This window comes from Pseudochaenichthys georgianus, chromosome 15 (genome assembly GCF_902827115.2).
Source record: "Pseudochaenichthys georgianus chromosome 15, fPseGeo1.2, whole genome shotgun sequence".
Lineage (NCBI taxonomy): Eukaryota > Metazoa > Chordata > Actinopteri > Perciformes > Channichthyidae > Pseudochaenichthys > Pseudochaenichthys georgianus.
The window spans coordinates 19,673,570-19,817,220 of record NC_047517.1 but is presented as its reverse complement, the minus strand read 5'-3'; the positions used below and the strand labels follow the sequence as shown (position 1 = coordinate 19,817,220).

The 143,651-nt window shown below is 41.9% G+C and overlaps 6 protein-coding genes across 10 annotated transcripts; 5 read left to right on the top strand and 1 right to left on the bottom strand.

The window, feature by feature from the left end:
* The first annotated feature begins 27,889 nt into the window (after positions 1-27,889).
* On the top strand, positions 27,890-52,749 carry golga4 (golgin A4). 4 transcript variants are annotated; one of them, XM_034101319.2, is made up of 25 exons: positions 27,890-28,111; positions 29,315-29,392; positions 30,972-31,073; positions 33,479-33,547; positions 33,653-33,979; positions 34,574-34,621; positions 34,750-34,806; positions 34,908-35,006; positions 35,544-35,667; positions 35,792-35,970; positions 37,301-37,384; positions 37,730-37,877; positions 37,961-38,139; positions 39,273-39,371; positions 39,449-39,604; positions 40,092-43,888; positions 43,989-44,110; positions 44,801-44,931; positions 45,566-45,652; positions 47,619-47,639; positions 47,798-47,866; positions 48,225-48,300; positions 50,684-50,769; positions 51,860-51,946; positions 52,057-52,749. In XM_034101319.2, exons 1-25 carry the CDS (start codon positions 28,034-28,036, stop codon positions 52,078-52,080), a joined length of 6,327 nt encoding a protein of 2,108 aa, XP_033957210.1. In that variant the 5' UTR covers positions 27,890-28,033; the 3' UTR covers positions 52,081-52,749. The 4 variants fall into 4 exon arrangements, with proteins under 4 accessions (XP_033957210.1, XP_033957209.1, XP_033957211.1 ...); XM_034101318.2 differs by having other exon boundaries at positions 35,529-35,667; XM_034101320.2 differs by lacking the exon at positions 30,972-31,073 and having other exon boundaries at positions 35,529-35,667.
* Positions 52,750-53,915: 1,166 nt separating this feature from the next.
* itga9 (integrin, alpha 9) lies at positions 53,916-102,318 on the top strand. Its single transcript, XM_034100771.2, has 28 exons — positions 53,916-54,365; positions 54,638-54,765; positions 56,239-56,345; positions 58,359-58,485; positions 59,567-59,634; positions 61,918-62,047; positions 62,589-62,674; positions 62,765-62,827; positions 63,292-63,429; positions 63,836-63,941; positions 65,924-66,018; positions 66,662-66,752; positions 67,025-67,070; positions 67,164-67,327; positions 69,061-69,221; positions 85,003-85,152; positions 86,235-86,311; positions 86,733-86,880; positions 92,040-92,126; positions 92,258-92,337; positions 92,473-92,556; positions 92,981-93,089; positions 93,199-93,306; positions 94,985-95,110; positions 95,290-95,409; positions 95,509-95,604; positions 98,218-98,337; positions 100,222-102,318. The coding sequence occupies exons 1-28, from the start codon at positions 54,175-54,177 to the stop codon at positions 100,318-100,320; spliced, it is 3,105 nt and encodes a 1,034-aa protein (XP_033956662.1). The 5' UTR covers positions 53,916-54,174; the 3' UTR covers positions 100,321-102,318.
* Positions 102,319-103,223: 905 nt separating this feature from the next.
* Positions 103,224-106,085, top strand: LOC117459407 (vinculin). The gene is made up of 4 exons (XM_034100187.1): positions 103,224-103,479; positions 103,562-103,745; positions 105,263-105,907; positions 106,074-106,085. Exons 1-4 carry the CDS (start codon positions 103,286-103,288, stop codon positions 106,083-106,085), a joined length of 1,035 nt encoding a protein of 344 aa, XP_033956078.1. The 5' UTR covers positions 103,224-103,285.
* A 643-nt stretch (positions 106,086-106,728) lies between these two features.
* On the top strand, positions 106,729-111,264 carry LOC117459846 (uncharacterized). The gene is made up of 5 exons (XM_034100996.1): positions 106,729-108,556; positions 108,641-108,820; positions 108,904-109,076; positions 109,153-109,270; positions 109,388-111,264. The coding sequence occupies exons 1-5, from the start codon at positions 106,829-106,831 to the stop codon at positions 109,574-109,576; spliced, it is 2,388 nt and encodes a 795-aa protein (XP_033956887.1). The 5' UTR covers positions 106,729-106,828; the 3' UTR covers positions 109,577-111,264.
* LOC117459845 (zinc finger CCCH domain-containing protein 6) lies at positions 111,116-119,799 on the bottom strand. Of its 2 annotated transcripts, none has more exons than XM_034100994.2 (12): positions 119,328-119,799; positions 117,116-117,323; positions 116,911-117,021; positions 116,572-116,821; positions 116,331-116,473; positions 115,733-115,861; positions 115,493-115,607; positions 115,290-115,399; positions 114,966-115,198; positions 114,244-114,650; positions 113,963-114,151; positions 111,116-113,761 (listed from the first exon to the last, which is right to left on the bottom strand). In XM_034100994.2, exons 1-12 carry the CDS (start codon positions 119,411-119,413, stop codon positions 112,290-112,292), a joined length of 3,453 nt encoding a protein of 1,150 aa, XP_033956885.1. In that variant the 5' UTR covers positions 119,414-119,799; the 3' UTR covers positions 111,116-112,289. The 2 variants fall into 2 exon arrangements, with proteins under 2 accessions (XP_033956885.1, XP_033956886.1); XM_034100995.2 differs by having other exon boundaries at positions 119,534-119,799.
* A 941-nt stretch (positions 119,800-120,740) lies between these two features.
* LOC117459799 (fibulin-7) lies at positions 120,741-135,530 on the top strand. Its single transcript, XM_034100925.2, has 8 exons — positions 120,741-121,016; positions 122,216-122,378; positions 124,732-124,908; positions 128,570-128,695; positions 128,772-128,909; positions 130,907-131,044; positions 131,464-131,602; positions 132,912-135,530. Exons 1-8 carry the CDS (start codon positions 120,939-120,941, stop codon positions 133,282-133,284), a joined length of 1,332 nt encoding a protein of 443 aa, XP_033956816.1. The 5' UTR covers positions 120,741-120,938; the 3' UTR covers positions 133,285-135,530.
* The last annotated feature ends 8,121 nt before the right edge of the window (positions 135,531-143,651 follow it).

Genomic DNA, 143,651 nt, shown 5'->3' with positions numbered 1-143,651 from the left:
TGGCTTGGCTACATGTTGTTTTTCAAAAAGTATTTAGAGGACACCATGGCTGCAACCAAACGGACGCAAAGGTCAGGGAAACCACCAGTGAATGCAATGATCACCCACCTATAGTCGACACCACAGTTCCAACAAAATAAAATGCTCCTGTAAAATCCCATCGTGGCCTCAGAGCGTCAGCCCGGATCCCGGTGGCGATGGCAGCCTCGTACTCCCGCAGGAAGGAGTTTAGCTCCTGCAGGCTGATGTTGAAGGTCTCACTGAAGTTGAGGAGCGTCCCGTGCCAGCGGCCGTGAGCCCGCAGCTCCGAGGGCCTCTCGATGGCCGAGAAGACCGCAGCGCCGCACAGCAGGTACAGTACGATGAGGACGGCGAGCAGCACGAAGCGGCCGTTGTCCTCGTTGAGGTGCAGGGAGCGGCAGCCTTGCAAATCGCTGGCCAGACATCATCCGAATTTCAGCACCAAGCGCGCGTCGGACAGCGGCAAGCTCCACATCGGAGACGGCATTCACTCGTCTGCAGGTGTCCTCTGGAAGTCACTGCCCTGCGCTCTCGCTGCACTTCCACAGGCAACATTTCCTCTACTTAGCCCACCACGTTGTCCCATTGTAGTTGTAAAATGTTTGTATCTGTAACTAGAAGGCAGAAAAACGCTCCACTTGTGGATGAAAGTCTGTTGTTCCACGAAAGAGTTCATCAGAAAAGACGCCGGTGCATTGTTTCATAATAGGTACATTTGTATCTTACTCTTCAGGCAATGCAGTTGGTTGTGAAGTGGACTGCAGCTTGAATCCAAAAGGACGCGCCGATCGCTTGTTTGTACAAATGCAAGCAGCAGTTATCCTCTCTGTCCCTTGCACCAAAATGTTCCACCGCAAAAGAGACCACGGCGAAGCCCGGATTTCTGCAAGTTACAGATGAATGTGCCGCAGGAAAAGCCCGTCCCCGCGCTCAGATAAAGTCATCTATCCTCAGGCTGGAGAAGTGTGGAGCTGCAGCTTTCATGTGGCCGTTATAGTGACACATTGCATCCTATCAGCGCACGGTGAGAACACTCTTGGCTTCAAATCGGAGACTACAGCATGCCACCGCTACTGGAGAAGGAGAGTAGATTCAATGAGACGATTGAGGGTGTGCAGATGGCTCCAAGGAAGGGGTGTCTCCGTATTCCTCAAATAACAGAGGGCTTACATTTCCACTTGAGTGCAGCCTTGTGCCATGCGCACTGAGGATACTCCACACACTGAAAACTGTTACTCACTATCTGCACCGTGGGCACAATTGTAGAAACAATACACTCCTGAACAATGCTTCTTAACAAAGTGTCTAACAGCTTTAACACAGAGCCAAGGGGAAATCCTGTATTCAGAAAATTATAAAAAAGTATACTCCTCATGCAGAATATTTTTATTCTGATGGAATTATTTCTTAATGGATCATATGCTATTATGAATGTATACACTTGTAATAAGTACTGTTTCTGGTGCAGCTATCAGCATTTTATATAAGTGGATTAAACTTAATAAAAAATGTATCATATGTAGGGGTTTGTTCATCGATTTCATGATTCATTTCTCATTTAATCAATTACCTGTTGGTCTGGTCAGACAATAACAGGTGCCTGCAATCCAAAAATGGCTTTGTATATAATTTATAGCTTCTGCAAATGATAGCAAAGGTACAATTGTATTGATCTCCTAAAAAGCAAATCAAATGATCATCAAAATAGCTGCCCATTTGTTTTCGTTCAACTGCATAACTGAATAATCCAACACATCCTCACTCCCAGGTCGGCCTATGTTGACGTTATGTCAAGTCCCCTGCCGGCTTTTTCCAACGCAAGGGGGGGGGCCTTAGCGTCCATTTTCAACGCAAGGGGGGGGGGCCTTAGCGTCCATTTTCAACGCAAGGGGGGGGGGCCTTAGCGTCCATTTTCAGCTTTCCGGGATGTCCATGTGCTTCTATGGACGCTCATGGAAGCACGGCATTCATTTGTGTCGACTGCCCTTAAAGGCAATGTGAGCGTCCATTCTCATTGGATAGCGGAGAATTGTACACCCGGAAGTAAATATTCCCCTTACTGACGATTGATTTCACAGTGATATCTGCACTACTCATCGACTAAAAAACACCAGATTATCCTTGTTAATTACACAACATTGATTGGTTTAAATTGTGTGCAATGCTTTTGTATTTTTCCCCTTCGATTCGGAGAAACAAATCTTTTTTCGGAGTAAATGATGGCAGAAGACACTACACTACCCAGAATCCCCAGCTATCATTTCTCCCTGCAGAAAAAGAAAACATGGCCGAACTTCGTTTTATTCTGGGTGTAAAATGCCTATTTTAAAGTTAGTTTGGCTATTAAAATGCGTTTTGATGTCATTTGATGCGAGAAATATGAGTTGTTATTTCAGATTATGTGTGCAGTGGATGTACATGATCTTTAGTTTGCTAGTTATTACGAAGATTACTTCAGGAAATTGCGTCCAACGTTTTCATTGTTACCAAGGTGGTTGCTAGGACGCTGCTATCGATATTATTTCTGTTATGTTGTGTAACTGTTTAATGGTGTTATCTTTATTGCTACCCCCTTCCCCGTCAATGTATAGTGTTGGCCCACAGCGCAAACATATTAGTTAACAAAATCCGCATCTAAAGATACGTTATTTCCCCCTGTGCAATTCCAGTCTCACATCTCACTGCACATCGTCATTAACAAATACCGGAAACAGACCGAAAACGTTTAAAGAAAATAAAATAATACCTTATTCCGAGTGTGCTTGCTTTTCTCTTTGAAAGTCATCACATAACGGCATGTAATACCACGGTTCGGCTGCATTCAATATTACATATCTGCCGTAGTTCTGTATTTTATAGAGCCCTGATGAGAAGACAAACATGAGGAACTGAAAACGTGACGTGGATCATAAATATATCAGCCATTAAACACCATCTTACATTTCTTTTTCACACAATACGTCTCTTTGCCGTATCAACACTAATTCGGCTCACTTTTATATTTGATCCAATTGGTAGATAGGCTGTATTTACACCATAAAGGTGCACAGATGAATAAAGAGACACCTGGTGGTTAAAGCATGTTATTGAATTTCATTATTTTATTATAGATATTAATAGGATCCCTATAAAGTATATTCATACTCGTATTCTCTACTAATAGTTAATTAAAGACTGTATATAATGACTATTTGCACATCCCGTTCAAGATTTCAAGATTTTCTAAGGTTATTGACAGACTCATATAGGCCTACAACAACTATGGTGTAGTTCTGCACTGAATGAAAAACTTGGGTCGCAGGTTCCTCAATAGTTGCATTACAAGACATCTATCATATTTGTGCATACCTCCAGCAATGTTAACTATGTTGAAGCACTTATTTTAACTGATATTATACATAATGTATTATGCCTTCTTATAAGATGTATGCAGATATTTCATCTCCGGCCTTGTCAGGTATTGAACAATAAATAAATAAAGAACACAGAATTGTTAAATATAAAACACAGAATTTGTGTGATTATACTAAATGATTTTCAAATAAACACCACTGCAGATTAACTGTTACACATGCTGATTGTAACGCAAATGTTCCAACTTGGGATCAATAAAGTATATCTTATCTTAAGCTGATCGATGGCTACTGCCATATTTGCAAAATGTGCCTATGAACCTTGACAAGTGCATGTTTCAGGCTTATCAATTAATGTAATGTAATGTAATGTTATCAATTACAAACAGGAGGGGTCACAAACATAAGTCCAGCTGTTAAATAAAGCTCTTCTGACCTTAGCTGGCGTTGTGGGTATATATATTAATACTGCCCATATGGGCACCAGCAATTTTTCACCCATTTATTAATTATATGTTTTAAATGTGAGTGTTTCCTGTCCCCTAAACCTCCAGGGATGTACACAGTTTAATACTGGCAACTTCTTATTATGGGAAATACGAAAACGTCTTTTAAAACTACAACTCCCAGTAGAGACGTGCCATAGAGAACATGTTGCGAAACAGAATAGCCAGCATGTGTAGTTCTGGGGACGGGGGTGGGGGAGGGGGGGGGACGCGGTGGACCCGTTCAAATCCAGTTTTGAACAGTCTGCCGTGGTTCCATCCCATTTCAAGTGCTGTTCGAGGCTCGGTAACCCTCGGAGCACACTCTCCAATCACAGAGCTTGAGGACTATCACGGGGTTTGTCAAACAGAGCACATGGTGTAGTCCAAACGATAGCTGGGGATTCTGGGTAGTGTAGTGTCTTCATTGCCTTTAAGGGCAGTTGACACAAACGAATGCCGTGCTTCCACGAGCGTCCATAGAAGCACATGGACATCCCGGAAAGCTGAAAATGGACGCTAAGGGCCCCCCCCCTTGCGTTGAAAATGGACGCTAAGGCCCCCCCCCCTCGCGTTGAAAATGGACGCTAAGGCCCCCCCCCCTTGCGTTGGAAAAAGCCGGCAGGGGACTTGACATAACGTCAACATAGGCCGACCTGGGAGTGAGGATGTGTTGAATAATCAACTAACACAATTTGACATTTATTATATTTTAATCTACATTGTAAATATATACCTGTCAAAGAAGTGGATGAATATGTATCTCTAAATTGTAAGCAAAGGCATAGAGTAGAACATCGATGGAAATCTAAATAGTAATACAGTAAAGACAATAATATATCAATATACCAGAACATAATTGCATATCATAAGCACTTTCATGTGTGTGTCAGTGCCTTTTATTAAGGAAATGGTTGGAGACAGACATGATCTCACCTTGTTGTCATTGTTTCACTTGATTAAACCAATAATGACCATCTTTCCATGCCATTAAGACCACACAAAGGACTTACCGTGGCAGAGAGTTTTGCCTTACAGTCATAGTAGTCAGGATGTGTGCCTGCTCCTCTGCACACAATAACAAAAAGTGACTTGTTACATTTCTGCTCACATTTACTGCAGGTCAAGAAATTGTATTGACAGTTTCCAGTACTATGAGGGCATGGTTGAGTGAGTCGAGTGTCTTGTGTGCAATTACCGTTCAGGGGAAAAAACAACAATACACCTTTGATTGTTGGGCACGCAGCAGAGATTCCAACAAATCAATGACAACCTGGAGCAGCTGATCCATGAAAATACAATTAAACATCGACTGGTGCTTTAAAAAGACACGTTATCCAACCCAAATGGAAGCAGTGGTTCTCTGGCACATATAAACGGTCACTATGGAGCCCAAAATGGGATGTTTCGCTGATATAAAATACACTTTTAACACATTTACAGAAATGCCTGAACAAATTTGCCTCATACAAAGGAGAGGACACAACAAGAGCCCATAGGGTGGTTTTTAACAACATTGCTCAGACAGACAGCAGTTATTTTTTTCTAACAAGAAGACAGTAGCAGGGCTGTACAAAGTGGCAGTATTGATTATGCTTTCTAATTTGGCTAATTGGCTTACAAATATGCAAAACAAGGGCATGCTCAGCAGCACAAAGGCTGTCCTTGTCAATACTAATCAATACCGAAAAATGGAAGAAAGCACATAAAGGAGACTGGGATCTAATACAAGACATCAATGGAGACTTGTCTGCCATTGACAGGAGGCTTATGCATTTACCAAACTGTAGCTTGCGCTGTTTGTGTTTGAAAATAAGCATTTACACGAGACTTACAGAAAAACACAAAGACAATCATGAGGAAAACACTGATAATAGCATACTGGAAATAAAATAATCCCTTTTACACTCATTTATATTCTCCACCCACTAATTTTTTCTCAGGGCCGTTGGGGGGCGGCAGACTATCCCAGCATGCACTGTGTTAAAGGCAGGGAAGTCATTAGGCTTTCAGATGCTCATTCATACCTCCGGGCAATTGAGAGTCTCCAGTTCACCTGAATGTGGGAGGAAAGCAAAGACTAAAGCCTGGTCCATATGTTGTCAGGAAACAATCATATGAATCACTGATGCACTATATACAGCATTTTTAAACATATCACAAATTATTTTATTCATTAACCTCCACTATTTCATAAGCAATACCAAATACTCACTTTATAATAGCACTTTAACAGTGTGTTCAATTCCTTTAACAGCTGTTTATATATTTTTATGATGAATGACTTAAATGTATTGACCATAGACTATTGACAAACACTAACATTGTCAATGCATGTGTACAATATGGTGTCATAACCTTTTTGTTGGTTGTTTTGCTGTTGATTGACTTCTTACACATGCTAAAGTCGTGCTAAATAGTTGAAACGGAAAAGTGCCACCAGAGTAAAACCATGTCTACAATTAGTTACTCAATGAGCCAAGATGTCAATATTAAAAGTTTGTAATGGATGTATTCACTTTCAAATCGTATAATTCCTAGATGCATCATTATTCGTCCGAGGGCAAGATTCAAAATATCCATAAACCGTAGAGAACTGTTCTCTATACTGCAATTTGATGATTATGAGGCTTAAGTGAAGATAAGTATTTGACGTTTACTGTACAACAGCCCCTGTAGCCACGTGAAAGTGTGATGTAACTGAGCACAAGCAGAGAGGAGTCATACAGGTCAGAAAACTGACTCAATAATGCCTGTTGTACAGCAATATCTACCTAAAGTTTGACAACATTTGCCAGCAGAAATGACTCTAAAAGGAAAACTGAATTCTGATTAATAAAAATGTTTCCCTCTAAAAGTTGCATGGTTTATCTTTAAAGCAGTTTCAGCTTTGCATGTCTACTTGTCAGAAAACCTATGAGGCTTGTTGGTGCGTTTAAATATTATTTATATTAAATGAGATGTTAAAAGGGGATAAAGGACCAACACCACATGAGCTTGCACACATTAATGGACACAAAAAGGCAAGGCTTTACCCTTTCCAAAAACTTAATTTCACATGCACAATGACAAAGGTTTGTTAGGTGAAGGACTGATACATTTCAAAAATATAAATACAATTGTATTACATTTAATCAAAAAGAGGAACATTCAGGAAATGTTGCTGCAAGATAAAAATGGTTGGTTAGAATGACAGAATGGGTTTAAAATATCTACTTAAAATATCATTCTAAAAGATTGTACTAAAAAAGAAACCAAAACGAAAGTGGGCCGAGGCCGGGTCAATGGGGTGGCAGGCTACTGTTAGTGAAACTAGGCTGCTACCATACTCAGCATTCACAGCAAACCGGTAACTTGTGCATGTGCCCCACTGCTCTTCTGATGAAATGGAGGAAGCTGGTGATGCTGGGGGTCCGGTTAAGGACTGGGTCAATCATTTCTTACATTCCAAAAACCTTGTAGTATTCAGCCCTGAAGTTTCAGACCCCTGATTGTATCAGATCAAATATGTCTGGGCCCACCTTAGTATCTGATGTATCAGTCAATATGAGCCCATCTTCAGTTAGAAGTTGAGCCTGTAGACTACATTTGTCTGTTACAGAAATAAAATATAAATGACAATAAGCTACCATATTGACCATGTAATTTAGACTTTTAGATTGTCCTTTTTGAGTAAATTGCATTTACAATTTGATGTAGATACAGTACCTTCTTGAAGAAACTGCAGAAAATCTAAGTTTCATCACTTTTGGGAACTTTTAAGTTTAATGAGGTAACTTTCTGCAAAATGTATGTAATTTAATAATCAATGACACAATATCACGTAACTTAGATAACGTAAGTATCTTACCACAAGAAATGCCAGGAGAAGATATTAATTAATCTGCTGTTTTCAAAGGGAACCGTAAACACAGAAAATGATTTAAAAAACACTATTCACTTTAGAAAACATTATAGCTTTAACATATAGTAAACAAGTATCTTTGAAGGCATATGACTATCAAGAGACCACTGTAATGCTGTGGAGATACATCCTTCACCACCTTTTTTGTTTATTAACGTTTGTAGAGCCGATGCATGGAGTCGGAGGCGGTGTGTTCAGTATGGAACTCCACACTTTATTATCAAAGAACATTCAGACAGGTTAAGACATTAGCTTATTACCTGTTGTGAAGCTAGCATGAATGATCCTAGCTTCCGGTGCCCTCTCTAACGGGTCCGTGTTGCAACACAATAACCAGAGGTGAATTATGTCCCATCACGTGGCACCACACAAGCCCCCCCAGAATTCACATGTAAAGAAAGTCTGTGCGGCGGGGAGGAACGACGCGCCGACCCCCACGACTCCTGAGCACGGGAGCCGGAGAAGCGACATCCGCCTGCACGGCCCCCGGAAGAGGAGGGACCGGAATAAAAGGGCCTAAATCCGTGACAGGAGTCACAGCCGGGGGGCGTCCCCGTCGCGGAGGTCGAGCCAGCACCACCGGCTGGTCTAAGTCCAGGTGAGCAGCCTTCACCCGGTCCACCGAGACGTGCTCGGCCTTACCACCCAGGTCGACCACCAGGTGCTTGTCCCCGTGCTCCAAGACCCGGAAAGGCCCATCGTAAGGGGGCTGCAGGGGGCCTCTGTGCGCATCGTGCCGGATGAACACGTGCCCCGCCGAGCAGAGCTCTGCGGGAACCCGGGACACCTGAGTACGGTGCTGAGTAGTAGGGATCGGAGCAAAGGCCTCAGCGGGGTCCTGCAGGAAAACCCGCCAACCAGGGAGCCGATGCGTTAGGGAGGAAATCCCCAGGAACCCTCAGTGGCTGACCGTATACCATCTCAGCCGTAAAGCACTGCAGGTCTTCTTTAGGCGCAGTCTTCAGGCCCAGCATCACCCAGGGAAGCTTCTCGACCCAATTCCCGTCCGTAGGGCCGCCTTCATGGAGCGATGGAACCGCTCACAGAGGCCGTTAGCCTGAGGGTGATAAGCGGTAGTCCTGTGCAGCTTAACCCCCAGACCACTCGCCACGGCGTTCCAGAGCTCGGACGTGAACTGTGTGCCTCTGTCCGAGGAAATGTCTGACGGGGTGCCAAAATGACACACCCACGTCACAATGAAAGCTCGGGCAATGTCTGCGGCTGACGTTGACACAAGAGGAACCGCCTCCAGCCAACGGGTCGTCCTGTCCACCATGGTGAGGAGGTAGGAAAAACCTTGAGAGGAGGGCAATGGACCAACCAGGTCGATGTTGACGTGGTGAAACCTCCTCTCAGGCACCAGGAAACGCTCTAAAGGGGCCTTCGTGTGGCGGTGCACCTTAGCGCGCTGACAAGCCACGTACTCACTAGCCCAAGTCCTCACGTCCTTTTTCAGCCCATGCCAGACGAACTTCGCGGCCACCAAGCGCACCGAAGGCTTAACGCCGGGGTGTGATAGGCCGTGCACCGCCTCGAACACAGAGCGCCTCCAGCTGGCAGGGACGACAGGCCGCGCCAGGCCCGTGGAAACGTCACACAGGAGGGTAATGCCCGCGTCGCCGAACACCATGTCCTCCAAGTGCAGCCCCGCACCCTCCACCTTCAGACGCCGGGATCTGTGACCTGGTCCGCCGCCATGCGAGTATAGTCCAGGCCCAACTGGACGGCACCGATGACGACTCTGGAGAGGCAATCAGCAATCAGGTTCGACTTGCCAGCTACGTGCTTAATGTCCGTAGTGAACTCTGATATGTAGGAAAGCTGCCGCTGCTGACGTGCTGAGAAAGGGTCCACCACTTTTGACATGGCGAAGGTGAGCGGCTTGTGGTCGACAAACGCCGTAAATTCACGGCCTTCCAGCATGGAACGGAAGTTCCGCACGGCCAAATAAAGTCCAAGGAGCTCTCGGTCAAAGGCGCTGTACCTGCGTTCTCTGGGCGTCAGCTGGCGGCTGAAAAAGGCGAGCGGCTGCCAAGCGCACTCCACCCACTGCTCGTGCACTGCGCCGACTGCGTAGTCCAACGCGTCCGTGGTGATGGAAATGGGAGCCGTAGATGATGGGTGTGCCAGCAAAGCCGCCTGAGCCTGAGTCTTGGGCTCAGCAAAAGCGACGTCCGCCTCTGCTGTCCAGTCGATCGCCTGGACCCCCCGTCCAGGCGATCTTGCCTTTCAACGCTTCATACAGCGGCCGCATGATGTGTGCGGCCCGGGCGATGAAACGGTGGTAGAAGGTCACCATCCCCAGAAACTCACGGAGCGACCGGGCTGTGAGCGGGCGAGGAAAAGCCGCAACAGCCTCCACCTTCGCTGGCAGAGGTGTCGCACCGTCCTTGGTGACGCGGTGCCCCAGGAAATCAATGTCAGACACCCAGAACTGGCACTTTGCAGGATTGATGATTAATCCGTGTTCGTTGAGTCGTGTGAAAAGGACTCGAGGTGGGACAGGTGCTCCTGCACTGAAGCGCTGGCGACGTGTATGTCGTCGAGGTAGACAAACACAAACGGCAGGTCCCGCAGCACCGAATCCATCAGGCGCTGGAACGTCTGAGCGGCATTCTTGAGTCCAAAAGGCATCCGCAGGAACTCAAAAAGTCCAAAAGGTGTTATCACTGCCGTATTGGGAATGTCCACCTTGGAAAACACCCCTATACCGGCCAGATGCGCCGAAAAGTCATGAATGTGCGGCACTGGATAGCGGTCAGGCGTAGTGGCGTCGTTGAGTCGGCGGTAATCCCCGCACGGGCGGAACCCGCAGTTCGGTTTGGGGACGACGTGCAGGGGGGAAGCCCAAGGACTGTCGGAGCGGCGGACAATGCCCAGCGCTCCATGGTTGCAAACTCCGCCCTCACCACAGCCAGCTTAGAAGGGTTCAACCGCCGGGCCCTGGCGTAGACAGGAGGCCCCCCGGTAGTGACGTGGTGCTCCATGCCATGCTTAGTGGTAAGCAGTGATGTACCTGAACGCGTTCAATGAACGATCGTTCATGAACGCGTTCATATTTTGGGCGAACGTGAACTGAACGTACTGTATTTCCGCTAGATGAACGTAATTGAGAACGCGTTCATTATCAGCACTGTATAACGGCGTTCAAAAGTGCGTTCATTCTCAGCACTGTATTATAACGGCGTTCAAAAGTGTGCCAGATTTCAAATGCCTTTCAGCCGAAAACCCAGTTAAAACACACCGTAAACAGGCTTCAAAATAATGCGGAAAACCACCCAATCTGGCAACAGCAAGCTGCCTGTGACGCGTACGCGCCTATCACCCCTGGCTGTCGCACTAAAATATAAATATACTAAATATATCAGACTCCTCACAAGAAACAATGTGGAACCGCGGAACCGGCGAGCATTGAATGAAGTATGGACGAAGCCGAGAGCAGCTGCAGCAGCACTCGCTCAGAGTGAGACTCTACGGCAGGGGTGGGGAACCTCCGGCCTCCGGGCCGTAAACGGCCCGCGAGACAATTTGGTACGGCTCTCGAGGTAATTTATAAACACACGCAAAAAATAAAAAATGAAAGAAATCTAGACCGCAAACAAATTAAACAAGCGAGTGCCTGTTTTTCCTGGCCAAGGTTAGGGTCCTTGAACACAACACGAGCCGAACGTGTTATCACGTGGTATATGTCTCGACTGACAGGGGTGCAGTTCTGACGGAGAGCACCAGAACGCCACTCCAGCACTTCAGAAATTGCAGTACCGATAAATCCATACACATGCCGCAGTTTCTGCGTGTCTGTGTCTTTAGTTGAAAGCCCAGTGGCGATCTGCTCATCTGTCATACTGATCAGACAGTCAATAACTGTGTTGTTATCATTAGCATCTGGTTAGCTAGCTATGCTAACGAATATAAGAAGCTTTTTCTACAACCAGTGAGGCAAAGGCACATCTTTATATGATCATTATAGTTATAAAAAAAATAAGAGAATAAAGTAAACAGGTATAAAATACTATATGACAGTTATTAATAAAGAAGAATACAGTTTGAAAGGGGAGTGATTTGTCAAATATCCATAAATTAAAAGAAAATCTGTTTACAGTTGTGTTTGGGTGTTGAGCGATGTGTCCATAGATCTCCTAATGTTGCTCTCAAAGTGCACCAGATTGATGCTTTTAACTTCAACATTTAAAAAAAAATCTTCCCAGGGGAGCATGCCCTCCGGACCCCCCTAGAGGAGGTTAGGTCCCCCCCCCACTTAAATCATGTTCACATGGATAGGAAACTAAATACATTTGCACACATCTTGTGTCCATATCTTTCTGTTTTGGTGGTCACGCCACACCGTGCACGTGCATCCATACGTGAGTCATGGTGAGATATCTGGATTCAGAGGTTGCTTTTTCTTTGCACAGAATGAAATGAATGAGTTCTGATTTTAGTTTTTTTTATCCCCCTCTGAGGATATTGTAAACATTGAAATGGCCCATTAACATCGTACAGGAGACAAATAATAGCTCGCAGCAACTTATTGAAAAAAGAACTATGAACTATAAATTAGTTCATTTTTGAAACCATGAACTTTAGTTCAACATTTTGAATTATGAACTATGAACTGAACTAGTTCATTTTAAAATGTGTGAACTGTGAACTGAACTAGTTCATGTAGAAAGTGAACTTTCCCAACACTGCACATAGGCCTCACGCCGTACGTGCGAATGGGACCGCCGTTAGCCGTCGTCAATCGCGGTCCGTGCCCACCCCGGGTGACGTCTTCACTCGACGCGGGAACTACGCTCCATTGAGCGCCCGTGTCACACAGAAACAGGCTCCCCGAAACGCTGTCGCTGACGAAGAGGAGCCTGCACGTGCCGACGCTCAGGGCCCCTCCGTTTCCCGGGGGTTTGTAGCTACACGGAGCGATGCATTTCTTCGCCATTGTCCCGAAACGTGCGTGGTAAAAGCACTCTCCGGTGTCTCCACGCCGGCTCGAAACTGCCGTGTCCGGCCTCCGCCATGCTGTCTTGACTGCAGATGGGCCGCTGAGCGTCGCGGCTAACGTCTCTGCACCGGGCTGTTGTGTAGCCAGGAAAAAACGATCCGCTTCCTCAGCAAAGGCACGCGGCTCTGTGACAGGCGTGTTGGCCAGCGCCGTCTGGACCCGGGGAGGCAAGTGGCGCAGGAAAATCTCCGTGAATAAAATCCGGGGATCTTCCCCCCCTAGCAGATTTAGCATTTTCTCCATTAGCTGAGATGGCTTGCTGTCTCCTAGGCCTTGAATGTCAAGTAACTGGCGGGCCCTCTCCTTAGCAGATAAGCTAAATGTCTTAAGGAGGAGGGCCTTAATCGCCTCATATTTGCCATGGTGTGGGGGGTCTGTGATAAAACCAACCAACCTGGACGACATGGAGCCTCCTAGCGCTGCTACAACGTGGTAGTACTTCAGGTCCCCGTCACGGACCTGCCGGCAGGCAAAGTGCGCCTCCACGTGTGCAAACCACGCCGCCGCGGCATTCTCCCAAAACTCCGGCAGCTTTACGAAAACATCGCGCTCAGCCATGTTCGTTAATTTTCCGGAAACCTTCTCGAAAAAGTCGGGGTCACCAGTGTAGAGCCGATGCATGGGAATCGGAGGCGGTGTGTTCAGTATAGAACTCCACACTTTATTATCATAGAACATTCAGACAGGTTAAGACATTAGCTTATTACTTGTTGTGAAGCTAGCATGAATGACCCTAGCTTCTGGTGCCCTCTCTAAAGGGTCCGTGTTGCAACACAATAACCAGAGGTGAATTATGTCCCATCACGTGGCACCACACGTTACTCTATGTTTGTTGTATGAATTCCCACTGACAAGTTAAGTTACAAGGTAGCTTGTATAAATAATGATATTTCTGTCCGACCAGCCAAAAAAAAAACGTGCTATTTTCATTGTGGTTTACAGAGAGAAGCAGCCTGCCTTACCTTTCTGCGGTACAAGTCGACATTGACAACAAGAAAGGCAGGTGCAGCAGTAACATTAACACACTGTCTTGCAAGTTTCTGGTGACTGCTTCGATGATTGATTGATTAATAAATAAACGCAAACCTTTGAATATGGAATCAAATAAAGACTACCGTTGGAGCCCTCGCTCAGTGTTTGTGTTCACATCAAGATTACCTTTCGCACTTTAGCCTATCCTGCACGGTTTGTGGCTAAGGTTAGCTAGCGCTAACGCTAAAACCGAAACCGTGCATGATAAAAGTGCTAGCGCTAACAACAGTACTAGCTTAATACTTACAACCCCCAACAGAAACACTGCCTTAAAGTTCCCATGTCATGGCCATTTCGACTGATCATAATTCCATTGTTGAGGTTTAATAGAATAGATTTATATTGTGCAATTTTCCAAACTCACATTGGTTTCTCATACTGCATCTATGTATAGAATGTGTGTATTCACTCTCTGTCCTGAACGGCTTGTTGGAGCTCCTGCACCCCTCCCTGTGAGCCCACTGTGCTCTGATTGATCAGCTCGCCCACTCTGTTCTGATGAGTCAACCACCGTTACAGCGGAACATCAGTGATTATGTGTTACAATGGCGTTAGCAACCAGAAAAGGACACCAGCAATGACAAACAGATGAGAATGCTGCGTGGGGTCTGGGTGCCGTGGAGCGGACAGTGTGAGCTGGATTACTGGTGTTGTTTCCTGGTTGCTGCGTGGGGTCTGCTGCGGGACGGCGGGACACGGCGAGGCCCGGCCCGAGCTCGGCCAGAGCACGCACACACACACACACACACACACACACACACACACACACACACACACACACACACACACACACTCAGCCAGCCTTATTTTTCTCAGCTGCAGCTCTGCGGATTTCTCAGCCTGGCCCCCAGGCCCGGTCCGAGCACACACACAGACCCACAGCCAGGCTGCGGGTGTGTGTGTGTGTGTGTGTGTGTGTGTGTGTGTGTGTGTGTGTGTGTGTGTGTGTGTGTGTGTGTGTGTGTGTGTGTGCGTGCTCTGGCCGAGCTCGGGCCGGGCCTCGCCGTGTCCCGCCGTCCCGCAGCAGACCCCACGCAGCAACCAGGAAACAACACCAGTAATCCAGCTCACACTGTCCGCTCCACGGCACCCAGACCCCACGCAGCATTCTCATCTGGACCAATTGGTCCATTTGGATCGTCGTTACGTCTCTTGGTTCCCGGAAGAAAAAAATGGAAAAATAAAATCTCGAGGCGTTCTGGGGCAGCACAGACACGTATTTTCTGTGTTAGAGTTTTACTCCCTACAGCAGGGATGGGCAACTTTGATGGTGGTGGGGGCCACATCATTAATGTACTGGCCACCAGGGAGCCGCAGATTCACTTGGAACACACACACACAAAAATTCCATGTGTTGTATGTAATTATTAACAAATATACTAAGTCTGACATCTTCATTGACATTTTACAATCAAAGGGAACATCCCCAAAAAATGGGAACATCCTCTAATAAACTCACCATGTTTGTATTGAACAGGTTATTAAACAGTGGAATAAAACTATTTTAAACTATTGGAAAGCACGGAAAATGTGTGTGTATTGAGATTAACCATTAGATGACATACACATGAAGTCATGAACACTAACCCAGACATTAGTTGTCTAACTTGAACCTAAAACACTTGTAGCCAGTCTCTGCATTCCCCTTATTCCACAATAAGGGGAATGTCAACACAGACACCTGTCAGCCCGCACTCTGCTGTTCCTCAGCACCATTCCCCCTCCCTCCCGCTGAAATTATGAATGAAAAGCGTAGTAATCATAGATAACACGGCAGTTTGTTTTCATCTGATTTCAAATAAACAAAGTCTTGGTTTTAAGAATATTAAACTTGTTTCCCCAGGAAACAAACACAATACACACAAATGCGTCACAGATTATTTTGCGGTATTTGAAATCATCTACGCAGCTCGCGACGTAACTAGGAGTCTAGTGGACGGTATCAGTACTACAAGTAAAACATTTTTTTATTGTTTTTGAATTTTTTTTTAAATTAATTACGTTGTTTATAAATTCATCTGAGGGCCGCAAAAAGAGGAGGTGGGGGCCGCATGCGGCCCGCGGGCCGTTATTTGCCCATCCCAGGGTGTACTTTGAGGGTTTGTGACTTTGCAGACCGTTTACATGCAGAAAAAGCCGAAAAAGGTAATAACCGGAAAAGCATGACATGGGACCTTTAATACCTTAATAATTAATACGTTACTTAATACGTGTCAACTTATCTTGTTTTTTTTCTTTAGTTATGGAATGTAACGTTTTAGCTAACTATAGTGCATTAATAAACTAATGGTACCAAAGTACCAAAGGCACAGATGGATAGTAACATAAAAGGGCGGCATAAAGTAACAGTACAACATTTACTTGAGTCTCACCATTTCAAAAAAGACCAACTGCCAGAGAAATACCATTATTAAAACCCAACATTTAAAGAAAGTATTTCATTTACTTACCGAACAAGTTCAAAATCAGTCTGCAGTCTTCTTTTTACAGTTTTATGGCAGGTGGCAACCACCGTTAAAGGTCCAGAATTATCTACCCCAAAAACAAAAATAAAACAAAAGAAAATGTTAAATTATCTTTATTCAGTTTGTCTTAGATAATATAATAGTCTCCCTGACACAAAGTAATATCTCTTTGAGTGTTGGTTGTTGTTCAACTCCAAGCTTCCTGATTTCTGTCTTTAAAGTGTATCTTCCTTGTCTGTCTCAATTTGCTCTGTGAAGGGCACATTTATCCATATTAAAATAGACAGCCTACCTGTACCACCTACCATTAAAAGAGTGGATCACATCAGTCCAGTTCTGAAGTCTTCACACTGGCTTCCAGTCTATCAACAAATTGATAGTACTATTGCTGGTCTTTAAAGCACTAAATGGTTTAGGACCAAATTATATTAACGATCTCCTGCAAAAGTATGTAGAGTCAGAACTAAACATGGAGAAGCTGCATTTAGTTTTTATGCCCGACCATCTGGAACAAACTCCCTGAATCCTGCAGGTCAGCTGCAACTGTTAATACTTTTAAATCGAAATTAAAAACGTATATCTTTTTGACGCTGCATTTTGAACATGAGTTGTTCAAATTCAAACTGCAGTTTGACCTTTATCCATGTATGTTTTTAAATGCCTTTTGATAATGTGCTTCCACTGTATTTATTCTTAAATGTCTTTTATTTGATTTTGTAAAGCACTTTGGGTTGCTGTGTGCTGAAATGTGCTGTCTTGCCTTGCCTTGCCTTGCCTTGCCTTGCCTTGCCTTGCCTTGCCATCTTATGCCTTATGTTGTCAAGGGCTAAGTGTTAAACGCTTAAATCACTCCAGCCGTGGCTCAGTGCACACCTTAGCCAGCCAGTGCAGGATACACAGAGGACGTGTTGGCACAACAGAGGAGAGACAATCCTTCAGAATGCAGCCACGAGGCTTCCCGTTGTGAATAAAGATGAGGTGACAAGGGAGGACACACATCTGCCTACAGTGAGAAATGAAGCGGCCATAAAAGCGAATGAGAGATTTCCTCTCACCCTGCTGAGCAAGAACTTATCCCAATGATTGAGAACATATGGTGAAATCAATCATTTTGTAATTTAAAAAAACAGTCCACAAATGGCCCTTTAATAGGTGACTGGGATCTGATCCATCCCACAACCTCTGGTGTGTAAGGTTGACGTGAGAGGTGAAAAGGCATGAACGCTAGTGCAAGGAGTGTGGGTTTATTGATTTAGATCTGGCTTGACCAGGCCAATTTACCCAGTCCTCTGAGATTTTAGAGGAACCCTTCAGAAACCTATATTTGTCATGGGGGCTTTAGAGGGATTGATATAGGAACACCTACATTTATGTCCATTACAGTTTGTTTCACAGGAATAATTCAAGTTAAGTAATCCCATAAAACCATTTTTTACCCAATAGCTCTGTCCAAAGTTCTGATCTCGCTATACATGATAAGGTTCTTCTGTATCTCTGCACTATGTCTGTTAATAAGAAGTTTAAATGTATTTATGATAACGCAATAATTGTTATAAATCAAAGCTACTTGAAACTTTAAATTTGCGTGCAGCTTTTGCCACTCTCCCATTATGTATTAGAAGTGTTCCTCTTTAGTAAACTCCAGCTTTAATCTCTAACAAGAGCACTGACAAAAGTGCTAGACAATCGTTTCGGCTGTCCTATAACTTTAATCCACTTATTTTGTGGGTGTGTGTGCATGCATTTGCTTTAAATTAAACCATTTCCACTCTCTCTGCAGCAGAGGAGGATTTGCCAACAAGGATCCAAAATCCAGGAAGGTACATTCTTTTTGGAGGAGGTAGGCTTTAGGTGCTTTATGCAGCTGTAGAACCTGCATTTCATTTTGCCAAAGAAATAATACACTTGGCTTCTCTGTTTTTCAGCAATGGATTGAGTGAACCCTGTCTGACTAAATGTGATTTTACACTCTGCAGGTTTAATCCAACATGAATTTTGGAAAAAGGAAAGCTGTTTCGGTTGTGATACATTAGCGGAAGGATAATCCAAGTTTGGTCATTTTATGAGGAATAATATCACAATAAAAATGCAAATATGTAAACGCTTGTTGTCTGTTACTTTTGGGAGGGGATGTCGAAGATTTTGCCTTTTTGTTCCTTCCCTTTTTACATCAACAGCTGAGTGAGTGAGACTTTAATTCTAATCTCTAGATAGCAGCGTTTTTGAAAGCATCCTCTCATGTCAAGTTCTCTTAAAGGTCCAGTGAAAACCTGGAGGTGGTACACAGTAAGAGCAGTGGATGGTTGTGGTTTGCTGCACTTATTATACTTTTCAAATCTACTCACCTTTTCTACAGTTTACAGCTCTCAAGGGCAGCCGGAGGAGTTGGAATTACAAAATAAGTTAACACATAACTTTTCGACAAAGCCTAATGGCACTCTAGAATGTCCCCTGGGTATTTCAGCCAACATATTTCCACTACTTTTAATGTCATAATCTTTTTATCAAACACGGCTTCAGAATGGAAAGCTAATATCCACAAGGAGCGCTTGACATCTGTACAGCCTGCTTTGGAAGCTTTCCCTCCCTGAAACTCATGTTAGGAACGATTGTCAGCTGCCGTCCAGTGCTGCAATGCATTTTACTTTTTATAGCCTACACATGTATAGTCATGTTCCTCTTGTGTGTTTATCAATTCAACACAACTAATTCGAATCAGTGAATGTCTGACAGAGCACCACGAGGCATTGCAGTGTTGCTTTTCTTCTTCTCAGATTGTCTTATTCCTTAAAGACCAAGAAACAAAGATGCCAGAGATGCAAAAACCGACAGTAGGCTGAGATGTAACGACTTAATTCCCAACAGGCTGCATCTCTGGTTATCGAGTATTCCTTGAACCAGAAAATGTCCCAGTCCAGTAGTTTTGTTCTGGGATCCATCTTAAAAAAGGCCAAATTCTAACCACATCCAATAAGAAACTAAAATAAGATGATAATTCAACATCTACATCAGGAAAAAAATAATCAATTGATCCCAGGATAGTATAGATTCCAGTTCCTGTCAGGTATAGTATACAGCTACTCTAATCCTGAATCAGTTTTGGCCCATTGAGACTTTGATCAGCACATTTAAGGAAAGCTGACTATGCCTGTGATTCATTCATCACGGTGACAGTCGCCTATAGATTCCCTCAACCCCCTCTCTCATAGGCTCCTATCTCTCTGTTCAACCGCTTGGCTTCAACTTTTTTTAATTTAGATGTGCCGAGCCCGAGATGATAGCATTGCTGCATTGAACATGAGAGAGATATGGTCACATGAATGCATATGAAAACACACATGCTGTAATACACAGTCCTTTTTTAAATATTTCACTGGAGACATTTGGTAGACATGAGTGATGATTGCGCTCAACCCTGTGACAACCTGATAGACAAAACAGACACCTAAATCTGGCTTTATCCAGAAAAGATGAATGATAAAAAGATAATGGCTAAACCCTGCCTACATGCCAAATAAATGCAGCCATGAATAGTGCTTTTTCTTTAATCGTTGAACTAACCATGAATCTTTTAGCATTTTCAAAATGATTCATAGAGAGCTAGCAGGTTCAGTAAGTGTTAGGAAGCGTTTGGGGAATTGTACAGCGTGTTGCATTGTTGTAGAACAGACCCCAACAGGAGGAAAAGTCCTGTCGATGTATATTAAGAATGATTAGATAAGGTTTGCTGCGTTCGTAGCCACCAGCTTAGTCAGCAGATTGAAAAAGCTTGGAGCAGGAGCACAATGTTGTTTGTAGAAAAAAAGGGTTTTGAAGCCTCTCTTTCAGACAGTGGGATGCATTTATTACACTAGGTGTTGACGTTATGGATCCAGCCTCCTATAAGTCATGGCCTAGTGATGTGTGAATATCTCACGCCCACCCACACATATCAAATGTTTCTCCGCAGTTTTGTGCCGGTGAGTCAGGGAATAAACAGCACCGATATGTTGCTATAATAGAATTTAATGGAATAAAGCAAGTCACTGAGCATGCAGAAAATACTCACCCGGCTCTCACGCGCTGAGATAATGTTCACGATGATATGCTGCTGAAGGAATGCTTGAATGCTTAAAATGGGCATGGGAAATGCAACATAAAGCACATTGTTCTTGACAGTTTTGTCCTTCCTCATGCTTCTTCGTGGATGATGTGGCTACTGGAGGAAATTAATGTTGACAGTAATGTGACATATAGTAACATGATTATTTACAGTCCATATCATAGGAGAAAAACGCTGAAAAAAGGAAGTAAAAACTAAGCAGTGACAATGTGAAAATGTGAAATAATTCTGGGCGAGGATTCATTATAACCCTGCTTTAGAAGAACCTGCCCTATTTTTTTTCCCATGATATGTGACACTGCTTTTATAAAAATAATGGATTCAATATCACAAAGCTTTCACATTCATTTGTCTTGACCATTATTTGTACGAGGAAATAGTTTTAACAAAGCTATAACCTATGATGACCTTGATTAAAATGGAGAAGAAATCATGGAAAAGTTTTGTAAAAAGGCACTGACTTAATTTCACATAGTCTTGGGTAATTGATATGTAAGTGCTTAGTAGTGGAAATGGTTTATACCCTTCTAAAACATATACTAATAAAAGTGGATAGGGATCAGTATTGGCATCAATGTAGATCAGCTGAGTGTTAATGTACTACAGTCTAGTATGGGTTTTCTGTTGGCACTCATCCAGCATGAAATTCACTCCTATAGCCAAACCATATGTTTCCCTGCAGTCAGGTGAGTAAAGACATAATCATAATGATACAGATACGAGAATACGACTAAGAAATTGGCAGATATCACCTGTTGTAAACACAGAACAAATGGTAGATGTATGTTTGCTCCAACGCAGACGATCGACATTAAGGCACAGTTGACTGATGCCGCATCTGCCCTATAGGACATGATCAGATTACTGCCTCTGTCTTCTCTAATGGTTCCTCTGTCTCGGCCCCACCTCCAGGAGCTCAGCGGGGGAGGAATCTCAGTTATCACCAGGGTTGCTTTTATCCTCTGCCACAAAGCAGCATTTTATTACCACCGGCATGGTGATGAGAGGACGGAAAGATAACCCAAAAGAAACCTCCCTTGCCTGGGCATTGTCAGACTAGACCTGCAGCTGCTCTCCCTCTCTAGTGGATTTATTAAGCGCTATTCAAGATTGCTCCACGACAATGGTGGCCACAGTAAGGATACACCGAAGACATTTTAATGGGCTACAGTGATGTTTGTCTGATCACTGTCAGCAACAGATGAGCGTGTATCTGTGCTGCCACATGCCGTAAAAGTAAAACATAAAACATAAAAGTGGTTCTAATTGGACACATAGTCATATCAGCTTAGAGGCTAATTGGAACTTTGTAAATGTGATTCATAGGGATAAGTGACAAGATTCAGCTCACCGGTTATTATGCAACATGCTTCCTCCAGTCTGATATCCTTGCACAGCCGTCTCCTATCATGTCTGCATCATAAAGTTGTAAAACAATCTGTGCTTTATCTATGATTTGAGTTATGAGTGCATGCTCCCACGATGATAAGCCAAGAAAAAAAGAGGTGTCTCATACCCTTCCTGCAATTCCAGAAAGAATTCAACATTTAAAATGTTGAATTTGTATAAAATCTAAATACAAAGTAGAAATAAAGCCTAATAGTCAATATCAAGTAGCTAAATGATAATTTGTCAGTAAGAAGATACTCTAATAAGCCTATATATGTGCACAATGAGTATTATTTAAGAATGTGATCCATTCCAGTTGCTTAAACCTCCAAATCACTAGAATGAATGATTGATGAAGCATGCAAATAATGTTTAACCACTATTTTAGATTTGATTAGATTTATTTCGAATGTGTAAAACAATAATACAAAAATGTAATATGAGAATTATTATACAATACCAAATTAATCAGTGTTAAATTGATATACAAAAATATTACTGATTCTAAATTATATAACAAATGATCTAATTACACATCCGAAAAGGATCATTATCATTTAACTTTTTCGTATTTCTGCCCTTTCCTGACAAATAACTAGAATTACGCACGAGTGAGCTTTGTAGAAGAGATAAGACCGGAATTAATATGCAGTTTTATGCAGCAGGGTGTTCATGCCATCTGGAAATGCCAGTGTCTCTGACCACAGAGACGGATGGAAATCCAACTGCTCGACAGATAATAATAATACTGGGACCAGTGCAGCCTTCTAGAAAGATATCCTTGTTACATAAAACATATTCATCCAGGTGTACCCTCCTCCCGTCAAGACGCTGAATCATTTTAACAGCAGGGGGCTCTGTAATGAATGCCATTATTCTCATCAGCTAACACAACTACAACCAGTCCCAGGTGGAGTCACACTGGAGCCTAAACAATCACCAGTGTACATTTTATCATACCTTCTTTCACTCCAATGTTCTTTTTAATTTTTCCTTATTTCTATACGTGTCAAATGGAAGCAACACAAATTGAGTCAACACCTCTAAAGAGCAAGATTCATCTTTCTCCTTCTTTCCACAGCAATTATGAAGAAAGTTGTGTTACTGTAGACTGAGTGATGAAACAAAAAGAAGAAACTGAAAAAGCAATCATGTCCTCAGGGGGGTTGTATGTAGTTCTGTGTGAATCCCCAGCTGTGGGAAATGCCTTGTAATGGCTTATTTCTGAGGGAGAGTGCAATCTAACTGCTTAACATTCAATGTTTGGGAATAGTATTCATGAGCACAAGAGGCTCTGGCTTGTTATAAAGCTGCCATGTCTTTCCTAGACATGATATAGGGCAGCAAAAACCCCATGACTTACCTGTCAAGTGAGACATTAAAGTCTTTGGTTGGCACGTTTATCAAATATTTCAGAGCTCCCACAAATCTTTTCATTTAAGATTTATCAGTAACCCGTCAGAAAATGTGATTCTCGTGTTGTTGTTCCAGTCCCTTTTCCTGTGAAAATAAATTAAACTGTGTGAATAAATACAGCTGCGGTGTAGTGGTGATCCAGCAAAGTCAGTAAAACGCTTGTACCCATCGCACTAAAAGCAATTGACTTAATGTAATGCGTAAACAACATCATCTGTCATTTGTCAGTGAATTCCTCATTCATATGCTCGATGGCACATGTAAGGTATGGTTGAAGCCTGAAGAAAAAGACCGTCATGACAACATCCAATCATAGGCTCTGTTTTAACAGTCATTAAAGAGAGACAGTAGAACATTAGCTATATATATTATATATATATTTATATTAGATTTCTTGTTTTTTATATTTTATGCATGCACCATGACATCATGTCAAATTCCTAGTATGTGCGAACCTACCTGGCAATAAACCTGTTTCTGATTCTGATTCTGATTCTGATTCTGATATGGTGCCCAATGAACCAGAAAGTGACAATTACAGACAAGTTATAAAATCGACTGAGTGACATCAATTACAAAGAAAACGTTTGGTAGCATTAGCCACCATAAGCTACAGGCAATAACAGCAAATAGGGCGGTGGCAGAAGTCCTTCTGAATATATTTGATTAGGAAAGTGTGTATTTTATTGCTTAGAACATTTAACTTCTGATCTATGAAAGGAATAATGTGTTATTTGTTCTTTCAAAAGACTCACAGTCTTGCTAAAACCTCTCATGCCATTCCAAGAATTCCTCACCAGCAGTAACTCTTAGTATGTCCTGCTCCCAACTTCCTAATTGCCTCCCAGTGGGCAATCTACTGTAAACCTGCCCTTCCCCAAAAGGAAAAGAAACCAGGGAATGCAGTTGCAACATGAACATCGTTGCATTGTGCATGTTGGCTCACCGTTAAGCTGTTTCATTGGATTAGGTCAACCTGAGGTTATGTTGTGAGTAACACCTGTGATTTTCCAACCAAGATGTCAAATGTCAGCTGCGAACATTTCTGCCTCACAGTTGTGGCTTATTGGCCTCAAATCCCTATCATTAGCTGAGTAAGGTGCACGTGTTTTAATGCAGGGGTAGCTCCATCTAGTGGATCCACCCTACATCAAATCAGAGCACTGACATGCAGCAACATGAATACATGCTACCCCTTCAACATAGAATTGGGCTGAATTTAGCCTCATTGCACTTTCCTCACTGCGTTACCAATTCAATCAATTGTTAACCAAATGATCATTAAAACACTACATGATAAAGTTTACAGATCATCATGTACCACTGTTTATGGACAGGACATAATTGAGAGACGGTGACTGTGCATTGCTTATCATCACCATGCGAGTGACAAAGGCGCACCATGATGCTGCTTTTGAAACCTGCTCTACAAGCTGGCACGGCCTCACGGTGACAGGAGGCGTGGGCACAAAACAACCAGATGATGACTCCATGGGGGGTGGGATGGGGGGCAAGAGATGGTCAGAGCGCCAGCCCATAATCATCAATCAGTGTCCAAAACAGTTGTATCATCAACCTCAACACAAGACTGATTCATTTGTAACCTTTAAATCAATGAATAACACCAACTTAAGTAAGAACCTTTTTGAATGTTTGACTGCAGGCTGCTATGTTAACTTGTTGTTGTTTTGACCTCTTTAACAGCATGCTAAATCTGGGCAGGGAGTTGCAAAGTTAGTCGTTTTGGAGGATTTAATACATAACTTACTAAACTGCTGTCTCATGTGGAGGGATGGAAATCTATATGTCTAACTTGTACCACTCTCCCGCTGCCATGACAGAAGTGAAGGATTAAACTGCCCAACTTTTGAAAAGTCAGCTAATCTGCGGTGGTAAAATCTGCTTGAATATACCACATGGACATCATCAAACATATCAAAGAACATGGGCACAAGTCCAAGGACACTGTGAACAAGTCAATTGATCTTTGCTAGTAGGGATACTTATGAGAATTATTCAAATTGTGGCAGGGATTTTATCTCTATGCATTTTATTGCCTTGATGAAGATGCAACACTAAACATTGCAGCAGAGAATCAGAGGCTACCTCAAATTACCTTCGGGCAGGGGGAAGAGGTGCTGCCAGGATCTTGTCCCCATTGTCGAGAGTTGTGGGAGAAGGAGGAGGTGAGAAAGAGCCCTGAAGAGCAGTGTCAAGTCACAAAGTGTATCAATATTTAATCAGTTTGGCCCTTTCTCCTAGGTGTGACAATTATGTGTGAAAGTGAATTCCAGGAGATACTGCATGCAGCCTTTATAACTCTACACTTCAGCACACATCAGCGTTTCACAGCTATAACTGGTGGTGCTGGTGGAAATAATAAACTCTTCTTTATTTGGTTTTAAGGTCCTCCTGCACATATGTTTTTAATTGGGCATCAATACATTTCAGAGTGGATATGTACCTTTCCTCGTATTGATCTGGTCTCTGAAGCCTCATTTTTGTTGGCAGCAGTGAACATCAGATACACATTAGAGTTCAAATATGTTGGAGCTTTACTCCCAAGGGAATGTGTAAGGTGGTCTCCCCCTTAAACCTACCGTCCAATGCACCCTCCTCGGAGAAAAGACAGGTAAGTTCCTTAGTGAAAATAGAAATATGGCCTAGTTATCATATTGATTGGACGGATCGATATTTTTTTTCTTTTTAAGACAAAAGCATTTGCAAAACAAGTTGCCAAATGAAAACTAGTTATTATACTTATATTAAGAAATATTTTACATATATATTCTACTTGTTATAGAATTAACTTAAGTACTGCACACGTAGTTGTATAATTGTATTGTTACTTCTACTTCACAACACACAGAGGGAAATATTGTACCTTTTTCTCCACCACATAACAGCATTTATTCATACCTTACTACTAACTTCACACTAAAGTCACAAGGAGCAGGTATTGCTTATGCACTTCCCTGATTATACTATTAGTTCTCTATATGTGTAGTGTGACTCCTTTAGATACAAAGCAGTGTGAATCTTTTTTTACATTTCAGGGTTTTAAGCAGTTCAACAAAAGAGACATTTCCGCATTAAATCACTAGTTAGTTTGATTTAGATAATTGTTTAAAGCCCCAATATGTTAAATAATTCGATTTTAGATATTCATATACTCATACCGGTAATGTATTATGAAATGTATGATGAAAGTTGCCTTTCAAAACAAAACCGCTAAAGCAAACTTGCAGCAGCAGATTCCCCATTCTCCGCCTGATGCCTCAGGGTAACTGCTCAATGGCATAGGAGAGCTCCATGAGTCTGCCGTTAGCCACCCATCGTTCACTGTTCCAGGAACCCATCATAGATCATAAGCCCTGCTGAGTCGCAAGGATTAGAGCCAGAGTGGTGAAAAAAATGCTCATCAAATTTTCCTTTTACACTTCCTTTTAATGGAAAATGATATTCCTTGAATTCTGTCTCCATGCTGACATCAAGTCTTACTCAGAATTTAGTAATCCATCTAAACCATCACCCACTGTGATGATTTCAACTTCTGTCTGTTACACTTTTCTTGACATTACTCAAGAACATTATGACCCAGATAAAGAGTTTCTGACACATTTTATATTTTTGGAAATGCACCAAAATAAATCATCAGTGTGCAGACACTTCACCAGGCTATCACATAAACATTGCACATTAATCTGTTTGTGATGGGCTAACCCTTTAACCCTAAATAGAAGACAATTAACCATCTTCCTATTGGTTCAAATGTATAGCATAAACAGTTAAACAATTGCTAAATTGGAAACACATTCTGAACTGAACACGTTCTGCTGGAACTGCTACCCCCGCGACCCGACCACGGATCAGCGGGAGAAGATGGATGGATGGAAACACATTCACTTATGGATTGTATGGAGGAATAAGTAGAAAGTAATGAATCTTCATTTAGCAGGAAAACTCCTAGCGGCCATGAAAACTTGAAAGCACATACAGTATGAAACATTCTGCTCACTTGGTGGTTGTGCTTTGATCTAGCCAGAAGTCAAATCTCAGTAAACATATTTAAATGGTGCCATCTTCTGTCAAAGCAATGCCTCTGCAGCACTTGATCCTTACATTTTGTATTAGAGTTGTTTAGATGTAATGTTCATAATGAGTGCATGATGGTGGTATATACATTTTACTTAAGGAAGAGTTAACTTTTCATCAAAAGTATTTTCAGTGATATAACAAATAGCATTAGTAAATATGAATGTGTTGACAATACTACATCCTGTTACATTTTTCATAAACAACTGTTTCACCATTCTTTAACTTTCTAATGAGAATATTTCTGTGGTCACTGCATTAAAAAAACTAGCCAAATATAGGATACATGTGTAGATCCCAGTCATAAAAGCAAACTTTATTCTAATAAAATGTTGACCATTACACATTATAAAGGCATCATTCTATGATATTGATGTGTAATAATGCCAGCCCCTTTATAAGATGCTTTGCATTTTGTAAAAGGGGCATCTCTTAATTACCAATGTGCTGCCTGGCTGCAATTATATATACATTCAACTATGCCGGTATGCAAGCAGCTGTTATGGTAGCTATTGGTGTCAGTGCTAATCTTCTCCAAAGGTGGCGCTGTATCTAATTTATGCCTGACTGGCCCTTTAACTCTGACGTTTCAGTTTTCCTTGGTTTTCCTCCACGTTGGCCGCACATGCGCAGAGTGCGGTTACCTGCTATCAGAGGCGAACTAGGAAGTCTGGCACTGTCTGGATGTCAGGCTAAACTGAAACAAAATACATCGCCGCCGGATAGTGGTCAACTGCTAGTCCGTTGTTAGCTACTTTGGCGTGACAAGATGTTTAAAAAGCTCAAGCAGAGGATAAACGAGGAGCATTCACCGCAGAGGAATGCGCTGTCACCACAGCAGGCCCAGGTTGGTTGTTGTGTTAGTGGGAGCTAACATGCTAGGCTAACATGTTTACATTGCTGAGGTGCTAGCTCAGGATTCAGGAATATATTATATATTACGTATTTGGTCTATGCCTCGAAACCAAATGTTGAGTAATATATAATTGACATAACTCAATAAGCTGTTAACTTGTGTTCATTCATATTCTCAGTTGAACCTTTTGCTTTATTCTAAATGTTAGCCCCACGCTAAATTCTTTAGCTGCCTGATTTAGCTGTCATCAATAGCTGCTAGTAAGGTGCGTTCAAGAACACTCGTAATGGTTAATCTCGTTATCATGTACACACAAACGACATCAGCCTGCTAACTGAGAGCTTTGTTGTACTCTAAACATTATTCATGAAGAGACACTGAGACGTATGGGCGTGTCGGTGTTAGGTTGCTTGTATTGGCTGCAAACGGATGTCAGCTGTATTTGACACATGCAAACCCGGGCAGCACCAACCACTAGACTAGAGAAACTAGAATTAAACGCAGTAGTTAAAGGACGCCATGGTTAGAAACACTGCTACTAAGCTGTTTTCTTCTCGGTATTAATTGTTATTTCCTGTATACTTCCTTGGTTAATCATAACCCTACTAATCAGGTTGAACGTGTCCTCATTTGGCACTGTACTTTGTCAATGATTGGCATATATTGATTTAATCGTTTAGATATTCCTGTTTATTATACATATATGTTTTAGCATCTTTGAAGGTCCATTGTAGGCTTAAACCCAGGTATCAGTGTTGTTTGCTAAACCTGATTTGTAGCTGTATGATTATTGTAACTGGAATTTATGACCACTATTTTATAATTGTGTTCAAATTGCCTCATTAGCCTTATTACACAGTGCCTTTTATTGTTAACTTTGATTTAATGGTTTAGGCTGCCATCAAGGCGATTTGGCCGTTATCCAGAGCCTACAGCAATTTGGTACTTGTTGCTGTGTTTGTAGTTCATGACAATTAATGCCAGAAGCAAAATGGGGTCAAAGGTGAAAATTGACAAACAGTGCGGTATTATCATAGGAAAAGAAAGAGTAGGCAAACAACAGTATTTTAATCTACCATTACATTGTATGTCAGTTGTCAAAAGACTTGGTTTCTCAAAACAATATCAGTTGTGTCATTTGGGCAGAGAGATATTGCCTTTGTAATACAAATACTGTTTGTTATATTTTGACAGACGGGCAGCGGAGAGCGGCGCAGCAGTCAAACCCCGCCGCTCCATCACGATGGCTCCCCCTCTCCCAGTGACAGAGAGGTGAGCATGGGGTCAACCTTTGATCTTTATATATGTTTAATATTTTGAAGCTCAAACTGCAGCCTGCTAAAATGTTGTGTTCTCTCCCCAGCTTTTAGTCTTATTTTCAATACAGAGTAATGTTCCTGTCAGTCATGTGTTTGTTATGCTTTTCCTCCCCCCAATAACTAACCAGTCCCCTTTTTGATCGCTGTGCCAAGTGAGAGCAAATCGGTGACTTTCAGTCTTCAAATAGTGTAGGCTTATAATTTTCACAATCCATCATCTACTCCGAAATTCAATAATCTCAAAGCTCTCTCGCAGGCTGATCATAATGTGTTCATATTATTGCGTAGATTTATTCCCTAAGCACATTTCCTAAATCATAGCTATTCAATTTTCTTCAGGCAACAGATTGTCACCGCAAGGTCCTTATGATTTCATGAACACGCACAAGCTGTATTAACATCGTGATAACTGATGTTGTAGAGCATTCAGCACGATGATGTCATCACACACAGGTATGGTCTGTTCCCTCCATTTATCGGTGTGTATAGTCACATGGGACAATGGAGTTGAAATGTAAATACAATTCTGGGCATTTTGAGTTTTCTTCTTTTAAAGGCATGTGGCAATTTCTTATAATGTTGTATTTCAAATTAAATATCAAACAATATAAAATAGATCATTGTATTGTATAACATAATTATTTCTTTCTTTAGTATACTGCCAAAAGAATTGCTCATTTAGAGACATTGGGAAGCGCATTGTAATGGTGAAGGGTAGACCATATTTCAGCATGAGTATGAATAATTGATGTTTTCTCCCTCAGTGTTTTTCTTTCCCCGGTGATTTGTTGCAGTATTTTTCTCCTGGAGATATGGGCAAGTGTATGCTTCTTTGATTCCTGAGACAGATCGGCAATTAGGTACCGACCTTGACTGTAAGACTTATGACGCAACATGGGGTTAATCCATTTAAAGTGTAGACATGGCTGTTTACAGTCTTGGCTGTTTAATCTTCAGATATAAAAAAGGGCTTCATTTCTCAGTCATTACACATGTTCTACATTTCAACACCGCAGACTCCGAACTAGACTAGTGACAGTGCCCCTTTCGGTCAGGTTTCCGTACTCTTTATTCCGTATCCTTTGGAGAAACAGTGCTGGTGTAACTCAGGCCCAACAAAGCCTACATTTAGCAGCTTCAAATCATTGCAGCATCTTTTTTCACCTCGCACATCTTTAACACTTTGACATCTCTGGAAATGTATGTTACTCAACTATAAGAGGCAGATTTAGCCTATCATTTCCCAACATAAAAACTCATACAGAGCTGTCAAACTGTTATTCATTACATTAATGTTGATTGAGTGTTTCACTTTCCCACTTTTCTTATTTTTCTCTCTTCCCATGTAGTCTCTCACTCTCTCTGTCTTTCTCTCTATCCATCCCAGTCTCTCTCAGCCAGCCCTGCCTAGGCAGTCTGGCTACACACTCCCTTCAACGCTATTTCACTCATGGTGTTGTTTTTTCTCATTGCTCTCTGTGTTCCTCTCCTTTCCCCCACCTTTCGTCCCGTAACTGCACTGACGGGGTCAGCTGCTGGCCGGGATGATAGCAGAGCCCGCTTTTCTATCTGAGTATACTATCTTTGCTCTGGACTATTCAAAACGACCCAATACGGCCCAGGTAGCCAGTGTGGTGAGTGTGTCCTCACTTCATGCCTCTTCCTCCTCCTCCTCCTCCTCATCTTCCTCCTCCTCCTCCTCCTCCCTCCCGTCTCCGTGCCTTTTTGGGGAATCGGTAGAGGACTGTGGCCCAAATAGGGACAGCTTGTTCCCTACTCTCTGTCTCCTGTTTCAACAAGAAGGCATCTCATATCTAGTCTAACCCTGCATCTAATGGGCGTTTTGGTTTCTATTGTGGTATAGAAGCTTGTGTGCTTTCCGCCATATGTTGGTTTATTGCCCTTCCTTTCAGTTCCTATTATCTGTTATAGAATTGAATATTGCCCGATTGTCCTCAGGTATCCTTAGTTGCTTGCCTTATAGACCCTCAGCACCCTGTTATGTTGCCTGATGGTCTTTTTCCCATCTCCCCTACAAGTCTGTTTATTTGGAGGATTGCCGTTTTCATTTCACAAGCTGCGGCAGGCTTTCAAGGCAGCTGAAATGTTAAATTGCCGGTAGCTTATCCAAATAAACAAACAGATCGGAAGACCTTTCTAGATGTGCTGGTGGAGCTCAACAACTAGATGGTGCGAGTGTTTATTTGTGGAGGCAGTAAGAAGACTAGAAGAAAACAACATTCATCATTTGTGTTATAAAAAATATATTAAATGCATACAGCAAAATCATTTTGCTAACCCATTGTATGTCTATTTAAATCTATGTTTAAGTCTATGATATAATATATGTAATGTGAACATATTGAGTTTGATGTAAGTAGATATTTGTGTCCTACTAATTTAACCAATTTGTGTAAAGAGTTTCATTTGTTTTCATCAGTTCCTGTAATGAACGTCTAGTTTACAGCTCATTAAAATGAGGTTAGTTGAAGTGTTTAATAAAGTGGAGCAGATAAGCGAGTATATGAAAAGCATTACACTTCCTCCAGTGTTTATTTAAAACATAACATTTATTTTCAGACCAGGAGGAACTTGTGATAGTGGAGCAGATACTTAGAGAAGGTTGTTTGTATTGTTATTATCCAGTTCATTTAGTATTTAATTTGAGCCTTAGATATTTATTATAAAATCAATGGACAGCTTGTAAGGGCATACTGTTAAAGTGGGTAAATTGAACTCTTGTAAAGTTTTCCTTTTTGTGACAACCTATTCTCCAGATAACAGTAGGTTATAATAATGCGTAGCAGCTACAGTTGTAATTATCATCTCTTGTACTAATACCACAAATATCTCAAATCCATCTGAACATTCTTGTCATGTTCCATCTCCACGTCTCATTCAAAGGTGTCTGAAGAAAGCAACAGCAAAAGTCATCCCATCAAACTATCTCATGTAGTCACTTTCTGTTTTCACCAAAGAACATTTACATTTCATTCTCGAGGTAAAAACTAGTTTTGCCGGCTGTGTTTGTCCTTTGAGAAGAGCCACTATTCAAGAAATCATGTCTTGGAATGATGTTTGTTTGGCTCTCGCAGTCGCAATTACTATTGTGAATGACAGGATTTTGGATTCAGAACCACATTTGTTGTCTGTTTGGACGTGCAGTACTGAAACACAGTAGAGGCCCTAAACTCTGTTAGTGCAGAGTAGACACGCATGGTGAAACAGTCAGTAAGTATTGTTTGCTATCCTTTACTCCTGTTCATTCACGCGAACCTGTGAGAATATAATAAACAATCTCATTTATATGAATATTTTAAAGCGCAGTTTTCTACTGACACCCTCATTCAGCAACTGAGATGTACTCATTATAGCAGTCTTCTGTGATGTGTGCAAAGCAACAACGATGAACTAAACCTTATATTGTCCAGCCCTAACGCAGAAACTAAATTATGCAGAACAATACAAATAAATGTAATCCTTTTTAAACCTCAAAACCCCCCTCAACAATTGCGGCATATTAATCTAAAACAGATTCTGGAAGTGACTAACATCTCCTTACAAACTTTTCCACAAGAAACAGGACGGAAATGTGTTTCACAGTAATCCAGAGGAAGGAGTAGGAGAACACTTTCTTACTCGCTGCTTCTAACAAGACAACTAAACCTACCGAGCTGCTACATGTTGACTCTCCTGTAATACAGCTGCACACGGCTGCAAAGCATCTTAATTCAAATACCAGCTCTCCTTCTTGACTTTTAACTGTTTGTTTGTTCTGACCTCATGGCTGCTCTGTAGTCCAGTTTTAACCCTTTTTGTTTAATGTTCCGTAGAGATGCCTTCTTTTATGTATTTAACCCCTCTGTTTTTTCCAAGTTGCATGAGGGTACCCATTGCCCCTGCATTGCTCACAGCAATACTAATATTGCTCCCTCCAGAGTAATCAGGGAGAGCCAAGCTGGGTTTGGATGACTAACTGGCCCAGGTCAAGTCTACTGGCACACTTTATCTTTTGCTCATTTGATCTTTATCACTGCAGAGCATCCCTAAAGGACCAGCGAGATCTCCCAGAGGTAGCATCAACGGGGATGGAAGCGCTTCTCCTCAAGTACGTTTATTACCCAATATATTATTCTACCTCCTATGTGATCTCGATAATGTTACTCGTTGTTTAAAATGAGCTTTGTATGTAACTTCTTGATCTTTCCAACAGAGAGAGGAGATGCCGTCATTTGCCCAGAAGCTGCAGTTAAGAGTCCCCTCGATGGAGTCGTTGATTCGTGGTGGTGCCAGCCGAGCAGAAAACCTGTTCCGCTCTCCTTCCAAAGAGAGTCTGGTCCGAAGCTCGTCGCGCGAGTCCCTGACACCTTTGGGAGAAAACGACTCCCCGGGCGCCCCTTCGTATGACCCACCCTCGGACATTGAGAGTGAGGCTGAGGAGCCACCAGGAAGTGCAGAGCCCCTTTCCAAAGAGCAGTTGTTCCACCGACTGCACCAAGTGGAGATGAGCCTCGGGAAGTACAGAGGGAAGTACTCCGAGGTGAGAGGCACACAGAGACCAGCTCCTTTAAAGCTCACCTATTATGCTATATTTCAATTATATATATCATAGGGCCATATCTATACAAAACATGTCTCTGAAGTGTTTTGCTCAAAATACCAAACAGATCAGCCATTGTAGCCATGCCTCATACTCCTCTATTTCAGCCCTGTTAGAGAAGTGCTGATTCTGGATCCGCAGCTTTAAATGTAACCGAGCTGCTGCTGGCCACGCCCCCTTTGGGCTCTGTGGGCGGAACGTTACCAGGAGTTCAACGTAAAGCCAGCCCACATTTTAGTAATGTTGTCGTGATGCATCAGATCTGGATCAAGTCCGTTGCACCCCCGTTTTTAGAAATGTGGGTAAGGTGGAAAAGAGAGAGGGTTGTATTTTTGGATACTTTGTGAGTCTCCTTAAACACCGGGGACACACATTTATGTATGAAAGACATCAAAAAGTACATTTTGCATAATAGGTGACCTTTAAGATTCAAATGAGAAGTTTGTAAGCCTGTTGCATATTTGATGTATCCTCATCACGATTTTCCTCTCTTTCTCTCCTTTTTTTACTTTCTACCAATTCTTAACCACACAGCTGGTTATTGCATACCGAACAGTGCAACGAGAAAAAGAGAAAACTCAGGTAATTTCTTTCAACTACCATGTTGGCTTATTTTTTATATTTTTCGAAAAAGGTTTTCTCAGAGGACGTTGACCATATGTAGCATCCTGAACTCATCATATGTTCTTTTCTGTTCTCCTCCCCCTCAGGTCATCCTCAGTCAGTGTCAAGATAAATCTCTCCGCAGGATAGGGGAGCTGCGGGAGGTACGGCCATATGTCATGAATATTGTTGTCTCTCGAGGTCAGTATGTGTCTCTTTGTGATCAAATATTTACGCACGAGTGAACATATTGAATGATCTCTAGGAGCTTCAAATGGACCAGCAGGCCAAGAAACACCTACAGGAGGAGTTTGACGCTGCGCTGGAGGAGAAAGACCAGATGATCACTGTTCTCCAAACACAGGTGTGTGAACATGCACAGATATGTTTTTCTCAAGACTGCAGCTTTCAGTATTAATCATTGTGGCTAAAATGATTCCCTCTAACTATATTCCACGATATACAGACATTTCTGTGTTAATTTTGTTTGCATTGTATTATTATTTCGTTTTCAAAATATCAGGGTTAAGTCAATACATGTGTATCACTCAAAGTTGGGCAGATATTTATTCTTAACCTATACAATACATATGTATTTCCAAATGTTACTTTAATAAAACCTATTTTGACTGATCCATTAGACCAACTGAAATATACAACATTAAATTGCCACTGTCAACGTTACTGCAGTGATCAATTAAACATTTTTGAATTATTCATCTTAGCAGTACTTCTTGTTATTATATATTACATTAAACCTTTGAGACTGGTTCAATGTTTCTTGTGCACAAACAAATAAATGAAGAATGCCTGAAATAATAAAAAATGTTGGGCTTCAACCCAAGTATTATTTCTGTAACTGTAGTTTTTGCTCTGTTTGTAACAGGTTTCTCTGTTGAAGAAACGATCAAAGGTGGTCTCTGAGCCACCTGGGGGTGACGTCCCTCAATCTGAAGATGCAGACTCAACCTCTTCCACACAAAGTCCTCTGAAGGAGCAACGAGAAGGGCCTGAGGTCACTGAGGGTAAGCACATGTTTTAATGTATATTTGTAAATTGGTTGAGAGCAAAGCAAAACGTGAACTTACTGGTTCTGTCATTTCTATTTAGCTGTTATTCTTTAACCGGTGCATTTTATTGTCTGAACAGGAGAGGGCAACAGTGATCCAACCAAACGCATGGAGGCTCTGCAGAAGAGAGTAACCCGGCAGGAGAACCTGCTGCAGAAGTGCAAAGAAGTGATGCGAACACACAAGGAGCGCAGCGTCGCGCTGGGCACGGAGAACGAGACGCTGCAGGAGAGGCTGCAGGAGCTGGAGAAGATCAAGGTGCATAACCTGTGCTCAATAGCAGCAATACTAGTGTCACTGTCGTCGTACTTTAATATCAGGACATTGAACTATACATTTTAGATAATATTCTCATTATAACTTTTATTTTCAAAGTAAAAAGCAATTTTCTTAGGACAGCCACTCACAAAAAATAGTTTTGGTAGTATAATTAATAATAATTCCTTGCATTTATTATAGCGCTTTTCCAGTGCTCAAAGCGCTTTACAGATACACACATTACACATAGTTTTTTTTTATACATACAATGGTCACTGTGGAAAATACCCACAGGAGCAAGTAAACAGGAGTAGTCAACTGTAATTATGAAGCCATTTGATTAAAACGAGGCTGGGCTGCACATGACTGTACTGTGTGCTTCGAGAAATTAATGAATAGAGTCTTTACAGTCCACTGATATTGCGACTCAATTATCTCAGTGACGCAGTTGATATCTGCGGTTCTCAGAGTCTGAACATCTGAATTTTCCAGCACAGCTCCAGGGCGAGGGTTCATGTCAGCATGACACGACTGAACCGTTGTTTTCATTGATTTCAAAACATTTAGCTTTCAGTCGGTATGCTTGGCTTGTTTTGCTTGTCCATGGCTGCACTGATGTGTTGTAGCGGCTGATAACAAATGTTTGTCGCTACAAAGACAAAATGATAATAGACAGCTCGTCCGCGATATGTGGATTGACTTGCTTTCATTTTTGCCATAACTTTTGTGTTGAATTTTCCGTCTGTTTGGGAATACGTGGGCCTTTTCCTGTGTCAGGAAAGGCAGAGGTTAACAGGCGTTTAGCCCTCTTAAGCAGCATGAAGGCATCCGGGAACTGCTGGGCTCATCCCCTGCCTTACAAATATAAAACAAACCATCTGTCTACGATTCCAGATTTTCAGCTCAGAGGATTTTTTTATTTAATATATACAGTCTTGTTGACAGAGTATTGCATGCTGTATTAGCATGTTTTTGTATTTTTATAGTAAAATGATACATTTTGAAGATTGTTAAATTGTTCCTGTGGCACACATGGATCAAATAAAGACATCCCAGCATTTCCTGTTTAGTAACTCATGGTTACACAGCGGTGCCACAGACAGCTACTACAGGCCTGGGCTGTCATTTAGGTCGACTTGTTGGTTTAGCTGGGCTTGTGTACACGCTGGTTGTTTGTTTTTTGCTTGTTGGTGAGGCATCATGGGTGGTGCAGCATGTCATTTTGAAGTTATCCGACCAAAGCACAAACAGGATATGACTCAAAGAAATCTGAAAAGGCCCTTTTTAAAAGATTAGATTTGTAATTTTGTGAACTGTTTTATGTTTTTAGGAACTGCACAAAACAGAGAAGACTAAGTCGATCACTCAGCTAAGGGATGCCAAGAACCATATTGAGCAGCTGGAGCAGGACAAGGTGAGTGAGAGGTTTTTGAAGCTTTAGTCACCTCTTGATTGACGGGCCTGAAGATTCGGACATGACATGTTTTTTTACTCTGCCACGGAGCAAGAAGTCGGACACCTTGAAGTCCCATCTTGTTTCTCTTAACCTTTGACCTCAGCTCTGCAGGATGTGCAGCAGCTCATGAGATCTGTGTGAGGAATGCTGAAACCACTTAAAGTCAAAAACCATTGCTGATACTTGAGAATGAGTTGGGGTGTAAAATACAGAGATAGTACTAATCAAATACATGTCAGTGTCAACTCATTTGCTCAAACCATACATTTAAAAGGCTTTTCTTTCATGGGTCGCTGACTTTAGGGGATGGTTATCGCTGAGACAAAGCGGCAGATGCACGAGACCCTGGAAATGAAAGAAGAAGAGGTCGCACAGCTCCGCTCCAGGGTCCATCAGGCTACTGCCCAGAAAGAAGAACTACAGGAGCAGAAAGAGAAGGCAGAGAAATCAGGTAAGGAATCCACTCCTGTAAGTGTACATGTAAAAGTTTTCTGTGGATATGTTTATGATGTTTTTATTTGTATTTTCTCAAAGCTTTTGAAGAACTGGAGCGGGCGCTGGGTGTAGCTCAGAAGGCGGAGGAGGCCCGTAAACAGCTGCAGGTTCAGCTGGAGGAGCAGGTGAAGGAGGTGGAGAGGGCCGGAGAGGAGGAGAGGAAGAGTCTGCAGCAGGAACTAACCCGAGTCAAACAGGAAGTCGTCACCATCATGAAGGTCAGGAAGTGACCTCTGCTCTATACTCATGCATTTTATTTTTGAATTGGAAAGGTCATTAGTATATTAATATTACTGGCATTACTCTGAGTTGGTTATTTTGGTTGTGTATGCCTGAATGTGACACATTGCCTCACCATTTCAAGTGTTTACATGAGAATGGAAAATAGGATGGCGGAAACAGTTTTCTGTTCATATTTGTGACCCGCTCTATCGAAATCAGTCGCATTGACCCGAAGACACATTTTGAGTTGTATACACTGTTGGAAAGAGGATATTCCTAGCTTTCTAATATCAGGATTGTTTTTGTACTCCAAATATTAAGCGAAATATGTCACATTATATAATGACTGTCACCGAGTCCTCATTTTGAGAAAAAGGCCTTTAAAGTTTCCTCTTCTCTGGACTACATCGATCTGATTGATTAGTGGAGCAAATGATCAAAATACTACGGAGGGAAGATATTTTCGTTTGGAGGGGAAGCTCGCGAGTATGTGTGTATACGTGTGTGTGTGTGTTTGTGTATTTTTGCGTTTGTGTGTATTCTGTTTGTTTCCTGGAAAACCCTCACGAGAAACACCGGCTGTTGTTATGCCTGCTGTGACGTCAAGTTACTCCGTTCTCTGCTTGTAATTATGCCGTTAAAAGCTTCAAAGTTGTATTTATCATCTGAATTTGCCGAAACAAGTTTAATATTCTGAAAGCCAAGACTTTGTTTAATTTAAATCAGATGAAAACAAACTGTAACGGACCCTGCCGTGTTATCTATGATTACTTTACTCTTACGTTCATAATTTCACCCGGAGGGAGGGGGGGCGGCGCTGCTGGAAGAGCAGAGTGCGAGTGAGAGGTGCCTGTCTTCGTCCCTTCACAAGCTTCAAAAATGTATTTATCGTGTGATTTTGGAAATAAAAGTTTCATATTCTGAAAGCCAAGACTTTGTTTGTTTAAAATCAAACAAAACACCCGAACCCCGGAAAAATAATTTTTTACGTAAATCCACGTTTATTTTTTAAATGAGCCGTTGCGACTTCCGACTGATTTCGATAGAGCGGGTCACATTTACAATGTTTGTTTTGTTGTGAAATGTCTTTAAAAACACAGAAATGCTTTATGATCATCAATATCTTTAGAAATCATCGGAGGAAACGGTGGCCAATTTGGAACAACTCCACGGGGAAGCCTTGGCTGCTAAAGAAGAAGAGATGAGTGCCAGAATCAACAAAGCCGTGGTATGTCCCAAAGGTTTTAAGTCATTTAATTTCACAACATAATCAAGTAAATGCAATTTAAAAACATGTGTTTTTAGGAGCAGTGCAAAGAGGAGTTTGATCAGCTGGGCAGCGAGCGGGAGCAGCAGACCTCTCTGGCTCTGGAGGATGTGGAGCTGCAGAAGACGGCTCTGAGGAATGAAGCTGACAACAAGGTTAGAGAGATTCAGTCGGAGCTGGAAGCTGCACGAACCGTGAGTAGTTTTTTATCAGTCAATTAGAAAAACAAGTTGTTCATTGGATAATATTGGACCTTTTAGTTAGGGATTCGCTGAGGCTCAAATCTTTGTTCATGGCCATGTTAATGAATTCAGTGAAATGGCATTAATATTATCTGTGTCATGTTTTTAGTTATTTGGCACAACACACACACACACACACACACACACACACACACACACACACACACACACACACACACACACTCAAACATTCAATATTATATATTATATATAATAATGAATGTTTTTACTTATAACTCGCATATATAAACCCCACATATAAACCCCACAACTCATGATATTCATTTTATAATTTTTTTTTATAAGTTATTTCACATAAGAAGTGCTATTATAGTGTTCAAATGTATTCAGTTCATTCCCACTGTGATTCTTATAATATCTTAATAAGACTGTAACTGCCGTGAGAATGATCCAACAGCCTACCTGTATGTGATTTCAGAGAGTGTTGGAGCTGGAGAGCTCTCTGGAGAAGATCTCAGAAGACGGCTCTAGTCTGTCTCAAGAACTTTCCAGTCAGATGGAGAAGCTGAAGGACAAACACAAAGGGCAAATCTCTGCATTAAAGGAGAAGCACCAGAAGCAGCTGGAGAAACACAAGGACACCCAGCAGAGTAACGCTGCTCTTGAGGAACTCAAAGAAAAGCACAGAGTTGCATTGGAGTCCCTTCTGAAAGAGAAAGAGCTGCAGTTCCAAGCACACGTTGAAGACATGAACCAGAAGACTTTGGAGAAGCTGGATTCAAAGCAGGCCGAGCTGGAGGCAGTGACCGCTGAACTCTCTGAGGCTCTGAAGAGTAGACAGCTTCTGGAGGAGACGTTGGTGGCAGCCGAAGATGCTAACGGTTCCGCTCAACGGGAACATGAGAAGATGTTTGAAAATCATGTGAAAAAGCACAATTCAGAGCTGGCAAAAATCAAGAAGGAGCACGAGAAGTCTCTTGGAGGAATTGAGAAAACTCTGAAGCAGGAACTCAACGCGTCGAGGATCGTTCTGACAGAGAAGGAAAAGGAAATGAAAGACCTCATCCTGAGAGAAAAAACACTACGGGAAGAATCTCAATCCACTGTACAAAACCTAAATGCCAAAGTTAAGGAACTGGAGGAGCTGAAGCAATGTTTATCACAAGCCCAGGGGGAGAGTGTGAGCCTAAAGGACTCTGACGCACAGCTCCGTAAGATGTCAGAGGACCTTGATCAGTGTAAGAAGGATTTGACAGACTTGGAGCATCAGTTGGAAGTAGCAAAGAATGAGAGTCAACAGAAAGAGAACTCTCTTCAAGAACTAGAGCAGCAGTTCCAACAGACCAAAAAAGAGCTCTCGGAGCAGGAGAAATCATTTAGTGCGGAACTGAGCGCTAAGCAGGAGGAGCAAGCTCGCCTCCGGAAGCAGCTGGATGATGAGAAAGCTGCCCTCCAGAAGAAGATGCAAAACACTATCACTGAGATGGAAGCTAAGCTGAAATCCCAGGAAACGAAAATGGAAAAGTTCAAAAACAAGGCCAAAGAGATGCATGAAAGCTACAAGAAAAAGATTCAGCAGCATGAAGAGACCATGAAGACGGAGCTTGCAAAGAAGGACAAGGAGCTTAAGCAGACAGAGCAACAAGTGCAGGAGAAGATTGTTGCGATGTCCCAGAAAAGTTCCCAAGGCCTCAGCAGTGCCATGTCGGAGCTGCAGGCCAACCACAAGGAAGAAGTGGAGAAGCTCCATGAGACCCACAAGCACGGCGTTGGAGAGCTGGAGCGTCGCCTGCAGGACAAGTTGGGACAGCAGGAGGAAGAGTTAACTGAGAAGCACTCTCAAATACTGCAGGAGAAGGCTCAGGAGCTGGAGGAAATATCTCAGCGACTCAGCCGAGGCAAAGAAGAGAGCGAGCAAGCGTCACGTCAAATACAAGATCTGAAGGAGGAGCTGGCAATTCGACAAACCACCGTGCAGAAGCTTCAAGAAGAGCTCAACGAAGCAGCGGTTAAGCTTGAGGGCTTGTCTCAGGGTGAGGCGTTACTCAGAGAGCAAACGGAGACAGTGGAGAGGAACCTCAGCCAGGCTCTGAACGAGAGAAACTCCCTTCAGGACAAGCTCAGCGCCATGAAGGAGGAGAGCAAAGAGAAGTTGAAGGCCTTGTCGGGGAAGCTGAAGGAAGCAGAGAAGCAGCGTAAAGCACTGGAAGGCTCCAGGAGTAAGGAAAGCCAAGACATGCAGAGTCAATTTGAGGAGACTGCCACTCTACTACAAGCCAAGGAAGCAGAGTTCCAGCAGCAGTTAAGTGTGATCAGAAACCAAATGGAGCATCACTGTAAGGACATTCAGTCTAAAGTGGAGAGTGGATCCAATGAACTGGGTCACAGAGTGGAGTGCCGGTTGAACGAGCTGAAGGACAGACTGCTGTGTAGTCAGAAAAACATAGCCAATCTGAAAAACGTCATCCTCACTAAAGTAGATAGAATTTGCACTTTAGAGGAGACTCTCAGGCAGCATGCGGAGGACAATAAGAACCTATGCATTTCCTTAGAACAGATGACCGCTCAGGTAAACGCTCACACGGAGCACGTCAACGTCTTAACGCACGAGAAAGAGGATCACTCGCAGTCCATCAGCGAGAAAGCTCTGAGAATCCAGGAGCTGAGTGAAGCGAACCGACTCATATCAGAAAGCATGAAAGCCAACGAGTCGCATATCAGTAACCTGGAAAGCATCAGCAGTGACTTGAAAAAGCAGCTGGCGAGTAGCATAAAAGAGAAGGAGGAAGCCATAACTCAGCTGAACCAGCAGTATGAAGAGGAGCGGCAACAGGCCGCCGCACAAAGGCAGGAGACCATTGAGAGGTTAGAGCAGGAGAGAAAGTCTGCCTCAGAGCAGGCGGATGCACTCAGGAACAGCTTGTCTGAGCATGAGACGAAGTTCACCCAGAATGACATCACTATCACATCTCTGCAGACCAGGCTCGATGAGCTGGAGCGGGAAATCGCCGAAAAGAACCAAGCCCTGCAAAGGCTGACGGCAAGCATCGACAGTCAGTCCATCAGCAAGTCTGAGATGGACCAGGTGCTGAGTGAGAAGGAGCAGAGGCTCAGCGGGCTCTCCTCGGAGCTGGAGAGCGGCATCAGTCAGCTGGGCGAGCTTCAGCAGCAGTTAGCCTTAAAGACGAGAGAGTGCGAACAACTCACAGCCGACCTCCGACAGCAACACAGCCTCGGGGAGAAAGAGAAGAGAGAGCTGGTGGAGCAGCTGCAGCACAGCCAGGTGCAGTGCACTCAGAATGGGAATCTGGAGCAGGAGACGGCGGAGAAACTCCGCTCCCTCCAGGAGGACAACCAAAAGTGCAAACTCACGCTCGATGCTCAAAGGGAGGAATTTGAAAAGGTGAAGGAGGAGATTATCAAGAGCAAAGAGGTGAGTGTGAAGGCTGCTGAGGAGAAGCTGACCGCGGAGAGCGCTCGGAAGGTCTCTGAGCTGAAGAAGAAAGCCGAGCAGAAAATCAGTCAGATTAAGAAACAGCTAACCTCGCAGCTGGAGGAGAAGGAGCAGGTGATAAAGGTTCTTCAGAGTAGCCTGGAGGAAATCAAGAGCAGCGAAGCGACCGGCAAACAACACACGGAGACGTTGGAAGAGAAGACGACCACTCTGGAGGAAGCTCTCGTCAAGCTTAAGGAAGAGCAGGAGAAAGAACTCAAAGTGATTCTGAGTAATGAGAGGCTGGAGAAAGAAAAGTCTTTAGAGGAATTGAACATTTTGTATGAAGAGAAGCTGTCCTCACTCCAGAGGGATGCGGCGCAGCAAGGGGAGCTCAAAGACACTGAAACGGCGCTACAGGAAGTCGAGGCCAAGCTGAAGGAAGCAGAGGAGCAGCGCGGAAACCTTTTAGCGGAAGTCGATCGCCTGAAAGAAGAAATATGTCAAAAAGATTCCCAGCTTGATGAACATCAGGCAACGATTAAGCAGATCCAAAACCCATCAGGACCGGAGGTGAAGGTGGAGTGCAGCAGCTTGCAGCAAAGCAGCAGCAGCAGCAGCAGCGCGATGCACGCAGAGACGGAAGACCGCTCTGCAGCGCAGGACACTGAGGCTCTGGACTCGCTCAAGAACAATCTGAAAAAGGTGAAGAATGAGAAAGAGCAAATCCACAAGGACTTCGTCAGCCTGCAGAAAGACATCCGCATTCTGAGGAAGGAGCACGAGAAGGACCTGGAGTGCATGAAGAAAGAGCTGTTGGAAGAGAATGAGAACAAGTTGAAGTGAGTACACGATGTTAAATTGATAATGACAACTTAAACATCAAATAAAAATAACCTCAATAATAATTTCATACATTTCCTTTGCTCTCTATTCTGATAGGCTGGAGTTGGAAGATGTGGAGATGAAGCAAAATTCTGCCATCAAGCAGATGATGCGGGAGTTCAATGCGCAGATGTCTTTGAAAGAGAGGGAGCTTACTACAGGAGTGAAGGAGGCCATCGGTGAGGCGGAGAAGATACATCATGACGCTGTGATGTTAAACACGCAGAATCACCATTCTTCTCTAGTGTAGTGGAAGCATTTCAATATGCGGTCTATTTATTGTTGAAGGCAGCCATGGTTGACTTTCATGTCCAACAGTAGAAGTTCTGACTAAATGGAAACAGGATGCACTTTCTTAAAGGGGCCCTACTATGCCAGTTTTGAGGTTTCAGTATTGCTTTAATGTTCAAAGAAAGCTCTTTCTCAGAGCCCAGTCTGCTGTGATTGGTTAGCTAGCCAATAGAAGCGCCAGTGTTACTTAGTGATGTCATTACGTTGCAGAAGTAAACAAAGGAGTCCAATGGAGGCGTTAAAGCCAGCGGGTTGGGGGGGGGGGGGGAACTCCCTCTGGCTTTAACTTTGGTATTTATGCTTTGCAGACCATGTACATGCACACAAACCTATATAACACACTGCAGTAAAGGGAAAAGCCCCAAAAAGCACAATAGGGCCTCTTTCATCTCGACACCGGCTGAGCTAAATGAATGGATCGTTACTTTTGGAAACAGTGCGGAAGTGCCATGTTCCCTCGTTTCCTCTTCGGTTAAAGTGAGTCACATTCCATGTGGGATGTGACCGAGCGGTTTGGAATGAACTAGATTTTTTTTTTGAGGTGCTAACTCTGGCTTCTCTCCCTTCCCTTGACACAGAGAAGGCCCAGACTGTGGAGGCGGAGCTCCTCAGCAGCCACAGTGAGGAGGCCAGCCAGCTGAGGAAGGTGATCGCCCAGAAGGAGGATGATTTGCACAGAACTGTTAAGAAATATGAAGAGGTTTTACAGGTACTTTGAAAGGATGAAGCCCAAAAGCGTTTTTATACTCAAACAAGACCACATTTAATAAAGTAAGTTTACCATGGAAAGGAAATGAACCCCACCCACCCTTTGGAAGCTATCAGTCGGACAGTTGGCAGGCTCCTCCGCTCTTAGTCTAAAGCAGAGGTTCCTGTCCTTTTTTGTAAGATCTGCCCCAAAGCACTGGATGAACTCAAATACCTCTTTATGGACACACCAGCCATCAGGTTACAAATGTCTCTTAGTAGATTTTAAAATCTAATTTAATCATTAATAATATGCAAAAAATGTGTATTGTAATATACAACTTAGTCACAGAAGGTGTTTTTTCAGATTTTATTCTTTGCTTTAAACCAACTTCTTCATCTAGTATACTGTACTTTTACATAATGTAACAATCATAATTCATTAATATGTGTTTAGTCTTTAAGCTCCTTATAGATGTAACTGTCTTTCTGAACTTTAATTTGGTAGTTACTTAAAACCACTTATCTCCAAACATAATTAAGGTGGGAGGTCTGAAAGCAGTCAGCGAGTGATTTCCCCGACATACTTGAGTTGTGATGCAGAGATGAAAGACAGGAAATGACTCAGCGGTTGTTCTTTCTTTCTCCTCGTTCAGAGTCGAGAGGATGAGATGGGCGAGCGAGTGTGGCAGGTTCAGAAAGAACTGGAGGAGCTGCAAGCAAAGGGCCCTGACACTGCTGAGGTACAAACACACTGAACACATCCTCAAGGTCGAACATCTGCCATCGCTGTCACAACTCCTTGATGTATTGGGAGCATTTTCATTTACACAGATGTAGAAAATCATACCTGCAGCCATTAAACATGAGGCTGGAGGTTTACATTAATTCTATATAGCGATGCTGTTGAAATCATCAGCCATTGTGAAGTCTCTTCATGATGGCTGCATGAAATAACAATTGCTGTATGAAATCACTTTATTTCAGCCTCTGGGAAAAGGCTGTCTGGACGCATTACTACTTTTTGAATGACAACCTAATCCAGACACATTTGTATGTCTGTACCACGAGGCCCTTTCTGATATCTTATTATTTGAAAGTTCACATCCAGGTTAACCTTCTCGCCAGTTCTCGGCTGTCTTTTCCTCCGTCTAGCTTTAGAATTGAAGGATTCCGCCTCGTAGCTCAGGGATGATTTCTCAATCACTTTTCTGATCAGTCCCTCGCTCCGGTTGTGTGGCTGCTCTCCAAAGTGCGCCGGATGCTGTGAAGCTCGTTTGAATCACTCAGGAATGTTCCCCTCGGAAAACCGAGAGAGATTGTGAGGCAGCAGCCAGCCTCGATCCCTGTTCTCAATTATCATCACACGGGGTGATTCTTGGCCGTAGGTTGATACTACTGCAATACTCACGTGTGTGTGCTGGGAAGAGGCCAGAAAGTAGTCCATTGAGGCGCTGATTCCTCTACCTTTACACCGTGTCCACACACACACAAAGGAAGAGTTATGCTGCTGCTCTCTCTGCGGCATGGTTCCCTCGTGAGGTAATAACTTTATGGGAGGATTGTATGAGTTCATGCTCAGGGAGGCCTTTCCTCACTACGGGCCTCACAGACCATTCTTCATTCAGACAGAGGGTCAGTGGGTCTCTACCTAGAGACAGCAGAAGTCAGGGTGTCTGCGGGGTCTTAAAAAGTATTAAAAGTTGATAAATCAATTTAGCGAAAATTAAGGCTATTAAACGGCATTTTCCAAGGTATTACATTTTATAGCTTGTTTTCAATAAGTATATAAATTGTCCAAAGATGTAGTATTCTACAGTCTGCCTGAATGTAATCATGGCGTAGGTGTGTAGTGTGATTCTGTGTAGTTTATTTATGGCATCCCGTTGGATTGGACGTCATCTGAGCAGGACATCGCACGCTCACTGCTTGAAAGTGCGCGAAGGTCCGTTTTGCGCCGGTTGTTAAACAACATCGTTATGGGGAAATGCAAGTCTGCGTCCAAACGGTTGGAAGATAAGGAGGAAGGACAATCCATACTGTATATAGTAAATGTGAGGTGAAGTGTGTCTCCAATGTAACCGGTTAAAACTCGAAGTGGCGATGAGGTCTTAAAATGTATGGAAAGGGTCTTAAAAGGTCTTACATTTGACTTCAGGATTCCTGCGTATACCCTGGAAGTACAAGTCCAGTGCAGACTGTCGGTGCAGATCTAATTGGGCTCCAGCAGTTCTTTATTATACTTTATTATACTGAATTGTGAATCCCAGAAGACCAAATGTGTTTTTGTCCATCTCTGTATGTGACTCTTTAGAAAACGTTACTCAAACAGGGCAACATTTACTATTTATTTTAAAACTATTTTCAGGTGTATTATTACAGATGCCGTGCACCCACACGTATTGTGTGTTGAGATTGAGTCAAAAATAGAGTACAGTACCCGTGTTTATTGTAATGTAGGAACATGTGTGGCTCATAGGTTTGTTCTTAAAGTAAAGAGACAATAACGGACCACAGAGGAATAATATTTATATTGGATCAACGTATTTGGTCTCTTAACAGTAGAACAAATATAGAAAAGCCGAATTCTTGTTCTTTCAAGGTGAACTTGAACATATAGATAGATATTAATGTTGTTAAAGGTACTACACTTACTGTATATCTTTTTCATTATTTTGTAACACATTTTTCTTCTTTGATTGGGCACAGATGAGCGCTGAAGAACTACAGGTATGTTTTCTGTCTCCAGTATCAATAGTTTTACTATTTTAAGAACACATTTAAATGTAAACATTTAGGATTGATGGACACATAGTTATTGAATGACTAGTTTCACCCTAAACCTTCCCGTTCTCACCAACATGAATGTTTCTCCTTCTCTACCCCAGGCTCAGCTAGCCGACAAGACGACTCTGCTGAGCGAGGCTCGGCTGAAGGAGCAGGGCTTCGTTGAGAGGGTAAGTGTCCGACTTGGTGCTCTTCGCAGGGACAAGGGAACACCACATCCCATGCAGAGTATTCCCAGGATTCTGTGGCCTCCAGCGATGGAGCTACTGCTCTCCTGCCGCATAAACTTAATAACAAAGCACATCTGTTTACATTTGGTTTAACCCTATAAACAATCACAGCAACGCCTCCCGCAGTCTTTCTCACACACATCATCATTCTGACAAACATCGCCATGGGGATGATCAACAAAATGTTAAGCTTATGCCCCACGCAACAATTAGGCTAATGCATAGAATTAAGCCACTGGGGTCACAGCTATTTTCTTTCATTATTCATCTGTGCATGCGTGTGTTTTCTCCACGGTAGATCCACTCGCTCGAGGACAAGATCAAATGTTTCCCCCGAACCACTGTTGTAACTCATCTGGGGAGCACATACAAAGGTAATGTTAACACCATGAAGCACTTTGTTCTGCTGCTGGAGCAAACGTTCCTTCAGAAGCCATGCAAAAGGCTTAAACACAATGCAGTATCATGGGGGAAATGCATACACTGCAAGCACCTGCAGTGTAAGAATAACTCATGTTTTTATTGTAACAGTTTTTTAACATATACAGTGAAGGAAATAATTATTTGATCCCTTGCAGATTTGCAAAGTTTGCCCACTTACAAAGAAATAACTTATTCTTATTTGCCACATTTAAATGCAAATACATTTTTATCTTTTACATAATGTCAATTTCAGTTTTTTCTTTTTGATATTCGTACTCTCACTGTTAAAATAAACATACCATTACAGTTATTGACTGTTCATGTCTTTGTAAGCGGGTAAACTTACAAAATCGGCAAGGGATGAAATAATGGTTTCCTTCACTGTAACATATGAGTATTTTGTGTTGACATAGGAAAGTTATATTTATTGTCCCCATTGGCTAACTGTTCTGTACTTAGTTGTTGGTTTGACACACTACCAGTAGTTTTCCAGCCTCCTCTTCATGAATTACAAGACAAGAGAGGCAGATCTTAAAAAGTCTATCCTTCTGAGGACATGTAGCCAGCTAAGCGTGATTTCAGGTTTACTGGTTAACACGAGAGCTGCGGTTATAATTAGGGTTTGGTTAAGGTTAGAGTAAGGGTTAGGGCTAGACACATAAGTGCTGTGGTCGAGGTTGGGGTAATCCTCTGGGTGCTGACTGTAAGTCAATGCTATATTCTCAAGTAAATCATAAACCGGAGGGAGGGAGAGAGAGAGGGAGAGGGAGAGAGAGAGAGAATCCGACCCTCGTCTCAGAGCTTCCCTGCTGTGTCATAAAGAGAATCTGCTGTCAGACGGGGGGCCGGGGAAGAAGCCTTCTTTGGATTTAATGGGTTTTCCACGTTTTGGTGTTAGGGTTTCCCACACAGGTCCCTGCCCCACACAGACTTCTAAAAGCCTCTACTCTCCTGTGTGTCAAAGAATAGATTTCAAAATACTGCTGCTGGTTTATAAAGCACTGAATGGTTTAGGCCCAAAATACATTCCTGACCTCCTGCTAAACTATGAACCATCCAGATCTCTCAGGTCTTCAGGGACTGGTCAGCTTTCTGTCCCCAGAGTCAGAACTAAACATGGAGAAGCAGCGTTCAGTTATTATGCTCCAAACATCTGGAACAAACTCCCAGAAACCTGCAGGTCCGCTGCAACTCTGACTACTTTTAAATCCAGGCTGAAGACTTTTCTTTTTGCCGCTGCTTTTAATTGAACTATTCACATCTTAAACTGCACTGTAACTTTTATTCATGTATCTTTTTTTCTTTTAATGTTTATTTTATTATCTTTTCTTTTTAATGACTGATTTTAAATGCCATTTTCTTAATGTCTTTCGTGTTTTGTAAAGCACTTTGAATTGCCTTGTGTTGAAAGGTGCTGTATAAATAAACTTGCCTTGCTTCTAACACACGTTTATATCCGACCTAATACCTATTCTGTCCTGAATTACCTTTGTATTACAGGCATTATGAATCTGTTAAGCCTTAAATTACAGAGAGGTTTCAGGTAAGAGGGCTGATCAGAGGGCTGTTTATGTTTGTTTTGATGTGGGATAAGACAGTAGGATCCGCTGGGTCAACATGGGGTCAGGAGGACGGAGGCTAAGGGATTTATTGGTGACCCATTAGCTCACCCAAGAGATCAAAGAGTTATGTGCTCTCTTCTCTATCACCTTTTTCCTGTCCTCTAATCAAACTGTCTCTCTTGGCGCACACAGAGAAATGTATATTGTCTGAATGATCTTCCAGATTACAAAAAGAGTGGGTGGGTGTTCTTTGGTAGAGGCTAACTAAGTGTTACCAGCCCTAACCATACTGTAACAGTTTCCCATTCAGTGTTTTAAAGGGATATTAACCTTATAGCTTTGGGCGTGGGAGTTCATGCTTTTACACAGCTGGTAATATCATGCTGAGTCTCGCCATTTTTTCCAGTGCTTTTAAAAGAACCTTACCTTTGCATAATAATATTTGTATCTTGTTGCTTACACAAACATAATGCTTTGAGTTGTCGGAGGTTTTCTTTGTGTCAAAACTCAGCTGTGACTGTTTGACATTGAGTATATGATTGTATGCTAGTCTTAAAAAAACAAGAAATCCACTTTACTCGAGCAGAAATTCTCTTAAGATATATTATTTCTTTTTACAGAGTGACAAAATGTTGCCTTAACACATGTCACCTGAGAGGCTTTAAGATAGGGAAGTGAAATATCATTTGAATATGATGGTTAATTATCTAAGTGCATTCTAGTGCCTGGTCAGGTTTCAGATCATTTAATGGCTTTTTTCTTTTCTTCACAGAACCTGTATACAACAGCGGCGAGCCTACTGAGATGGAGTACCTGAGGAAGGTGTTGTTTGAATACATGATGGGACGGGAAACAAAGGTATGCTTTTTACTTCCTTACAGTATTATATTAAAAAAAATATCAAGTAAGATAAGACTTTATTTATCCCGAAGGAAATTGTTGTGCCAGAGTAACAAAATACAATAAACACAATAAACACAGCAGCACAACACAACTGTACACTAAAAGTGCAGCAAAAAGAGCAATTAAACATGTACAGACAACATGAAACATAGATGGTCACACAATCAATGCAATTATTAGCAGTATTTAGTAGTTAGTAGTGCAAACAATAAAACATAGTGGCAGTTACGTAATTGCACGTTATCATAGCATTATTAATAATACTAATTACTGCCAAGTAATTGTTCTATTTTTCTTATTTGCATCAATCCCAAACTATTTAAATCATAATTGAAGTGCTCTCACGTTGCAAGTTTTTCCCTCATACCTTAAAATGTGATTTTCTTTGAGGTTTAAATTGCAAAGATGACCCTAATCATTAAAATAATAACGTATAACATTAAAAACAAGATTGTAAGCGTTAAACCCAATGACCTCTATCCAAAGAAAAACGAACACCTGAGACCATTTAGGAAGCCGTATAAAAGTCATGTTGTGTCCAGTCTTTTTGTGTCAAATTAACAATATAATCCTAATTAACAGTGCAGTTGACATGGCCCTAAAGTCAGCGGGGTTTTCCCTGCTCCTCAGCAAACATGCAGTCTTTATGGCAACATGGCTGGCCTCCGCAGTGTGGAGGATGTCCCCAGGCTGCCTGCTAGCACACACATCGTGCATGACGCCCATTTGCCATTTAGAGACATGCTGGCCTTGTTTAGCGTTGGTTGAGCGGTTAGGTTTCCTCCAACAGCCCTGTTTCTGATTAGCCCTTGTGTTTATGGGGTAATGCATGCACCCTGGCAGATGGGCCTGGAGTTGATTTTTGTTGGGATTTAATTGTCAAAGAACAAGCTTGATTTGTTTGGATCTTGTTGTCAAACGCGGGGGGGTAAGTGTGTCTGGTGTTTGTAAAAAGGGATATTGAAAATTGCACGAACAACACATCATGGGACACTTTAAAAAAAAAAGGCAGTTAAGTTATTTTATATTTGCTTCTTATCCACAGACGATGGCCAAAGTGATTACCTCCATGCTCAAGTTTCCTCCAGAGCAAGCGCAAAAGGTTTTGGAAAAAGAAGACACGAAAGCGATGGTGAGCACGTTCGCCTGCTTTCATAAGACTAAAGTCCCCTAAAAACATATGACATACAATTCCTTTTGATGATTGCACAGTTAATTGATAACTTATCTGTCTCTCCACAGCCTTGGTTAGGATTAAACGTCTGAATAAATAAGGGTATTAATGGATTCAAATCTGCTGCTGCTGCTGCTGCTGCTGCTGCTGAGTGGAAGGACTGACATGGACTTGATGGAGCACTTCTCTCTGCATTTCTTGTCATTGTATGTATGTATTTTGTGTGTTTGAGCACACTGGGGCATAAGTGTGGTGTGTGTGTTGCAGTACGAATATATCTAAAAGTTACGAGGGAATACGAGAATATGCCCGAAACACAAATCTTTCACTATTCTAATTTTACTATGATATTAAGTCTGTTAATTTATATGTTTTTAGATGAAGTAAAATTGATTCCTTTTTATTTTAGAATGTGTTTATACAGATTGGCTGGTGCAATAAATGATATCATTGTCTTGTATTTGATGCTGACAGGTCAGTTGATGTATAGGTTTCTGTGTTGTGCTGTTGTCTGATCCACTTCCTCTGTAAAAGTGTAATCGACCCTTTAACTGTGCACTCGCTCCACATTAAGATATATCTGGACCTTGTTTGTTTAACACAGCTTTTCTATGCTTTATATTTTGTCACTACACTGACATAAAGACACACCATCACAAACTGTAAATTGTTCTATGATAATTAAGACTGTAATATATAGGGCACTATATGATGAATTGCTATACATTTTCAGACTAACAAATTAAATCCTATTTACAGAACATCTTTTGTCACTCCTTTTATCTTAATTCTCGTACAGTATCTTCTGTGTTAAATCCAATAGTTTATCTCAATACCCGGTTTGATGGAGTGAGACAACATCCTTTTGAAATAGACACATGTGGACACACACCTGCGTTTTAGAGATCCTGTATATAATGGGTCACACACTTCAGTAAAGGCAGCCTTTGTGTGACCTTTAGTTCTCTCCTCCACAGCAGAAATGCAGGGTTCCATATAGAGGACACGCATACATGTATCAGACCATGGAAACCTTTATTTAATATGAATGACCATGCACTTTATTTATCAAGTATGTTGACAGATGAGGACTTGAAACTTAGACATGGGCAACTGACTATCCTTACATATACCAATGAAAGGTTAAGTATATGCTTTTGCACAATGTGGTTTCATCCCTAAGGATCAGGACCCCAACAAGAAGTTCCAAATTCCAGATGATTGATAAACAAAAAAAGGGGGAAATGTATATTTCTGCTACATAATATTTTGATTTCTTATAAATGATTTTGTCAGGACTTCTACTACAATAAAACAAAGGAATTAAAATCATTCTTTGGTTGACGTGTCACAATTGGTTGACAATGCTTTGTTTTAAAGGGAGCCAGTACTGCAATACATCATAACATGTGACCCAAGAAACAAAGTCAAAAAGTGCTTCTTATTGGGGTTTTATTTGAACATGTTTGTCAAAACTCTCTTATTAAACCTTCCTCACTTTGGAACAGGTTTTCATTATTTAATTGTATTGACTTTTAAAGAAATTGCAATATCCCTGATGATTTTCGTGACAGAAGTAGAATATCTCTAGTTTTTAATAACGAGGTAGTTACGCTGTTCGTTGTGAATGGAAAACGTTAGATGGCAGCAGAGGGCCCCCCTCTCTCAGATTAAGAGAGTGGGGACCCCAAAACCCACTGGTGAAATGTGATGCTTTGCGCCTCAAAACCATCCGCGTCTCTCCGTGACCGCGTTACCAGTGTCAGTGGAGCACAGCGAATACACGTATTCCGGTTTAAACCTTCAAGTTAAAAGTCCATGACTTGATACGACTGGCGGTGATGATTTCTTTTGAGTACAACTTTTCGTGTTTCCGGTCGTACCCCTGCGATTTGTTGTTAACTTCCCACATCTGACTGCATTTATCTCCACGACAGGGGAGCCTGCGAGCAACAACTTTCTCAGATTGACACAGAATGGAGAGGAGCTGACGCACCGTTATTTACCGGACCGTTAACTTTCCTCTACAAGCGTTTCCAACACAGCCTACATGCTTCGCCAGACCGGGGAAAAACTACTGAAAGATAGTTTTGTAACAGTTTGACTACTGTAGAGCTGACAGTTCCTCCTCGTTCTTTCCCCCCCTTTCTTTTCTCTTTTTGGACACTTTAACCGCGTTATTACGCATGATGCGCAAAGGGATGGCTCCTCTTTGGAAACATAACACGGGATTAAAAAATGTTTTTTACGTCTATATTTCTATTTCAGTGGCTTATTCTTATAATATAGACTTGGAACATCATTTGGTGTTCCGTGGACCAAATTCTAGTTTTTTTGGATATTCTGTGCTGGAGCATTATCATGACAACACACGCTGGTGAGTCCCATGTTTTACTGTTAATGGAAAAGCTGTTATTTCCTTTCGCAATGAATGATGCAATGCATTTGTACTTTTAAAGCAAATGTTGGTGTGTTTCTAGAGCTCAGTGTGCATTAGAAAAAGTGTAATATGAATCATTATAAGCAATGTCAGCTCTTACTGTAACTTTTTCTGCTGGCACAAATTGTGTTTCTATCATTTAAAAGATTCACTGGCACAGTTAAATATATTGTAAGCGTTTGTCCAAATCCTGTCCCCCGTGTCTGCAGGTTAATAGTAGGGGCTCCAAAGGCCAACTCCACCTACAGTAGCTCTGTGCACTCTCCTGGAGCTGTGTACAAGTGCCGAGTTCACAGCAACCCAGATCGACGCTGCACGGAGATGGATCTGGGAAGAGGTAAAGATAAGAGCATATAATGACAAACACACTAGCTGCAGCCTCAGGGTATCACGCGCAAACGCACACACACACACACACACACACACACACACACACACACACACACACACACACACACACACACACACACACACACACACACACACACACACACACACACACACACAACTTGACCAGTTCAGAAATTAACAGTCATCTCACAGAAAAGTTCCCTATCTGGTACTAAAGTCCATACAGTACACACACTGACACACATGCATGCTAAGCTTTCCTGCAGCTTTCCCTTCTCTCTTTGCCTTAACTCCCCCAAGCATCTGTTTTGTTTTATCAGAATAATGAAGCCTTATTCTGGTTTACTCTTAACAGTGCGACAGTTGTTCTCTTAGTTATGAACCTGCTTTATGGAGACATGTAAAACACAAGGGTTCTGTGTGCATAGGTCCATACATATTTTTGATATATATGATTGATGCTTTTGCTAATATTTTCCAAGTATGTAAGCCAAAAAAAGTTGAGCTTCACCCCCCCTTCCCAGCGTCGGCTCTGTTCTTGTGGTAAAGGAAGCCGGGGTGCAGGCATGGATTTAATATTAACCATGCGCTCTGTCAATGTGTCACCAAGAAAAACATACATTCTCAACAGTGAGCGTGTGCTGCTCGTGCTCAGTGAGCCACATGGAGCTCAACACCAAAGACTATGCTCTCAACCCTCTGACAGAGAAACACTACATGCCATTGTGCTGAATCAATTGTCTGCAGGGAGAAAGTTAATACCACTTGGGGAAGTGAAGATTTGGACATTTAAAGAGAGAAGTTGTTAGTTGCCATGGTTTCTTGTCTTTTTCTGACTTCATTCTTTAATTATGCACAATTTTGTTAGATTTCTAGATTTATATTCTGGTCACTGATGTTAATAAAAAGCAGTGTTCATGGTACAGTAAGCTATAAGGAATTTGATAATGTATGTCTGACTTTTTATGCCATTTCCTTTGGCTTCCGGAAATTATGATCATCATTCTTTTTGTATTGTTTTCTGATGTTTAATTAATCTACGTTTTTATCAATTTCAATTACTCAACTGTAACCGAAATGATTAGTTGCAGACCTAAACTGATTCTATTAGTTTAAAAAAAATGAATATCAGACAATATATTGTTATTAGACTTCCATAACAATCAAATATCAATATTAATCGTAACATCAAATGTCCAGTGTTGTTGGACTACTAGGTCTTAATAGATATTTTTCTCGTTGAGTAAAAGTGACATACAGCATTGACTTTATCAGCTGCACAGCCTTTTGTAATGTTGGATCTTTAGCATTTCAAGCTGTCAACTACATCCCCCACACATCCAGCAAAAGTAATCCAAGAACACAAAAAGTGAACAATAGCTGACAAGTAACAAGCCACTGAATGCAAGACATCCTCCGTCCTGATGGCTTCTTTAAAGATGCTGTCATTGTCTTTCAGGAAACAGGCCCAGGGAGTCGTGTGGGAAGACGTGCCAAGGAGACCGGGATGATGAGTGGATGGGGGTCAGCCTGGCCCGCCAGGACAAGGCCGACGGCAAAATACTGGTGAGTCCCGGGACGCGACGCCCAACTCACATCACCAAACTGTCTAATGCAAACCATGCACACTCGTAAAAAGCTGACCTAATTTGACCAACATCATTGTTTCTAATGTCTAACCATAAACTGTGCTAATAAACCACAGCTGCTCTCCACATTAGAACCCTTTCTTCTATTATGTGATGTTCATGAAGTAAAAACTGAGATTTTAGAATGGTTTTGCACAAAGCAACAACGTCAGACAGATTTGGAAACTGTGGTGTGGTTACATAACACTGTGACACATCTTCCTCCTGTTTGGAGCTGGAAGAGTCAGTGGAACAGGTTTGGTCAAAAGTAGATTGTTGTTTATAACTAACTTGTGGTGATAATCCCAGAGGTGCTTGGCGGGGTATTTGCACAGAGACCATAGGGCAGCTGGCAGAGTGTGTTTAGGCTTCACCCCCTCAGTGGTGGTCCCGTCCAAGGGCAGCCTTTCATTAAACATTAACCCCCGGCCCTGGCGGTGGGTAGCGAGGAAACCAGCGGCCTCACAGGACAGTTTGAAGGCGACTGGTGGAGCGGGCAGCTCTTGAAACACTTGAACAGGTGTGTGTTTGATAGACCTGCCGCTGATTGACCGCCTCCTATGGGAGTCTAAGAGATCACAAGAATACCTCCTCGTGCAGACGTCCACTGTTTGGCCTCCTAAACCTCAATATGTTGTTAGTTTTTCATACCTCATTAGAATGTATTGGCATGATTTTTAAACTCATGGACCAAAACTTGTTCTTGGAGTTGTCAGTCTTTGACACTAGAGTATGTCTTTTTATAGAAACACACTTCTAGCTACACGAAGAAAGGTGGTGACTTTCCAGAGCCATAGATTTTTTTTTTTTATCTCATCTGAATAGTGCAATGGGAGGGAGACGGCTGCTCAGCAGATGTGTACAGTGGTGATTTCATCAGAGGGCCTTGTTTGTGACCAGCGAGCCTTTAACTGAACAGGAACATGAAAACAGCACAGACTCCGACCACAAAAGCCTTCTTTGCTGCCTCAACAGAACTTCTCAGCCGCTGCCAGAGTCCCTTCTTTCGCTGTCAGCTGATACTTTTTTTTGTTTAAAGAATCTGCTTCTACTCAAGAGGGAGACTTGATGTTAGTATTGCTACTGCTGTTGTCCTAGCCTTCCTTTCAAACACAAGCATTTCTCAACACACCATCTTACTTCCAGACGCCCACAATCTACCCAGCTCTTATATTCATTAAGTGTGTGTGTGTGTGTGTGTGCGTGCGTGTGTGTGTGTGTGTGTGTGTGTGTGTGTGTGTGTGTGTGTGTGTGTGTGCGTGTGTGCGTGCGTGCGTGCGTGCGTGCGTGCGTGCGTGTGTGTGTGTGTGTGTGTGTGTGTGTGTGTGTGTGTGTGTGTGTGTGTGTGTGTCCATATCTGTCCCCAGAGCCACAGGAGCCCCACCACCATCCCCCCAGGGTGCTAAAGTATTACCACATTTAAACATTTATGCGGCCTGATCTGGGCCGAGTTTGAAATATTATATTATCCTGTTTCCCTATCGATCTGTGGAATGTTTTATTTTTTAAAAACACAGCAGCAAAATATTGTTTTGAGAATGACTCACTGTCAGTTTCAGCAATGTCCCCCCTGTTAGAGCAGGATCATAATAACGTGGGAGTTTGTTCTCTGTCTTTGATCCCCTGTCTGAACCTTTCGGCTTATTCAGCTGGCCGTACGGCCCGGAGGAGACGTTTTGAAATTAAAACGGTGAAGATTTTCTGCTGCACATTAAATGCTGCACACAGATCTCACGCTGCAGCGGAGATATTCACACCACAGACCATGGCTCTATGGTCAGGGGTTATGGAGGGGCTTTAGCTCCCCCTCTCATTGACGATCATTTGACAGCCGCAGAGACACGCTGACTCCAGCTCTGCGAGGAAGGGGCCTGCCCACCCGCCTTGAATTTGTGTGTTTACTGCATGGACATGAGTCTTATTTTGTTTTCCGTTCCTGTTTTTCTCTCAGGCGTGTGCTCACCGCTGGAAAAACGTCTACTACGAGCAAACAGAGCATATCCTTCCGCACGGATATTGCTCCATCATTCCTCCCACTCTTCAGGGCAGGACCAAACCGCTCATCCCTTGTTATGAAGGTACAGTGGATGCACAAATGTAATCAAGATGTACCTTTTTATTTTGTATCCTCAAACTTCTCATATAAGGCTGACAGAGAAAAGGTCAAATGCATTGCTGGGGGTCAGAAATCGTAGTATGTCGGCCATTGGACTCGTAACCCCTCACAATCCAGCACAGACACTGACTTTGTCCTAATATTGATTTCCAAGAGGACAAGAGAAAGAAACTTGGAAACAATTGGGTTTAGCCTTTTTATCATCTTCTGTGGTTAAGTTTTATCTCAGCAGCCTGCACCATGGCCTCTGATTGGTGTTCTGGCTCTGGAGACTAGTAGCAGGAGAGCCTTGAAGTGTGATCTCTCCTCCTCCGTCCAACAAAAGTACTTTGGCAGGAGGAGACAGCTCTTACGGGTTTGTTAATCCAAATATATGAGCATTCTGTCCAATGCGGTGCAGAGTTTGAATTCCCTGTGCACCTTTTTGCAAAAGTAAAACATGTTCTGAAAGGTTTAATTATGCCGACTTTTCGTCAGTTCAGAAATCAGGTGCTTTCAAATAAAACATTTCTTGCAGGGGAGACAAATCAGATTTTGTTATGATTGAAATAAATCAAATCCATTTGTGCTGTTTTCTTTCTTTGCGCTCTGTCTATACTACAAATCAAGTTCCTTCTAAAAGATAATGTACTGCATAACATTTGAAGCTGACTCATGCAAATGTGTTCTTCATGTGTTTTAATATGTGACTCGGAGCTATTTATCAAAGCCGGTCTTATACCTTAATTGTGCTCCCAGGTCAGGATTTCACTTCCTTCCGCAACTCTCATTGCCAACAGTTGAGAAGAAGCCAGACCGACTTTGCATGGAAGCGTATTTACAGTGCATCATGCGCCGCAGATCCAAACTCAATATTTTTGTAACCTGAGAGCACTGTGTCCCCCCTCCAAGTCTTCTCTTTGCACCCCTGCTTTCTGGCCCCAGACTCTTTGTGGATGGGACTGGGACTTTGACTAGCTTCATATGGAATGCAGGAAAAACTCCAGTAAATGCTGGCTCGAGCACACAGTGAAATCATTTGTGGTTTGTATTTTTTCTTACAGACTATAAGCGGAAGTATGGGGAAGAGCACGGCTCGTGCCAAGCTGGGATAGCGGGAGTTTTTACGGAGGTCAGTAACAATGCTTGTTCATCTTCTTAATACATGGTATACTTTATTTCTGTATGTCTCACAAAGATAGTTGTTTGTTGTCGTACAAACTCTGTATTCTTGGCTTCATCAGTCAATTGAGTGTTTGGCAAACACAGCACATCTTCAACAACAGTTTGCATTCTTTTCCTGTTACATACTAATAGAAAGTATTAGTTAGCTTCCTTGCTGTCTCTTTATTTTCATCAGGGCTCTCAGACACTCTTTTGTCAACTGCATGATTTCCGTTGACATTACCACATCATTCACGTTTCAACATTTTCTTCCTCTTTCTTTGCTGACTTGGAATTTATTTTCCACAAAATGTTTAAGATGTAAAATGATGTGGAAAAGTCTCCAGTCCTCTATCCATGAGTGTTTGTATCAAAGCAGCTAGCTCTCTGCTGATAACGCCTATCTGGTGTTTCCATATGGTACAGTAGGAAAGGCTGCAGCGGCCTCACTTGACCCGGTGTGGTTCCATACGATAAAACCTTTAAGAAAATATATAAGTTTCCTTTTTATCTCTATGGCATGATAGATGCACTACTGTATTAACACATGACTTCATCACATCTCATATCCTTGTTGCACAACACCTTTGTGTATCTTAAATATATTGTTGCTCTCCCACACATTTATCTTAAAGCAGTGAGCAAAGGTGAAGCGTAGGGAGTGAGCCGAAATGGAGACAGAAAAGACTAATATATTTAACGTATGAATGCTAACATATAGTTTGACAAGTAAATGTGCAAACGAGTAATACACTGACATTTGGAAATGTATATTTAACCAGTTTAGACATTATGTGTTCCAAGCATTATCATTATAATTCTTTCCTGATGTAGCGCATGAGCGGCATTCTCAGGTCCTTTTCAAGTCTCGGATTACAGTTACGCTCAATTTAGGAGGTTCAGCAAAGTACAATGTGACTTAAAAATGTGTCCTCGGAGCACAGCTGTGTCCTCAGGGTAAAAACATTCCCAGAAAGTGTCTGATGAAGTTCATGTTTGTGCAGTTTTCCTCGATTTTTTGCTTTGCTTAGCAGAATTGTAGCCTTCTTATCCTGGTGCTAATCTCTAAATACTGGAGCTGTAAATACTAATCGTTTAGGAAAGCTGTTCAAAGCATTTATTCATCATACAAGTATTTTTTGTTGTAGAAATAGAAGCTCAATCATTAGTAGTTATCCAATGTTCGGATGTTCTGCTTTTCTCTGTTTATTGTCATTGTAAACTTAATATCTTGTTTTGGAATTTTGGACGGACAAAACAAGATATTTGAAGACGTCCACTCAGGCTGTGGGAAAACGTGATGGATATTTTCCACTATTTTCAAAGAAAATAAACTGGAGTTTGATTGATAAAGAACATAATCATTAATCAGAGCTTTAAAAAGTTGACTCACTTAAGTTTACATAGACATGCAAGACGTGAATATGAGATGTGCATAATAGAGTCAAGAGCACAGTCACACAGGCTTTGCTTTTATAAAGGTCCTCCTTTCACAGATACTAAAAATGGCATCATTTCACATGATCCGCCTGCCTGTTTGATTCCACAATGAACCTACTGTTTAAAAGACCAAAAGGGAAATCATCATTTGTTTGTTACACTAAGGACGTCAGAGTTGATCTGTTAATGCATTTGAAAGAATCTGAAGAATTTAAAGAAAAGATGTCCAACTGTTGAACGTTATCTAGCACTTTGAGTTTTGTTTATGCAAGTGAAAAGTGCGCTTATAAATAAAATATATTATTATTATTATCCTTGTCTGAACCATGGTGTCCAGATGTTGGACATTAAGGCTCAGGGGGATATTTACCTTCTTTGTGAGGTCTCTATTGTCTGTGCGGTTCAGTTTGTTTGAGTGGTGACTACACATCCTCTGAGTCAGATTACGTCAGGACATAATAAAGTGAAAACTAGGACTCAGAAATGGCCGTATCAGAGCATCTTAATTGTCTTGCTCTGGTCCCTTTAATAGCCGCGGAGCATCACAACAAAAAGCTGCGAACAGCTCATTTTACAGCTGCCAATTTAGCCTGTGCCCTGAATTCCTCGTCACTTCAAAGGAGGCAGCTTCAGCTCGCGTGTCGTCTGACATGTGGTCGAGATCAGATATCGCAAACCAGTCTGTGGCCGTTGGTTAACCAGACGTTCACCCAGCAGCCTTTCTCTTTTTTTCATTCCCCTTTTCTCCAGCAGGCTTTAGCTCTGCAGACAGAAGGTGAATCATCTGAATGAATGTAGCTTTTATTTTCAGGAGCTGGTGGTGATGGGCGCACCGGGGTCGTACTACTGGACTGGGACCATCAAGGTGTACAACCTGACCTCTGACACCTTCTACAGCCCCAACAAAGAAGATGTGGACTCACACAGATACAGCTACCTAGGTGAGAGCCGTAGAATCAGCATTATAGAAAAATATTGATACGTTTTGAATATCTCACTATTGTATATTGTGCACTATATAAATTCACAAAAACACCATTAATTTTGTATAAATATATTCAAAAAAAGACAGTCTGTATATCGGTAGAACTGTTTGGCTTCATTATTTTTGTGTTTATTTAATTTGTGTCCCTAAAGAATCTTGCGACCCATTTGTTGTTTTAAATTGTTCTTTATATCAGATAAAGGATATAGGCATATATGAATGTATTTGCTTAAAGGTATATGGCACAACAATTCCTACAGTTCTGATTGCATAACAAAGTCAGATTTACTTATTTAGTTGTTCTATATCCTCAAATTAGGTATTACAAATCCCAATCTATCACCTTGCTTAGAGAGTTGCAGTAAATTAAATTGTAACCCCTTTATCATGATGTACAGTAATCAATTATTCCCTTTATACAGCTCTTTTATTGGGTTTAATGTCACATAATATCGATGCAAAATAATGAAAACAGATTGTTGTCTACGTGTCTCCAGGCTATGCCGTGACTGCGGGCCACTTCTCCTCTCCTAATGCGATAGACATAGCTGCAGGGGCGCCTCAGCACAGCGGCAGTGGAAAAGTAAGGACTTTTACTATTGTTTTATTTCCAGCAGTTGAGTTCAAATCCTCTGGTATTTCTCACTTCATTGATTTTTTTTCTCCCGCGCAGGTTTACATTTTCAAAATGGATGGCGGGTCTTTGGTGAAGAGTTTTCAAGCCTCAGGGAAAATGGTATGAGCTCAGATGTGGTCTTATATTCTTCCAGAGGTCGCTGACAGTTCTGTTTTCAATTATTATACAGCATATGTTTAGGCTATTGTCATACTATACAACCATATTTGATGTAAACTAATTTGCCTCAGGGACCATGTAGTTGATTCTTGCGATGCGTTGCACGCACGCTACTCTGATTACTTTGTTGTCAGAACTGCACTGTTTATATCTGCCTCAAGTGTATAGACAGCATCAGTGATTTAAAGAAGGAACGCACTTTGCCAGGGAGGTAGCTAACACTTTCCATTCAGAGTAAATACAATAAAGTCATGGTGGCTTTAGGATGTAAGTTGTGTAAATATTCCTTTAAAGCTGCTTTAGATATAAAAAGAAAAGTCAGAACGTGATTCGTATGTGATTGGTATGAAGTGAAGAAGTGTCTGTGATCTGACCCATTGCTCTGTGGCTCGGCTATGTTCCAGATGGGCTCTTACTTTGGCTCCTCATTGTGTGCAGTTGATCTGAACCAGGACGGCCTGTCGGACCTGCTGGTGGGGGCCCCCATGCACAGCCAGCTCAGGGACGAGGGCCAGGTGTCTGTGTACCTCAGCAAGGGCAATGTGAGTGGGGTCAATGGGAACACGAGAGCCTCACTTTCAGATGTATTTTACTACAGTATGTCCGTGTTTCTATAACTTTATTATTGTCTACAGTGTCTATTCTAGCTCATGTTCCTGTTTGATTTCTTTCTGACCATGTTTGTTATCATGACAGTAGAATAAAACAGTGGGGCATTTTGAGTCCTACCGGGGGAGTTATCTAACAGACCAAGACTAAAGCTTCTGTTGGTACATGCTGTATTTCTAAGTTATTGCGGGAAAGTCGACTGTCTGTTTTGTTGTTAAATTGTTTGGATATTTGCCAGATAACCACAGTTGGGGCCAAATAATGTTACTGCAGATGCATGCTTTAGTGCATCTCTTCTTTCTTTTGCCAGTTCAGTTATAAACTGCCTTCTGTTTTCAGGGGGTGATGGAGGAAAACGCTGTATTGAGTGGTGACAACGCTTTCAATGCACACTTTGGAGAATGCATTGCTGCAATCGGAGACATAGATGACGATGGATATCAAGGTCAGTACTGTAATAACCATTAAAACTGTCTGCTTGACATTCTATACTTTTATATATCTGTGCAACTGAGATTTTGATTGTTGTACATGTTCTGCAAATATTTTCATATATATCATTCCGAGCAAATGTAGGAGTTTTTGGGTGATTTATTTCATTATACAGCTTTCTTGTGTTAAATATTATTATTTTATATTATTATAAATACATTTATAATTGTCAAAAACGTCAGGAAGGAAGGAAGAAAACACACATTTATTTCTTTGTTGTTGTTTTTTTTATTCATATGTACAGCACTTTGGCTCGACCAAAAATCGTTTATAAATGTGCTATATAAATAAAACTTGATTTGATTTGATTTGTTCTGTGAATGTTGTATTTCCTCTTCTAGCTGTAAACAGTAATTCAATACCACAACCTGAGAAGTTGTACTGCTCTTGACTGATATCCGACATCTAAACATATGACAAGGGGTCACAAGGGGCACTGCTCTACTTTAAGGGGAGACCTGATCACTGACTTACGACCACACTGTGGGCGGAACATGTGTTAGTGCTGGACAGTAGTGTGGTTCACCCTGTTTACAGCCGTGCCACAAGTTTCACATGACTTCCTACTTGCAGGCAGCCACTGTTTTCAATTAGGTTCACTATGGAAACTCAAAACCCTGCTTGAGACACGCATACAGCAAACATAAGTCATTATGTTATTTTAAGTTTATTTGTTGTTGTTTATTTTTACATTGCAAGCAGAGAGTCATTTAAAAGTCATACAATGAATCATGCAAAACAAAACAACAACCAAAACAACAAACCAAAGTATTGATTTCCTCTTGTATCTCAGAGTCCTTGAATGCACCACAAAAAGCAGTCGTTACATTTTAAACTACTGCTAATTCCTTTAACCCTACACTGTCTGACGGCATGTTCACTGTTTGTAACCATTGAGCCACTGGTGAAAGGTCAGATATAAGATGGTGGTCATGTTCTTATAGGTATAATTCTTGTAATGGTCCTCCAGTGGTCCATGAATCTAAATCCAGGCACTTTTCTATAGTATTCACTGCTTTATTGTTGTAACAAAGCTATTTCCTCTGTCATTTATTGACTAATAAAGTCACACAATTTAAATTTCCCACTGCAGCCCACAAGCAAATGTTGGCTTGTTGAGATTTCAGTTGATGCAACAGAACCTCTAATTTTTACAGATCTTTTGTTTTGATTAGCCTGCAGCGAGCGGGCTCTTTAGAAAATAATACCCTCTCTTACCCCCAGTCATTTGTGCGAGGTCATCCAGATGCAAACACTCATTTCATGCCTGTTGGCTTGCCTTTGAGGCCTGACTTGGCGTCCCTTTCGCACTCAAGGCTGGAAGCTGCTGCCCGGTTTCATCTTGGTGTGAGATACGCCTCGAGGCTCGCAGCCTGGCACAAAGTGTGCATGTGTGTTTTTGCGGAGAAAGATGGCAGCTGGGGAACATAACTCATCTTGCAACTCGTCGCTCTCAGATTGTCAAAAGAGCCTGACTTGCTCGCTGAGTGAAAATGATTTACGAGAAAACTGCTACCATTTCATTCAAAAGAACTACTGTAGAAATTAAAATACTCACTAAGAACAAACTACTGGTTAAGTATTCACCATGATGAGTACATTATTGTATCATGTACTGAAAAAGTGTCAACTCTTTTACCATTTCTGTCTTGGTATGCTGAACCACATGGCAAGGAAGTGTTTTGGTCTATAAAAAGAAAGTTTACATAAGGAGTCATTGTTTCCGGGCTGTTGCCAGCACTTTATAGTCTTGTTTCCACTCTCTCAGTGTTTATGGCCATTAACAACACATGATTGTCTATTAAGACTCTAACTGTAACAGCTTGTTTCCCAGGGTTGATGAAAGCTTTTGTACACATTCACAAACACAGTTATTTGTGTACTCATTCATTTCGTTGCAGACTTTTCACACAAACACTATTTGTCCTGTTTCAGATGTAGCCATAGGCGCACCTAAAGAGGATGACTATGGAGGAGCCGTGTACATCTACCATGGGGACGACACAGGAATCATCAGCAAATACTCCATGGTAAGAACTCTTCCAAACTCTTCTTACAAAAAGATTCCCCCCCCTGACTTACTCACTCTCCAGCTTCACCAACGCATGCTATATGTTTATGAAACCCATGTGTGCACCTTGTGTGTCGAGCTGTTGAAGTAGCTGAGTAATGTGTGGTTGCAGGTTGGTGATGTAGCCTCGGGAATACATGGGAAACGTATCGCTCTGAATGAGGAGAAAGCACTTCTTCATGAGCTTCTTTTCAGTTAGTGAATAAACAGTATTTCAATGTAAAGGAACTCACTCTAATATTAATTTAGCCTGTGTAAAAGATAAAGCAATCCACCATTATATCCAAGTTGGCAAAGTTAATGTTCTCTATTTCATCTGTACAAAAGCTTAAATGCAAACTACTAGTTGAAGTTTTTAGCTATGTGCTGTATTTTATTTTGCATTGGGAGTAGTTGATAGGTGTATTTTTTTACTCTGGAGAGTACCAGGCTAGCTGTTTCCCTGTGTTGCTGGCTTTAATGCTAAGCTAACAAGTGCGTTATTTACTTTAATCTGTAAAAACAAAGATTATTCATCTATGAAAAACAAATCATACAGTGAGTTTATTTTTCCATATTGGCTCACATGAGTTTTTTGAAGACTGGTATCATCTGTTTTTTAGAAACTGTCTGGGCGCAGTTTGAGCCCTAGTCTGCAGATGTTTGGCCAGTCCATCTCCGGGAATGTGGACATGGATGGCAATGGATACGCAGGTATGTTCATAACAGACTGGATGAAGGATTGTCCACATCAGAGTAAAACACAAAAAGATGTTTGCCCTTTTTGACTACCTTTCTCTTGCAACAGCAGTGCAAAGACTCCTGACAGAGGCATCTTGTTTACTGCATTCCACAGCTGATATTCAGACTTAGCCAGCGAGACAGTTTAAGGCCTCTGTGCATTGTTTTGTGTCAGCAGATGTCACATTAATATGATGTCTTGTTTTTGGCTTTCCCAAAGAATCATGTTGATGTTTCTGTTGCAGATATCACTGTTGGAGCTTTTATGTCAGACAGCGTGGTGTTGCTGAGGTGAGTGACTCATTCTCTTTGATTTATTTCTAAGTTGTTTTAATGTCCAGGCTTTCCCACACTGCGTTCTTGTGTTGGTCAATGTGGTTGTAGGACCCGGCCTGTCATTACGGTGGATGTCTCCATCTTCCTGCCTGTCTCCATCAACATATCGGTGCCCCAGTGCCACGAAGGCCACCAGAATAACCAGCACCTAAACTGCTTCAATGTCACCGTCTGCATGCTCTTCAGGGGGAGACAGCTGCCCGGACAGATAGGTGAGGACAAATCCTGACAAGAGATGTACATCAAAGTTGTCATTCTACATTAAAATGGAATAAAATACCTCTGACTGAAACATTATTACATTGCATTTAGCTGACGCTTTTATCCAAAGCGACTTACAATAAGTACATTCGACCAGGAAGACACAACCTTGAGGAAAACAGAATCATATAAGAACATCAGGTTTCATAGAGCCAATCGTTTCAAGTGCTACTCAACTGGCTTTAGATAAGCCAGTCCTTTATTAGTATATAAACAAAAACATAAACCAAAGAGTAGCCTAGCTAAAAAGAGAACAGTTTAAAAAAAAAAGAAGATCTACCATGGAGGAGAAGAATGAACAATACCTAGACTTGTTTTCTTTAAAGTAAGAAAAAACAACACCAGCCAACACCTCTAAACATAGTAATTCATATATTGTACTAATTTTTTGTATCCATAAAAGCAGCAATATAAGCGCTATACAAGCTGTGATTCTTTACTGTAAGTCCTTGTGTTGCTTGGCATCCAGGCAAAAGGTTAAAGTAGCTTTCTTGAGTTTCTTAACTTTGTTTTGAATGTTGAGAAGAGTCCAAAAGCAATAGTCTGATGTGTGATTGGTGTTGATCACATGGAGTATATTTTGGTAGTTTAGTGAAATCCAAGCTCTTTGAACTTTTGGTGGTCATTCAAATGGGGAACATTTGTAAACACGACAATGTTGAGCAATTCTCCCCATTTCTAGGACTTGGTCGGTTTGGTAAGCCTTTAGCCTGTCTGTGTGTTTGTCTGAAAGTTTAACTTGTACTTGGGTGCGGTGCCTGTTAAGCGCTGAGGTGTAGTCCTCTCCTAGTGTTTGGGTGTGGTCATTTACGGCCCCCCCAGGGGAGCAGGAGCCTTGTCGTTACATAATGACTACGTCCTGGCTCCCAGCAATAAGGCCTCTCTGTTAGCCGTCTGGCGAACATCATGGAAAGTGCAGCACCATGTGTTTGGTGACTCCCTTAATGAAACCTTCCTTTGCCTCCTCTGGAGTGAGCTCATGGCGTAGTCTCTGTTGGAGGGAGGACACTGTAGGCTTTGGTCCGACTGGAGTGTGTTGCCACCCTTCCCGCTGTTTTACCACCCTCTTGATGCGATTACTACAGACTGATTCATTCAGAGAAACAGGTTTGACCAGAGGCCCATATATGGTTTCCTCAGGAAGTGTTGGTCATGTTTGCTTCATGCTTATGATTTCTTAATTTAAAATAGATTTGAAGTGGTTCTGTGTCTCAGTCACTAAGGCCAGGGGGGGAACTAGCATGAATGTTGTAACTGAAATGTTTTCCTTCACACTAATAGTTCCCCACCAGCTGGAAAATTAATCCTTGTTAATTGTTAAATATTGGCTGTTTTTATGTATGAATCAGAATCCGATGAAGACATATTTGAGTTGGTCCCATACATAATAGAACTCAAAGCCAGTGCTAAATTAGTGTTAATGAAGCAAACCTAAATCTTTCATTACATCTACTGACATTCAAAACTGTTTACATTTCTCAACTTGGAACAAAGGTCTCTAAAGTTATATCAGATGATTTGACCAAGAAATGTCAAACATTTATACATACATATCCATACGCGATAATTTATTTTTCCCCATGTTTGATGGAAGTCACCACAAAACCAAACCGTACACGAAGATTTTCTCAAGATTATCTGTCCTCAAAGAACTATCGCCAACAGTATTTCTATCTCCTCTCAGAGTTGCTGTATAACTTGACAGCTGATGTGGATAAGCGACAGAAGAGCCAGCCTTCCCGGGTCTACTTCACTCAGAGCGGATCTCAGATCAGCCAGATGAGCCAGCAGCTCAGCTTGGACATCAACAGGGAGGAGTGCCAGCGCTACACTGCCTACGTTAAGGTAAGAGTGGATTTTCTGGTCTTAGCACTGGCTGTGTTTTTTTAAGGTTTCCATGTGCTGCTCATGTCCTCAGCTGATCTCTCTGCTGATTTCACACAACCTCAGGCACTCTGACCCTGCGATGTTGATGTGTGGTAGAAGTTATTTACTTATGTGGTTTGTTATTATTACTTATCTTTGTATGTGGCTATTGGTTGGAGAAAAAAATATCTTGCGGTTCCAGCTGAAGTGTTTGATGACTTGTGGAAAATTAACGTCAAGTTAAATTAAAGGGCGTCACATATCTGATGTGTGAACAGTGACTGCTACAGGCTACGGATCAGCAGCTTCCGCTGGGTGAGGTCAAAGGTAACAGGCAGGCGCTTGAAGATTCGTGGAACCACGCTGCTCAAGTGTTAGTCTGCAGAAACTGACAGAAACAGGAAACAAAGTCTCCTTTGTCATCGCATAGTCCCTCTATTGTGTTCCTCTGCCATGTATCCACGGAGAGGGTCCTCGTCCTCAGGGCACCATCCATGTTTCACCTCCTCTAATGTAGAGGCCCTCCGCGGGCCTGTAAATTTCACTGGCATTCTTAACTTTGCTCTCCAGGCGCTTTCACCGTGGGAGTCTGAGCTGCTGACCGAGGGGGGGCTGTCATTACCACGCCTGCCTCTCTTCCTTCAACCCTTCAGACTGTAATGAGGGCATAGCACACAGAGCATTTGCAGCAATAATCACTTTTCATGTGTCACAACATGCACATTACAGTTATCAAGGTTAACTCAATGCAAATGGTATGTGTTTATCCAGGCTTTTCAGTTAACCTGGATATAAGTTGACATTTTTGTAATTTCAACTTCTCTGTCTGAAGTTTTAACGTGCAAAACATTAACAGAAGGGTAAGTCACATAAAGTACTATTTCTGCCCAAAGTAAATCAGACATTTCAACACTTGAAAGAAACATCTTAAAGGTCACATGTCATGGCCATTTCCACTGATCATAATTCCATTGTTGAGGTCTACTAGAATAGATTTATACTGTGCAATTTTCCAAACTCACATTGGTTCCGCATACAGCATCTCTGTAAACTATGTATATTCACTCTCTGTCCTTAACGGCTCGTTGCAGCTCTTGCCCCCCCCTCCCTGTGAGCCCAGTGTGCTCCGATTGGTCGGGACCAGTCGGGACGTTGTGAATCGCGCTAAGCTCCGTGGAGGTGTGATTTCCTTGTTTAGCGATACACAGCGAAACACAGCCAAACTCACCCTGAGCACACACAAAGTCACAGCCGAAGTCAAAACAATAAGTGTGGCTTGATATTGAGTAAGAAAAAGGTTGATAAACGCTGTGAGAATGGGTCTGCAGAGAGAATTTTGCCGCGATCCCAACTGTCTGTTATCAGCCTGCAGCCAGGGAGGAGAAATCAGCAGAGCTGCATGCACTGAGTGTGTGAGTGTGAGGAAGTCCGTGGATTGGTCAATTTGGACCAATCAGCGGGGGCTTAACGTAACGGCTCCGCGGACGTAACGTAACGGCTGCACGAATTGGTCCATTTCGTTCCGGGGACGACATAACGTCATGATGTACCCGGAAGAATCAAATGGACAGTGACGTATCTCCAACGAGGCGTTTTGGGGAGGTATTTTCTGTTTTAGAGTTTTACTCCCTACATGGTGTACTTTGAGGGTTTTGACTCTGCAGACCGTTTACATGCATAAAAACCTTCATAACACACAAGGGGACGGGTAATAACCGGAAAAGCATGACATGTCACCTTTAAGGTCTGTGGGCGGGTGAGTGAATTATCACCCAGGAGTTCGTAGCTGCCACATATCTATGGCATCTCTCTAGCTGTGAGATAAACACACTTTAAGTGCAGTTCATCAGGCTAGATTTTATTTCGTATTTTGAAGCTGAAGGTACTTATGTTGCCAGATGAAATAACACTCTGATGTTGTTACAGGAAAAGTTCATTTTTAGGGACATTTTGGGAACCATTGTTGTGGATTTACTACAGGTTATTTTCGGAACCTTTTCTTGGCCAGGTGGTGTAATTGAAAGGCTTCAACTCGTCTTTTTTCCGTTAAACTTTGCTACTGTTTGAGCGCACAGCAGATAATGTGTTGATTAGTGGCCTTCAAAGGTGCTGCTCATAAAAGGATATTTGTTCACCTTTGAACAAAACCTATATCCTGGCTCCAGTTTATTAAAGGTTATGAGAATTGTATTGACCCACTCCTGTAACTCTCAGCAAAAACTGTTTTGTGAAGTGTGTTTCCGAAGATTTCAATACAACAGTTGACAGACACATTAAGTCTTTCGTCTGTAGGAGTATTTGGATTGGCTTTGTTAAGGTGTGAAATGCAGCCCGGCTGCCGCTCTACCAGCATGGATTATTATTGTTCCTCTATATGTGGCCACAAACTCCACCTGCGCAGCAGCTCAACGAAGAAGTGAGTTACCCAAAGCTGGAAAGCCACACAGGATGGTGAAGGTGTGGTGCGCAAATTACAACTTCAGCAAACTGTTTAGAGTCTAAAGGACCTAAGATAAGAGTCAGACGTAAAGGGGACAGACATTACACCTAGCATGATAACTGTCTGTCATGAGCCTCCATCATCATGTTTCTCAAGAATCACCATAATCAGAGGTGATCTGGCTCCGCTCTGATGGCTCTAGTCTGCCTGACCAATCGCATCATTTATCTTCCTCATGTGTCTGCCCACATGAGCCAGTCCTCCCATTCCCCAGAAGAGGTATGCTAATAGAAACCAGCTGGTTATACGGCTGCATCCTCACCCCCGCCCCACCCTTCTCCCAGCTAAAACACACAGGAAGGCACAGGGCTGAGGCTGGCGTCACAGCAGGGTGCTGCCCGGGCTGCTGTTGTGTCAACTGGAGCTGCATGCTGGCGCTGCTGATGGAAAACCCGCGTTAGGGTTGATTGCTCAAGTCCTGATACATGTGGGGCCGCTGGAAGCAGGCCATGAGCTATTCTGAGCCACTCTCACGTTTTTAACTGCCCTGACCATCTGTCGACCCCATGTGTTGACTTTATAAATAATACAAACAATTCTAAAAGCACCTCAGTTAACGGCTAAACTTAATAATGCGCTGGTAAAGTTGTGTTTGTTCTCCTGTACCATTTTCACCATCTGAAGTCAAGTAAATCATGCAGTGTTGAAAACAATAGGGCACAACTGGAGTTATTTGGAGGCTACAGAGTACAGAAGGTAATAGTTCAACAGCATACCAGCAGCCCTCCAGATGGTCTTTGTTTGGTTCTTTTTAGCTAAATAAACTTCATGCAGGCTTTTTCTTGAGTTGTACCTCACATTTAGGAAGGGAAAACAGTTCCTCGCAGTGATGAATGATTAGTGTGTGGATGACCAGAGGTGCTGTGTGCGTGAGACGGCAATGAGTCATTTTACGAGAAAACCACCTCAGGAATTCCTCAGGTTGCTGCATTGCATTAAGTCATTTTAAACAATTGGTATGTTATCCTTCTGCGGTATCGTAGTGTCTCGAGTTGTAGTAAAATAACTTGAAGGCATTTGAGTAATATTTAAGTATAACATGATGAGGAATTTTTCTTTAGTAAAGTGGCATCGAGGACAGAAAACTGGAGCAGTGCAAATATTTATGAAGCAGTTTTACACATGTCCAAAAAGATAAAATGAACAAGTGATGATTCTTTGGACAGACTTGAATGTAAACTTCAACCGGTTGGCACAGGCTTACAACGAGTAACTGACTGTAACCCTAGTTGATCCTCCTGATTGTCTATATTTTCCTTGTTGGGTATGATGCCAATACACTGTAGTTGTTGTAGGGATGGCAAGATGAAAAGTCAACAGGGCAGCCATGAAGACACTTTACTTTGTACTGCAACACTGGTGAATCTGTGAGGCTGTACTGAGAAATACCAGAGGATAACCAAAGTCATGAGAATACAGGATCTGGGAACCCTGCATCGCTGGGTTAATTTGAAGCCAATCCATCCAAAATGTGTTGATGTATTTCAATCTGGACATGTGTTGTGGATTGATTGGTATTACCATTTACTGCATAGAGCCACACATCAAGCATGGAAGAAAGCAGGAGAGTATACATTTAATAACAAAAGTATTATGTTCTGTTCATTGTTTATGAATGTATTCTTGCTTTATCTTAAGTGAAGGACATCACTGACCCTAAGTAGACCCTAATACTGTAATACTGTAATATCAACATTACATTTTGACATGTCTTGCTATAAACTATAAAGCATTCATTCTTCATTGTGTCAAGTTCTATTTACTCAGAGGCTGGGTTTTTACTGATCGCTTGGTCGTGATTTATTGCTTATTGCTGTCTTAGTAAACACATTTGAACTTTGTAAGCACTGTTTCGACGATCCATACAACGGCATGTTTACATCTTTGGCAGTTTATCCATCGTCATATAGGCTACATGTTTTCAATCCAGCATTCCCATCACTGTGCAATGCACGTGAGTCTTGAAATCATGCCAAGAGCCAAGTCCATTTGTGGTCATGAGTGGTATTGTGTAGCTCGTTAGATGCAGTCTCCAAGGAGGAGCTAACATAGGCATTTAAAGCCGTGCCTGTAACAGTTGTCTGTTTATTTTAGCTTGTAAAGTATCCTTCTCACTTTCCCTCCCTGCTTTCCCTGGCCTATATTCAATGTTCCCTATATCTCATGTCCTCCCTAACACATGTTCTGCACCACCAGAGTATTTAAAGGTCTAACAAACTGTATTGTGGGGTTGCTGCTGTTAGTAGGGCAAATGCAGGCGAAACATCTATCCGTCAAAGCTCAACGCACTTAGGCCATCACAAGGGAAACTAGAGACGTGTTGGATTTGAGCAAAACAATGAATGAGATTATCGGACTGGGTAGATGGACTGATGATGGACTATGAAGTTACGGAAGTTCTTTGTATCATTACCTCGCCTGATTTAATTAAAGGGAGATAATGTTTTAACGTGTGTCCGCTTGTTATCATCATACTCCATCTCATTAAGAACTCCTTTGGTAGAAAGGTCCATCGTTGACATGCTCAATTTTGTTAGAAAATAAAGCCAAGAAGACATCATCAAACATAATTCAGCTTTACGGGTTTTCGTTCTAGTGTTTCTTATCAGGTTCAATTGAACCTCTGCCTGTGTCAATTGACTCGCTAAAGAGTCTGCGTTAGAATTGAAATGATTTTCCAATCAAGTTTTGTAGTTCATTCGCAACAACTTTGATAATCGTTCAAACAATTTTTTGAGCAATAGTTTTTGAAAATGTGAAGGTCTTTCTGTTTTCAATTTTCTAGATCTAGACATTTTCTAGATCGATTGAACTTAATGAACTTTCTTCTTGCTTCACCTTGCTGGTTATAGTGCCGGACAGTAAATGTGGTTTTCAAGACCTACAGTAGGAGGCTTGGAAGTGTTTGGGTCACACAAACGTTACTGAGAGACTGTGTCTGCTACACTTTTCTGTGATTGACAATCTGTTCCTCCAAAGAAGACAAAGCAAATGTGAACCATTATTCATGCCAACTGTTTGACCTAAGTCTGCTCTCCAAAGACAAACAGGAAACCCTGCAGAGTAAAGTTAAGCAGTCACTGCGTCCCAAAGTATCTCCAGTAAGACAAAGTCCCAGAGCCTCAACACTGTCTGGCACGTGGGAACCCAGAGTGGGGACGCTGCCACACTGCCGGCTTTGTTAGCCTCTTTACAGGTCGACAGAAATGTGCAATTCCCTTGATGCTGTTCCCCTGGTTTCATTTACCTCAAGCCAAGAGAGCTGATACAATGAAAGTATATAGCAGGAAGTTAATCATATCCAGCTGTCTTCTATTACACATGGCAGCAAGTCTATTTATAAAGGATATGATGAAAAAAAAGTTAAATATACGATCAGTGTATTGCGTTAATACATTGGGTGGAAAATGTCATAGACACAGTCACATGAACGGGTTTAGCTGACTGCTTTGTCTGCAAGTATTAGCGCTAATACCATGTACTGGACACTAAAGAGGAGCTTTCAGGTTAATTTTAGCTCGGGTAATATTGTGGTCAGGATTTCCCTACATGGTCGTGCCAGAGTGAACATTAAACAGTGCTTCTACGGGCTTGCTTAGGGATGGCACAGCCAACAGGCTTTTGTTTCAGTAAAACACATTTCTCATGAAACTCCTCTCATGAGACGTGCTCTGTGTCGTTGCCATAGCAAATCCATCCTTGTTACTCATGACAAGAATGACCAGAGGTTGTACACATTTGATGATCTGTTGATATTGGCAGCTTAGGATGCTAGGCAAAAATGTTTCTGCAGTCTTTTTTGGCAGCGTTACTGCCACATGATGCCCCCACAAGGAAGCGTAATGGGTGGCCAAGTCTGACCACAATGAAGCAGTTTCTCCTGCCATGTTTCCCGCTTCCACTGCAGAGGAAACAAGTTTGGGAGTTCAGTGTGTGCCGGTTAGATCAGAAAGCCCTCTCAAAGAGACCTCAAAACCAGGATGAGACAGAAGGCTGTGATCTTGGCATTGTCAAGGCGCTTCCTTAACAACCTGGAGGCGTCCCTGTTTTAATTTCCCCCTACTTGACCCATTTGTTAATATTAGTGTATATTCCTGATGTGATGGCGTCAACATCAAAATCTTCTTCCTGTGTAAAGGGTCAAGGCCCGCCACAAAGGAAGAGGAACAAACATGTTCACAAGACATTTGTTTACGTCCGGCGGGGACTGTAAACGGCCTTCCTCAGGTGGATTTGATACATGAGTGTTAGGGTGCTGCAGTTTGATCAGAGCTTTGTTTAAAAAAGAATGGCGCCGACAATAACAGAGATGCCAAAGTGCCACAGATTTCGTGCGTAGTGACGAAATCTTCTGCAGGAAGCATCTGGAGACCTCCTCTATCACCAGGATGGAACAGAGTCAAACACACGCAAACACACTGAACTCCAGTTTTAGAGCGGCACATGTTGAGCCTCTCCTCCCTGCTCGTAAATCTGCGATCAGAAATTAGTTATCTCCTGAGATACACATTAATGTAAGAAATAGCATGCATAGTAGTATTGTTTTAAATGCCACTCGGTGATGCAATAATCAGCAACCGTGAACATTTCTAAGGAATCTTAATGTGCTTCCTATTAATTGCATAACAAAGCAGATAACACGTTTCCTGTTTATGGAAAGAACGTTTATCAGAATGTTGATGGGAGTTTATCCCTCAGAGAGAGGATGCTTGTTGTTGTTTCTAAACAAAAAACAAATATCGGAGATACTTATCTGATGCTTCTCATTATAATAATAGGAATAAAAGTTGCAAAACACTGCCTGTCCGGAATCACTCATATGGTACTAAGTGCACTATATTTAACCCGTGCCATTCCATTTGAGTACAAAAGGGAGTTATTGACTTGGCTATTATCTTAATCGACTGCATTCTTCCCTTTTTTCTTGTTCTTATTTTTAGTTGTAATAGTATTATTCCCATTAATGTCTAACACACAATATGGCCTTAAGTAGTGACTGAAGCCGCCTTGTTTCTACTTAATCTCCAGTTCTCAAGACCCAAAGCTGCTTCCTTAAAAGGATCTCATCTGGATTCTTCTTCTTTTTTCAACGCACTAGCTTTGTTTTGCTTCTTAGGAGGGCCATACGTGTGTCCTTGTGGTGCCTCCAAACTGGTCAGTCAGGTTACAATAGAGATCACGGAGGGGTTCAAAGTGAAACGGCGTGACGATGATGGGTGCCCCAGGTTGAGCATTTGGGGAATGAAGAGGTTATAACGCAGAACCTGTTAGACTAATTTCCCTTTAGTTCTGCTCCTGTTGCTGCTAGATTTCCACAGCTCAACTTTATGACTTTGGGTCACTTTAAGAGTGCAAAGCTCTAAAATGAGATGTCGTAATGATACTGCAAATAGCACAGAAACAAATAATGTGTTAAAGACGGCACAATGTGGGAGCTGAGTGAGGAGGAATTGAGATATGAGCGAACACATCTGTGTATTTATAGGCTGCTGGCAGGATTATTAAACACTAATTCAGCTTCATTTAGCATTGGCGCTAAATCAATTTGTTGTTGATGGAGTGTAGTAAAAAATAACATGCTGATGAATTTGGTGTGTTTGAGCAGTAAACCTATTCCATCTGCCAATTTCCACTGGGGAAAGTGAGGCACCTTTCTCTCCTCCTTTATAAATCCCAGCTGTGGTTTTAACTGTCCTGGGGTCAAATGTTGAATGCCTTCTTCATGATGCCATAAAAGTTTCCTGTAATTTGTGTTTACGTGAACCTTGTTTCAAAAAGCGATAAATTCAATACACTTGGATTCTCCAGTGCATAAGAAATGCATATCTGCTTATCTGTGCCCTGGGGATCTTTACTGAGGGGAGTCGTTACACTGAGAGTCTAAAGCAAAGAGGTGTGTTTGAGGGAAAGGTTGATGTGTGAGACAAGGATTTTGGAAAGCCTTTACTGTAGTATGTAATTGTGTTATTGGGTGTTCTTGCGTGCATGCTGAGCAACACGAAACCGTTTTTAGTTCTGTATTCGTGACGAGGCCTCATCTTTGAGAGTACAGATGGTAGATGCTTCCTGTCAGTTAAGTCAAGTTTTCCAGGAGGAAGTACATGCTCGCTCTTGGGACAGATTCCAAAACACAGCCCTTTCAGCTTGCTAAAGATTACAGTATCGATGATTTATGTTTTCACTGAAAGCCTAAAGATGTACTCAGGATTCTGTGTTGTGCTTTTGAAAATGTAAAGCTGATCGGTTATTTTCTTTCAAATGTTCGTTACACATGGTTAAAGTATATAAAGGGTTACATTTAAAGGGAATTCCTATTCAGGAACTATTTCAACTGATGATCATTGATGATGAACGAATGGGAAAAAGTTTGAAATAATTAGATAGGAGACTACATGATCACGTGACAGACTCACACTTTCATTATCCTTAGCTACCCATTGACAAATGTCAGTCAGAGATTCGGGGATTTGATTGTTGTGTGTAGAAGTTTATCAATTTCAAGGTTCAATGAATGGACTTCTTACTCCTAATAACCATACGTGCACAAACAATTGTTTTTATTTTTAACTCAATCAGCTTTATGAGCGACAGTATCCCCAGAGAAGTTCTCACAATATATTGTAGTGGGCTAGACACAATGTAAAATGAACTCTGCCATTCCCTCGATTTTGGTCAGTTGGATGTGTTTTCAACAGCTTTCGCAGTGTCTGATTTATCAGGTTGGTGCTTGAAGCTGGACGGACATCTAAGAATCACTGCCCGACAGATATCAGACATTTTGAATTATTTTCCAGTAGTTGGAATAAACATGGCCCATGTGGAATGGGAACAGTTTCAAAGGCATACTGCACATTTTTAGAGGAATAACTTGGTTTTGGACAGGCTGAGTGCATTAATACTTGGCGCATTTTCTTTGTTGACTCATTTCTTTCTTTAACCAGACGGGTAATAAAGAACATGATTGGCTTCACTGATTCATTTCGATGGTACGGAACACACATTTTTGGAGTTTTTGAATGACAAAGGTGAAAATAGTGATTTTTACCTTGTTGCTTAGCTGCCAGGCTGCAACTTTGCTATTTTAGTTCACTCTAATGGCCCTTATAGGGTTATTTTTGGCTGTAGCAGGCGTTCTTTTCTTATATCCCAATGTACACTATCGGCTCCACACCAGACAAAAGACAGACAAAGTTAGCGGCTTCATGGCGAACATCGTGTAGCCTTTAGCAGTATATTTCCCTTATGAGTTGGTGGAGACCAAAAGTAGAGCTAAAAAGAATCAGGAACTTACATTCAACAGAAAAAGGACTCCAAATGAATGTAAGTGTTCTTTTTAACTGCTCGGTGTGTAAATAAGCAACTGTTTGCTCACAAGTTTACAGCCTGCAACTTTAGTGTTATGGTTCGCTTTCACTTAAACTGACTCTCTGCCACATGGCCAGCACCAAACAACAGACAAGAGCGTTCAGCAGGTATACAGCCAGGTATTAGTGGACTTACTTTAACCAGGCGGTGTCAGCTCGACGTGTTAGCAAACAATAACCTTCATTAGGTGATAATGTGTCAGAGATGGGTTTATATTTTGCTGCCCCAAAATCTCCACACATAAGATCTCATTATACTGAAATAAGACCTGAAACATGACAAGAACACATGTCAAAAATATAATCATACATCAATATACAAGAAGTAGAAAAACCACCTCATTTGAAATGGCAAAGGCACACTTTCTGGGGCGCAGGAAATGAACAATCATGGCACAGTTACAAAAACAACAACAGGAAAAGCACTGTAGAAAATCACTATTTGTGTGGCAGCTGTACTCGTTCTTACTAAGAGGTCCTTGAAAATGTCCTTGTTTAGTTAAGTTATTTACATTTTTAGAAGAAATATGCTGACACTGAGCTGAGGAGCTGCTCTTGGGGGATTATTAGGATGTAAAGGCCAGTTTGTCTATCAGTGACATGTCAGCAATCAAGGAGGGGATCAAACCATAATGAAATATGTTAAACATGTGTGAGCCCTTGGATTTCTTAATAGCTGTGTTGTCTGTTGTGGTATATTAATAGAGATAGCTGTTTTTAGACGTTTTTAGAAGCAAAGGAGTCAAAGCAGGTTCACACTTTGATATTTCTGCCGTCACACGTAACCAGAAAGATTTAGGACCAGGAAGATTTAGGACCAGGAAGATCGTTTTCACAGACAGAATAAAGCTGTTTCTACCGGACAGCTCCAAAAAGGTTTCTAGCTAAAACAATTGGACTACACTCTTTCCTACTCCCGCCCAATTTGTCTTCCTAGGCCCCTCAACATCTGCTAACCTATTCTGAGCCGAGTCGTAGTTCGACCCGTAGTCAATGCAGCAGAGCGTAACAGATGAAAAAAACGTCAGCAATCGTCTCACTTCTTCAAGTCTTCTTTTTTCGAGGACAAACTGAGATAAGCTGTCTAAGTGCATGTGTGCCATGTGCTGCAGACCTCACTGTAAATACTTTCAATTTCAAGTCGCCTCCTTGTGCCTCACACACACGTAACCCCGACCTTTGACAGGCTGAATTCATTCATCACTTAGCTAAAAAGCTTTTTCCGTTCAAACCCCAATTCCCTGGCGAGTAGTCCTTGAATGAAATGGCTTCAACCTGCGAGTCATCCAAACATCCATTGTCCTAAAAAGGAGTGTTTTGTTGAATTTCACTCACAAGTTAGTAAAGACTTCCCAAGACTATATGCTTATTTAGGCAATGGTTTGGCTGGAGAGTGGAGCTCTTGTGTGTTTCAGCCAAGCATGAGGCCTTTAAACAGAGGATCAGAGACTTTTGCAGCCTGACGTCATCCTCCCCGCACCCACCATGGTGGAGCGGCTCAGTGAGCGTGCACGGGCAGTTTGCCATCTTGTTGATCAGATTAACATGTGAGAATCAAAGCTTGCAACACTAAAGTATAAAGTACAGCTCACCTAGGGTTCAGGGGGACACCATAAATGATTAAGTCAGATAAATGCATGCAGAAGCAGTGTTTATGCTCTCAGAAATATGCAAAGTATGAAGGTGTAAGAAAGAGCACGTCAGGCAGAAATGAAGGGAAATATGGAGAGTATGGCGGTGGGAGTTATGCTCTGCCGTACTAAATAAATGGGTCCTGAGTGTGAACATAAACACTGAGATAATGTATTGGCAGAAACCTTGTTCCACAGAGGGGAGGGTGTTGTAGGTGAAGGTTTGAATCCCAGTTGTTTTCTTTCAAAACATGCAACATGCTGTCCTCCATCCTGCAAGCAAGTAGAGGAATATGCATACAGACGGGAAAACTCTGTATCAAGTGTGTCATAAAAGATTGCAGCCGCTTTAACATGCAGATTTTTCATCCTACAGTTGAGATTTAACAGTTTCCAAAATGCGGTGGCATCTGCTGGAAAACTGTTGCTTCCTGCTGAGTTAGCTGGCATCTCTGAAGGATGACTGGAACTATTAAAAAGTAGTTTTGTCCACGGGATGATGAGAGGGTTTGGATTATTTTAAGTGGCCGTGCAGGAAATTTACCTTTTTTTATTGGCAGTGCTTTCATCTCAGAGGATACTCCAAGAAGAACAAGAACACTTCATTTAGTTTCTCTCCACTATGTGTGAGATCTCCCTGCTGTAGAAGACAGGCAGGAACACACGCCCCAAACATGATGAAGGTTTTTCGACAGTGAGCAGCTAAAAGTTGATCTAAAGCTGAATGGTATATTATTTATGTTAATGTGATTGCAACCACCCATCTCATTTACACCTATTGCCATCCTGTTGGTGCTTCTTCATGGGTGTATCTTGGTAACTAGCTAGTTATTCAGTAAGGTGATATCCACGTTATAAATCCTGCTTATAGAGCTCTGATTGGTTCGTTGTTTCTCCAAACAGTAAAAGCCATCAATGAGCAAACACCAACATATTTATGTAGAATATTTGAAGGATGATAACATACTCTAAATGTTATAGTTCTTATCTTATTGGTTGTAAATGGCATTTATAGGATAATGGCACTTTTCATATGTCAAGTTTTTCTCGAGTAAATTGCCTTAGACATTAGCTAACTTTTGATTTGGAAGAGACAAAATGTTTTCTTTTTTCTTTTAAATGTCATGATGACATAAGCCTGTGTGTCATATGTCCACTTTTATTGTAATGGTCTTTAAATAATATGAATCCCAGAAAGGCTCCATCTGACCTGAGATCAGGGACCCACCCTGCAGTCTTTATATTTGAATGAGGATTTGCACAGTGGACGCCTTTGAGTGGAGAATGACCTGTCACAAGCTACACCAGCATGTACAGTAAGGAACAGTTGTTGTGTTTCTTTCCTTAACATTATAGGGAGCAGGCAGTTAACACTATCCGGTGTCTTTCTTTCAGGAACTCCTCTGTTCCATAAATACATAGATATAAAGCAGGGAAGAGGTGACGAGGTAGGGGTGTGGATTTGGGTGAGATATTTGGCAGCATTGATCAGAGATGGGGTCGTTACTAAAAAAAAGTAATATATTACATATTACTTTAAAAAAAAGTAATATATTACACTACTTCGTTACTATCTACATAAAGTAATTCGTTACTTTACTCGTTACTTTACTCGCAGGGCCGGCCCGCCCCTCCTTACAGGCAGATCACGCAGACTGCTAAAGTTTCAAATGTTCTCTTTAGTTCAGTTTCCATTGTCGCATAAGACTGATCCAGATAGCTCCTGAATGTTTTCCTATCTGACCGTGGCTGTCCTCTGTCTCCTGCTATCTGTATATTTTGCGCAGTCTATCTCTGCTCACGCTGTTGCGTCAGCGTGTTCTCCTGCGTGTTGGCCATGTGTTGCACTGGAGCCAGACTTCAGCCGAGCACGTACGAACTGCGCATGCGTGAGTGGCAATAACTCTCCTTACCAGCAGGCAGCGGTAGTGTGTATTCGTCATTCAAAACAAGCAACAACCGGAAAACAGAGAAGAAAACTACGTGTGTGTGATATAAATAAACAACAGCTATGTGCGTTAGCTTCACCTAGCATGTGTTCTTTGCAGGTGTTTGTTGAGGTTTGATTATGACTGATTTTAGAAAGTAACGAAGTAACGCGTGTCGGGGCAATGTTAGTAACTGTAGTGTGATTACAGGATTATAAAAGTAGCGCGTTACACTACTCCGTTACCGACAAAGTAATATTATTACAGTAACGTGTTACAAAGTAACGCGTTACACCCAACTCTGGCATTGATCAAGGCATAATAAAAAATTAGGCCAAGTGTTACTTCACAACCTCCCGCACTTCTAATCTGGCCTCGCAGCGTATCTTGGAAGCCCTCCAGTTAGTTAGCAGCCAGTGGTCCTGTGTTTCAGGAAGAAAGTGATCCAGTATGTGCACAATAATAGATGCTCTGTTAATAAAGAGGCGGAAATCCCTCCACAGCACACTACTTAAGCGGAAAGTATATGCCTATTTACTCGAGCATAACGGTCCTTTTTTGAGCATGATTGTTCAAAAGCACCACATTTCATTTCAGGTCATTATGTCCCCCACTTCTCCTGTGGGTTTTGAAATTGTGAGATAAGCGCTGGGAGTTTGGGGCAGTGGACTCCCAGGGGGTCGGTTCACGCAGAGGCCAGTGGACAGGGGCCATTTCAAGCTTTCTACTTTAGTGGCTATTAAGTCTAAGAGCTTTGCCACTAGCGCCTCACATGGTATACCAGCACTGACTACAACATTGTGTCATGTTACCTCCCAGCTGAGCCGACATGCCCCTTGAACAACACGCTCTCTATAAGTCTAATGAGGCATGGACTGCAGGCCAGTGATGGATGGGAGGTCAAAATGCATCTGCAGCACTCACCCTTACTATTGACCACATCTGCTGTGGTAATGGGCAACTAATGTGTCATTTTCAATTAGGGATGAAGTCATTGGGGGATTAATTGATGGGTTGATTGGTAGAAAATGAGTTTGTATCAATGATGTGATAATAAACTGAGTATCTTTGGGATGATTAGTTGGTCAGAATAAGCATGTTGAGTTAAGCTCTGAGAAATGCTATACTGAATTTAAAATTGTAAATTCATAATGCCAAAAATAACAGCACCAAATGTAACTGACCATGCCTTTATCTGTGTCAGCCCAAAATCCTCTGTTTTTGACTATTCAGGGCCGAACGTTTGCTCTTTCCTGCTATCACTCTCTCACTGTTGATGCATTGGCTGGTGCTCAACTGGTGATGTGTTCAAAGCCCAGACTGCAGCTCTGCGCCTGCATGAGGAAAGAGGATGGGTGGGTTGACATTGGAAAATGTTGCGATAATGAACAAGAGAGAGAAAGTGCAAAAAACGAGTGACCTTAGTGACCACCGGAAAACACAGGGAAGCCCTTTGTGTTTACATTGTGGGGTTGGCTCCATGATAGCAGACATCAGTTGGGCACAGGTTGCCTATAGGTCTGTGTGTGTGTGTGTGTGTGTGTGTGTGTGTGTGTGTGTGTGTGTGTGTGTGTGTGTGTGTGTGTGTGTGTGTGTGTGTGTGTGTGTGTGTGTGTGTGTGTGTGTGTGTGTGTGTGTGTGTGTGTGTGTGTGTGTGTGTGTGTGTGTGTGTGTGTGTGTGTGTGTGTGTGTGTGTGTGTGTGTGTGTGTGTGTGTGTTTTAGCTGTGGCTTTTAAACCGAAGCCAGAGCCGCCTTCAAAGATCTGAGTGTCGCTGTAATGGACACAAAAGATGAAAAAGCGGTATCTGCTTTCCCCATGTACGTCTTTCAGCGCTGTCATCTAATGAAGATATGGGATTTGATCACATTCAGCTCTGTTTTCATACAGGCTATATTGTTTCCAAACCTGATGCCAAATCAAACACTTCTCTAGTGGTCTTAGATGGAGCGGCCAGAAACGCAAAGATATCTCTCAGAGGCAGTGCCAGCAGGTCAAACAACCACCATGTTTCCTTGGCAAAGAACTAAGCCGTGGTCTTTTTTTTTTTTTTAAATGACTGATTAAAAAAAAGATAGTCTCACTCTAATTCATATACGTTGTGGTTCATCTGTATACTAACATCTGCATTCAGCCCTGTAGATCTGTGGCTCAGCGATTTCAGTCATAACATCAAATCCAGACTGTATGCTCCTCCAATGGTCTGCAGTGTAATCAGTCTCTGCGCCAGGCGTCATGACCCTGGCTGGCTGTTACATGACACTCATTTCTTTGAGGTTGTTTTTTCTTTTGGTGGGACAAATTCTTTGCAATAGCCTTGTTTGTTTGTGCTCTGCAGAAAGATGTGAAGGACGTGTTCACAGCCATCACATTCGAGGTGGCTTACAGCCTGGGGAAGCACGAACCAGGACACCCGGGGGGAGACCTCCCCGCTCTCACCCCCGTGCTACGATGGAGGAAAGGAAACAAGATCGCAACGAGGAATGAGGTAAAAATATTGACCCAAAATGATGTTGCTTTTGGGATTAACATTGTTAAAATATGTAGAACTTCTCTTAAATGGGGTGTGAAAGGTCTCAGGTCTTCTCATGGTCTGATTTAGTTTGGGGTAGGTACATGACCAGAAAAATGGGGTTAAGAGTTAGTTTACAGTGACCATTGGACATGTATTGTTCTGTGGTTGGACTTTGACTTTGGAAATGTGTCTTATCAATGATCAAAAGAAAACATGCTTTCCAGAAAAATGATAATTTAAATTTTCAATCTGACTTGTAAATTATTCAGATACCACATTACATGTTACTTGTTAGACGCTTTTATCCAAAGCGACTTACATACTCAATACTGTGGGCAATCCCCACAGGAGCAATTAGACACAACGACATGCTGACTGCAGTGGGGTTTGAACCTGTGCTCCCCTGATCCGAACACCAACGCAATCACCCACTACGCCACACGCCTCCCTACCACATCTTCCTGCACTTTCAGACATACAGTAGAAGCACTTGCTTCAATACACACTACAGCAGATGAGGATAATTAATCCAGCGTAACAGTAATAATGTAATTATTCAGATTCATCTCCTGTATTGATTACAAAGAACAGAGTCTTCCCCTCGGCCACAGAAGGAATGAAGGAAGTAGCTCAAATTGAGGATATAATTATTTGGTGTGGGTTACTTACCAGCGTATTATTGTCTGTGTTAGCTTTTCTTGAATGCAATCCAAAAAGACTGATTCATTTATTTTCTTTGTGACCACCTCTAACCTGCCACACATGTGGTTCCCCACTTCTCAGCACCTACGGAACCCATTTCTCTAAAACTCATCAAGGTTAAACGTTACTGCTTTACTTAAGTTTCCTTTCATGATTTAGCCTTAAACCAAAGACCATCCTCCGACTGATCAAAAGAGCTCAGATAGAGTCAAGTGACGTAAAGATGTGGCCTTCCTGGATTAAAACCCTCCTGGATATCCTTAACACCGACACAATACTGCCCCCTAGTCTGAATGTGGTGTGTTTACTGCATGATGTCATATTAACTGTGTACTTTACCGTTTCCTCTTCAGACTTGGTTTGAGAAGAACTGCCTGTCCGACGACTGTGCTGCAGACCTGAGGCTCCATGGGAAAATGTTGCTCTCTGGGTAAAAAACCTTCACAGTTTATATTCAGTCTGTGTCTTTACTTCTTAGTACAGAGGAAGCAAGCTGACGTCATAGGCCATGTGGGTGTGGGTCGGGGAACCATGACGGATGCTTGGAGGATATCCATATGTTTTTCCATACTTAGGGAGTTCCCTTTCTTTGTATTGTGTGTCTTCTGATGTACATTTAGTGACAGCATGTGTCTGTCATGGTGAACAGTCGTCATGGCTTATATAACCTTTGTTTTACTCCCAAAAACAAGCATTTGAACACCACTCTCCTTTGTAAACTTAGATGTTCATAATAAAACAAACTCAAAGGCACTGTTAATATACACATTTACCTTTCTACTTTCTTTCTACATCCCACAGTTGCTATAAGAACTTTTTTTCCGCTCTAAAATGCATTCTATTTCCCTCAGGTTGCACGTCAAACCCCATCTGGCCCTCGGGGGAGTGAGGAACGTCTCTTTGAACATGACCATCTCCAACGCTGGGGACGACGCCTACGACACCAACATCTACTTCAACTTCCCCAAAGAAGTTTTCTACATCAACTTCTGGCAGAAGGTCGGTAACTCTTGAAGAGTATCTGCTGTTTACGGCATGTACTCAAGTGCACATGTTTGTTTCTGAAATGTATTTGGTTCTGTGGCTGAAAAGCTGTGGATGAAGTGGAGCGCACCATTTTAAACAGACGTACCCTATCAGCTGAATATCATCACTTGGATGTGCATTTACTTCAAGACGGATTATTTAAAAAGAATGATGAAATGTCAGGAGTGCAGTCTAAACAGTGAAGAAAGACAGACCTGTGAGAAAACGATGAACTTAAAGCTTTGCCAGACCCCTGGGGATGAAAAGAAGAAAAAGAAGAGCAGCAGCTGTCCCGTCTCACAGCTCCTCTGGCTGACCTGTCACACGCTTCTCTGACTCATTTAAAGTGGACACACCACATAACAACATATAAGCTGTGTGAAGACCAGAACACACATACTTTATGTGTGTACAAGCTTGACTGATGTACCGGTGAAATCACATTAATATTTAATGGGGTAAAAGCAGGTACGTGGAGAGAGGATTATGCCTGACCTTCATGGAGATACTGATCAGGTCTGAACTCTTTCACCTCAAACCTCTTGCTTCTGTTAAAGAAATATCAACCCACATCCAACCTGAGAGATTTTCCTCGCTCTACTGTATGAGAATGGATTTCACAGCGGCCGCCCCTGCCTGTGCTCACGTCTGTTCGCTAACGCGTTGCATAAAGTCAGTCAGTCAGGGCGATCTGAAAGGAGCGTGCACCGGCCCAGCAGATGCCAGAGGGCAGAGATCCATCACAGGGCTTTTCCCCTCACAGTGGACCTTGTGTTTATCCTCCAGCTGTGTTTCGAACGCCCTGTGATGGATACGATCATCTCTGGAAAGCGCACAGCCTGCAATGCCCCCCAACAAAGCCAAAATTGAATTTAAACAGAATATATGCTGCAGGCAAATATTAGGAAAACAGTGTTCCAGTTTGAGTTTCATAGCTAATCTAATAAAGTAATTAAGTATCAGGTTACCAGCAGCCACTGAGGCTCATTTTGAGCAGGAACCTGATTAGTCAGAGTGCACAAAGGGAGCAGGAAGTGAACGGTATGAAGAGATGACACAGAGGCCACCGAGCAGATTTACTACCGTACGCTCTTTGAAGCATTTATAATTACTACTGGAGAAGTCCAAGGTGATGATGTGAGTGACCCCTCTCCGTAAAGCTAAGGTCAGCTCCCAAATCCTCCCCTGAGGCTTTTCCTCCAGTGAGCGTGAACTCAGCACTCCCCTCTCGTACTTAAGAGTGGGGTGTGTTATCTATCTGTTGTTCTTGCAACACAAGCTGTCAGGAAGCTGTGGAGGTGAATCGGTTTTGCTCCCGTGGGAGTCAGAGACTGTTGCACCGGCTTCTGTGTTTTCTTTTTTTATCTCTGAAATGCTTGAATAGTTAGTTCTAGCTTCCCCCCCCCTGAAAGGCCAGAACTGTAGCAGATGTTTTATAGCATTGTATTTGTGGCAGCTGTTCATTATTCTACTCCACTGCACCTGAAAGCTACAATTGCTAACTGGTAAAGATTTTAGACACAAAACCTACCTGTCTCTTAATTGTGATTTGGGAGATTAAAGCAAAGACAAATATAAAAAGCAATATCAAAATGTGGCTTTAACATGGGCTAGATCAGGGGTAGCCAACACGGTGCCCGCGGGCACTTAGTCGCCCGCAGGGGCAACGTGAGTCGCCCGCCGGGCATGTTCTAAAAATAGCTCGCCAAGCAAATCCAAAATGTATAAAATACACAAAACAAAAAAGGAAATGTAATTAAAAGAATCTACCCTATGCATAAACGAAACCTAAATCATAGCGAACTCTATCTACTTACTACAACTCTATAACACCCCTCCCCCCACCCCACAATGAATATCGACCAATCACGTTCTTGCTTGATTTGCGGGACCAGCGTTGCAGTCGGGAAGAAAACCAATGTGGCACCTCCCCGCTGATTTTCCTTCTGGCAGAATCTGCACTACACATCAGCCCCATTGAACAGCCTATCATGCCAGCCTATACAACACATGAGGGGCAGAGTTTTACTCTGTGTGTTGTAACTTATATATTTATTGCACTTGACGCACACACACACACGCATGGCGTAATTTCCACTGGGGACATGTCCCCCGCACTTTTCGAAATCACCTTTGTGTCCCCACTTTACAAATATGTTTATTATTATTTTTTAACGCAAGCCGTCATCGCCACGGAGGAGCACACAGCCTTTGTGAGCGAGCGAGACAGAGAGAGAGAGTGAGCGAGCTAGGGAGGGAGGGAGAGAGAGAGACGGAGAGAGAGACGGAGAGAAAGAGAGCTAGGGAGAGCACACCTGTATCTATTTAATATAGATAAAGTAAGAAATAATTCCAATGTGTACTATAGGACAGTAAAAAAAACAGTTTAAAAGGGGAGTGGTTAGTAAAATATGCATAAAGAAAAAGAAAGAATGCTAATAGGTAACATAAGATAAGAATAAACAAGTTTAAATGATTTGTTATTGGTTGTGATCATATTCTAAAGATGTTTGGATTATTGAAAATACAGCTCCCTTTCATAGAGTGTTGAGAGCTGTATCCATAAATTCATGTTGTGCTCAAAGTGCACCAGATTGATGCATTTAACTTCAACATTTAAAAAAAACTCTTCCATGCATGCTCATGAGGCGGTGAGGACCCCCCTAGAGGAGGTGAGATCCACCCCCAAATAAAAAAGGTTACATTAATTAAATTGCAAACATTTTGTTTTAGTAAACACTGCAAACGGGTCCCACAGACCCAAACAGCACACAAAGGTTAAAGGTCAGCATATAATAATGTTAAAATGTGCTAAATATATACACTGCAAAAAACAAAAAAAGAGGAGTAAAAGTAGCCCTCGACTTGTTTTATTTTTTGAAAGTAGCCCTCACCCTAAAAAAGGTTGGTGACCCCTGGGCTAGATCAATACCATAAAAGGTATCATATGAATACACAGGAGAACTGTTTGTTTAGTAATCGTTTAATGGATTGTCATAAAAACTATTTTGATAGGAAACTATTTTGATAGGAATTTACTTCTTAATAATATTTATGGGAAAATTGCACAATATTTATTTTAAGCCTCTCCAGTATAAAGTTAAACTGCTTTTCCCTTTTTTATTACATTTTAAACTGAATAGCTTTAGGTTTTGGAGTGACCAAACCTTTAAAGAACAACAAAGAAAGATGGACATTTATCATTATTTTCTGACAGTTTATGGATTGAATGATTACAAATAATCAGCAGTTAATCAAGCCCTTATATAGTAGGTCAAATGTAACAAATGAATGCAAATTAAACGTTTTGTATTCAATGTAAATAAACAGAAGCTGAACGAGGCATTCTGCAAATTGACTACTTTTACTTTTATCACTTTAAGCACATTTGCTGATAAATATTCATTACTTGACTTGTAATGGAGTGTTTTTATGGTGTGGCATTTCTACTACCACTTAAATCAAGGATCTGAACACTTTCCTTCACCACTGATTTATGTTGATTTAACAGCTGCAACAGAGGATAATGATGGTGAAAAGCCCAGAAAATCGAGAAAGTAACTGAGAAATGTGTGAATTTCAGTTCACCCTTTAACCAATGAAAATATGAATCACTAATTTATTGGCATTGAGGCGCAGCTTTTGCACAAGCTACAAAGCCCAAAGGTAGATCTCAAGCTTCATACCTCTGTCAAAAGTGTTTAGCAGGCAATGACACTGACTTGGAAGAGGTGGACCGAAATAGAGCCAAATGTACAAATACCGAGGTGGATGGAGACATAAAAAGACGTGGCGTAAACGGGCCTCCTGTGTGTTGTCATCCGCACTAATGTACAACTCCTTCAGCTGACACTAGAGCAGGGTAAACTATCCTGGTGATATTTAGTGGGCCTGCCATTTGTGAAAATCCCTGCGAGTTTTTGTTCCTGACAGAGAAAGACAAGAGAGAGAAAGTGAAGAAGTGCTGAACAAACAGACTTTGTCACTCTTCTCCCCATGGAGTCACCGCACGCCATATGTCCGGGGGCTCTGCTCCCTCTCAAGGGCTGCTAGGTGGATGATGGGTAAACAGGCTGACTTCCCCAATCCTGCCCAGCCCCATGGGTCAGGCGGTGTTTGCACAGCAGCAGCAGAAAAAAATAATACAGGAAATAGTGGAAATTCCATCTATGCCAGTTACGCTGGGGTCAACACCCCCCCCCCCCCCCCCCCCCCCTACAGGACTCACCATTAGTCTCCATACTAAGGGCAGTGCTGCTTATTTAAGCTGATTTAATGAAGATGGAAAACAGCCACACCCTTGATTTACACTGGGAATCTGCTGAATAAGGAGAATGGTATTGTGGATGGATGTCTACCTTAAATATGTCAGCAAAGACCTTCACACCTCCTTCCTTTATCACTTTTGGAAACATGTTATAAACACAACAGCCTACGCAGGCGGACGTTTTGTATGATTTACCTTAATCCCCCTACTCAATGTTCCAGGAGCGCTTGTCTGTCTCTTTTATTTTATTTTCACATTGAAGCTGAAGGTATGTCCTCCTCCATGCTCCCAGGCTGCACACGAGCCCGGCCGTCAGCCTCTCAATGAACTCCCGCTAAAATAATTCTTACTCCTCGTAAGGTCAAGGCCCGCGTGTTTACACAGCGCAGCCGGTGAAGCTCCGTATTGTTTAGACAAGCTTCCAAACACACAGACTGGAGGTTGTCCAATTACCCACCCGCTAAGATATATGTGTCTGCCATCACGGCTTTATACATTCTTCCTTTAACCTAATTTAGAACTTCAATGTGATGTGAGAACCTATTCTTTTCCAAATAGAAGTTTTTAACAATAAACTTGTATCTTACTGTAAATGTTGACAGATGTGTGTCTATGCATGTTTTTTAAGCTGAGGTTCTACAGTTGCTTTTTGCCATGTAGTAAATGACCGCTTTTATGTTTGCATTTATTTAACCACCCAAAGCCATTGTTGATGCTTTTTGCCTGGTAGCTTCCAACCCGGTTGTTCCCTATCACATCTTGTCTGCCTCGTCCATCTATGTCTCCGTCAGTGTCCCCCTCTCTGTCTCCAGCCTGTCTGTCTGTATATCATCCTCTCACTCTTTGTCTATCTGTCTTTTTACAGGAAGAGAAGGGTATTTCCTGTATTCTTGTTGATTTGGACTTCCTTAAATGCAGCGTGGGATTTCCCTTCATGAGAGCGCAGACTAAGGTAGCTGAGAGAGAACTAATTGCACGATTTGAAAACTGCATGAAGTATACATACATTGTTTTAAAGGTCTTTTAAAAGCGTAAAGCATTACTGTGCAGAACAATTGTTTTATTCTGTCTTTCTCTCTTCAGTATCATTTCGCAGTGATTTTTGACACGAGTCAGCTTACCGGGGAAAATGATACGTTGCAGTTCTTAGTTCAAGCAAAAAGGTAATTAAAGAGTCTGACATTTTGGTCCATACTTAATGATTGTATTTCTTGCTTTTTTAACTTAATGCCCTGTATTCCTGTAAACAGTTCTTCAATTAATATACAAAATAAATCTAAATCCCTTGTTTGTTGCAGCGCTAATCCGGAGCACAAACTCTCTGACAACAATTTGGATCTGTCCATCCCACTGGTTCATGAGACGGACACCACTATCACCGGGTAAGGACGAGGCCAACCATAACATGTATTTGCTTTTCATTCAACTCAAATCTAAAACCAGCATTAACTGGTTTCCCATCTGCTGGCTGCTGGGAGGAGAGGGAGTCAGTATGGAGCATGTCAACTTGAAAAGCCTTATCTCTGAAGGCTTTATCGTAACCCTGCGGCTTCACAGAGAAGTAAAACAGCCCAAATGCCCCAGAAGTCTGACATCTGATAAAGCTGCTGTTTGCTGTCTTTAACATGAAGGGAGGCTTCAGAGAAAAGCTGGAGGCCTCTGACTCATATCTCATCTGCTAAAGCACACTGCTGTCCAGCTAATAACATGACAGAAGCCAGAGATGTGTATCAATGTAAGAGCATTTCTGTTGGCATTTAAATAAATAGTTCATGCATTTTCTACGTTCTCTCTTTGACACTGCAGTGTGGTGACACCGAGCTCCTTTGTGTACGGAAAGTCCATCGATGCCTCGCGCTTCGTCCAGTTGGAAGACATGGAGTGCCACTTCCAGCCTCTCAATCTCACATTCCAGGTACTGCTTGCACATACCGTACAGGATTTTCAGTGTTTTGACTTATATCTAAATGTATTCACTTCTCTTTATTTCCATCTTTCCCCGTCTCTGTGTGATGTGCTTCCAGGCCATAAACAAGGGGCCCAGCAGGCTGCCTGGCTCCACTGTGGACATCAGAATCCCAAACCGAATGGCTGGCAACGGAGCTGACATGTTCCATATCATCGAAACACAGGTGGGCGCCAACAGCAGTCTATCTACATTTATTCATCCTGACCAAAATCCCTATTTATTAGTTTATTAACCTGCAGGCAGCCATTTTTTTAGCTCAATTATCCGCCCATGTCTGTCGGTTGTACTTCTCAACATGGCACGACTGCCTGTATCCACCTCAGAGCACAATTTAGCTGCTCAACCGGTGGAATGTTGTCACGGCAAAGCTGATTTGCTTAGTGTGAGGCACCACTGGGCCAGTGGAAATCGTAGAGAACGTGTTGACATTGCTACTGAAGCTAGCGAACCGTTTGGTTTCACAACATTTTGCATTTAGATAAAGAAAGGCAATACCCCCACTGGGGTTACATGTTTTCTTAACCCTTACGCTGCTCCTTTCATATAGGTAGATCTTGGGGGAGCTCAAACTGTTAATTGTATTTGCTGTGAATGGGCAGGAGGGGTTGACAGTATCCCACCCTCCTTGAGCCCATCTGGAATCACTTTCAGGGGATCAGACAGCTTGCACGAAACGGGAATGGGACACCTGCAGAGCTGGCTACTGCCCAGTGCCATCCCCAGACCTGGAAACACACATCATTAAAGCTGGTAACACTGCGCCTAGTCTGCGACACACCGGACAGTTGATATTTTATTGCCAGATATTCTTACATTTCTATACAGACCTCCATTTGTTCAGACCTGATATACAAGTTCCTGACTGTTGCTCCATATGTATTAGTTTTTCTGCAAAAAAAACTAAATCGTGAAAATGTGGCATTTCTGTGAGGGTTATTTAATGTCAGTGCAGTCTATGAATCTTCACAGCAGAAACAGCAGCACTAACACAGGACATGGGAAAGCAGCGCAATAAAAGCTCTGTCCTGCTGGGTGGCAACAGAGCGGACAATGAGGAAGGCCAGAGGAGATTTCCACCTCCAGAGCCTCAGGTCGGAGCGAGGGGAAAGGGGAAGTGCTCCCAGGGGGCTGGGCAGTAAAGCAGACACCTCTAAATCACTCCATATGGGAAATCTGGCTGGGAGGGGTACCAGCTTCTTGTTGGGGAGAACTTCCTGTGAGCCCGGGAGACTCATAACAATAGTGTGATTGGACTATTTTAAGGGGACAAAAGTGCTTGTGTCTACAGTTTGAGTGTTAAACATGTTTTTGTGACAAGGTCATACATTTTAACCCATATTTACACATTAAAGTTCCTTTGTTGTTAACTTACATTAAGAACATTATTTTTTGTATGTCAGGTTTTCTGGAATTTAAGATTGTAATAGTCAAATGTGGCATTAACTTATTAAATGTGTGTTAATTTGCATAGATTTTTGTGTATGAAACATTTTTGTGAAATCCCAAACAATTTGAATTGCAGTCCAGCTAACTAATATATATCACCATAAAGCTTCCCGAGTGGATTTTTTAGTACACGTTTTTTTCAAATACTTTTATATGCAAATGAGGCATTATGTAATGTGACTTTTGGTGAATTTAGGGGAATCCACGTGAAATAACACTGACATGTATATTTTGTATGCAATGGCCCAAACTCCAAAAAAGATCTAACATTTTGCCCTTTATTTTGCCCTCAGATGTGTTGTACTTATACCTTAATTTGTGTTCAACACATTTGATTTTACCTTAAAATCTTAGCCAACACAACTCAATTTAATTCAACTTCTGTCTGGTTTCAGGTGGCAGACGGCCGAGGGAACTGCACCCCCCACAGGAACCCTACGCCGTGCACCATCCCTCAGGATAAAGAGAGCATCTTCCACTCCATATTTGCCTTTTTCACCAAATCTGGACGCAAAGTCCTGGTAAATATGCAGCCCTCATGTTGCACTTTGACATTACAGAGGTCACTGAGAGTCACCCCCAGTGAGGGTTCCTGTTTTTATTTTGTTCTCAGTGTAACATCTGTTTATCAGACGTCCTTTACTCTCCCACACACATTCTCTTTCCCACTGTGTTTTCTTTTCTCCGTCTATCTGAAAAGGACTGTGACCGGCCTGGAAGAGCGTGTATGACGATCTCCTGCAGTCTGGGCCCACAATTAAAAGAAGAAGCTTTGAGTATAGACATAAAACTTTTACTCAACACCGAAATTCTCAAGCGGGTAAGAACCATGTCACAAACGTTTAAATGTAGTTGCAGGTTGTTATGATACAAATAAAACCTAACAACGTAACATAACCCACCTTCCCTCAACCCACAGGATAGTTCCTCTCTGATCCAGTTTGTGACACGGGGCAGCGTGCAAGTGAATGACAGGGCAGTGGAGGTGCCGAATGGCCTTCCAGATGATCTTTCTGTGAGTATATTATGAACCTTTTCGACACACATTAACTGCAATAAATAGCCACTTTTGACAGAATGCAAAAATGGTAAATCACGGCACACAAAATAACTAAAGTGAACACCACAATCAGGTGAAGACTTGCAGAGTTTCAGTGTTTAAAAAGTACTTCTTTTTTTATATAATATATTGTATTTACAGTATGTCAGATGACTAATGTGTAATTAAAACAAACACACATACATTTTAACACGATCTGCAGTTAAACATAGCTTTTAGCCTCTTTAGCGACTTTTATCTCCTTGTTTTGGTTGATATATCATTTATGTCTTACGTCATTTTTGGTGAGCTGATCCTTTAAAACGTGTTCATTTTGTTAACTTAGTCTGGATTAAAAGCCTTTACACATTTTCTCTTACCAAGATTCACAGGCTAACAGAACTTGAACAGCTGGCTGATGTCAAAGGGCGTGTGTCATCAAAGCTGATATAACCAGGTCTATCTTAAGAAATAAACCCTGTGTCTCAATGAGCTTATCTATTTAAATAAAGGTTAAATACAATTAGAATAATACGTGCGTCTTCAATTCAGGTTGAAGGACAGGGTACTCACTACATCACGGTTCTATCAATACGCATAAATAATGTTATCTTTAGCTGCGCACTCCATTGTGCTGTAGTCAAACAATCCTTGCCGCTGATGTGAGCCCAGGGAACAGCTGGGGATTGTGGGTATGGAGCTGTACGGTGGCACTTCTATTGGCTTTTTATTCGGGCTCCTCAGCTGTGCTCAAGGACAGACCCTCCCTCCACTGTTGTTTGCTGAGTGATTGAAAGACCCACCAGATCAGATGTGATGATTACATTGAGCACCCAGCATGCTCGCAGTGGGACCTCTCGAGTGATGAGGGTGCTGACCGAGGCTGCAGCTCCGCTGACCCCCATCTTCAGAGGGGCTCGGAAAATTCTGACCCGCTATGAATATGTCCATACCATTCCCCTCTTTCATCACATATTAAGTGTGCTCATTCTAGCTACTGTTACCACGCTTAGCTCTTTCAGTAAACACAGTCACCTTTTCCCTCAGGGTGGTAAGAGTACACACTGCCCCGTTTGATTTGTGGCCGCTGGTTGTATCTCTCAAAACGAGCCGACTGGAGGTCAGCCGAATGGCATTCCTCAAATGTTAAGCTCTGTGACGTGTAAATAACCAACATACATCAATAAGATTCTGTTGTGGCTACGCAAGTTACACATTTAGCATTGCCGTTGAATGAACAATTACACATTCCTCAAATTAATTGATTGCGCAAGTTAAACTGGGAGAGATCGTAGACCAGTAGAGCTTTCAACTATTCTGTACACGCAAGCGCCCTGGCATGCACAGCAACAGTTAGATTCCAGAGCTGGGAGTAAGGAGGTGTTAATGTGGGAAAGTATTCAACAGAGAGATTACTCTCCGCTTGTTCTCTTGGTTATGTCTTGGTTCACAGTTGGCGTCTCATGCCCCATTGGTGTTCAAAGCCCATGCGGCACTCCACGTTGAAGCAGTGCATTCCTCAAGCCATGTGAAATTGGCCCACAAATGATTGTATTAAAACAAGATGATCTGACATTTGGGAGATTACATATTTGTTTCCTTTGTTTAGCATCATTAGTAAACAAACCCATCTATTCCATGATCCTAGTGAATATGTTGTTTTCCATCTAAGGCCTGAATGATGACACTGGAGTAGCTGCGGTGCACAGTAATGCAATAATTCACTGAAGTCTGACCACTGTTGGTTCGGTGCTAATCCGTTTAAACAGTCAATGCAATTGTGATTGAAAAGACTCATGGATGGAAGCATCAAGCACAAATGTAGCAATCGAATAATTAAAAAATGTGCTAGGAAGATATAAAACAATTGTGTATTTGTCAGCTGTTGCTACTTCTCTACAGTTGTACACTCTGCATTGGGTTAAGTGAACTGAGTTTGCGGTCGGTGACAGATTATCCGGCATGTCAGTTTTCAGTAATGTCCTGGGAAACAGCCTAAGTAGCTCTTATTTATTGTGGAAACCGGCTATTTATAAGAGTTGCCAAGCCTCCCCTGATTGCGGATGATATATTTTTGAGATGCACTCACTGACCTAAGACGATAAGCGCTTGCTGGCATTTTACACATAGAGCAGTGCTACCTGAAACCATGATGGTCAAGCTTACTCATTAGTGATGTTATTCAAACCAGTTATAAATGCAACGTCTTGTTATACAGTTAAGGCAAAGAAACCGAGACCAAATCTCTACAGCCATGCTAGCAGCCATGCTACACTGTAGTGTAGACGGGCCTAGGCTGCACATCGAGCTAAAGCTAACATTAGCATGCTAACATGTGTTTCTTTGGTATGACTTATTGACTAGACGTGTTCAATATAAAATAAAGCCCATTATTGTCGAGGTTTAATGCTGTATGGTTTTCTTAAGAGTCATGCTTTCTTTTGAATACAAACTGTTATACGATGTGTCTTCTTGGTTGATAATGTTGCACTGCATTGCATCATTAGCAGCATATGACCTAATGATCACTGTCGTGTGTGTTTTTTAATTGCGAATGACTCACTGGACGACTGACTTGTTGTGTTACAGCTGGTGTTTGAGGCTCTCCACAGTCAGGAGCCCAGGGGTTACGTAGTCGGCTGGATCATCGCCATCAGTCTGCTGGTGGGAATCCTCATCTTTCTGCTGTTAGCTGTGCTGCTCTGGAAGGTAACCAGCACATAAGTCACTGCTTCTTTTTCTTGCAACATTTTAAATAAACAAAAGGCAGTTGTCATAAACTTGAGACAGAAGCACAGTATCCAGTTGTAAAGAGACCGCTTGAGGAAAGTGAAGTGGTGAAGGTAAGAGCATGTTTTGGAGGTTTTAACTGAAGAGGACAAATAAGAGACAGGATAATAATTCACACCATACCATCACTCACATGAGAGAAGAAATGGCAAACACAATGATGTCTAGAGAACAAAACTCCTTTTCTTTTTCACTGCTTCATTTTCCATTGGGAATACCACACTGAAACCTTGGAATGTTGGTCTGGGGATACATTTCGAACCCCCCATCCACAGATTGTCGGACCTTGCCAAAATAAACCCCACTTACACGAGTCCTGTATTGCTCTTTTCAGGAAATGCCTGAGGAGAGTACAGGTCTGTATCAATAAGCTTTAGGAACCAACCGCTGATAAATTAATGGAGTCGTAGTGAGAGAGGCATCCTCCCAGTGTGTCTTTGTTTAGATACACACTGAGATCTACTGCCCTCTCCATCCTTTCATATCTCCTGTATATGACACTTGGTAGGTTCATGTAAATCTGAGTACAATATTACTTTCATACAGAAACAACACATTTCTAGAGGGGAAATGTTTCATTTGCTTCCATCCACGCTGGTGGTTTTCTGTGGTTAAATTACTTCCAATTGTGTAAACTTTAAATAACTGCCAGCCATTTTTCAAAGCATACCATGCCAGGATGTTTTACATTGATTTCCTACCGCCCAAACATCCATTGCTTGCCATTTGTTTCACTGCAGGGGGAATCTCTTTTTAAATGTGTAACTTTAGGATGTATAGTCCTCCATGGTGATGACGTTATTATTTCAATGATGCAGCTTTCAAAGCAATGTAAATCAAATCCAGAAGACAAACAAGAACATGTTGAAATCCATAATTTGTTTTGTTTTATTTTGTCAAAAAAAGGTTGCTGTTTTACAGCTGAATCTCATAAGGTTGTGTCAAATAGTCCCTTGCAGCGATTGCATAACCACACAAAGACACAATGTAACTACTTCCAAAAGACTCAATACAATAGAGCGCCTTCTTCAATATGCATGAAAAAAAATGACTCATCATTTTACCAACTGTTCACAGTATCATCCGACCAATACCAAACATTTTTTAAAAAGGTTCCAATAGTTGTACAAGGATTACTCACAGTATACTGAGTTATAGAATCAGGTTATGCACTGAGCGGTACAGTCAAAATACTGATACTTACATTTTGTAATGCTCCCTGAAGTAATTTTTGGAATTTAATGACAACACTGTTTCTAAATCACCACCAAATTACCATCAAACACATCTTGTGGATTTATGGATTTATAATGTCTTGTTAATTAATCAAAGGAATATGTCTTGGCCAAGAAGTTACTGCACCCAGTAGAGAAAGTGCACCTTACCGACTGTAACGCCTCATTGTGTTGTAATCGGCTAGCGAGAGGCTGAATGTAGCCTCGTATTTTCCTCATATCTCTGCAAAAGACCAAACTATGGGTTAATCCATTTTAAACTCTTCCTTTTATGGGTGACATATTTCCCAATAACAGACTTTAAGCTGATCCACGATAGCTGTTATCATCTAGTGGAGGGTCTCACACTAGGCCTTACCCATCGCAAATTTGTAATGACGTCAGAAAATAATGATCTACTATCAACAGTTATAATAAGCTTTGGAAAATGATCAGCGTTGATCTAATTATATGTGATTTGTACTGATTTTCAAATGTGACAGTTTTTCATTACTGTCTGATGCGACCACAGATACACATGACTTAGTTACTGACCACTCCGACTGTTGTTCCTCTCCTTCTCTGACAGATGGGATTCTTCCGTCGGCGCTACAGAGAAATCATCGAGGCAGAAAAGAACAGGAAGGACAGTGATGAAAGCTGGGACTGGATGGAAAAGAACCACTGAGACTTGCAGTGGGGGTCCCACAGGAGCCAATGAGATTAGGGATTGGGTCGGGAAGGATCCAATAGCACGTGGTCTCGCAGCCCAGCCGCCCCAGTGGCACCAGGCCCTTCAGTCTTCCATATGTGGAAGAGAAGAATATTCTCCTTATTTTTTGGAGACTTGATCTTTTTTTGTGGGTGGGGGTCTAGGAAACAGGCTTCTGAGGTGACAGTGTGGCTTGCCAGAGGACACTTGCTGTGGAATTCAGCTAATCTCATAGGAGGTAACTCCCAGCCAGCGAGAGTGGAGCTGTTGATGGAGAGCCACATCCGTACGGGGATGTGGAGACGGCATGAATACTGGTGGACAACAAAACCCTCAGGACTGTGTTACATAGCACATTTATTTTTATACATACACTTTAAGCCATATTGTAAAATAAAAAACCGGGCTTCTAGAAGAGATGGGGTTTTGAAGGCCATTATAAACATACTTATCTACAGTATGTTTTCCTTAAAGCACTGATGTTTGATAAGAATGAATGCCTTGGCTGCATAGCTTTACTTTTATGCCAAAGATATGTCCTGTACAGTATATGATAGAGTTGTTCGTATATGCAGTTCTGCCTGGGAGTGAATGATTGTATCTCTTCTGTACTATTTCCGCCGTATAAATATCTGTTCTACACATCTGACTGCCTCTCCCTCACACACCCGGAGCTAATTCTGTGCTTCAGACCCACACACGCATGATTAAAACAACGTATCCTGCTCATGTCATCCGCTAGTGTTGTCAGGGTTGTCTCAGAGGCGCTGAGGTCATTAGGATCTGGTTCAGGATGTGCAAATCAACCGCACTCGCTTCTTTATTTAGACTGTATTTGCCTTTATTATCCACGCCTGAAATGAAGTGGTTGTGACTTACACCAGCTTTTTGACTTTCCATAAGCATTCCATTAGCTATGATGTGGCTTTTGCTTAAAGATGATAACAACATATTTGTGTCAGATTTCAAATTGAAACTCTGCAATGCCTTGAATGAACACATGCTTAGAAAGTGCAATGTCCATTAGAGTATTTTCTCTAAATCTGCTTTTGCAAGAAACTATTACTCAGGTATGCAGCAGAGCCCCCAAAAGTCTCCAGGTTCAAGTGAAGATTGAATACCGTAAGATGATTCAATTTACGTCATGACACATACCTTATCATGATTCATTTCCAAAGCCTCTCTAGACTTCGCCATATTCAATTTGACTATTATGTTATTAGGCATTGGGTTTTAGCGTGAAATACGAGATCCATTATTCTCCACGGCCAGATGAAAGTCTGCAATGGGGTCCACCTACAGTCATTTCAAGGGGCCCATGGCATGAGTAATTCCCTAAAAATAGGTGGGAATGTGCTGCACTCAATCACTACACATAAACGCGCTCTTTTGGGCTCATGGGAAAAGCTTGTTTTAAGTCAACATGTAGGAATGTCAGCTCCCTGAAAATCTGCCACTCTAAAAGTTCCTCAGTGCTCGCATTGTTACCCCACATGTTCTCCGGAGTCTTTTTAAAGCTTGGTTTTGACAGATATTTTTGCCATGGCAGATTTAAACGTGCAATGCCAAAGAACAAAAACTATATTTTAATATGTTTCACACGTCGGTGCTAAGTCACTTTAATGGCTCACTATGATTGCTCGGCTCTCTGTTGTCTGTATGAATCTCTTACACACTTTATTTTAACATTTAATTCCACTGGCATGAAGGCATATATTGTACACATTCACGTCTTCACTCTGCATCTGTTAAAGCGATGCTAGAAACTGAGACCATTTCAGTTATATTTGAACTGTGAGGGTTATATTTTGTTTATATGATTGTTGTCACCGGTAATCACACCGTTATTTGGGGTTTTTGTTCTGAGTATACTACTGTCACTGAATATCATTTCCATTATAGTGTGCTGTATGTTTGATGTTTAAATTCATGTTGGAGCTGTATATTTATCTGTTGATAAATGTTAGAGTGAAAGTTAATGGCTCTGTGTGCTGTTTTTGTCAACGTGAGTCAAGAAAGAGTGGGTGTGTGTTGGTTTTTTGATGGTGTGTGGTGCTCTCTGCTGGCTGAAAGGCTCCAGACCAAAACACAAGTAAGTATTTAAAGTTAAAAGAAAACTCTGTTGGAGGTACGTTATGCAGTAATGTTTTCTTTTTGCAAAAACTACATTTTATTGAAAGGGTTCTTACTTTGCATTGCTTATATGTAATGTACAGCCAGCGCTGAAAGAGTTGTTCCTTTTACGGAAAATTAAACAAAGATCATTTTGATGATTTTTCATTTATCGAGAAAAGATGCCATATATTCTCTATCTCCAGCTGCTTAGAGATTTACTCCCTTTCACTGTTTTATTGTTACGAATGTTTGTCATTGGTTTTGTTTGGATGAAAGTGGCAATTTGAAGATGTTATTTTTGGAAATTAGACATTTCGGCAGGCAATTTTTACAGTTTACTGAGGGTGAATTCAGCAGTGGGCAACTTTCAAATACTTGAGCAATTCAATATTTTCTATATCTACTAATTAAATACAATTAATAGAGTAACTATGGCCCAACCAAGGTCCAATTAATTTGCAGCCCCTTCTGATCTCTTAAAATAATATACAATCTTTAATGAAAGTCCTGTTGTTGCAAGATTTCAGTATTATTTAAAGGTTTCAGGATTATAATTTTCTTTTTTAAATGTCCCACTTTTGCTAAATCCACTCGACAAACAAGTAAACAAATAGTCCAAACATAACTGCATTCTACAGCAATCTGTCAGGAAAGAGGCAGCTTGTGTTTGTTCATGTGACCCCGGTTGCCATGAAACACTGATACCAAGCACAAGCTCCTCTGTGGAGCTCACTGAATTATTAATATAGCAACCACACTGAATACAGCAGGGACACATCAACAAATGCTAACTTTCTGTTGACCCCGGAGAATCACCCTGTTCACTATGTCCTCTTTATTTGAGCATGGATTGATCAGGACTGCCGCAGTGGAGAGGGTGGTCGCCCCGATCGCAAGTCATTTGTGCCACTTGGTGCTGTTGTGTGACGGTGCAGAGGACCCTGAGCACTTCACCCAGCTGGAGGGTGCAGCCCAGGCCGTGGCTAAAGCGACTGAAAACATGGCAGCAGAGGCCTCCAGGTGGGTACAGTTTGGTGTGTAATGGGGTTAAAAGGACACGTGTAATGTATTATCAAATGAACACCAGGCTCCTTTCTTTCAGGGCAATCCGTGACACAGAGGATGAGGTTTTGCACATGGAGATGTCGTCCCTGTTTGAGTCTGTCACTGTGTCTGGACAACATGTGCTGCTGGCGGCCCAGAAACTCAACATCCAGCCCAGTCTGACTGAGCACAGAGAGGAACTCATCACTGCAACACAGAATGTCTTCCTGGGAGTAGTCAAAGTAAAGTATTATTTGTTTGTCTTGGTTTAGAAGGGGGCTCCAAGTATGTTACTAAATATAAATTCAATATAACATATTACAACGTCCATGCTGGTTGTTGTGTGTGGTGCAGAGTTAGGGAGGAAGGAATGGCTGCAGACACTGACTGATTAAAAGCATAGCAACTTTACAATAGATTCATCTTCCACAGCTGCATCTGATGAATACTTTACTAGATGTATCCCTAAAAGGGAATACTTCTTAACACAATAAAAGGCTATTTAAACTTAGCACCTGAACAATCTGAACTTCTGATTCATGATCCTTCCCCTCAGCTTCCAATGTTGTTAGAAATAACTTTTTTGTTAATTTGTGAAGACAGATACCGTTTTTATTGTAGGCTACTGATTGATATCTTATCTTTATTTCATTGTCTATACTTTATAAAGGTATACTTCAGCTACTGCATGTACATTTATTAAACGGACACAAAAGTTGAGACTGTCATAATCTCTTTCATTTTACAATACGTTATGCTCTCGTATAAAATCACATGGTGTTTGAGACCCTTTCATTTGTATTCCTTATGGTTTTTGAAAAGGCTCTTTAGATCGGAGAAAACTATTTTAGCACACTTACGGATCATGTTTTTTCACTATCATTATCAAATCATCAGGTATGGATTGAAAGACTATCTGGCCTTAACCCAATATTGCTTTTCTCAGAATATTAGGCACTCGTACAGCAATATAAGTGACATTATATATAGTACCTTTGTACCACAACTGGTTTTCATTCGTGATGTATGTGCATACAAATGTAGGTTTGTAATGAGGAAAGGTTACAAGATCACCAAAGTCAACACGCCCCATTTCATCACAGTTTGATGCCTCTATAGCAGTGATTCTCAAACTTTTTTCAATAATGTACCCCCTTTGAAAAAAATATTCAGCCAAGTACCCCCTGATCAGCGCAAAAACTATTTGTTAGGGGAAAAAGCCTATATAAAGAGGTACAGTACAGCCTTGCACCATCAGTGTCTGATTTATTAAAACCACAACATTGTAACTGAGAAACACTTAAATGCTACATTTCAAATGTTTACAATCCATCACTAAATTCATGGACAACCAATTTTAACATCATGCAATAACACTAAGACGACATTAGTTGCATTGAACTGATCTTTTTAATAAGTTGTACTAAAAATGTAGTGAGAAACATGGGCTTGTGCTTCACTGAGGATCTTTGTCATTCTGACAGGGAGGCAACCTGCAATTATTACACTTCGTGTTTTGAAATATGTGTAACTCTAGTCTATTAATATAAAACCCACACTGCTCAAACTTCGTTACTTTTCCTAAAATTGGTATATTTATCTACACAAAACACAAAATAAATCTCACGTACCCCCTGCAGTACTCCAACATACCCCTAGGGGTCCGCATACCCCCATTTGAGAACCACTGCTCTATAGCTTAGCTAAGAAAATCACAACAAGCAGTAACACGTTCCTTTTTCTGCCACTGTGCTCCTAGGTTCTGTTAGTGGACGATGATGCAAATATCAGGAGAGTGGTAGCTGCTTCTGATCAGGTTTTGGAGTGCCTCTCTGATCTCGGCTCCTCCATCGACATCAAGTCTCTACTCAAATATTTCCAGGTGTTTTCTGAGGCTCTGCTTATTCTCCATAGTCTGACAATGGAGAGAGCAAATGCCTTACAGGACCCAAGACAAACCGAACAGCTTCTAGATTCCTTAGAGACCCTGAGGCGGTGCATCTCCATGCTGCACACGGCCATGTGTACCACCATCAAACATCCAACAAGCGAGGAGGCGCAGGCAGCCAAGAGGTATATCCTGGACAAGGTGCAGAGCACAGTGAATGACATTATTAAAACCCTGAGAAGTGAATGCCACAGTACATCAATGGGTCCTTGCGGGTATTACATAGAGAGGAGGAACAGTCTTTTGCAACTACTTACTAGTTCTACCACCTCATCAATCCAAGGCTCTAGCTTTGACAGCCTGGTGAGGGATATTGTGTTTCACTGTATGGTGGTGGCAAACTCTTCTCGTAGGGAGTTTCAACAAAAAGTGGTCGCTCATTGTCGTCACATCCTGCAGTTCTGGTCAGACATAAAAATGATTTTAAAGTCCTCAGAGGATGATTCAGAGCAGAGCGTTGAAAAGCCTTGCACTTTTTTGGCGCAACAAATACAAACGCTTGACAAATCTTTGATGACTACTGTTCATTATCAAGTCTTGGACACATTTCTGACAGCATCTTCTATAGTGGAGGAACTTTTAAATGTGACGAGACAGATCCTGGTTTCGCATTCTTCTACAGATATGGATCTAACCTTTATTCAGCCGCTAGTTGAGGATTTGATATCTTCCACTGATAGAATAATCCAAGTGGCAGATTTCATCTCAGCTGTGGCTGTTGATGCGAAGAGTTTGGAGAACGTTGAGAACTCGCGAGTAAGCCTTACAAGACTCAGGGCTCGGATCGCATCTCTGTCACTTGATCTGGCAGATAATTCGATGCAAACTGTTCAAAAGCTTCATGAAGTGTGTCAGAAATGGGAGGAGGAGACTAGTCAGCTTCAGGATGCTCTCAGTGATGTAATGGATGTGAGAGAGTTCACCAGCGTTGCTATCGATGAGGTGGTCAGTGATCAGCATGGATGTGTCACAGCGTACAGAGAGCAAAGCTATAAACTGTTTGATGAACATGCAGCAAACCTTATTTGTCACTTGAAGCTGGCAGTTTACTCAGTGAGGAGGCACTTGGACAGAAGTAATGACCCAATCTACAGAAATGGCCTCCTGGTGCTGCTCAAACAGGTTCAGTCATCTCGAACCAAAGTGGCAGAGTCAGTCAGAGACATGCTTTTAGGTTCCAGTCTAAACGTAGAGGTATATTCTACTTTCTCAGATAATGTTTCTATGGCTATTCAACATTTAAAAGTGCTCAGAAAGGGACTGGACGGCCAACAACATCCACATCTCCTTAGCCCATTGCGCGAGGGGGCACGTCAACCAGAAGTCTCACGGTCATGTGTATCAGTCAAAGACACCTGTGAACTTCACCTGGATCATATGATAAAAGGCTCCCCTGTTTTTGAGGCTACAGAGAGGGATTCCCCCATCGTACGTGAGGATGAGCACTCAGATGAAGAAACCGTAGAAGCAGAACTGGCTCGTAAATATGACATTGATGATTTACAGATGCCAGCTGTCTCCGTTGAGCCCAAACTGATCCACAAGCCTCTTGAATTTGACCTTTTACCCCTCTTGTATGAAGTTGTGACTGTGACTAAAGGGAAGGATGTGACAGAACTCAACCGTGCCTGCACTGGTGTTCTCGAGCTGTCAAACTGCTACGCCCAAGCCACAAAGGAGGCCATGGCCATTGTTGATGCGGTTGATTGTAAGACGTTGGACAGCTTTAGAGCAGAGGTGGTGTCACTAACTCCGCTGCTCGTCCAAACGGCTCAAGAAACGGCAATGAGTTCAGCAATGAGCATGGAGAGCCTCTACAAACACAGCACGCAGTTTACTGATCTTATTAACAACACCCGGAAGGTTTTACTGCCAGTAGCTGGAGCCTGGTATCAAGCTATTTATACTGAGCTGCAAGGAAATCGGCCAACAATGGCAGCCAGTGTTTCGCAGCAACTGAATGAAGTGATGACTTTATGTGCTGATGTGGTCCAGCTTTTGACATCATCTGATTTACCCTCACAAAGCAATGGTCAAGAAACATTGAGCGTTTTACACAACAAGCTGAACAAAGCCCACAACAACACAAAATATCTGGTAGAGTTTTCCACCTCATTGAAAGGACAGGTAGATCAACTCGAGGCACTTTGTATCCTCTGGGGCCTGTCCATTCAGATTTTGCTAAATTCTCTTGATAAGATTATGGGAACATCGACCGCAGTGCACCAGTTGAGCCCTCAGAAAAAGCTCTCAGTGTTGTCAGAGAACTCACTACGAATCCAAGAGGCAGCGCGGCTAACCAGCCTGAATTGTAAAAGTGCTTACAAATCGAAACAGATAACAGATTACCAGGATGAACTCAAATCCCTGACTGAAGCATTTCTCAAAGCTGCCGAAGAGCTTGACATAATGCCAAGTGTAATGCAACTTGCAAAATCTGAATTTTTTCAGAGACATCTTTTGATTACAATTAGAGTGCTTTTTGTTCATCTAAGCAAAGCAAATAAGGATTATGACACAGCAATTCAAAAGATTGTCGGCATTGCTCATGATTTTGCTCAACAATTTCGGGAGAACAACACAGAAGAAGCAGAGCAAACGTTTGACAGCGCAGCGGAAACACTTTTGGAAAATGTAAAACCTGCAATAAAAAGAGTCGATGACTGCTTACACTACGTCCGTGACCCACGTGCCCGTTCTAACCTGAGGTCTATCAACGACCACCTGTCTTTTCAGATCTCAGATATAATCAGCAGGGCAAGGCTCATGGTGGAGACTCACTACATTTGTGACACACTCAGTCTGGATGTGCAGATACAGTGTTGGTCAGCCAAAGCTCACTATGTGGTGGAGGAGGTCAGGAAGCAGGATGGGATTCACCAAGAGGCAAAAGAGCACATCATGATGGGTCTACAGGGCAAAACATATGAGGATGTCAGAGAAGTGTTGGCTACAGTGCCATCTAAAGACAAAGAGGTGGAATTTCGCTCTGACACGACAATGACATCCTGGCAGAAAGGCCACACAGAAAGTGTTAATGCTGCAGAACCCAATATGAACATGGAAGCTGTGGCCAAATTCGGACCTGGAAATGTGGAAAAATATGTATGTATCTCAATATTAACACTGTTTTAAAATGTGGTGATTCCTTTATGTCTCAATAACTCACCTCCATGTTTTTATCTATAGGAAGGTGTCTGGTTTGGCACATACAAAGAGACTCCCTCGTTGACACACACGTCGCTTTTTCTTAAGCAAGAAAGTGACAGCTGGGATCCCAAGGACAACCGAATTGTCCAGGTGACAAGGAAGATGGCTGACACCCTATGTTATATGACTCAGTACTTGAAGAAGAAAGGACCAATACCGGTAATAACCACCAGAGGGCCCTTTACTGCATGGATATGGATATTTGTAGGCACCCTCATCTACAATCATTCTTTCTTTTACAGAATAAAGAGGCATTTGTCACTGCAGCCAAAGATGTGATCTCAAACAGCCAGTCAGTAACTCAGTTCCTCAGAGTTATTGCCAACCACTGTCTGGATAAACAGTGCACAGTTGAACTTTCCCTTGTAGTTGAGCAGATTCTCACCATCGCCAACCAGCTCAACATCATCTCCTGGTTGGTATAGTGTATGACACATGGTGAGAAGAACTAAGCTAGAAAACAATAATAACTGGACGCTTTTTATTCATAGCGTCAATGCTGTAACACCTGGCTGCAAATCATCTGATGAGATCCTGGTGAAGAACACTCAGAATCTACTCCAAACTGTCCTGCGAGGGGTCCACGCGGCAGAGTCAGCCTGCATCACTGTAAACATTTTATCTAAAAAACAAGCATTAATTACGAAGTTTTCTCATATTGATACGATACAGCTCTAACTCTCTGTTATGTGAATTGCCGCCTGCAAAATGTCTTTCTCTTTCCAGGGTTTGAGGCAACCGGAGCCAAACTCAGATGGTGCCGAGGCTACAGACTTGTGTTTTCAGTGGATGAGGAAATTAGAGATCCATCGAGCCCAGCAGACCTCCAACCCAGAGACTGATGAGCTGGGTTTGAGGAAGACCTCGTCCCACCCTGTAGCGCCCAGTCTTGCCTCGCCAGTTGGCTACAAGTAGTACTTATAAACAGTTATGGCAAGCCATTTGAGTATTTATTCCATATCCTTGATATCAGACGGCAGCTGCCTACACTAGTTGGCTCTTTGATTTCACTTGTTAGATATATGGTCATCTATGGCAAGCCATTTGAGTATTTATTCCATATCCTTGATATCAGACGGCGGCCACCAGTTCATCAACAAGCTTACAAGTTGGGACTTTGGTGCTACTAATGCTGCTCCTGGCGTCACTGGCATACTGTATGTGGTAACTAGTCAGACAAAAGGGCCACTAGTTGCTGAAAAAGAGTGACTAGTATAATGTTTTCTTGAACTAGTAAAGCAGAGTGCCAAACTAGTTTGAACATAAATCTAACAAGTGCAATCAAAGAGCCAACTAGTGTAGGCAGCTGCCGTCTGATATCAAGGATATGGAATAAATACTCAAATGGCTTGCCATAATGGAACCTTTAAGCCTCACTAGTTAACTAGTAAAAGGCAAAGGGTTCACTAGTTAACGTGTAGACATTTTGAGCCACAGTTAACTAGTAAGGTCAAAAGAGGCGTCAACTAGTGAACATTTTGCCTTTAGTTAACTAGTGAGTGATTCTGGGTGCTACTAGTTAACTAGTGCAGAAAAATGTATGCCACTAGTTAACTAGTTCAGCTTTTTTTGTAACTAGTTAACATGTCAGAGCTTTTGCAGCGCACTAGTTAACTTGTAAGACTTTTAGTGTCACTAGTACGGTCAGAGGGCCACTAGTTCATCAAAGAGCTTACATGTTGGTACTTTAGTGCTACTAGTGCTGCTCCTGGCATCACTAGTAAGGCTTATGTGGTAACTAGTCAGACAAAAGTGCCACTAGTTGCTTAAAAAGAGTGGCTAGTACAATGTTTTATTGAACTAGTAAAGCAGAGTGTGACCATATATCTAACAAGTGAAATCAAAGAGCCAACTAGTGTAGGCAGCTGCCGTCTGATATCAAGGATACTCAAATGGCTTGCGATAAACAGTTATTTTAAAACCTAACCTTTGTACATAACATAATAGGCATCCCGTTCACTTCTAGGTTTACAAAAACAATTTCCCAAAGTTTCAAACTAAATAAATATATCTTGTTTTTTTACGTTTACCACCTGATCTTTAAACTTTTTGTTTATTTTATATTCTTAAATTCTTGACCCAACCATTCCACAAGTTAACACCTGTGACAGATATACACTTATTCTTTATATTTTTCCCTATCTTTGTATTTAAAATTATCCCCTGAAATAATGTGATCCTAATTTCATCAACCTATGCATACACTTGAGAAGCAAAATGCTTTTCTACATCATCTTTGCAGTTCAAAATCAATTTATGAATCATGGTAGACCTGCGAAGCCGAAAAGGGATCCCATTGTTGATTTCTATTTAAAATAATGATATGAAACCGACTCAACCCTTAGAGGGAGCTTTTCACAGACTGCCATGCCCACGGACACTTCAACAAGGTGAATGACATAACATATTTAGTATTTTGAGAGAATTAAACTTGTGATTCTGAAATAAAATACCTTATGTCTTATCTGTTTATTTCAGTTATCATAATAAAATCACTAAAATGTGACAGGCATGTGTTGTTAAAATGTCTTACAGTATTATCACAACCATCACCACAAAAACGGAAAATGAAGCATTATTCAATAAAACGCTCAAAAACAGACTGTACATGTAATACAAAATGTGAAGTATGAAAACGATAATTAGAAAAAAGGACAGTTTAGTTTCAGTCATACAAGTCTCACCTTAACAGACACAGAAATGTAAAATAATATAAACTGCAGAGCATTAACATTCACCCGTACATGTATACGACAGTTAACCCCACATGAGTTTATCGTGTCAACTCTATGAAATATAGTTATAAAGGTCATATTTATCGATCTATCAATGAGATGGGTCCAATATATATTTTTTGAATTTCTTTTTTGTTCTGATAAAAAACAAGTGAAAGACAGTTTGCTATCTACCATACAAGTTTGTCAGCAGTGCGTGTTTTGACTGATGACAATGACAAATGAAGTAAACAATATTATTTACTCAACGACTCTCAACACTGCTAGTTAAGCAAATTAGACAAGCCTACATCAGTAACTTGACATCCTCAAAGCATTTAGGCCACTTTAAATGAAAACAAAGTAAATAATAAAAAGTAGATCTGTTAACTTCCCTTATCATAAAAGTGAGCATAAAAGTAAGGTATAATAATATAAAAGAGCCTTCAAATAAATAAGGAAATACAAACACTCACAAGGGAATTCCTAGAATTATTGTTTGATGGATTATTTAGTAACCGTTTGCCTGTAGAGTAAGTTTATGATCTTATCTACAATGTGTAATGCCTGGAAAGATATGCGTCAATCCTTAGTGAAAAATGGACACACTTTTTAAAAACTGTTTAAAACCTACATGGAAATAACACAATGATAAAAAACCGTAACATACACACTTTCAAAACACACATTTCTGCATTAATAAGATTATGTTGAAGGTAACTATACACTGTGTCTGTGCACATTAGATAGCATAATCTCCATACTGATGTGTGGCGCACTAGAGAGTATGTGTTTTATACAGGATCATTTATATACAGAAATAAATAGATTCATGTGATTCCAAAACGATTAATAGATATTTTCATCAAAATACAAATCTTCTGCAGCTTTTACATATTTCCACCTCGGGGTGTTTACTGACAGAAAGGGGAAGCAGTGGGATCAAAAGTCTTGAACACATCTTTGAGTGTCCTGTCATCTGCCTCCTCCTCTGGGCCCTCCTGCTTTGGTTCCTCCTCCTTGACCTCCCCCTGCTCCTTCTTTTCCTCCGTCTCTTCTTGTGCTCCTGCTGAGCCTTGTCCTCCAGGTTTGGCCGGCCTGGGGTCAGTGTACGGGGGCCGGATGAGCCCGGCCAGGGCCTGGATGGGGAGGTTATGAACCGCAGGGGGTTTGACCGGTGAGGCAGGAGGCACTGCGGCAGGACTGGGAGGTGGAGGCTGATCTGAGGCTGCGTCTGTGCTTTTTGTCTCTTCCAAAGAGCCACTTCTTTGAGTTGGTGAAAGTGGCGGAGAAGCGTCTTTCTTGGCTGGGAGTTTCAGGATGGACGTCTTTTTGGGAGGCTCTGTCGGCTCCTTCTGGGCTGTCTCGCTTTGATTACGAGGATCGTACAGACTGATGCCCCCGAGGATAGTAGTGGGACTCTCTAGCCCCCCACCAGAGGAAGCCAGATGTGGGGCATAAGGTGGCAGCTTCTCAGGCTCTGGCTTTGCTTGGACAGTATGAGGAGTGGAGCTAACACTGGCCTTCTGTAGCCTGGGGTCCACAACTCCCCCCCCAGAGGAGGGCACCTTCTGACCCATCAGCTTCGAGTCCAGGCTAACTGTACGCTTGAGTCTGGGATCCAGAGTCTTCTGCTGACGTGGATCTATGGGTCTTTCTGGGGGGGGTCGGGACTCTAGAGATCCGGAGGGTAATCGACTCATACGCTCTTTTAAACGTGCTGCTACCAGTCTGGGGTCAATGGCTGGAGGGCTGGAGACGGGGGGAGGGTCAGGCAAGCTTGTTCGGTTCATCTGAGCATCTGCAATGAGGGGTGGGAGGGGCAGGTTGATTGAGTGTTCCTGTTTGGGTACCAGAGAAGGGATGAGGTCCTCAGGAGCCCATACTACGGTCTGAGCGAAGGCCGGCCTCTGGAGCAGGATGTCCACTCGGATGTGGCTGAACTGCTTTAACTGGCAGCGAGGGTCCCGCAGCAGCACCTCGGGGCCGGCATCTAGAGGGATGAGGACAGCTTTGTCCCTGGGCTCCCGCTCTCCTTCATCATCCTCATCCCCTGCAGGGGGCTTCTTAGAACCGGGGTGGCCCTGCTGCCGAAAGGAACTCGGCTCCATCGGTCGAATCTTCCTGGGGTCTCTGGAGAACCGGGGGTCTACAGCTCCGTCCGACTCCTTTTTCGTATCCGAGGGTCGCTGTCGGGGGTCTGTCTTCACACGGGGGTCACTGGGTGGGGCCCTCTCTTTAACAAGCCGAGGGTCACCCACTGGGGCAGCCTGGGGGGGCTTCGACTGAGACTGCTGCTTCTCATTCTGCTTTTTGAGACATTTGAGAATGGAGGAAACACAGCTCCCATCCTCTTCATCGCTTGAGTACCAGTTTGTAGTTTCATCTGTCAAGAAAAAGATGACGTCTTGTATTTGTTTTGTATTTACATTTCTATTTAAATGAGCGCATGTTTAGGACACTGATTTCCCCTGGGTAATACATGTCTTTTTACCTCAGTTTTCACTCAATTTCAGAAAGGGTTCTAATTTTTACGGAGTTTTATTTGACCCTAATTTACTCAGGAAACCTGCTTCTTGCCCCTTACCTCTGTTTGCATTGTTATCATCCGGGCCCTCCGCTCTCTGGGGCTCGTTTCCCGGTGGAAGAGACTCTTGCTGTTGTTGTGTCAGGTGTAAAAGGATGGCCTTCTGTACTGCTGGTGGCAAAGAATTCAACTGTGACTCTGCACCCATGTTCTGCTGGAGATTCTGCATGAAGGCCAGACCAGGGTCAACTGCATTAAACGAAAAAGAGAAACCCAAATTAGCATTGTTTAGTTATGATTAAACAAAATTAATCTATTTGAGGGCCAATTGAAACACTGACCTCCCTGTGGAGCCTGGTTTCCGAGGAAGTTTCTGAAGAAATCTACTGGGTTCTGACCCATAGGTGGAAACGGGAAGAGATTCTGCAGCATCTGTAGATCTGGAGGGAACGGAGGAGGCCTCTGCATGTTCATCGGAGGGTTCATATTAGGTCTGTTTACATAAAAGGGTGGGGGTTGACCAGGGGGGATCGGAGGCGGCATTGGAAAGCCGTGGGGTGGGTGCAGTCCAGGGGGGCTCTGTGGCATGGGTGGTCCAGTGGGATGACCCATAGCGACAGTTGATTCAGGAGGAGGAATAGGAGGAGCGGAGGGCCCTGAAGGCACCATGCCTGCAGTCTGCGCGTCCTCTGAGCCGCCACTGAACTGATCGCTGCCTTCACCTTGATTCTGGGAAAAGTTGGATCCACTGAAAAACAATGAGCGCAATTAAGTACAGAATAAGCTCTTTCGAGTTTGATCAGCAAATGACATGGGGATACAATATTGAGCTTGTTTTTTAAAATGAGAATGAACTAGATTGGTATCCTGAGTAGTATTTGTTAATTGAGTAATGATTACTGTGTTTAAAAAAACTTACAGCTTAATTTGTCATTATTATTTTTCGTAATACAGCTTAGGCCACTGTACATGTTCCATTCATATAAAAAAGGTAGATATTGGTTTAGGGTTGGATATAAAAATTTGCAAATTCATAAAATATAGAGGCTTTACAGTAAGTTACCTGAGACCAATTTTCTGTGCCAAGTCTACAGTCGGTTGAACATTGATTTCAAACAGGGAGGGGATCTTCTTCCCCGCCTGTCCCGAGGCTCCGTCTGAGGGACTGCTCTGACCAGGAGTGGGCAGCAGCCCCACCCCAGGGGGGGGCTTTGGAAGTGGAGCGATACCCTGCTTTCTCAGATCCTCCAGCTCCAGCTCGTCCTCGCGGGCGTTCTCCTCCTCAGTGTTGATGATCTGATAAATGAGTCAGAAAGCACAAATAAGACAATATTTGACCATAAGAATAAGTTGGCAAAAAATGGTTGACTTTTTTTTTTTGATCTACCTTGTCAAGCAAGTCTTTGGTCACATCGTTCAAAGCATCGTGGGAGAATTTGCAGTTGTCCCCTTGATAACATTTGGCTCCAGTATGAAAGAACTTGCATGGGTATTCATGTGCAATCACAGGTTAAGGAACAGGACTAATTGAAAGGTATAATGACATTTATTTGAATAATGCACCACATTACACACTTTTTTGAAGGATATTGTGCATGTAAATGCAGTTATCTCCTTTACTGCAGTATCCTTGAAGGTAAAATTTACAAAGTTCCTTTTTCTTATCTGGTACGACGAGTTCATGTTCGAACTTGCACTGTTCACCCTGTGTGAAGAAAGTATATTTTAGGTAGGAAAGTTATTTTATGTAATTACACCGCGGTTAATTTGATGAAATAAAAGATATTTTAGCTTTAATTGTTAAAGCAAAGAACATTAGTGGTACTATACCTTGATGCAGCGACCCTCCAGGAAATACTTGCAGATGTTTCTCCCGTTGTGTTCGACTGTGTGCTGATTGATAAACTCTTTGCTCATAATTGGCCGTTTCTTCTGAAAACCGGAGGAATTTTTTCCTTCCTGTAACACACGTACAAATATGTAGCCTTAGTTTTTGTCTTTATGCCAGACTATGTGTTAAGCTGAACAGCACAGTCAAAAGTGAAAACACTGCAAAGTTGTGATGCGAGGAGTAAGTAAGATTAAAATCCAAGCATTCTTCAAGCACTTTCAAGGTTCCCAACCCAAACATTTCTAGAGCTTTATCAAATGTAATTTGTTAAAATAAATTGTATTTGGAGAAATTAAGTTTATATATAGTTTAAGTTTATATATTTACATTAATTTCAATTGATAGAATATCTTTGGTTTTATTATGAAGATGAAACACCAGATAAAAGTGAAAATAAAGCGTTGTTCATATACAAATCAACATCCTAAAAATACAGCAATTTATTGTTACGTTACTACTAAGGGGTTTACAGAGCTGTATTTGTCTTAGTAATATACAATACAGATAGGTCTAGCTGAATGTTAAAGGCAGACTCACTGGGACCATGTCTTCCATGCCTTGGTCTCCTCCTCGTCCTCGTCCACGTCCTCCCCAGGGTTTGCCCTTCAGCTTCTTGTTCTTGAAGAGCATCCCACGTCCTCTCCCCGGCCCACTGCCTCGGCCCCTTCCTCTCTGCCCAACTGAGAACGATGAAAGAAGAAGTCAAACACAACAGCAAAATAAAAAGTACATTTAGATACTACATAAATGATCTGATTTGAAAGTGTCTCATTCATACACTGCTGTTGTTTCATCCCCCTCATGCTTCCTCTCTTCATCTGGTCTTTGGATTGTCGTCCCCTTCCCCGACCCTGCGGACCTGAATCCTTTGATTGCGGGTACTCTGACATGTCATCTTCGTAATCATCCTCCTCTTCGTCATAGTCATACTTGTCATCACTGTAGTCGCTGTATTTGTCGAAATCACTGCTCTTTGGAGGCGGGGACTTCTGGGAGTTACCATGGCCTCCCTTTGAATCCCGTCCATGCTGGAAAGTCAGTAGTTGAAGAGCATAAAGTCACGCAATTATACCTTTATGAATATTTAGCATCAGCATGCCAGCGGTGGTGAACTCACCTGAGAGGACTGGCCATCTGATCCCTGGGTTTTCCGGTTTTTGGGCCTTTCTGATCGGTCGTAGTCTGAGTCATAACTGTCGGAGCTGGAGCTGCTGGAAGGGGAGTGGTGCTGAGGAGAAGGGCGAGGGAACAAAGGAAAAACACATTAAGGGGAAGTTTGAATTAATTCCTTTATTGCAATAAGATTTATTAAAGCGTCTTACTTTCTGTCTGTCACGCCTCCTCCTTTTGGACCTCCTCTTCTCTTTGGTCTTTTTGTATCTTTTCCTGGAGTGCCTGTGGGTCTTCTCTTCTTTCTCTTTCTCTTTTTCCTTCTCTTTGTCTTCATTAACCTCAGCAACCTCTTTATTTTCCTCTTCGATCCCAATTCCTTCATCATCTATTTCTCCGTCTTCCAGTTCGCCATCCTCTCTGAAATGAGGAGAAAGGTATAAGTGTAAGGGTTTATAGACAGTGTTTTGTCATTATCAGACATTATTAAATAAATAAAAAACATCATGAGCAGAACCAGTATCACCTGCTGTAATCATTTAATAAGAATATTAAATAATACTAAGCCAGCCATAATGTATTTTCCCTTTATTTGGAACAACTAAATACGATGCTAGAGATCTTCCATTACGCCCTAAGCTTTCCTGTACTAAAACATCCCATCCATAATTCAAGGCTAAGTTTTGATTTCCTGTGAGCCAGTGTGTGTTGCTATTTCATGAAAGCCAAATTCAGTTCAACCTCCGGCTAAAAGAAATACACGAAAGCCTTTTTATTTCTAAAAGCAAGGTTATTTAGTTGTTATACAATGACAGCCTGAAGTCAAAGATACACTTATTATGTGTTGTGTGTGGGCAAACAAATACAAATGAATGAATAAGGTCCATTATTATTCTAGAGTAAAAGTATGCCAAACATTTTGATGGAATTTTAAAATAAGCTATCTGGCTGGAAGGCCTGAGCACTCCTCTATGACCTCTATAAATGCATACCAATCAAGAATGTAAGTATATAATAGAGCCATAGCCTATTAATCTTATGATCAGTATGATTATTTTGGAAGAACTTTGGGTTTGCTTTCTTTTACTTTGCTTTGTGTGTGACCCAGGTGCAAACTTCACACATGCTGCTTTTAATGTCCTTTAGACACGGATGGATCGGGTACTTTTAGTTGGTAATAACTCTAGCTTGGCAGTTAAAAGCAATTTTGTATTACAAATATGTATTTCAAATATAAAGATATGCCTGGAACAGCTGCATATAAATCATTCCAGTGTTATTTTCATATCATGTAATGTCAGCTGATATGAAAATACAAAGCAGCTAGAAGTATGAAACCAAAACACCCTGAAATGGGAAAAATGTCCACCAACTGATCCACGGCTGTTTTCACAGACACTAGCTACCTCTTTCTCTCACACCAGTGCAGATCATTATTCAAACTTTCCATCATATCCAAAGCCATCACATTACTGTACCTAACTTCACTTTTATTCCATAGCAGAAACCTCAAGATGCAATATGAAACAATTGTTGTATATGTGGGGGAAATGTCATAAAAAGACATAGGAATATTTTTTATAATATAAATACTATGAGTAGATATTCAATGACTTTTCTAACATAACTTTAAATTCTATTTTTGCACAACATAAATCAACTTGTGTGTTTTCACTGACTTAAAAAACAACTTTTAAAGTCTTGATTTTTCCCACATAAATGTACAATATCTCAAGGAGAGGGGGACCCCATGTCTAACCATGTAAGAGGAAACTGAAATGCACTGAGTGATGCATGTTATGTGTAAATCAGGGACTGGCAGCCCTGGACAGCTTGTATTCCAACCATGTATCACAACATCAGCTGTTCATTTTGCTTAGCTTCATAAAACAGTAAAATCCTCTGGTGAAACCTTTAGCTTGACACCATCAAACCCTAGGCCCTCTTTGTTCACATGGTCAGACAGCCCTGAGGACTAGAGACCAATCACAAGGACAGAGGCATCAACCCTTTGTGAACCCTGCCTCAGCAGTACTGCCAGGTGCCCGCTAGAGGGAGCACAGCACTATGATGGGCGTGGCATTAACATCATAGTCATTTGCATAGTCTCCTGCAGGTGGCAACAATGAAGCCATGAATTCATTCCAGCACCACAGCTACAAACACGATGAGGTCTGCTATCTTACATGGAAATGATGGTGAATGACTCTTAACAATGTGATGGGAAATCAATGTTATCTGGACAGCGTTATTCAACTGCACTAAGAGGCATGCAAAGATCTTTGAGGGGGGAAACCGTGGGCTCTAAACCCTGCAATTCATGGTTAAAAAAAAGAAAAGAAAACAGTAACACAAGCATGTCGACCCACAGCACTGAAACGCACAGATGAGCGTATTAAGAATTGCATAAGAATGTTACTCGACCTTTCATCCCCTGCAAGCTCAGAGTCTGTCATGTTTTTGTCAAGAACAGGGACTGGGGGACTGGAAACAAGGCTCACAGAAGCCATTGGAAAACGGATCTGCCTCCTTTCTCTCCGGCAGGCTACACGAGTGAATTAACTCAGTCACTCAAGGAGACGGTGTGTTGTGAGAGATGCTGGAAGATTTTCAGACTGGAAAAAACTCACGGTGTTTCATGTCTCGACAGAGACAATAAACAGACACTGTCCTCTTTCATATCAATGACGTTTTAACTCTGTGAGCACAGCTTGATACCCCGCTTTGCTAATGTCCCGTCGGTTGACAGCTGCCATGGTGAAATAGAGGAGACGGAGGGAGAAACAGACAGAAATGTAACCATGTTCGTTGATTTCAGCATCTTCATAGGCTTTCTCAACAGGGACATCATCTCAAAATGGCTTCTGAGGTCTGCAGCACATTCCTAGATCATGTATTCCTCCATGTATATATATAGTCCTATCTGGATCTATCTAACCTGGTTACAGCCGATCCTTGTCAGCTATTGGTCAGGCATCGCCCGGGTAAAAAGAACAGCGATTCTTATTGGTTCAAATCAACGCCAGTCAATTTCAACATCTGCAACATGAAGCGTTTACGACGTCCATTGTCAATGTTTTATTAACGTGTATTGCGCAGTTATAATGACCCGAGTATATGGTGTTTTTAAAGACAAAAACAGCTGAAGCCATTTATCTTTATTCCTACCTACAGATTTATTTCCTTGTTTATTGTTTATTGACTCACGCGCGCGAATGAGGTCGACTTCACGCGCACGTGCAGTTCCTGTTATCGATCACCAGGTGTAGCTCTGACTCTACAGAGCAAACCATAAAATAAGAGCTTGTACAATGGTAACATCAAACCAATAAACATTGTCTAGGTCCGGTAGTTAGTTACATTTTCAGTCAATGGTCTCTCTCACAGTGAGTGTTAGTATATTGGCCTATAGCCTACAGTCTAAAAAACACGGATATAGTTAACTGTTTGTCCTGTTTTAGATAGAGAATAGGTCATTTTAGATATATGTAACCGTCTTTGTCACTCAGAGCGACTGCTGACGTCGTGTTATTCATCATAATATTGCAATGAATATCTTATTCGGAAGACATCCTGTCTTTTTGAAAGTCTTTTTGAAAGAGTTTGTATGAAAAATGTAACTATTATTGATTTGTTACCCTTTGTGGCTAAGTAAACAAACAATTAAGGTCATAGGCTATCCCACTTGAGCTATAGCCTTCAGCCAACTCTACAGTGTCATTGACAGCAACAGAGAGATGTAAGGAGAAAATCGCACAATGTTTGGGAGTATCTCGGTGGGAGGGATTCCTTCTGCAGGCGTGCAGAGCTCAGAGGCTGAACTGTTCCAGAGCGCAGATAAAGAGAAGGGAGCGCATCTCTGTGTCAGACACCTGATGAGCATCCCCCAAACTCTGGAAAGCAGCCGGGGACAGAACCTCTCGAGAGATCACTGTTTTGTGGATTTTATCGAAGCTCTATCAAGTTTGTAAAACACCAGCAAAGGAGTATTACTTTTATAAAAGTAGGCTACAGTAATAAACTGGACTTTCAGAGATGGCACTCTCTTTTCGACGCAGGTGTTTGCTTTTGCTGTGTTTGACAGCTATCCAGGGTGGCCATGCTTCCGTTCAGGTAAGAGTTACTTTAGTGACAACTCTTTGTCCAAGAAGATCTGTCGTCAGGTCAAAGTTGCTCAATAAAGTATGTTATCAAATCTTAAAATCTGAGGTAACCACATTTGGGAAATATTTATTTGAGGATCACCTTAATATCTTAATCCTATTAATCTATAACAAGTGACACCAACCACCATTTTCTGTGTGTGTTGTACTGTCTTACATTTTATCCAGCTGTTATTGTGATTATGCGAGATTTTAAGATTTGCAATGTTGGTCACATGTGTTCCATTGGAGAAATGACTGGATCTGCTTTTCCAAAAAACTGCCTTTGTAGTATCCAGATGTGAGTTCTCTCATGTCCTGTCAGCTGGAGGAATTTCCCTTTTTGCCTGAGGCAGGTAAAAAGACAAAGCCTTGTCTATTCTGCACAGGTTCAACCGCTGTGCAAACTGAATTGTAATGTAATGAAGTTGTTATTGTCGAAGGTCCTCCAATTACCGGTGCAGGAATTTAAGGTATGCTGCACAGAGAAATTGCTCCAATGAGCATGTGATTAATAAACCCTCCTGAAAGGATTAGAAGCACTTTCTCTGAGGAACTGTGTAATGGCTTGACAAGCTTTCTCGCTCAAGTAACTGCTAATGGCACCAATGCTATTTTGAGTCTGCCCATTCAACATTATCCAATGAACATGTGTCTTCCCACCATGCAAAATATACAGAGGAACAGCATTTTGGACTTAAGTCCCACTGACATCTGCCAGACAGCTTTGGTCCAGCTGTGTCTGCCACTACAGTTGTGATAGCAAGTGGAAAGGGCTGAGGGAGAGCAGAAGAGAGATGGTGAGCTTAGATGATCTCACATGTGAGTGCAATTAGGTTTAATGGAAAAAAGTGGAATGCAAATGTAATTTTATTTAAAAGAATCCCTGGTAAAATAAATGTGTTATATGCATTTTAATATCAATGTAAACTCTTTGTAACCCTAACCACCTTGTGTACACTGATACGGTGGATTTCAATTGCATCATACTCGACAGCTGCACATTAATGTTCACCCATAGCTCATGTTTTATATTCGAAAATCATTAAACTGATGGGACCTTTATTCATGCACTTTATGTTATTAGAAAGTCATTGAATTTTGAAATGTTTTGTTAATATAGTATTTTTAAAATAACTTCTGGTCATAGTGCTCATTCTCTGTCCGCAGACGTGCATGGATAAGCACCAGGTAGTCGGGGTGCTCCGTCAGATGGAGAAGTTTCTGAAAGGCCAGGAGATGAGATTCACCGAGGGCCTCAGGATCATGAAGTCAAAGCTGGCGACACTTCAGAACTCGGTCTCCAAGTTACCTCAAGCGGACCAGACAGCCGGTGAGACCCTAATCACCCTCGTTATCATAATCATCATCATTTTTTTTATCTTTGAAGGCTTTTTTCTAAGCAGATAGGTTGACTACTCAAAGTAGGACACATGCACAACCATTACACTGAAGCAGCTAAACATCAAGCCATAATTTCCCATTGAAAGTAAAAAACACTGTACATAAAACAGATGATTTCAATCTGTTAGATCCGCCATTTTACAATAAAGCAGGTAACAAGGTAGAAATAGTAAAATATATCATTCTTGAACATTTGTCATATTGCTTAGTTAAATCAATACAAATAATGAGTGTTTTTGTATTCACAGAAGTAAAAAAAGAATGCTTGATGACTGTATCTTTTTACATATCGTTTACCAGTCTCTGCTTGTTTGACATAAATAATCATTTGAGAAATGTGTGTTGGAAAAGGAGGATGCCCTTCAATAATGGTGTTCTCTATGGAGTGCTCAACCCAAAATATAATAATAATATTTCAAACAATGTGAAAACATACCAGATTTCCAAGTCAAGGAGGAAAAACAACTAACTTTTCACAGAGTGATGATGGCCAAATAAATAAGTGAAATGTGAGTGTTTTGTCCTTCTTGACTTGGAAATCTGGAATATGCTAACTTCTTACATTTTTTTGGAATATGTTCTAGGCAGGAATACTTTGATTTATTTGATAGGTAAAGAATGCCATTTGGATATAACTTTATGGTTAGTTACTGTATGACATTTATTTGGTAAGACATCATTAAAACACATTCCATGCGTATGCTGTAAAATCACAATATCTGGTGATAGGCATACAACTAGATTTTTTGGAAGTTAAGTACTTGGTCCTTTTACGGAATATGTTATGAATTTATCTTCTCAGACAGAGTTCACTGATCGAGCAGTCATTTCATTTCATTTGCAATCCATGCTGTATAAAGTTTCACATGCATTATGACTGAGGTTTTGTTCAGTAATTCAGTGATTGATTACTCACTCAAAGGCAACAGAAGATTTATAAGTATCACATTTAAAACATTATGGGAACATTCAATCGTTTGAAGTTAACATGGCTTCTTATGGGATTATATATTCATCCAACAGTGCAAGGTCATCTCAGTTACATATTTTTGGGCACTTGACAGGGGAAGTGGATTTGTGGAATTGTGTTGTTTGGCAGCAGACACTGAGGCCAATTTGTTAGTGATGGACCAGTTCAGTCCATAAATCTGGAGAGTACTTGGCCAGACAGGAGGAAGCTGATATTTTACATTTACACTAATAAAGGCTCAACAAAATAAAAAGACAAATGAGAAAATATGGCACTATCCATTTTATTTGCTCTGATCAGGAATAGAATCCCAAATCCTCATTTAAATTAAATACATTTTTGATTGAGATAAAGTTACAAATAGGAATCGGTAAAATAATATTGATTCTAATAAGGCTGAAACATACACATATTTTGTTGTTATTGAGTAATCTGCAGATTGTTTTTCACGGATAAATCTTTTTGGAAATCGCAGAAAACAGTGAAAAATGTTAGTCCCTGTTCCTCAAATTCCAAGATGATGGCTTTAAATGTCTTGTGCTTTCAGTCCAAAACCCAAACATATTTTAATATCCTTCACTAGAGGAAAGAGAATCACCCTTTTTCCTGCCATTATTTAGGAAAATGTACTTTAAAGATTCATCTCTGAAACTCTAAATTTGATTACGATGTGGTACAAATAACGTTTTGGCAGCCTTCCCCTTCTTAATTCAGTACTTGTCAACATTTGTTGTGAGCCTTTTTTCCACTGCATATTTTTCCTTATATACAATACATATCAAAGACATATCTCACACATTTATCTTATACAGCTGTGACAAAATGCTCAAACCTTAACACACAGATTTGTCAGGAAAAGACACAAGGGGCTTACATCCCCCTGCAAACACAAGCTGGACATAATGGAGGTTTGGCCATGCAAGATTGGCCTATTACACAGTTTCTAAACTTTACTGACAGTTGTTTTCTCTTGAGGTTAAAGGAATAGGAAACATACATTGGGATAAAACATAAATCCTACAATGTTACGTAATGTACTTATGTTCCATATTATGCAAGCCTTACATTTTCCAGAGCATGTAAAATAGCATAACATTTGGCTGCTGGTGAAATTCTGACTCATAAAAATGGCCGTTGCTGTGCTGGTGGACTCTGAATGAGGCATTTTAATCGTCCTCTCCCATGAAGGCTGTGAAGTTCCCAGCGACACGTGTAGCCTATATCCCCAGGCAGGGAATGCCAGAGGATGTTCGGGAAGCTTACTCCACATGTGACTGGCCTTCCTCTTGTGCTCTCTTTCTCTCTCCCACAGCTCCAACCACCTGCCCCTCTCTGGAAGCCCCTGCTCACGGAACAAAGTTCGGCTCAAAGTACTTTGTCGGACATGAGGTCCACTTCACTTGTTCCCAGGGATACCATCTTGTTGGCTCTGCTACGCGGGCCTGCCGGGATAACGGCACCTGGACGGGGATCAGTGCTATCTGTAAAGGTGAGCAAGACCCAGGAATTCCTCGCATATTACCCTGCCTTATTCTCCTTTTCCCCCTGGTTTCTTTAAGCAAAATAGCATGTTTTCCTTAGACAAATACACATGAGAAAAACAGAGAAGGAAACAAAGTGCGTCCGGCCCACACACAGCATGTATGGTAACAATGTCTTCCCAGTTCAAATTTGAAAATAAAAAAAAGTAAGGTGTGAAGTTCTAATGTATAAATTATATAATTTATGATTTCCATACTACTTCCCTAGCAAAGGGGGTAGGAAGCCCCCATATGTTAACCATTGCCTCTGTGAATAAGGAAGTTCATGTTTCCAGTTTTTTAGAATACACTTTTTCCCAGCTATGCTCAAATCCACCATGTGTGAGGGCAGTCTTACATTTGATTCCTACAAGGAATGCAGTCTCACTTCGGTATATTTTCAGAAGCTTTTCACCCCAACAAGTTTCTTCACATACACACAAACACAACATGTTTTTGGGCCACCACCAGCAATGTCTGTGCATTATTCAAAGTGGGGCAGAAACCCCCACAATAGATTAGGACAACCTTTTCTCCGCAGTGTCTGAATGCCAGGCTGAAAGACACATCAGCTCAAAAGCCAAACTGAGCTCCTCACACACACACACACACACACACACACACACACACACACACACACACACACACACACACACACACACACACACACACACACACACACACACACACACACACACACACACACACACACACACACACACACACACACACACACACACACACACACACACACACACACACACACACACACACACACACACACACACACACACACACAAAGATAACAGGCAAAGAAAAGAGGCATTCTTTAGAGTGGCTGGAGCTCCTCGGTGTACTGAATGAAGACCTCGTTAAAATGGCATTAAATGTCTCCGAACACAGAAAAACACCTGTACTGCATTCCACTGTGGGGTGCCTTTCACTCCAGGTCTCTGCTCCTCATGAACAGCAGTGTTGGGCCTACTGTAAGATAAACCCTACCTCTCTTGCTCATGTTTCCCCCCGCTCTTTGACAGCGTTTATGCCCATACCATGGTCTGATAGCACAGAAGTATGCCAAGCATGCTATTGATAGCCTGTGCTGGTGACATTCTTCCAGAAATTCCAAGTGGCACACTCAGTTGAACATGTGCATACGTTTATTGACCTTCATGGTTAAAACAACACGAGAAGGCTCGACTCTGCACAGTATTATCCCTGTTCGTGTTTTTCAGCCCCGCATGATGGGTCTAAATTTAGTCATGCTTAAAAAAGCAGTATTGACCGAGTGTGGAAACTTTAAAGTTAGGAAGAATGTAAAAAATCTAGTGAAGTGGGTCTTTTCATGTTATGGACATGTGGTGGCCCCTGAGGGAACCAAATACACATTAAAGGGATTGGTTGTCATCCAGTATACTGTGGCCTCAGAGAGCAGAGGCTGTTTCATCATTTGAACATCTGCACAACACCACTGAGTACAGAAACAAAGATCATAAGATGTGCTGTCGTTCCTACCTTTCCTACCTTCTGTTAATGTCAACACATAGCATTTTGGACTACAGGTTTATCATCCTCTGGGCTTAGATGATTAATTAAACAATAGGCCACAGATAAGACTCTACATTGGTTGGTTAATGAGTGATCTATACTTTATACATATAGATGTCCTGTGTGTTTTTAGTAGTTATAAGTATTTTACCCAGCTGCTAGCCATACCCAACATTTCTGTACTCCCTTTTACAAAAGCTTTAAACCAATTTGTTGGTTGTTAAGCAGCAGTGACTCGGGTATAACTCATGACACTGGTATGCACTCATCTTTAATATTTACAGTTGTGATTGAGTCGTTTTACCAGCAGGTAGCATGATTGCTGTACAGGAAGGTTCGCTGAGTTAATATTGTGTGCTCTTTATCTTAAAAGTGTTGCATAGATTATATCCTGCAAAAAAGACATTGAAGACATATACATATATATATTATTGTTAAGTCTGCCAGGTGCGTGTTAATGGATCTGATCGATGGTTACCCATTCATTTTTTTATGACGGTCATTTTGTCATACAAAATAATAGCTATCATTGTTCAGCTGTTCTTTTATGATTTAGTTTACTCTATTAATAACCCTCCTGTTGTGTTCCGGTCAAATCTGACCGATGTACTACTTTCAACACTCATAACTTTTGTGTTTTACATTTGGTTGCATCGAAGCTTTATGATATCCTCCAGTAGACATTTGAACATATACAATTGCTGATAAAAAAATGACCACCATAAGAAATAATCCATCAGATCTATCAACACACACACACTCACCCAATAAACACGTTTTTGTATTATTTATAAAAATAAAAAATAAAATAAACTGAACTTTAATGCTACGATGTATTTTATGTCAGATAGTATAAGAGTAATACATGAAAAACAGGTATGAAATACTACATGACAGTAAAACAAGAATACAGTTTGAAAGGGGAGTGATTAGTAAAATATCCATAAAGAAATAGAAAATCTGTTTACAGTTGTGTTTCATCTGGGTGTAGAGAGATGTATCCATAGATCTCTTAATGTTGCTCTCAAAGTGCACCAGATTGATGCTTTTAACTTCAATATTAAAAAAAAAATCCTCCGTGGGCAGCACAATGAGTAGGCGACCGATTTGGCTGTTATCTGTCTGAGAGATTATTCTTTGTGAATTTACTGCATTTTTTCATGTAGAGCAGTAGTCTGATACATTGTTTACTGTTTGAAAGGGTGTTAAATAAAATGTGTTGATGATTCAGGTTTTTTTTGTTAATAATTATAAGAGCATTTAAAATAGGACTGGTCAAATTTGACCGGGAACACCAAAGTAAGGGGGGGGGAACGAACACAACAGGAGGTTTAATGAGTGTGAATGAATATGAAACATGAGTAGAATTGCTATAAACCTTTACAACATTTTTTATGGGAAGTTATTGAGAATGCTGTATTTCACAGCTGTTGGTTTTGCAGAAAGAAAACCCCTCAAATCTAAAAAACGTAATATTTATAACTTTATTCTCGTGTGTGATGAGTAAAACAGACTATAACCAACCAATTGCAACTTTGCAAAAGGCACTTTAATAGTCATCCCCATTAGATGTCATGAAGATAACTACAAATGTTCCACAAATGGAACACATAAAAGGGCTTTCTCATTCTTAAGTATCAGCTATCAAACTTCCATCGATGGAAGGTAGAAAGGAAAGGCTTACACGGCTTCTTTATGTGTTTCTTTTTTCTTTTACTTTCCGGACGTAATCTTACCCTTTTGCTGTTTGTAGCCAACCATTATGTTTAATTTGTCAAAAAACTACGTTATTTAAAAACATGTATAAACTAAGTCTTCTTTATGTTGTCATGGTTGACAGAAGCTGACTGATTTACCACTTTAGAAAGGCCTTAAAGATTATTTTAGGAACTGTGAAATCAATATAAAGGGAAGCATCAAATCTGCAAATTAATATGTATTTATCTTTTCAGCTGAGGAAGTTCTGTCTGAGAAGGAACTCCAAAATTGCAACTGTTGTGCCTTTGCTCTGTTTGCATCAATTTGATGGAAAGGTTCAGAAGAAGCTGAGCACAGAGATCATTTTTTCTTCTACACCCACAGATATAAGTGAGTGTGAAAGTAATCCCTGCCAAAATGGAGGTACCTGCGTGGAAGGTGTTAACCAATACAAATGCATCTGCGCCCAGAACTGGAGTGGCTCTCACTGTCAGCACCAAACACAGACAGGTCGGTAAAAATGTGTTCATCTCCAGATCATGTTTTAGCACAGGTATTCAACTTCCCTATTTCCCCCCTAATGCAGCACCACCTGAGTGGAGCGTCATGAACGATCCAGCATTCAGCCGGAGACCTCGCTGCGCCCAAGTGAACCAAGCCCAACACTGCAGCTGTGATGCAGGCTTCCACATGAGTGGCACCTCTGACAACAGTATCTGTCAGGGTGAGCCGTAATTACTTAATTGATCCCTGTAGGGAAATTCTCTTTTCGCAACTCCTCCTCACAGGGAAGCAAGGTCAGCTAAAGAGCAGTTCCCCCGAGCTGGTGCCCTGCTAAACAACACCTCAGCAGGGCACATAGCAGGCCAGTAGGCATTTTACTGCCGAAAAGATACTCCACTACTGATTAATACGGCTACAAATGAGAGTAATCTGTGGAGCCAGTCTGTGACAAACAAAATAATCCTCTCGGGTGTTCACAAGCTGATTAGCATCAATTTAGGTCACAGTTCAGTTTGCTTTTAAGATGTAATTGGTTGAGTAAGAGTTTGAAATGCAGCTGCCTGAAATGTGTTTATGTCCAATACGCTCTGAGGGCAAAACAAAGGGACCTAAATACTGACGACAACATGAGAAACAAAGTGTGTTGTAAACTGTAGAATGTATGAGGTATATCATAATTTAAACCTTAAAGGTCACCTATTATGCAAAATCCACTTTTTTATTATATACATAAACATGTGTCTTCTCTGTGGAAAGAGATTCTGAAAGTTTCAGGAAAAAAGACTCTCACATTTTGTCCTGATCCATTTATATAAAATCCTGGCTTGTGTAACCATTAGCCAATCACCAACCAAGGTAACACCCTCCTCCACCTTATCTGAATCTCCCCCTAGAGCACCATTGTAGTTTTTTTAAGCAAATATCTCTCATGCGGCTTTCACACCAGCGCTTTTCAGTTTCTAGCTCCGAGCGGGAGCTTTTCTGATTCAGCTCCGGTTTCCCTTTTCAGCTCCCGCTCTGTGCACACCGCCCACTGGCGCCCCAGAGCTGCCCTTGCTGCGTCATGACGTCACCGTTTACATCGCTGATTTGCTCCCCAACGGAAGCTCACAACAACAACAACAGCGTCGGGTCGATGATCGTGTTGCTTTTAATCACACGAAGCCAGAATAAATTGAATAACGACTTCTCCAACCTTATACTTTGCTCCAGAGTGCCGTGGTTCATTGTTTATTAATGTGTTTCTGCAGCATTTACCGACCGCTGCAGTATTGGCTGCTCGTCCACGGGAGTTTATTCTCCCGTTAGCTCCCGGTTAGCTCACACTGCAGCGGCCACTCTAAAGTATTCACTGTCCGACTCACACAAGCAGCTGATGCATATCCCCAGTTCCCCTTAGCCTAAGTGAATGTGTGTCAGTCTGAATTGACACTGTTTGGTATCACAACGCTGTTATGAAAGTTTCTCTGGTATAAAACGGGTGATGTTAGCATAGCAACCGAAGCTAAACTGACTACTCTAATCCGATAGCTGCAATAATACAAAACAACACGTCTGCCTCTCTCCACAATGATCGATAACAGCGAACAGAATCACACGAAGCCTGGTTAGTGTTGCCTGACTTTATAAAGTGTGTTTATAAGCACTACTGCTTGTAGGCAGGCATAACAGTCGACCCATGGGAGGTGGGTTTAGTTTCCTGCACGCCTCGACGTAAGAGAGACGTAAGCGACGTCACCTCTTAGCTCCAAAGCTCTTTCCTCTGGACCGACAATTTTTTGGAGCTGGAAATGAAGCGGATTCCGGAGCTAAGAGCCGGCGCAGCTCCGGTGTGAACTGGAAAACCCGGCGCTTTTCAGGCTCTAGCTCCGAGCCGGAGCTGAAAAGGCGCTGGTGTGAAAGGGGCATCAGAGGGGCGTGGGGAGGGGCTCCTTATTTTCATCTAAAGTAACAGACCCAGAATCAGCACTTTTGAAACAGGGCTGAAACAGAGGGGTTTATGGGATGCTGCAATGCATGATCTGTTTGGTATTTCGAGCCAAACACTTCAGAGAAAAGTTTTGTATATATATATCTGAGAACAATAATATATTGATGAAAAACAGTATAATAGGGGACCTTTAAACTCTGCAACCTCTTAGTTGGTCTCATGTGCGCTTTGGCCTGGTCATGTGATGCATTTTTAAGTTATGCATTTCTTTGTCTGTTTCCTGACAGATGTAAACGAATGTGAAGTGTACCGGTTGGACCAAGGAGGGAAGCTGTGCGTCCACGAGTGTGTGAATGTCCCGGGCTCGTACCGCTGCTCCTGCCCCAGCGGCTACAAGTTGCTTGCAGACAGGCGGAGCTGTGAGGGTGAGTGACAAGAGGGAACAGAGGACAAAGGCTCATTCACAGAGCGCTGGCTGCAGATCTGCATGGGTATGTAGCTCCAGAGAGGAATACCTGTGTCTTAGAGAGACGAGGAGCTGCAGAGCTTTGAGTTCCTGCAGAGGAGAAGTGTCTGTTGACCCAAAAACCCCGTTACCACTTTCATTTGCACCCCTGAAGCTCGCAAAGCTTGCCAGTGGAATAAATGACCTCACCGTTTCCCAGAAGAAAGGGATCTTTAGGACATGAGGCGTTTGGGGGAGACTAAACTAAAAAACCAAATAAACAATCGTAGCACAGCACCCCCCAGCTCAGACTGTGGTAACCAGGAAGCAGAGCGTCAGTCTGGCAAGCCTCTCTCCCCGCTTCTCCTTCTTACACGGCTCTGCTGTTTTTTCTTCCAGATGTGGACGAGTGTTTGAGCCAGCAGCACAACTGTAGCCGAGGGACAACTTGTATCAACATGGGGGGAGGCTTTCAGTGTGTCAACCCAGAGTGTTCCCGTTCTCATGGCAACATCAGCTACGTCAAGACATCTCCCTTGTAAGTGGATACACCCGTGTTTCGTCGTCATTTTTTATACAAGGGAAAAGCTATATCAAAAAATCTTCCATGTGTGAGCAGAAAATGTTCACCAAGTTTAAATGTACCTTTTGCGTAGTAATTTAGATGCTGTCAGAAACGTATGGGCTCCTGGAGGACATTTTGACCCCATTTTGGGATCTTTGTTGTGTTCAGGGTCATGGTCAGTGATCCATGACAGTGAAGTTGAGATACATGTATCAACGCACACAGCCTCAGAGTTCTCCAGATGAACCATGAAAAGGGAAATTCATGTTTTAGACAACTTGGGACTTCGTTTTGGCCGTCATTGATATTGGAAGAAATAACATAAAGCTCACCATGGTAACCTCTGAGTTCTGGCAATGCAGCCATTTCACTGCCAAGTTAACCTTTTTTTCTTGAGAGAAATTGAGGACTGCCTATAAAACCATCACTAAAACAGTTTTGAACATTCATCACAGTTTACAAACCTACTTCCTTTTTTGTGATTTGCCTTACAGTTACAGTATTTCCATGCAGTGAAATCTCACTTTCAGATTTACTATCAAAAACTGTGCTTTAGATATTAGAGCTAATCTAATTTACTACTCATGGTCTGACTTTGTTGTAATGATGCCTCTAGACTTAATTCCAGTAATAAATTATATCAATAAAACACAAGAGTTATAGCCCTACCCCAGTGAAGTAAATCATTTCTGACAGCCCAACTTCCTTAGATACAATTTTTTCCCTCTTAATACCCATGTACAATGTCTGTGTCCTGGCCAAATGTTAGGAGACATTACAACATCCCTCTTCCTATTTGCCAATCATCAGCAAGCTGCCTCATTTAAGAGCATGAAACAAAACTCTGTCTGCTTCTACTGAACCATCAACGTGGTGAAACACCGCTCCACTGCTAGTCAAAGGAATGGATAAATGGGACACAACAAGGGGAGAAGGCAACATGGAGTAAGACAGTAGCTGTGTCCCCATTTCAACATAATAATGTTTTGCAGGTTTTTTAAGAGTTTGGATGTACTGCCCTAAAGAAAAAAATCACAGCCTGCTAAGATCTATGATGACTTCAGGGCACATGAGCTCATATGTACTGTATGTAGGTGTGTCACTCTTCTCCAGTCTCAAAGAAACCGCTATAAACACTTTCCCACAGGGATGGATTAATTATATAATCGTTTTCTCAGTGTCAAAATGTGCATGACAACCGGCAAACACACAGAGAGTGGAACATGTGTACCACTTTGTCCTGTAATGCCCCCTGCTTACTGGCTGTGTTTCTGTCCTGCAGTCAGTGTGAGAGAAACCCCTGCCCCATGGACAGCCGCTCCTGCCACCTGGCTCCTAAGACCGTGTCCTTCCACTACCTGTCTCTGAGCTCCAACCTGCAGACTCCTGCAACTCTTTTCCGTATGGCGACCGCCTCCGCCCCAGGTCGCACCGGGCCCGACAGCTTGCGTTTCGGCATAGTGGGCGGAAACTCCAGAGGTATCTTTGCCATGCAGCGTTCAGACCGGCAGACCGGGGAGCTGATCCTGGTCCAGCAGCTGCGGGGGCCGCAGGAGATCAGCATAGACGTGGACATGTCTGAGTACAGCGACCGCACCTTTCAGGCCAAGCATGTGGCTAAGGTTAACATTCTGGTTTCACCTTACAACTTCTGAGAGAGAGCTGGAGATGGAGGAAGACGAGACGTCGAGGTGAAGAAGAACACGGAGCAGTGTAATGGGAACTGAGTTTCCTGGTACTGTTTCTTTATCCCCTATCAGTAATTCAATTGTCTGAGTAGCCAGTTGCAGGACAACACTTGTTCAGTGGCCAAATACCACAATAGTGAGAGTGGCAGGTACGGAGGCCCATGTGGTTATGACTTAACAACAGGTGAAAGAGGCATTGCCAATGTAATCTTTCTACCTTCATTTTTCTATGTTTGACTTTTTTCCAATACTCACCTGGCAACAAGAGGCTGAAATGCACCACTACCTTACATTTGGTAAAATTACCTTTGTGTCTTATCAGTTTAAAACACATATTATTGTTTCTTATGTTTGGAGTTTATGGATACATTTTAAACTCTCTCTCTCATTGTTTTAAGTCCAATTTGGAACAAGTTTTGCAGATCAGACTCTTTTGGCCAGAAAACAAGTATTACAACACTTTCACCTGCCAACACTTATTTCACCTGTTGCACAGACGAAAAACACTGTAAAAACTCGAAACCTTACCAAGTATATTGGTCTTATTTCTAGTCATAGAATCTCTGTATGTGTTTTTACACCTGATATAAGACATAATAACTTAAAGGTGGAGTAGGTAATTTTGGAGAAACCAGCTCGAGTGCGCTAGAATTTGAAAATACACAACCGGAAAAAATCTGCCACTTCCTTACAGAGCCCCTCCTCCAACACACAAACGCGCACATGACCAATGAGGGCACGAGATAAGTTTGTGCACAGATGGAAGGCTGACAGGCAGGTAGGCCATCCAGTTATTTTAGCCGGGCCGGCTAAAATGATTGGTCGTGCTTTTACGGCTACGGCTTCCACAGATGACATTTTTGTATGGATTTTTTGTCAAAGCACTTCAGATATTCATTGCTATCAGGATGTTAAGAGCATTCCATGGAATATAACAAAAAGTGTCGGTTTCTCAAAATTACCTACCCCACCTGTAAGAAGTAACTATGCAGTGAGATACAGGGTCAATTCATGTATCTTTTTAAGTCAAAGACTCTTGAAAACTTATTTTCAGCTGTATCTCAGATTAAGTTTTTTTGACATGTCACAAGGTTTTTAAGATGCTGTGGTATTTGTGAAAGATGGATCACCTCAAGAAATATTTATTACTTGATTTTAGGAAACACATTTTTTTTGGAACATCACCAACTCAACTTAACATCAGAAAAAAGAAAACTGAAATGCATTTCTGGCTCATTTTTTTTACACATAATTTCCTGATTCTGGTAAAAATATGTTTTCCCAGATAATTACAAGATATCATTTATCTAAATATCCCATCTTAATTCAAGAAATCTTACCAAGCAAATGTTTACTTGTTCCATTGGCAGATTTGTTTACTTATTACAAGCGAAAACACCTTGTTTTCATAATTGTTTTTACTTGATTCAGGAGCAGCGTTCTCCAGTGCAGGTTTTTAGACTTTGTAGACTTTTTTCACCTCTTCTTAAGTCATTACCGGCAACATTACTTTTTCTTACTTGCCTCTCAGGGCTTCCTTAGACAAGCCAATATGTAACAGTTATATTAGGAATAACAATATACGGCAGAACAGATCATAGATGCATCTTTGAGGAGTGTCAGTAAGAGCTTTGACTGATGACGTTTGTCTGAGTGTGTTTGAATGGATGAAAACGATCTAATCAGAAGCATAATGAATGGGTTGGGAGGGATGGAAGTATGTTTTTTTGAGATTGCTGTTGCTTTATGTTGGTATTTTGTTGAATGTCTATCAAAGATCATGTCTGTGTAGCTCAGGGTCTGGCCCCGGGGCTGATGCACTGCCCTTGCTTTGTTAATGATAAATCCCTATGAGACATTAGTGCTCCTGAGGCTCTAATTTATTGGAAATATTATTGGTTTTTACATTGTGACATACTGTACGCCACATGTTTATCTTCCATCGTAGGCTATACTGTATATTTGTTTTGTTTTTGTACTAGCCTTTCTTGTTTAAGGTATCATCCATTATACTGAGAGAGTTTCTTTTAAAACAGTAGATCCAATACTGTAGCTGAGCATATTTTCTGTATTACTCATTTTCTGTATGTAACCCAGAAATCATTATATTCAAAATCACAGATGATTTGGCAAGCTTGGCAAATGCACTACACAATTTATGTGGAATTTTAATTGTCTCTGCATAACTGAAATAAAGTCAGTCTAACATTTCAGTTTTTGTTAGATATACCTCACTGGACAGTGAACAGCGTGCTATTAAATGTCCTTGCGGCAGTGCTTGTTTTCATTCTTCATCCATTATGAGTGAATTTTAACAAGCGAAACTCAAACCGACTCATAATAGTTGATGAATGAACGCTGGATGGCAATACAAAAAAGGTTCCTGACTGAATGGGTGGAAGGTTGAAGAGGAAGAATGTGTGTTTTTATAAAATAATCCTTGTGGCAGAAGTTCACAGACAATACACGTCAAAGCTTCATTTCTCTAGAAAAGGAGTTTCACAATATTCCGATTGAACCTTTATACAAGGAGCAGTAACTGTTGTACTTGGGAACAGTGGCGGCGCCAGGGTATGGCTGGGGTAGGCTATAGCCATACCAAGAAATGGCTTAGCCCTACCTTAGCCCGACCATGAAAAAGTATGTTAAAGTAAGCATGTTGAGAACACGGATTGCGAAAATCTACCGGTCGTGTCCACAACACACACACTGATCCTGCTGCAACAACAAGTGCATGTTACTGACGCAATATGGTTGAGACCATTCGGGCTTATGCTAGAGGGGTGCAAGGAATAGTCTAAGTAGTGGGGGAGTTTTATACACTCACGGCCCGTCTACACTACAGCGTCGAAAGCTCCAATCTGCCCATTCACTTTCAATGGGGTGACGTCACGTAGCCTCGCTTTTTCGCCGAACTGAATTGTGGGTAGCAGAGCGAGGCGTCTCAGGCGTCTCAGGCGACAGAAGTTGAACAATGTTCAACTTCTGACGCCGGAGACGCCGGAGTAGCCAGCGCCAGCCAATCAAATCCCGTTTCCCAAAATCTGACAGCTGAAGCCGTAGCCAATCAAACCGCGTCTAAGCTGGGAGAGATATCCCGCCGTTCATTTCTATATTTAAAAAAAAAGTCGGAGGAGAAACTAACTATCGCCGTAGCAAATCACCCGGTTTTGTATGACCAGACCCTCTTCACCTACCGGGATACAAACCGGAGGAGCCAGGCATGGAGGGAGGTGGCAGAGACAGTGGGTGAAACTGGTAGGTTTTCGCCTGTTTGGGGAGTTTATATATATATATTGCTCGCATACAATCCCCAGGGTTTTTTGCTTTGTATGTCGGGGGCGGGAGATTCATGTGATTGGTTGTTGGCCGTGTTGCTTGAATAAAATCCCCAAGCTCCAGACACGCCCAGCTCCAAGCTATTTTTGAAGCTGTAGTGTGGACGCTCCGTAAGACGGACCGCTCTGCTACCCACAATTCAGTTCGGCGAAAAAGCGCGGCTACGTGACGTCACCCCATTGAAAGTGAATGGGCAGATTGGAGCTTTCGACGCTGTCGACGCTGTAGTGTAGACGGGCCGTGACAGCTTGGGGATTTTTTTTTCGTTAAATTCGGCGGCTTTCCAAACTCTCCGGCTACTTATTTTTGTCAAAAGCGACTAACGACTAATCTAATGACTTGTAATAGTGTTATTAGGGACTTTTCTGGTGTTTGGAGACTCACGTATTGTTCTGCAGTTAACGAGCTGCCGTGAGCCCCTCAGCCCTCCCATAGTACTCACAGTTGCCTCCCGCAGCAGCTCAGCTGCAGTCAGAGCAGAGAGGAGACAGCCACACTCTCCCGCGTCGAGACAGCTTCAGTCACTTAATCACCTCGTCCACTGTGTGTGTGCCTCTCTGTTACAAGCTAAACATCCACGTAGGTCATCGTGTCACAGTTTAAACTTTATTCACAAAAGTACAGAAAGTAGTGAGAATCAAACCCTGAGTTTAAAGGATGGTTGAAGCCATTTATTGGAGATGACACACGGGCATACTATACTGCCTTTATTGTAAGGGAGATTTCTACAAAAAACTACTAAAACTATTTCTACTTTCTACTTTTTCTAATAGAGACATTTCTGATCTACTGTCGTCTGGATGGATTTACTCTGGTGGTTTCAAGTTTTGATCCTTGAAGGGGGTGGAACGTTATTTTCCCGCCATTACATGATATGCAAATTAGGCGATGATGTAATTTAGGGACTTCTGGCGACTTTTCGGACAGCCAATAGCTACTTTCCTTACTATGGAGTTGGCAACACTGGCAATGCGACCAATAACCAATCACATGAATCTCCCGCCCCCGACATACAAAGCAAAAAACCCCGGATTTTATGCGAGCAACATATATATATATAAACTCCCCAAACAGGCGAAAACCTACCAGTTTCACCCACTGTCTCTGCCACCTCCCTCCATGCCTGGTTCCTCCGGTTTGTATCCCGTTAATAGTTCTGGTCGTAAAGAACCGGGTGATTTGCTACCGTAATTTCTCGTTTGGAATATGAGGAAATGAACTGCGGTCTGGTTCTCCCTGCTTACACGCGGTTTGATTGGCTAGCGCTTCTACTGTCAGATTTACATAAACGTGTTTGATTGGCTGGCGCTTCCAGCTCAGCTTCAAAAGTTGAACATTGCTCAACTTTTGAATCCTGGACATCCTGGACATCCTGGAAATCTTCGCTTCGCTCCCCCACAATGCAGTTCGGCGAAAAGCGAGGCAAAGTGACGTCATCCCCATTCAAAGTCAATGGGCAGAGAAGCGGTGGAAGTTTCTTCTGAAGCTGCTGTGTGGACGTACGGCCCCTACACACGGCGGCGTGCGTTGCCGCTTGGCGGTGGGCGTGTCTTGAGCTTGGGGAGTCAACGCGAGCAACCCGACCAACAACCAACCACATGAATGTCCCGCCCCGGACATACAAAGCAAAGCATTCATTCTACATCCATGCTGGCTAAATATACTGTCTATGCTTGCTAGCTGTCCATTCAAATGAAGTACACTGAATATAAACTCCCCAAACAAGCGAAAACCTACCAGTTTCCCCCACTGTCTTTGCCACCTCCCCCCATGCCTGGCTCCTCCGGTTTGTATCCCTGTATGTAAAGAGGGACTGGTCATAGAGTACCGGGTGATTCCCTACCGCCACGATAATTTTCTCCTCCTTTTGTTGACATATGGGAAATAACTGCGGTCTGGCTCTCCCAACATACACCCAGTTTGATTGGCTAGTGCTTGTACTGTCAGATTTACATACGAGGGATTTGATTGGCTGACGCCTCCGTCGAGGCGGCAAAAGTAGAACATTGCTCTACTTTTGCAGCGAGCACCTCGAGAGAAGCTACGCTTTGCTCCCACAATGCAGTTCGGCGAATCGTGACGTCACCCCATTCAAAGTGAATGGGCAGAAGCGTTGAAGCGGCAACGCACGCCGCCGTGTGTAGGGGCCGGGTGTGAAAATTCTCTCGCGTTATAATATCAGCGCGGCCGCGGTCAGATCAAAATGCCTCCAAATGCAATTTGAATGTCTATGTTTGAATAGACCTACAGCCAATCAGAGCAACGAAACGTTGGGTCTGCTGCGTCATGCATTACTGATACGTCACGTTCACAGTGAAAAGTCCCCAAACTCGCAGCAGAACTTCTAGGATTAATTGTATATTTCGGATGGATAGATTTGTTCTTAAACGCCCTCGCATTGAGGTACAAGTCGAACAGGTGCCAGAGTCACACGACCCACCTGAAAAGTGAATAGTGAGTTTTGAATATATTTTTGTAATAATGGGTCATTTGAAAAAGTGTTTTGTATGACAATAGAGACACAGGCCACCTGTTGTGTGCTGTGTCTGTCTCTCTCTGTTTACCTGTGTCTGACTGTGTCTATCTCTCTGTCTGTCTCTCTCTCTGTCTCTCTCCCTCTCTCTCAATTCAATTCAAAGGGGCTTTATTGGCATGAAAGTTAAATTAAACAATGTTGCCAAAGCATCACAATACAAAATAATTAACAACATTAACATACATTTCAAATGTTTACATATTATTGATATATATACAATTACATTTCAACATGTGTGTGTGTGTCTCATTCACTGTCCCTCAGGTTGTGGCATGTGTATACATATTGGGCAGCAAGGTGTGCCTTGTCTCCTTCTCCTAGGAGTACTCTCAGTCTTGAGAGGTCATCAACCTCCTTGAAAAGTTCAACTTGTTCCAGTAAACGCTCCTTACTTCGTTGAATGTTTGGCACTTCAGGAGGAAGTGCATCTCTGTCTCAGTCTCACCTGTCGTACAGTGACCACATATTCTGTTCTCTTTTGGTTGCCAGGATCTTGGTTTGTGGTCACTGAGCCTGTACTTGGTTAGGATCTGTCTCTGCTTTCTATCTCTGACAGTAGAGAGATATTCTGCCAGCTCGTACTCTCTGTTTAGAGCCAGGTAACATTCTAATCTACTTTGGCTTTTAGTTTCTTCTTCCCAATGTTGTAAATAGTTGTCTTTACATTGTGTTATAATGCGTTTGACTGTGATTGGTGTTTGGAGAGCAGTGTTGTTGAGAGACTGGTCAGAGTGGCTCTGAGAGGGGGCAGCTAGCCCCCTCTCAGAGTGTTAATGATCAGTGGGTATCTGCTTAATTCTGCTCTGCATGCATTTGTTGGTGTTTTTCTCTGAACACGTAAAATGTATCTGCAGAATTCTGCATGCAAAGACTCTGTTGGATGTTTGTCCCAGCGGGTATAGCTCTGGTGACTGAGTGGACCCCACACTTCACTACCGTACAGCGCAATGGGCTGGATCACACTATCAAAGATTTTGAGCCAGATTTTAATTGGAATTTGGACATTATAAAATGTTCTCTTAATTGCATTTAGAGCTCTTCTTGCTTTTTCTTTGAGTGCATTCACTGCCATGTTGAAACTTCCTGATGCTGTTATGGTTAACCCGAGGTAGGTATAACTCATACTATGTTCAATGATATGATTGTTTATGGTAAACTGGTATTTGTTCTCCTGACATCTGGGGCGTTTTTGGAAAACCATGACATTAGTTTTCTTCATATTGACTGCCAGGGCCCAGTTCTTACAGTACTGGTCTACTATGTCCAGCTGTTGTTGTAGTCCTTGTTCAGTAGGAGACAGCAGAACAAGGTCATCAGCATAAAGCAGACACTTCACCTCTCTATCTAGGAGGGAGAGGCCAGGAGCAGCACAGTGATCCAACTGAACAGCAAGTTCATTTATATATATATTAAATAAAGTGGGACTTAAATTGCAACCCTGACGAACGCCTCTTCTCTGGGTGAAGAATTCAGTTTGTTTGTCTCCAATTTTAACAGCACACTTATTCCCTAAATACATTGATTTAACCAGATCGTACATTTTGCCCCCTATACCACAATGTAGAGGTCTATAATAGAGCCCTTCGTGCCAAATAGAGTCGAAAGCTTTTTTGAAATCAATGAAACAAGTGAATATCTTACCATTTTGTGTTTGGTGTACATGTCTGTTAAAGTGTGAAGGGTATATACATGGTCGGTGGTGCGGTGTTTTGGAAGGAAGCCAATTTGATTTTTACTCAAGATGGATTGTTGGTTAAGGAAATCTTGTATTCTTTTATTTATAATGCTACAGAATAATTTCCCCAGACAGCTGCTGACACAGATGCCACGGTAGTTATTAGGGTCTGATTTGTCTCCACTCTTATGAATGGGGAGATGAGCCCTTTGCACCAGATGTCAGGAAAACATCCTGACTGCAATACGATATTGAACAGCTTTAACACTGTCCCCTGCATCTCTGGGGTGCTGCATCTGAGCATTTCGTTTTTAATGTTGTCTGGGCCACAAGCTTTCCTTGGCCGGAGAGATTGTGTCTGTGTAGTCAATTCTTCCCAAGTCATTGGGAAATCAAGGGGGTTTTGGTTGTCTTTAATAGTTTCTTCTAATGTTTGGAGTTGTTATTTTGTAATACATTGATTTGAATTCATTAGATTTATTGGTATGTCTTTGTACAAACTTTCAAAATGTTCTCTCCAGATGTGACCGTTTTGGATGAGTAATGCTTGTGGTTGTTTTGTGTTGAAGTTGTTCCACAGATCCCAGAATTGATTTTTGATCAATGGCTTTCTCAATATCCTCAAGTTTCATGTGGGTATCATTTTGTTTTTTGTTCCTTATTGTACATTTATATTTGTTTAAAACGTCATTGTATCTAATGCGTAAGGCTGGGTTGCCGATGTTTTTCATTTGCTATTTTTCTCAGGTCTTTTCTGATGGTCTTGCATTCCTGGTCAGACCATTTGTCAGCGTTTTGCCTTTTAACAGGCTTCCGCTTTTGTTTGATAAGGTCAGCTTTAATAGCTGCCTTGTGAAATATCATATTGATATAATCAATGGCCATGTTTACACCATCTTTGGTAGGAACATATTGATTTTGGTCAAATAGTGACATGTCATTCATCAGATCAGGTGAGTTCAAGGCCATGATGAATTTGTCTCTACTGTCTGGGGCCCATCTGTAAGTAGGATGTAATGTATACAGCTTACTGGGTTCCCTTGTTGTTGTTGTTCTCTCTCTCTCTCTCTCTCTCTCTCTCTCTCTCTCTCTCTCTCTCGCTCCGTGTCAATTCTATATTCCAACTTTTCTTGTTTCTGCCGCTGCGTAGCATGTTGTAACAACGTGGAATTAGCAGAATAGGCTATTGTATTGTTTAACTCACACCTGTTGCTCTCGATGTAATTTAGCTGATAAAAGGAGACTAATAAAAGCCTCACGTGTGGCGTTTCACTGTCAAGGGGTGCGATATAGCGTGTATGTAATTTATATTACAAATACTGACTTGAGCCCCACCTCTGTATGGGTTAGCCCTACCATAGATTATCCAACAAAAATACTCTGGCGCCGCCACTGCTTGGGAAACATATCTCAGTGTGTCTACTTGTCAGAGAAAGAAGAGACTAATGTTCACCACATGTGTTCTCTTAACTCTGTCCTTCTCTCACGTCTCCATCCAGGGTTTCAAAATTGCAATAAAAGGGGCCAGAAGAGCTGCATGCGGAGGGAGGAGGGAGTGGATGGTAAGAATCAAAACACATGCCTCAACGGTACACACTGATCTGAGAATGACAACGTGCATTAGTGGCAGGCGTAATTTCCTTCAGTAACTAGAACAGGAGGGCTCACATTGCAGCCTTTGTTTCAGGCTGTTTGATGTTCACATGTTTCATCCATTCGGAGGCGGAAGGATATATTACTGCCAGAGACAACTGGAGAGTCCTGAGCTACACACAAGCCATTTGCTGGAGAGTGATATACAAATATACCGTCATGTCTGAAAGGCAAAGGGTGGAAACTTTAGTAACTTTATTTCTCTGTAGAGGCTTCTTCTTTAGTTGAGTGCACACTCAAAATAACAGAAACACACATAGATTAGATTTACACAAAGATACAGAGGCCTGCAGTTATTGTGATTAAGCTTATTTTATCATCTTTGTTGAATGAATTTCTTTGATCCAAGTGTCCTGCCTTGGTAATTGTCAATGCTAAAATGCTTTTTGAAATTGGCATACATTTCAAATCACAAAACCACACAACATTTTGAAGGGAAACAGCAGTGAATCAATGGATTCACATCAAAACAGAAAAAAAGTGTGTGTTGTTGGTGTGTTAGTCCAGAATGAAAGGCACTGTAGAGGAATTTGCTGTACTTTTTTTATTTCATCCCGGAGAGGGGAGAGGTCGCCTGTGGATCATCTTTCATGTGGGATAGATGTTTGGAAGAAATCCAGAAATGTGTGAGGGTACTGTATAGCAAAGCAGAATGAATGTCCTTTATAATGTTTCTGACTTTCAAGCGGCCTATAACCTGACATTACATTAATGACACTCGTTTTCATTTTTGAGACAAATAACAAGAAGAGACACAAACGCTGTTTCAGAATGAATGGATTCCTGTCGCAGGTTGCTCATGGACTTCTCTCTGGCTCCGAGGCCCACAGGGCTTTTCTCAAAACAAGGCCATGTTTTCCTGTTTGTCTCCACAAAGAGATCATGGTGGTTTTATTGGGGATTTCACAATTGTATTGTTGCAGTTCAGGTATTTTGAGCCAAACACAGCAGCAGAGGCCTACGGCAGGTTCTTTTTCTTGAACGGAACAGGGTAAAAACAAGTCCTACACCCGGTAGTGCATTTTTCCATGTTGGATAAAAGTGCATCTTTTAACTGCCATTTTAACTTAACCCCATAAAAACATTGTTCTTTACATTAATGCACATCAGGCGAATAATGTCTTGTTTTTT

What these genes read in the sequence shown, in the direction of transcription:
- LOC117459407 (XM_034100187.1), top strand. Translation starts at nt 103,286, where the DNA reads ATGTCCTCTTTATTTGAGCATGGATTGATCAGGACTGCCGCAGTGGAG. An exon ending in ATGGCAGCAGAGGCCTCCAG is followed by an intron (nt 103,480 to 103,561) that starts GTGGGTACAGTT and finishes CCTTTCTTTCAG; the next exon opens with GGCAATCCGTGACACAGAGG. An exon ending in TCTTCCTGGGAGTAGTCAAA is followed by an intron (nt 103,746 to 105,262) that starts GTAAAGTATTAT and finishes CTGTGCTCCTAG; the next exon opens with GTTCTGTTAGTGGACGATGA.
- LOC117459799 (XM_034100925.2), top strand. Translation starts at nt 120,939, where the DNA reads ATGGCACTCTCTTTTCGACGCAGGTGTTTGCTTTTGCTGTGTTTGACA. An exon ending in TCAAGCGGACCAGACAGCCG is followed by an intron (nt 122,379 to 124,731) that starts GTGAGACCCTAA and finishes TCTCTCCCACAG; the next exon opens with CTCCAACCACCTGCCCCTCT. An exon ending in TCAGCACCAAACACAGACAG is followed by an intron (nt 128,696 to 128,771) that starts GTCGGTAAAAAT and finishes CCCCTAATGCAG; the next exon opens with CACCACCTGAGTGGAGCGTC.
- itga9 (XM_034100771.2), top strand. Translation starts at nt 54,175, where the DNA reads ATGATGCGCAAAGGGATGGCTCCTCTTTGGAAACATAACACGGGATTA. An exon ending in AGGCCGACGGCAAAATACTG is followed by an intron (nt 56,346 to 58,358) that starts GTGAGTCCCGGG and finishes TTTTTCTCTCAG; the next exon opens with GCGTGTGCTCACCGCTGGAA. An exon ending in ACACAGATACAGCTACCTAG is followed by an intron (nt 62,048 to 62,588) that starts GTGAGAGCCGTA and finishes ACGTGTCTCCAG; the next exon opens with GCTATGCCGTGACTGCGGGC.
- golga4 (XM_034101318.2), top strand. Translation starts at nt 28,034, where the DNA reads ATGTTTAAAAAGCTCAAGCAGAGGATAAACGAGGAGCATTCACCGCAG. An exon ending in TGTCACCACAGCAGGCCCAG is followed by an intron (nt 28,112 to 29,314) that starts GTTGGTTGTTGT and finishes ATATTTTGACAG; the next exon opens with ACGGGCAGCGGAGAGCGGCG. An exon ending in GAGAAAAAGAGAAAACTCAG is followed by an intron (nt 34,622 to 34,749) that starts GTAATTTCTTTC and finishes CCTCCCCCTCAG; the next exon opens with GTCATCCTCAGTCAGTGTCA.
- LOC117459845 (XM_034100994.2), bottom strand. Translation starts at nt 119,413, where the DNA reads ATGGCTTCTGTGAGCCTTGTTTCCAGTCCCCCAGTCCCTGTTCTTGAC. An exon ending in TAACTGCATTTACATGCACA is followed by an intron (nt 115,400 to 115,492) that starts ATATCCTTCAAA and finishes CTGTGATTGCAC; the next exon opens with ATGAATACCCATGCAAGTTC. An exon ending in GCACAGAAAATTGGTCTCAG is followed by an intron (nt 114,651 to 114,965) that starts GTAACTTACTGT and finishes ATTGTTTTTCAG; the next exon opens with TGGATCCAACTTTTCCCAGA.
- LOC117459846 (XM_034100996.1), top strand. Translation starts at nt 106,829, where the DNA reads ATGATAAAAGGCTCCCCTGTTTTTGAGGCTACAGAGAGGGATTCCCCC. An exon ending in CTGGAAATGTGGAAAAATAT is followed by an intron (nt 108,557 to 108,640) that starts GTATGTATCTCA and finishes TTTTATCTATAG; the next exon opens with GAAGGTGTCTGGTTTGGCAC. An exon ending in AGAAGAAAGGACCAATACCG is followed by an intron (nt 108,821 to 108,903) that starts GTAATAACCACC and finishes TTTCTTTTACAG; the next exon opens with AATAAAGAGGCATTTGTCAC.